General features: G+C 33.0%; 2 protein-coding genes and 3 long non-coding RNA genes across 5 annotated transcripts; 4 read left to right on the plus strand and 1 right to left on the minus strand.

Moving 5' to 3' along the window:
• The first annotated feature begins 52,075 nt into the window (after positions 1-52,075).
• Positions 52,076-52,855, plus strand: LOC132720340 (uncharacterized). Its single transcript, XR_009624327.1, has 3 exons — positions 52,076-52,212; positions 52,467-52,540; positions 52,735-52,855. It is a non-coding gene; the product is annotated as an uncharacterized LOC132720340 (long non-coding RNA).
• Positions 52,856-53,155: 300 nt separating this feature from the next.
• Positions 53,156-57,119, plus strand: LOC132720341 (uncharacterized). Its single transcript, XR_009624328.1, has 4 exons — positions 53,156-53,725; positions 54,057-54,294; positions 54,780-54,890; positions 55,879-57,119. It is a non-coding gene; the product is annotated as an uncharacterized LOC132720341 (long non-coding RNA).
• Positions 57,120-64,929: 7,810 nt separating this feature from the next.
• On the minus strand, positions 64,930-70,618 carry LOC132720342 (uncharacterized). Its single transcript, XR_009624329.1, has 4 exons — positions 70,118-70,618; positions 66,858-66,951; positions 66,322-66,494; positions 64,930-65,100 (listed from the first exon to the last, which is right to left on the minus strand). It is a non-coding gene; the product is annotated as an uncharacterized LOC132720342 (long non-coding RNA).
• Positions 70,619-72,883: 2,265 nt separating this feature from the next.
• On the plus strand, positions 72,884-120,859 carry LOC132720343 (two pore channel protein 2-like). Its single transcript, XM_060704467.1, has 12 exons — positions 72,884-73,588; positions 73,832-73,914; positions 76,796-76,916; positions 107,927-108,055; positions 109,720-109,839; positions 111,368-111,486; positions 116,154-116,258; positions 116,922-117,048; positions 117,290-117,491; positions 118,485-118,629; positions 120,199-120,363; positions 120,720-120,859. The coding sequence occupies exons 1-12, from the start codon at positions 73,037-73,039 to the stop codon at positions 120,787-120,789; spliced, it is 1,938 nt and encodes a 645-aa protein (XP_060560450.1). The 5' UTR covers positions 72,884-73,036; the 3' UTR covers positions 120,790-120,859.
• Positions 98,643-107,911, plus strand: LOC132720344 (uncharacterized). Its single transcript, XM_060704468.1, has 2 exons — positions 98,643-99,584; positions 99,820-107,911. The coding sequence occupies exon 2, from the start codon at positions 99,963-99,965 to the stop codon at positions 101,205-101,207; it is 1,245 nt and encodes a 414-aa protein (XP_060560451.1). The 5' UTR covers positions 98,643-99,584; positions 99,820-99,962; the 3' UTR covers positions 101,208-107,911.
• Positions 120,860-144,179: the final 23,320 nt, after the last annotated feature.

Raw genomic sequence — 144,179 nt, forward strand, 5'->3', positions numbered from 1 at the left:
CCCTTTGTTTTCTTCAGGGGACGTTACTCCATCTGGCTTTATAAAGAAAGGTTAAGAGTGATTTTCCTTTGTTTTCTTCAGGGGAGGTTACTCTATCTGACATAATAATGAAAGGTTAGAGTAATTTCCCTTGTTTCTTCAGGGGCGGCACCTCTATCGGGATAAATATAGGAAGGTTAGAGTGATTTCCCTTTTTTCTACAGGGGAGGTTACTCTTCCTGACTTAATAATGAAATGTTAGAATGATTTCCCTTTGTTTTCTTCAGGGGAGGTTACTCTATCTGACTTAATAATGAAAGGTTAGAGTAATTTCCTCTTTTTTCTTCAGGGGAGGTTACTCTTTCTGACTTAATAATGATAGGTTAGAGTGATTTCCCTTTGTTTTCAGGTGAGGTTACTCTATCGGGATTAAAACGGGTAAGATTGATTTCCTTTTTTCTACATGGCAGGTTACTCTGTTTGACCTAATGTTTGGGTAAGAGTGATTTCCCTTTGTTTTGTTCAGGGAAAGTTACTCTATCTGACTTAATAATGAAAAGTTAGAGTAATTTCCCTTTGTTTTCTTCAGGGGAGGTTATTCTGTCTGGATTAAACATGAAAGGTAAGAGTGATTTCCCCTTGGTTTCTTCAGGGGAAGTTACTCCATCTGGCTTAATAATAAAAGGTTTGAGTGATTTCCCTTTTTTTCTTCAGGAGAGGTTACTCTATCTGACTTGATAATGAAATTTTAGAGTGATTTCCCTTTGTTTTCAGGGGAAGTTACTCTATCGGGATAAATAAAGGTTAGAGTGATTTCCCTTTTTTACAGGGGAGGTTACTCTATCTGACTTGATGAAAGGTAACTGATTTTCCTTTGTTTTTCAGGAGAGGTAACTCTATCTGGCTTAACAATGAAAGGTAAGAGTGATTTCCCTTTTTTTCTACAGGGGAGGTTACTCTATCTGGCTCAATAAAGAAAGTTTAGAGTGATTTCCGTTTGTTTTCTTCAGGGGAGGTGAGTATATCTGGCTTTATAAAGGCAGGTTAGAGTGATTTCCCTTTGTTTTCTTCAGGGGAGGTTACTCTATCTGACCTAATATTTAAAAATAAAGAGTAATTACCCTTTTTTTCAAGGGAAGTTACTCTATCTGACTTAATAATTTAAGGGTAGAGTGATTTCCCTTTTGTTTTCTTCAGGGGAGGTTACTCTGACTTAATAATGAATGGTTAGAGTGATTTCCCTTTGTTTTGTTCAAGGGAGGTAACTCTCTGGATAAATAATTTCAGGTTAGAGTGATTTCCCTTTGTTTTCTTCAGGGGAGGTTACTCTATCTGAATTAATATTTAAAAATAAAGAGTGATTACCCTTTTATTCAAGGGAAGTTACTCTATCTGACTTAATAATTTAAGGGTAGAGTGATTTCCCTTTTTTGTACAGGGGAGGTTACTCTGTCTGACTTAATAAAAAGGTTAAAGTAATTTCCCTTTGTTTTCCTCAGGGGAGGTTACTCTATCTGTATTAATAACTTAAACTTAGAGTGATTTCCCTTTGTTTTCTTCAGGGGAGGTTACTCCATCTCACTAAAAATTAGACGAATTATGTAAACGCTCATTCAAAGCTCTCTGATATCTATATTTAGCTGAAAAGGATTTCAAAATGGCGGCGCCCAGTTAACTAAGGATTTTTTCACAGCTCATTAGGTATAGGATATTTTTTTTTTTTTTTTTTTTTTTAAATTTTTATTTTCTTTTAATTTGATTTCATTTGAATTGATACGCGTCATACATGTTATCTAAGAGCGCTACAGCCCTCGCGGGGCCTTCGGCCCCGCTCGGTCTTTCCGCGTATAAAGTTAGATGCTACCTATGGCGCGGAAAGCTCTTATGAATTATGATTTTAGCATAGCATGTTTAAAGTACATGTAAAACAGATCTTTATTGAGCTTCATTAGTAAATGCAGATATTCAAGACTCAAACTAAGTTAAGATGTTTCAAATATTGTTCCAGACTCAAACTAAGTTATGCTTTTTCAATATCATTATTGTTCCAGACTCAAACTAAGCTATGATATTTCATCTATTCTTCAAGACTCAAACTAAGTAAAGATAATTCAAGTATTGTTCCAGACTCAAACTAGGGTAAGATATTCCAAGTATTGTTCAAGACGCAAACTAAGTTAAGATACTTCAAGTGTTGTTCCAGACTCAAACTAGGGTAAAATATTCCAAGTATTGTTCCAGACGCAAACGAAGTTAAGATGTTTCAAGTATTCTTCAAGACTCAGGCTTAGTTAAGATATTTCAAGTGTTGTTCTAGACTCAAACTAAGTTTAGACATTTCAATTATTATTTCAGACTCAAGCTAAGTTAAGACTCAAATTAAGTAAAGATATATCAAGTGTTGTTTCATGCACAAGGTAAGTTAAGAAATTTCAAGTGTTGTTCCAGACTCAAACTCAATTAGCATATTTCAAGTATTGTTCAAGACTCAAGATAAGTTAAGATTTTTCAAGTGTTGTCCCAGACTCAAACTAAGTTAAGATGTGCCAAGTATTCCGTAAGACTCAAACTTAGTTAAGATATTTCAAGTGTTGTTCCAGGCTCAAACTAAGTTTAGATTTTTCAATTATTATTCCAGACTTAAACTAAATTAAGACTCAAATTAAGAAAAAATATTTCAAGTGTTGTTCCAGACAAAAGCTAAGTTAAGTAATTTCAGTTGTTGTTCCAGACTCAAGCTCAGTTAAAATATTTCAAGTATTGTTCCAGACTCAAGCTTAGTTAAGATATTTCAAGTGTTGTCCTAGACTCAAACTGAGTTAAGCTGTTTCAAGTATTCTTCAAGACTCAAGCTTAGATAAGATATTTCAAGTATTTTTCCATTCTTAAGCTAATTTTAGATATCTCAATTATTATTCCAGAATCAAATTAAGTTAAGACTGAAATTAAATAAATATATTTCAAGTGTTGTTCCAGACACAAGGTAAGATAAGAAATTTCAAATGCTTTTCCAGACTCAAACTCAGTTAAAATATTTCAAGTAATGTTCCAGACTCAAGCTTAGTAAAGATATTTCAAGTTTTGTCCCAGACTCAAACTCAGTTAAGATATTTCAAGTATTGTTCCAAGCTCAAGCTCAGTTTAGATGTTTCAAAAATTGTTCCAGACACAAGCTAAGTTAAGAAATTCCAAGTGTTTTTTCAGACTCAGACTCAGTTAAGATGTTTCAAGTATTGTTCAAGACTCAAACTAAGTCAAGATATTTCAAGTATTGTTCCAGACTCAAACTAAGTGAAGATGTTTCAAGTATTGTTCCAGACTTAAACTAAGTTAAGAAATTTCAAGTGTTGTCCCAGACTCAAACTCAGTTAAGATGTTTCAAGTATTCATTAAGATTCAAACAAGACTCAAGCTTAAATAAGATATTTCATGTATTTTTCCAGACCTAAGCTTATTTTAGATATTTCAATTATTGTTCCAGTCTCAAACTAAGTTAAGATATTTCAGGTATTGTCCAAAACTCAAACTTTGTTAGGATGTTTTAATTATTGTTCAAGACACAATTAAGATATTTCAATTATTCTTCATAACTCAACTTGTGTTAAGATATTTTAAGTTTTGTTCCAGGCTCAAACTAAATTAAGATATTTCAAGTGATTTTCCAGACACAAGTTAAATTATTTCAGGTAGTTGTCTTCATTAAAACTAAGCTTTTTTACATTTATGGATGTTTAGATAGAAAAGCAGTTCCCACGACACAAATTAATTTCAATTTTTCCCCCCAAATATTAACAAATATATTAATGTTTCAAACTATGAAAGGACATCGTTAGAATTATTTAGAATTTTAAGAATGTTGAGATATTTTAAATACATGTATTTCAGAACTGAAATCGATTTTTAAAATATGTTTAAAGAAATATTTACAAACGCAAAAAAGTTTCCAAGATACAAGATAGATTTAAAATGTCAAATGTTGTTCTTTAAAGCTACATTAAATAAATACTCGTATGTTAAAATATTTTTGCCGGCGGCCTAAAAACCAAGCATTCTACAGTTTCATTAACCTTTTAAACAGTATCGTTGTAAATCTCATCAAAAATTGTTCATAAATTAGGATTTTAAATGGAAAACCCCACGGTTACACTAAAGTTCGTATACGAATTTTAATATGCAAATGAAGACTATAATCAGCTCGTGTACGCGCTAAGTCACGGTGTTATAGTTGCTATCCGGAACACAGCAAATATACGATTTTCTTGTGCAAACACACTTTTACCGTTTAAGCTTCACGGTGCACTAGGCCTGTGGTTCAGAAAAAATAATCATCTCATAAAAAAGATTAAATTTGTATGACAATATCCGTTATAATGCGGAAATATACCGTTAAATCAGGATTGCTACTTATAGTCACGTTTGTTGATTTAACCCTTTCCCCCATGAGCATATTGTGAAAAATGGCCGTTTTCACTGAAAAGCCTCCTGTTACAAGTTCAAACTGCTATGAAACTCTGAAAAATGCTTCAATACTAATCAAACTTGGCACAAATGTTGACTGGACCATTGCCTTTGTAACGACATGCTCAGTCTTAAATTTCCTGTTACCATGGCAACGAGGGGACATCTCAAAATTGCCAAAAATCACTATTTTGCCTCGATTTTTTCCATCAAAATTTATTTCAAAGTGCTGCAACTTCTCAAGGGATTGAGATAGAGTCAAAGGTTTTTCAGCGTTGGTTAAACGTTACATTATGGTCGACCTGGGGTCATTTTTAGCCTCTCACAAGCCCAAAATTTTCTTGGCGATGAGGGGGACTCCGCCACCCTTCAAACCCCCCTAACAGAAGGTGGCACATCCCCTTTCTGGCAACCCCCTGATGTATCTTTTGGATGGGGGGCGGCGCCGAAAAAGTGCTCAATTTTTTTAGCAACATTTCTCAAACGAAAACTTATGTTTAGGGTCCAAATAGGACATTTTTTCACTATTTGAGGCCCCAAAAAGGGGGGGTCGAAAGTGCGTTGTTTCGCGTATATATGTGGTAAAGGGTTAATATTGATGTACGGATGATCTGAAGGCGGAGTTTCTCATGCAAACAGAAATTGTACTTCCGAATTCGCCACAATGAGGTTGCACATTTGTATGCTCATTAAACTCATTTTGGTTGTCTGGACACCAAAATAAATTCTGGAGTCGATATGAAACCCAATTTCTTAATGAAATGTCGCTAATTCTTTTTTTTATGAAATTTATTTAATGTAACTTTAAGATATTCCAAATATACATGAACTAGTATACAAAATTTTAATGGTTTACCCTCTGTTTACCCGTGACACAAATTATAACCAACTATTTTAAATAATACTTAAAAAAATCGTGATTCTATAAGTAAAGATACTAGGTCTATAGTATTTTCATATTTTTATATGTACTAAGTGAAAAGATTCTAATCAAAGCATTAATCATTAAATCTACCCTAAAATTGGTTGAAATATTTCAAGTTCTGTATACTTGTAAAAAAGGAAGTATCCAATTTTGGCTATAGTGTGTTCCTTTAAATTGTTTTTGATGTTAAATTTAATATTGCAAGCAAGTATGACCAAAGGGAGATCATTCTTGCCTTTAATAATTAAGTAACGGTAACCACCACTGAAAATTAAAATGACGTCAAAGACCAAAAGGCGACTTCTCTCCCTATTGATAATTAAACATAATGCCTTTTGCGGCTAAATTTTCACAACAAAATGTTTGTTTTACTTTTCATTGATATTTGTTGGAAGTTTTCAGTAGCATTATGAAAGTCATTTTCTCCAAAAGTTAATGTTAGTACCGAAGATGTGTGAGAGTTATCAGTAAGAAAAAATAACAAGTGGTAATGGAGTGTAAACTGACGGGAAAACGACTTTTTTATCATTTTATACTTGTTTTAATGAAGAGAAGTCTCCTTTGGTCCGTTCTTATCATTTGAATTTTCAGGGGAGATCAATCTGTATTTTAAAACAAGTAGCCTCCCTTTTCGCTTGATGTAATTTGCAAAACAATAAATAAATAAATAAAATAAATAAATAAATAAATAAATATTAATAAATAAATAAATAAATAAAAAGATAAGTAAATAAATAAATAAATAATTAATTAATTAAAAAAAAACTTTAAAAAATTAAAACAGGCAAGTAAAGTTAAAAAATTGATAGAATAACGTATCAAAAGCGAACAAAAAAAGCTAAATGATGCTAGCCCCCACCCCCTTTTTTAACTTTTTGTCAGATCATATAAAAACTGAAAACAACAATAAAAAATCAACAACAACAAAAAAACAAGCATAAACGCATGCATCGTCGGATACTCACGGTTGATTAACATGTATTCAAGATAAATGTTAATGGTTAGGCAGTGTTTATCAGTGGCTATCCGGCGATGAAACGCACGAGGATATGCTTGGAAATGAAAATGATAAAGTAACCCTTTGTGACTCTTTGAAAGATAAAAAATGAAACAAATGATACTTCAAAATATAAAGGAACACATTATATCATGTATATGGTTGATAATATTATCAGAAGCAGACTTGTCCAGCTTCCGTTTCTGAATACGTTCATTCTCAATTTAGGGAATATAACTTGAATAAAATCAAATTTGAAAGTGGTTAGCCAACGGTTTAAAGCCTGGTCAATCTGAACGGACGTGCAGGTTGGTCTGGCTTCATACTGGTGGCAAAGGCTGGTCACTTTAAGGTCAATCATGTTATAGGTAAACAACTAAATGGTCACTTGTGACAATAATATTCTTTCATTCCATTTCTTGTTACCCTATTTCAATTTTTAATTTTAATTTGTGTTTGCTTTTATTTTATCGTTTTGTTTTGTCTTATTTCATTATTTTCGTTTTCATTTTATTTCATTATTGTTTATTTCATTTCATTTTGTTGTTTTTATTTTATTTCATTCATATTGTTATTTCATTCTTTTATTTCATTATTGTTCTTCTGGTCGTTATTACAATTATTTTAATATTTTATTTCATTTTTTCATCATTGCATGTTTTTGAATGATGAAATATTTCATCTTTGGAGTTTTCATTATGTTTCATTAATGTTGTTTTGGTGGTAGTGGTGATATTCTTGGTGGTGTTATTATCATCTAAATCTTAAAAAAATTAAATGGATGTTTCTATCATGACGTTGTTAAATTATCATTATTTCTCATTGTACGGCCTAGTATGTCTTTATTAACTATTAAATGTTACTTATTACACTTCTTGAAATATACATTGTAAAAATGCGCATCATTCATTTCTGCAATTTTACTTTTGCCATTATGTTAACGGTATAGTATGTTTGCATGTCAAGACTGCCTTAGCGACCCCCTGATTTAAACGACTCCCTGTCTTATCCGACCTTGTTTCAGTACTCCCAACGTATTTTCCTATATAAATGGTCTGAATTAAACCACTCCCTGTCATATGTGACAAGCGACCCTAATTGTCTGGTCCCAATGCAATGTTTTTTGTCTGATTTGAACGACTTTCACACATTTTAATTGTCCGTTAATCAGATAAATAATACCTATTTTAACACCCAGAGGGCCAAAATAATTAAGTCCAATTATAATCCAGTAGCAGTCTGTTTATGGGGAGCATTATGCAATCGATGTGTGTGTAATGTACATAATGACCTGAGTAAACTGGATTAAGCTTGTGTCAGATTTTTTTTTAATTATAGAGTGCCAACGGAAGATATTTTAGGCAGCATTTTTTTAATTTACCTTTCTATAGCAGCATAATTAATACGGTACCAAACAAGAAAAAGATTTGGATAAGGATATGTTTAACTTTTACAAGTATGGATTTAAATGCATCAAATTCCAGTTAATTTATACCAAAAAGATTCAATTTAAATCTTAATACAAAAAATAAAATTAAATTTTATGTGATATACATGCTTATATATATTTGTTTTACATGGATTCTTATTTTATTTACATAAAAAAAAATACGAATACCTATGTTTATTTGCAATTGGTTAGATATTATTCCTTCACACAGTTATGTAATTGTTAAGTCACAATGGTATATAGACAGATAGATGGTATTTAAATTTAATTTTCTTTGAGACTGTATTTAGAGACTCCCTGTCATATGTGACCTTTTTCTGAAGATCCCTTGGAAAGTCGCATATGACAGTCTCGACTGTATATTAAGTCTTAATAAATGTACATTCCTGATCAAATTTTACTTATTACACCACTTGAAATATACATTGCAAAAAAGTGCATCATTCATTATTGCAATTATACTCATTATTGCCATTTCAATTTATTGACGGTACAGTATGTTAAATAGAAGATGTACAATGTAAAAAGCAAATAAAATATCCCTTCTATTCTGTTCACATCAAGGCATTTATGAAGGTGTTATTTTTTCAAGCTCATGTAGAAAATCCAATCGAGCTAACACCTTTTATGGTTTTTATTACTACGCCAAAAACTCACTATTACTTCATAATTGCCATAAATATTAGACAGTTACATGGTAATATATTTCTTAAACTTGGCAGAAAAAAAACACCATTCAGAAGTTGAACATGACATTTTCAGAAAGATACCAAATCGTATCAGGTGGATTAAAATCTCTTTGTCACATATGTTGTAACGGCATGCAGTAGTTCCAAACCGGAAGCATAGTTATTTTGCTGACTGTAAAGAGGGTGGTGTTTTCTTCATTCCTTCACCTGCTCAATTTACCATGTTCCGTATTTCTGAAATGTAAAGATCACCGATACACCTGCATTGTAAAAATTATATTCAACTTAGAATCAACTGTTTTTCCTTAAAGGCACATTATGCCTCAGAAATTAATATTTTTTTCCTACATTAGGCAGTGCAAACATGAGTATTATAACGTTCAAATAATGCTTTAAAGCATGTTAGATGCTTATTAGCAAAATAAAGTATGGCTGAATGTGAAAATATTTGTTTTAAAGGTCGCAAAATGTAAACACAGTAGTATTTTAACTTCCACACAAAATACTACATCACTAAAACTGTTTTCAAAAAGCAAAAGATTATTCAGATAAATGACCAATGAATATCTGTTTTGAAACTATAATAGGGCACCAAAAATAAAAAGCTTTTCAGATATAAAAATAAAAACATTTTTGAGGCATAATGGGCCTTCAAAGCTGCACACCTTAATACCAGCAAACAAACCGTTTTTGGAACAAAGATTTATTTTGCTTTGACCAGATGTTTCAATCTTTGTCGCAACAGACAAACATTTCAGACATGGCATTACCTTATGCATTGGGTTCTACTTTTTCACAAAAATATGCAACTTAATTATTAAACAACGCGCACAAGAACATGGAGAACTGTAATAGAGAACGATTTTCAATGCTGATTGACTGTTCACATCATTTGACGGCGTCTTTAATGTGCAGCGTCAACATTTAACTTGTATATAATGTATTAAATATTTGTATCACTTGTAACACTTTGCGTTTCACTTGCAAAAGACAGCAGACGCACGGGTTGAACCACCAAATTAAAAAACAAGAACTGTCGGAGGACAGTAACGCTCGACTATTCGAAAAGTTGTCACAAGTGTGTTTCATTGAGTATAATAATGCTTACCTATATGAATACATAAGATTGTCCGAAAAGGTACAAAGGCTTGTTATTAAGATGTTTTGTCGAGTTTATCACTGCTTTATTATTATGAATGCATAAAATTGTTCCAAAAAGGAAGTTATGGAGAGCATGCATGCAAAAACATTAATTAGAGTTTTTAAGTCGAAAAGGGGGCATAATTATGCCAAAAAGCAAATCAGAGTTATGGGACTTGTGCCAATAATGTAAGATAATCACAGAGAACATGTGTGTGAAGTTTCAATCCATTCCCTTCAGTAGTTATTGAGATACCAGCTTGCACGCAAAAACTTAACCAAGAATTTCTAAGTCGAAAAGGTGGCATAATTATGCAAGAAAGCAATCAGAGTTATGGGACTTGTGCCAATCATGTTAGATAATCACAGAGAACAAGTGTGTGAAGTTTCAATCCATTCCCTTCTGTACTTATGGAGATACCAGCTTGCACGCAAAAACTTAACCAAGGATTTCTAAGTCGAAAAAGGGGCATCATTATGCAAAAAAGCAAATCAGATTTATGGGACTTGTGCGAACCATGTTAGATAATCTCAGAGAACAAGTGTGTGAAGTTTCAATCCATTCCCTTCAGTACTTATGGAGATACCAGCTTGCACGCAAACACTTAACCAAGAATTTCTAAGTCGAAAAAGAGGCATAATTATGCAAGAAAGCAAATCAGAGTTATGGAACTTGTGCCAATCATGTTAGATAATCACAGAGAACAAGTGTGTGAAGTTTCAATCCAATTCCTTTAATAGTTATATTATCTCACCAGCTTGCACGCAAAACCCTAACCACAGGGACGCCGACGCCGACAAATGGGTGACTGCATTAGCCCGATTATTCTGCGAATAGTCGAGCTAAAAACAATGTTATCATTACTCTTATTCAAAAGTGCACATAATAGAATTCAGGAATACAACAAACAAATAATTACGTCTTATTCAAATGGTGGTCATAAAGCTTTTATTCACTTGATGTCATTAAACGATTCTCTTATTATTTCTAGTATATTCTTAACTGTAATGGTTCAATTATTACGATTGTGTTAAACTACCTATTGGTCCGTGCACTCCGTACTTTGAATAATGAAGAAAAATGTTCGATACCAGTGTAGGTGTATATGTATTTACTTAGCCAAAGCAATTCATGACTGAATAACAACAACAGCAGTAACTGCTTTCTGTGTTAAGCAAATATTTTTTTTATCAAACCCGAACATGAAACAATTTTCACAATGCCGTACTGTTTCAGAACCAAATGAATACACGTCTCATTCAAGAGCTATAAACAAGCCTTAAAGCTGCACGCCTCAAGATGACCCAAAAATAGTTCAAGAAAAACAAACTTAAGGTAGCATTACCTCCGCTTTGAAGAGTATTCAAATAGGCTAGAACTACTGTTAACTACATTGAACATGAGGGTCGTGGATTCAATCCCCAGAAGGGTCAACTTTTTTTTCTTTCTTTTTTTCTTTTAACATTATTTATGTATCTCCCATGTCCCATTTGGAAAGAAAAAAATGTTTAATTTTGATTTTTTAATTTATATAGGTATTTATTGGCTAAATTATGCTAAATCTAGTAATAAATATGGTACATGATATTTTCAAAGTGTAATAAAATCAAAACTAGATGGTAAAAGTATTTCATATTTTACAAGATCAACCAATATACTTCTTTAAAAATTTAGAGAAACTTTAAAAACAGGCACTCATTTGGGTAAATTTTAAGGATTTTTTTAATTAGGCTCCCTAAGTAGGAAAATGGTCAGACACGTGGTAAAAATGGGTGGGGTAGGGTAACATTTTTATACAGATTTCATAAATTTTAAGTAGAAACCATAATTTTGCTTTTGTGGATTGTTAGCTGAATGGTACTATTTGTTTCTTACCAAAAATTAATGGGAAAACATTTTTCATTAGAATGTTATTGCAGATTATTTAAAGGTTCCTCATTTTAAAAAAGGGCCCTCATAACATCCTAGCTTGAGTTCAGAAAAGTGGCCATAACTTGATTTCCGTACGGTAAACTTTCTTTTAATTTTGCATATAAGTGTACTTTAAGTTATATATCTGACCTATGATGTCAATTTTTTAGTTCCTTATAGTGCCCATTAGGGGGTAATACCTTAAGAAAAAATGTACTCAGATTTTAAGAGAAGTAAACACATTTAAGATTCAAGTATTTATTTATGTGCTAAATGTCTTTAACGACCGAAATCGCAATTCTTATTACCATATTTCTACAGTAATGACTTTTATTGTATATTTTGGCCTTTTTTGGTAATTTAAGTAGACTGTAAATGCTGTTTGTAATGTGTAAATTACTTTCCTTGTTCACTTCACTATATTTTTCTTTTTTCGATACATTTTCAAAATTTACATGAAGAATGGGCATGAATCTGGAGGTATGCTGCTTTAACCTGCGGAAATTATTAAATGGACTTTTCAACATTTTATTTAAGGAACAGTCCATTATAAATTATTATTACCAATTATCACATGAAAATTGGAAGTTAGCAAACAGTAAAGAGGCTGGTCAATCTGCACAAATGTGCAGACTGGCCGGGCTCTATTCTGGAGGCAAAGACTTATGACTTTCGCTTTCAGCAGGCTAGGAAACAAATCTATACATTTATTCATAAAATATACTATTACCTCAGTTCCAGTTCTGTGATAATGATGTAACATGCCAAGATCAGTTTGCCGGTGCTCATTTCATATCTTTCGTTCTTTCTTAATTTCAAATCCTGAAACTGAAATATAGGTTAAAAAATTATCTATTTATAGATTGAAAATTAAGCTGTTATCGGAGTGCCACAATCAAAGTCACCAGTTCTTTACAAAATACACATTATGCATTAGAAATAATTATGATATTTTATAGTATAATTATAATAAAGAGATATTTTTATCTCCCTTATTTGTAATACATTCATAATTATCTCCCTTCCTTCGGCACAAGCGAGTGATCTCGGAAAGAATAGTTCTTTATATTATGTTCAGTTCCTTTTTTTCTAGAAAAGCAACAATAATTACAAAAAGTCATGTTCCATCTGAAATTAACATGCTTTCAAAATACAAACATTGTACCAAATTAAAAGTTGTTATTATTAATGAACTGTAATCAGTACTTTCTGATTATTTTGTGTGGTACAATATGTTGATTAACTCTCAGCCTTCTAGTGCCAGCATAATATACATGTACCCGTGCGACCAGTGCAGACCAAAACCAGTCGGCATATCCTTGACATCTGCTCATGATCTGCACTATTCGATATTAAGTCAGTACATATTTTGAAATTTTCCCTTAAAATGAGTAATGGTTTTGTCCAGATTTGAAGATGGGCAAGTCCATTTAAAATATTTTGCAGAGTTAAAGGTGTAATCAGCGACTCACAAACCCTTATCTGTAAAATGTATTGTTCTATGTTTAGCTAAATTTTGTATTTCTTCAAAATATCTTTACTTACCTCGACCCTCATTTCATATACTGAACGTCAGGGGAAGTAACTGAGATCACAACATCGAGTAGCAGACACACCGGAAGTCGCAAATTTCCACTTTAAAATTTATTGTCGTCTGCTACCTGTGGATACACTATTGGTAACATGGTCGAACAAATGTTACATTTTTTTAGCATTTTAGAAATAATTGAAAGTTATTTGTACAAATTTCTGAAATGTTCTTAATGACCCATAACTCAGCATTATTATGCTCATTTGATAAGAATATGTTGTAAACTTAAATTATTATTTTAAACATTATATAAATCAAAATCTAGTTTCAAGTTAAAGGTGTTTAGATTATGTTCCCCGTTATACAATCATAATGAATTCTGAGGTAGGAAGTTACACACAAAACATATGCAAAACGAAGTGTTTTACGAGAACAGACGACCAAGTGACTAAAATAGCCCTTACTCGTTTTTCAAACAGTTGGGCTAAAAATGGATCATTATGAAACATTAGACAATAATGATATATCAACATAATTGTTACATTGACACGAAATTTTTTTTTCAAAAAATAAACAAGACATATTACAAAGTTATGATTTCCTTTTACAAACCCTGACCTGCTGAAAGCGAGTTTCGGGCAGTCTGATATTGTGCATGATTGCATGTGCGCGACAACTGTCGTCTGCTAAAATTCTTCCCGCCATTCCTTCTTTAAGTCTGCTAAATGATCAATAAACATTTTTGTTTACCATCAATCGAACAATAGTCTGAATTATATATATATATATATATAAAGGGAGATAATTAAATTCAACACAGTTATACTTTCCCCTGCGTGGGATCACTTAAGATACAAGTGTGCAGATAAATTGATAGAAATGAGAGAATATATACACACATACCACCACATCGATATGCCAGTCCAATTACGGCACAGCGCCTAGCAGAACAGTCATGAAAGTATAGCCACTGCTCATCCACCATCACAAAAATGATGGTTTCAGAACAGCTTTATATACAGTCACAAACTGCACTACACATTGAAACAAGCTCAACATTCTCATATATAGAGTTTGTTCTCTGTTAACATATCTCACAAATCAACGATGACATTTTATTGTCTTCTTCACTGATTGGGACCAGAGAACTATATATCTATTTCCGAAAGTCTCTATATATGAGAATGTTGAGCTTGTTTCAATGTGTAGTGCAGTTTGTGACTGTATATAAAGCTGTTCTGAAACCATCATTTTTGTGATGGTGGATGAGCAGTGGCTATACTTTCATGACTGTTCTGCTAGGCGCTGTGCCGTAATTGGACTGGCATATCGATGTGGTGGTATGTGTGTATATATTCTCTCATTTCTATCAATTTATCTGCACACTTGTATCTTAAGTGATCCCACGCAGGGGAAAGTATAACTGTATTGAATTTAATTATCTCTCTTTATATATACTTTATCTGTCTAAATTCATTGTATCCTACGGATCTACTTGATCTTACGTGATCCAGTTGACTTTCGGAAATAGATATATAGTTCTCTGGTCCCAATCAGTGAAGAAGACAATAAAATGTCATCGTTGATTTGTGAGATATGTTAACAGAGAACAAACTCTATATATGAGAATGTTGAGCTTGTTTCAATGTGTAGTGCAGTTTGTGACTGTATATAAAGCTGTTCTGAAACCATCATTTTTGTGATGGTGGATGAGCACTGGCTATACTTTCATGACTGTTCTGCTAGGCGCTGTGCCGTAATTGGACTGGCATATCGATGTGGTGGTATGTGTGTATATATTCTCTCATTTCTATATATATATATTTTATTTAGTTTTGTCTTTCAAAGGTAATCCAGTGATGTTTTCTTACGTCATCTGAAAACAAACGAAAAACAAAAGAACAATAATATTATAGTAGTCTTAAATGTCGCATTCTGCATGATCTAAAATAATCAGTATATACAATTGTTAAAAATGTCGCATTCAACACCCAAATATCATTATTAGAAATGTAACGTTCTAAATCTAACAGAATCAATGTTATCTTTTATATATTGTCGCATCTCCAGCTATGTATTAATATAATTATCAAAAATTACATTACTCATATTATTCATCAATATAATTATACAAAATTGGGTAATGTACAGCTAAAAATTCAATATAATTATAAATGTGTCTCCCATTTCTAATGAAATTGATATAACTATTTGAAATGATGAATAATAATAATTCGACTAGTACATGTACATGTTTAACAAAATCCAAAATTTTCAAATCGATCACAATGTATCAGCAAAGAATCAACTGTCTTATCGACCACCAAACTATTCAGAAATAAGGCCTAAATTTTCGACAAAGAAAAACAAACATAACACACAAATGACATTAACAACTCCAACAAAGACAAAGAAAAACTACCATAACACACATAAACAACTCCCACAAATAGGCAAACCAAAACACCGAACCCAAATCGAATAACCCCAATCACACGCAAAGTCCAAAAATTTAATAAAGAAACCAAAACAACCAAAGTCGATATAACCAATGCACACAAAATATCGTCAATATACATAAACATAAAACATAGTTTTCAATTTTGACAAAGAATCTTCATTTCTATAATAAAATTTTGTAATTCTACGCAATTTCAGCAATCGCAACTACTCGGCCCTTTCCGTCAGTCTTCGGATAAGGACCTCGAACACAATAGTATGAATACACAGAACGGATGCGGTATTTCGGTCTAACCTACGCTAAGAAACTAAACATGTAAACAAATAGTAATTTAATGCTGGGAGTTGTTGACAAGTTTATTTCCAATATTTGTAGTAAAAGTCCACATAAAATAAGTGAATTCATAGGTACAAAAGCAAACAATAATACATTATTTATATATTGTTATTATGGTTGTAGAAACCGAAAGTACAAAAACCTAACCAGTTGACATTTAGTCGGATTTGTTTAAAATTGAACATCAGTGGGCATGTTTAAATTACAAATTGTTGTCAGACATATTTTCAAGCAAAAGAGTACCGGAACAGTCAAATATATACATTCGTTTTACATTATCTCTGTTTATGTTTACATCTGAAACCACGTGGTAGAACTACTTTCAATCCGTATTGTTTCCGAGGTTATTATAGATAATAGCCGAGGCAGTTCCGAATGCAATTTCAGTTGCTAACATAATACCATTTACATGTATATATGTATATCAAATTTGTTATGCTGTCAAATTTTCCAAATGCAAAGTGAATTAAATAATTATGCTGTTTTAACGTTGCATAATGTGTGCTGTCTTTGTTCCACAAGCATGGCCCGATATAGTATGATTGCAAGTTCATTGGTTCCTTTTGAAATTTCATCTTCTGAAACTGATAAAACTTACGAAGAAAAGTTAAAACTCATTTGTCTAAAAATAACTAGTTTCTAAAAAAAAAAGCTCGTTTCTATAAATTATAGAAGCCTTGGAGGGTCACTTTTGAGTTTCGACTTACGGATATTTTACTTTTGACTTTCGACTTTTGACTTTTGATTTGTGACTTACGTCTTATGACTTTTGGCTAACCCATTTTACACGTGCTCTAGAAGCTGAAAGCAGCAACTTTGGTTTCAGGTATGTTTTTAAACGTTTTAAATAATTTCATTTAGATTTGTCATGGAGGAGAGGATGTGTTAAGGAGGGAATTTAATATTATTTGATATAATCCCATAGTGGTAACATATCACAGACTTTAATTCCATAAGTGTGACTGTGTGTTTTGTACAATCTTCTATGTTTTTAATATGTTCATTATATTAGTGCTTATACATTTTTTGTCCTTATCACAAAATTTGTCCATGAGTAACAAACAAATAACTGTTTTACAAGTAGACAGGGAATACAAGTTTTACGTCTTAAAATGGCATGGTGCACAGTATTAAACATGTATCGCAATTCAGCATTTTATTGAGCTAACACGGAATTAGTAAAGAACGGCAAGTGCTATGTTCATACACACAAGTACAAAGTTAACTTAAAATTGTAATCGAGCACCATTTGCATTTAGCATCAATGTCTAATTTTGTTGTATATTTTAACAATTGAGAAAAGAACACTTAAGAATAAACGTAGATATAGAACCAGTTAGAACAAAAGATCCTACTAGCATTTAACTATTTTTTTCGCACTTATCAATCTTAAAAAACGGAGCTAAGAGATTTACCCATTTTATATAGTATGAATGTATAAAGATTTAGATAAAAGATAAAAACTCTTATTTCAGACACAACTACTGGACAAAAAGGTAACGAGGATGAAAACCTTGATGTTGATCTGTGTCTTCATCATTATACTGTTCATCATTACAAAGCTACCGTGCCAAGATACCTACCCATAATATCTATAACAAACAAAAACTCTGCTGATAATAGAGTACTTTCCGGTACAGCATGGCATTACAACGTCATTTAGTACAGTGAATAGACTTTTTAAACGCTTAAATTTAAAACGGCGTAATGGAATATATACTCCTTTTGAGACTGTGTCTGATGTTATAAACAGAGAAATACAAACAAATGGACAACGCATAGAATACCGTACAATATGGCGTATGTTAATGCTGCATTACCACATGTACGTCAAGGGAGACGCCGTCATGGAAATAATGGGAGCGCTTGATCCGGATGGTATTGAGATGCGGAAAGCTCATCGCTTATGCCGACGCGTATACTACGCCATGACATATGGACGGTTAAGACAAACTTAAACCATAAGGATTTTATATCCATGGTGCTGTGAATGGGTATAAACATGGTTAGAGGTTTTTGACTCAAATAACGACCCAAAGACTTAATCGATACTTGTGTATTTAATGATCTGCATCCGATACAATGTGAGAACTTAAAATTTTGCTTCATGGACCTCTTACAAACCGAGTTTGATCGGATTGCACATGAAATAAGGCAACAAAAATGTTCTTCTGTTATTTGTGGTAAACCTGACAGACTGCATTTTGTACCTGGTCTGTATGAAACTCACGACTTCGGCAATGCAGTTAACTTGAGAGAAGTATATATTTGCAAGGAACATGTTTTCACGCCCAAAAAGACAATGTGAAGAATTCATAGAATTAGCACCCCTTCTTAAGGCAGATCTACAGATGCCATTGGACGCTGATTTCAGCACTACAACTGTGTACCGAGTTGAAAGATTTAATTTTGAGAATAGATTTAATATAAATACGCTTTGAAATACTGATTTTTTTCGTGTTATTGATATATACTAGGTTACTATAGGTTAAGTTTCAAAAAATGATGTTTTAAAATCAAAAAGACGATAGTCTACGATTTCACTTCATTATATGGTTATTTTAAGATATTGGTTTGTAAATATTGAGCAAATTACAATATATTTGTAAATTATTATTTAAGTTATAAACACTCTAATTTGCACTATAAGGCATTGTAAAATTGACAACATTGTTTAGTGGTATACCTAAAGGACACCTGTATGCAAAATTTAAGCAAAATTTACCGTACGGATTTGGAGTTGTAGGCATTATTATGACTCAGAACATATACATTAAAAAGGCTTTTTAAAAGATATACATGTATTGAAAGGCTAAAAAAATATCCGTGTAATCTCATTTAAACATGTTTTGCAAGTGTTGTTTGTTTAGATGCAAAAAATAACATTCTAGTAATAAACTATGCATGTTAAATGCATGACTATTCTCGACACGATAGAAATATGCATGGTATTGTTTCTCTACCCCACCAATTTGAACATTTTTTTATCATATCCTTCTAAACTTAAAAAATCACTTAAATTACATTAAGTCAAAAGGCTTGTATCAATTTGCTAAATTCTTTCTAGAAGTATATTGATTCATTCTGTGAAATATGGACGGCTTTTACCGGCTAGTTTGTAATATATAAAGCATTGGAAATGTTATAATTGTAATTTGCTCTTAGATTTTTTTAGCATTAATTAGGCAATGAATATCTGTAAAAAAATTATAATAATAGAAAACGTGCATATTTTTTCCATCTTAATATAGCTAGGAAAATCTAAACACATTTATTGTACAAGTTTAATTGTCCTTTTAAAAGATTACCAACTCAGCAGCCTGTAAATATTAATTTGTAAAGTTTTTATATCACAATATATGTATGTGCAATTTTGTGACTTTTTACGTAAAATACATGCTGTATTTCTTTTTGTTTTGGCATACGTATTACGAGATTAACTGCACTATATGAATCGACTTCTGGTTGTATCTCCTTTATCAAGCCCTGGTTACAAAAAGGCTGCCCCACTAGGAATAGAACCTCGGTCGCCCGCGTGACTGGCAGGGACACTTTCTACTGTCTAAATGTCACAGGGAGGGGGGGGGGAGATATGCAGCCATACCGGGATTCGAACCCGGAACCCCTTACAGGGCTAGCTCTGTCCCCACAGAGATTGCATATCATGTACTGAATAGATTCGTACCGTGACATATAAGTTATACGTGTAATTTCAAGTATGTGTAATTAGATTCAAACGTCTTATTCATTCGCAACAAATAGCAACCATACTTTATAGGATGTATTATGGTATTTAAAAGGAATATATATGATTGTTATTTCAAAAATAGTAATTGATCTTTGTAATAAATGCTGACTTATTTTCTCGTTTTTTTTAGGTTTTGCCTAATGACTTTTTACTTATGATTTATCACTTTTTACTTATGACTTTTATCTTTTGACTTATAACTTTTGCCATTTGCTGTTACTCTTTGCCTTTGTATAAACATTAGTTTTACTTGTTTTTAGATTAATGCAAAATAAGCAAATTTGTGATACAATCACCAAACGCAAGGGAGGACATCAGCCGAGTGTGGTGTTGAAGTCATATGATGTTTTAAATTAGAATTATTGCATTGAATGCATTCATATGTTTTTATCATAGGTGATCGTTTTTACGTGAAGAATCAACACCAATTGTTAATGTGAAATCATATGTATAGAAGTTTTAATTCGGGACATTCATTTATACATGCCGTCTGCAGCATTAATTATCAAAGTAAATAAACTATTCTTGATAAATAACGATTTTTTTTTATTCAGATAAAACAGTTCTTAGCTATTTTCTAGATGTGTAGCTTTATTACAAATTTTTATTAACATTTTACATCTTGAAATAGATTATTTAATTCCTTGTTGAAGTAAGTCACGGTTGACTGGTACGCTATTTTTCCGCGTTGACTATTAAAGAGGGTACAAGCGTTAGGCATTATAATACATTAAAATAAAGGAGATATATGTACGGAATAATATGTAGTAGTAGCTTTTTAAGGCTTTGTATTTTGCTACAAGCAGTGATGGAAAATTGATATCTCGCGAGACCGAAGGTCGAGTGAGATATCAATTTTCCAATGTTGCAAGTAGAAAAATACATAGCCTCAGAAAGCTACTACAACATAATTTTACTTTTATTATATACCTTTTCGTTTTTAGTAAAAATGATTTTCATTAAACTACACTTCTATAAGAAATTTCAGAAAATAAAAAAATAAATTTATGACTGACGGATGAATACGTAATTTATGCAAAACCGGCGACGCCTCTTATAATTTTGGTTCCCGTTTTCTAATGCTATGTAAGACACAGCTAAGATCGGAACCAATGTCAAAAATAATCCGGCATTTCCATATATGGTTCCGTATTTGTAACTAACATAATACGGAATTTTCTATCCGTCGGAAGAAAATTTATAGGTATAAAATAAAATTTAGAAAACGGTTTTGACACAAATATGACTTGAAACTCTCGTGATTTCTACTTCAAACTTGTACTTATTTACATTATCATATTAAATCTGGTCCTGAATGATAAAAATACATTTTTGCTCATTTGTTGACAATTTATTATTGTGTTATTGTAACTTTGTTATAACCAAAATAAACTTGCAATTTCCCACCGGAATAAACAGTATTTAAATGTTAAAGAGAATTTATTTATCTATGTAGAGATAGTGATCCATTAAAACTATAAGTAAGAGGTTGAAATGACCAAAGTAGAAATAGAATAGCAATCACTATAGAAGTAAAACTGTGTGGAACTAGCCAACTCCCTCAACAGACTACCTAAATATACCTCTACCGAGAGACCACACTACAAAGGTTTTTTACCTCACGGTCTTGACCGTGACAAGTTGGCAGAGCTATCAATAATTGTTTGGAATAAATGTGTTTAAACAGATAACAACAAACATTTTTCATTCTACAACCGTGCTTTATTTTGTTTAACAAAATTGTTGTCTTATAAGAAAACAAATGTATTAGATAGGCAAAACAAACTGAATTTGAGCTTCATTATATTTAATTTAAAAACAGAGATAAGAACTACAGAGGTATTTTTTTCTAAAATAGCACACATGCCTTACTTAAAAGCTAACACTATAGAACAGCTAAAAATAAACACTGCCATCAACAAAAACATCAAGTATTTACGTCACAGAAGACATAAATGCATGCAATATGTCTACAAAACAACACATCGTTGATACGTTACTGATGAAAAACTAAGAAAATCATGAGTGATCTAACAAAGCTTTTGAAAACATAAAATAAATTAGGTTAACTAGCAACGCTAGAGTGACTGTATTATTATTGAAGTCAAGATTTTTAAAATCATTGTCAAAGCGTTATTTCGTTCAAAAAAGAGAAAAAACAAACACAGTCTCTAGCTTAAAATTTCCTAGACTTTAAGAAACTGTATACATTGTATAATGTATATATTTAATAACGTCCACAAGTTCGATTTTTTTTTGTTGTTGTTGTTTTTTTTTTCGAAGAATAACCGACTTTATATGTAATGGAAATATCATAGTCTTTCTTAATGAACATACCCCCAACCCACAGCATGTCGAAAAAGGGAATGTTTAACTTAGAAGAACGATTAAATGTTATAATCAAAAGTTTTGTTAACAACACAATGCACTCTGTCTCGCCAGTAAATTCAAGTTGATGCCTCCAACAGTTTTTGAGATAATTATGAGTTTAACAAAATCTAAGTATGAAAAAAAAGAAGAAAAAATCAACAACAAAGGGGACTTTCTAAAATGTAGCTATGATAGCAAGAAGTATGTTTCTTTCTGCCTCGCCAAGCTATATGAACATGCAAAATTTGATTTCGATACCTTTCTTTTAAGTTTTAAAATTTACAATGGGCAAATACTGAAAATTATGAAAGTCAGAATTATGAATTCATGATTTTTCACACTTTTCTCTGTCTCACCATGACCTGTATATCGATACAATATTTGTACCATATTGGAGGTATGGACAGTATAAAATAAACGAGGCTGGACGTGACATTGCGTTTCCAATAAAGCGTCCACAATAAGTGGTGGGGTTAAAACTTGAAAATTATCGAGCGTCTGAAACAAGTGTGAAATGGTAACGCTCGTATTCCAAAAATGTCTGAATATTTCCATAGACAATAACGAAGAAAACCAAATCACTAGTGTTTTGGACATTTTGCATTTGCTAAACTGTACTACTTTCCACTCGGAACGAACGCTGTTTTGCCATGAAACCTCTTAGTCTTCTAAACTGGCTTCAAAAACTTGACAAATATGTATTGCTGATGCTCTTGCAACTGCTTTGTAGTTGAAACCATTCGACAGCACGGCCTTAATTCCTACAAGTAGCTTTACTAGAATTTAAACTTAAAACATTAAAAGTATGTGTTATCTCAATTGAAATGAAATACATATATATACAAAATGAAATACAAAAAATTCCTTAATACATAACTGTATACAAAAGTTTATATACAAATAACATGTACTTTGTACTTGGTATGTGACCTAAGTTATTGATACTGAACAAGTGAATAAAGTTTCAATATTATATCATAACTGGTTTATGGGTCCATATTTCATAAACCATCTGACAAAACATTTTAGCTTTAAAAATGGGCATAAGTATGTCCAGTTAACGTTGTGCGCCACTCATACGAAACTTGGTCATTGATCTTCGATGTCAACACTTAATATGTGTTCCAAGTTTCAAAGGAATCGGTTAAATAGTGTTTGAGAATTCATTTTTCATGAAAATTCTAAACATTGAATTCAAAATCGAAAAAGAGGCAGAATTTGATAACAATGCAATTCAGAGATTTCTAACTTAGAGCGTGTTCTAAACAAGTGTGTGAAGTTTCAAAGCTGTATGATTTATTGCTTTTGAAATACCATGTTTCATGAAACTTCTTTACCACAAATTTCTTTGTCAAAATAAGGCATATAATTTGGTCTATATTCAATATAAGATGGACGAAGAATGAAGAACTACGGGTGAAAACCGATTGTAACTGCAGCAAACAACAATGCGAGACTGGTTTGGATTTAGAACTGGAACCCATACAAAAATAAAGCGTTTGATTCATACGCTGTATGTTAATTTGAGATTATATATCCCTGTTCCGGAAATTTAAAATAAAAAAATAGATACCCAATGCAATGCAATGCAAGCAAAGTATTTTCTTTTCTTAATCAATTTAAAAGGCTTATATAGGAATAACATTCTGTTCTTGCATATGAGCCCACATATTTTGTTTTTTAAATAAGTCTCCAAGAAACTTAGGTAAATGAACTTACCTCGTCTGAATCAATGTCATAATCTACCATATTTTCCTTGGAAATTATAATTAAAATGGCAAGCACGTGGGAAATAACAAAATCCATAAGTCAAAAATCAAAAGTCATAAATCAAAAGTCATAAATCAAAAGTCATAAGAAAATAGTAAAATAAATCTATAAGTCGAAACTCAAAAGTGACCCTCCAAGGCTTCCATAATAAATAACTAAATTTACTTGATGATAACTTGAACAACGTCATTTCATCATTGGTGTAACACCCATGGACGTCCTCATCAAAACAACATTGTTATCAACATGGCCATCATTTTTACATATCACACATCAATCATCCGTGTCAATGCTTTGTTAGACCTCATATGCCATCTATCAATTATGCATATCTGTATTTTGTTTTATATCATAAGCCAATTATCATAATGGCCAAAAATACCGTTAACTATGATCGAAACGTCACATGAAAAATTAAAAGTTTAACATGTATAATCCTTATGATTAATGCTAATTTATAATTAAAGTCCTTATTCATGGAAAATTTAACTTTGTTTCAAACAAATTGTTCCTACGAAAAATATCTTATAATTTACAAATTTTATGTGATACAATAACATTTCCCGGATTTTCTGTGAAATATTTACATTTTTTCCTTAAAAAACAGTAACGCTTTCCCGATTTCCATGTGTAATAATATTACGTGCTATATAGTTTTAATAAAATATAAAATATCTTACATTTTTGATTGATACTAAGCTTTTCGACGTCCTAAAAAAGAAACAATTCCAAACCTCCCATACTTTTGTTTCCGTCACATCCTTCTCACAAACTTCACGCAAATGTAGCTTACAGTAAAGTGCATGGAAAATCACTCGACCATGAACCTTGAGCGCTCGGGGACAATCTTGTATGTTTAACCACTGATTGATTCTCACCAAAAAAACTTTACAAAACAAATCCGTTAAAGACGACAGCAAAACATTTTCCGATCTCTTTTCAGTCACACGATTTAATTTGCTATCTATTGTTCCCCGCCTAAGAACGTGGTTGGCATCCAATCACGTGACATGCGCGAAACAGTTTTTATTCGTCATTCGAGCATTAAGACGCAAGAACAATTGGAAGTGGTATCAAAATGAAATATTGAAAGAAGCTGGGACCTTAAAGTTAATCAAAGTGGTGAAAGCACTGATGGGGGCGCAATATGTTGCATACAAAAATTTGAGATTTGTATAGCAATCTACTTTAGGTGTTCCAAGCTGATATCATTCTTCTTTCAAAGTAGAACAAGTGCCCATTTTGTACACAATATAATAGTATCGCCTCCAAACTCTTGTCAAAATTGAAAATTATGTACCAAGAACATACTAACAAACCCAGGCAAAATGCATAATTGATATCATATATATCATGAGATAAAACAATTTTAAATTACGGACATTAGATTGTTGTCGGTTGATAACTATAGTTGTTTAACCAATTTCATGTAATTAGTACTTCGTGCTGGTTGTGATTGTGTTATAACACAAAATCAGTACTTACTATATTTAATTCCAAAAACTTGATTATTGGCAGATAGAAAATAAACAGAAAATTTAACTATCTATAAAATTATTTCTAAAATAACCAGGACTGGTAAGATATCATAACTCTATTTTTTTGAAACCTTTTAAGCACAATAGATAATACATGTTAGAATGTTAAAATGGAACGGATACAGTTATAATCAAGTTGAGAGTCCACTATCTAGCTTGGGTCATCTCGGTCTTTTTCTTATGTTGGAAGTCAAAACACATCAGATAGGAGAATTATTGTAATATCATTTAGAGTACTTCCTAGAAAACATAATATAAATTGTAAAGTAAAATTTTCAAATTTGAATTTTGAAACTGTCAAACACATTTAAGTAAAAGTCATAGTTTGAATGATAAATTGGTCTTTGTCCAAGAATGAATCAAATCGTAGACAAAAACAAAGTTATGACAATGTGTGCGAATTTCAATGTTTTAACTCTTTGGATGGTAATGGTCATTTAAAGGTCAAATTATATCAGAAAAATTCAGACATGTTGGTTTTGTGTTGTTTGTCCCATGCATGAATTCATATCTGTATAATAATAACAGATTTATATGACAATATCAGCTAACTCCAAATATATTTTGATATCAAATTAAAGTCGTCATATATGAACTTGAAGGCTTTTGTCACAAAACATGTCTCCCAAAAACTTATCACTCCTTGAATTTTGGCATAATTACATGCTGATAGATTTTTCCTCTTTTTAACTCTGGGGGACATTTATGGTATGAAGAAACAGAAACGCACAACTTCAGGATGGCACTTGGTACAATCCTGTTAAGTTTCATTGAATCTAACCAGCAGTTTAAACATTACTTTTGTACTTTTATATAAGTTAAAGATAAAAAAACATTATCAATTTTAATCCTATACTTATTATAGGTATTTATTGGATTCATTATTCAAAATTAAATGAAAGAGCATGGCACAAAAATATTTTCAAGATCTAGTAAAATCTTAATGTTTTTAAAATCTAGTAGAATCAAAACTATACAATAAATATATCAATAAATATACTATAAAGTACATTATAACAATACATGTATTTTAGATAATACACTCTAAGCTGAAATACTTTAAATGGGTGTGGTATTATAAATGTTTGTAAATATTGTAAGTTATCTAATCAATAAGTCTATTCTTAATAAAAGAAATTTGCACCTTGATATTTTCTGCGTACAAACTAGAACTGCAATTGTCATGGCGTGAATACCCCCACATACCAATTTGTCAGAATCAACAGTAGTCATTTACAGCTCAAAGACAACCTCCCAGCCAAATCTGAGGGAAGTAAGCCAGTGCATTGCTAAGTTATGTTATTCTACATGTTTTAGTGGAAAAGATCAAAGTGAACTTTACCTTTGACCTACTGACCTCAAAACTGAAGCTGCCATTGAATGACTTCTATAACACCCCCCCCCCATTTCATGCAGCCTTGCCTGGAGGTGTTTTATGATGAATATATGAGACCGTTTGAGCAGACAAGCTAATTGTAATAAAGCCCCTGTGACCTTGACCTTTGCCCCAGTGACCTTAAAATCAATAGGGGTCATCTACTAATCTTGACTAACCTCCATGCCAAATATGAAGACTGTGGGTCAAAGGATTCTTAGGTAATTGGGCGGACAAGCTTTAATTAGCCAAGGCCCCTGTGACCTTGACATAAGACGTGGTGACCTCAAAATTAATAGGGGTCATCTATTAATCATGACTAACCTCCATGCCAAATATGAAGACTGTGGGTCGAAGGATTATTAAGTTATTGGGCAGAAAAGCTTTCTTCGGTCAAGGCCCGTGACCTTGACCTTTGACCTGGTGTTCTCAAAATCAATAGAGGTAATCTACTAATCATGACTTACCTCCATGCCAAATATGAAGACTATGAGTCAAAGGAATCTTAAGTTATTGGACGGACAAGAAAAAAACTGACGGACCCCCGACGGCCGGACAAGCTGATTCCAGTATACCCCCCTTACAACTTTGTTGTGCGGGGGTATAACAGATTTCAAACATTGATAAGTTAGCTCATCTTCTTGGTGATGAACTGGCACCTCTATATACAAATGTGGTTCTGTTCATACATAGGTTATCTCATGTTCTTCGTGATAAACTCTCACCTTGAAGTTTAAAAAGTTTTGTTCATACATATTACATAAGTGATCTTATTTTCCTGGTGAAAAACTGGTCGCTCATTAAAGTTCTATCCATATTATGATATTTCAAATATTGGAAAGTTATCTCATGTTCTTGGTGAAAGACTGGTGGCTAGTTTTCTCCTGAATGTCATTTCTTTTTCTAATTAGATTAAGTCAATGTACTATATTTATGAGGCTTTCGACATCACATCAAAGAACTCATTATCCAACATTGGAAAGGGCAAGCAGTGTCCTGTTATTCCAAATTTTTTTAGGTTTTGAAAAACTCAAATATTTCAATTTCTCTACTGTTTCCGACATGAAGACACGTCTACATGTATCTGTCCTTTTGTTAACCTTTATTATTATTTAATATATATTATTTATTTATTTATTATTAATCTTTTGTTTAGAAAAAGTTAATTGCAAAATAAAAATTCCATTATTTTTGTAATTTTTTAGGGGGGGATTTAAAACACAATTTCCAGCTTTACTGGTTGAGGAAGACCTTGGTGTACTTATGTGTATGATTTCAGGCACCTGGGTACCATCAATGTTCCATAATTAGCTGGATAGCTTTCTCACATGAAATAATCCGTAAACCCTTGCAGAGCTCAAATCACAGCAGTGAAAGGCTTAAAGTCAAGAAACTAAACCAATCTGCCACAGGACACCCCAAGTATTTTATCTATTTGCTAAGCAGCAATTTTTTTCAAAATTAATTTAAATTTATAAATGTGAGTGATTCTGATAAGCTGTAGACAGCTTAGTGAAGATAAGATAATCATATATGTCAGAATGCCGGAGTGGCTTACTGTGAATATTCAATATTTTAATGTGAATTCACCTGAGGTGAAAAGGAAAGGAAAGCTGAATTCCTAAATACATGTTACATGTCACAATTGTTCTTGCTATTAATTTTGTTCCTAATTTCTAGTATAAGATGATATTTAAATACACTGTAATTCTTTTTTATAAATTTGGCTTTTGTGACAATAGTCTATCCAGTGACAGAAGCTCACTGACTTATAATAAACTGTCCTGTGTCGGCCTTTAAACAAGTCAAGAAAAAAAAGCTATTAGAAATTTAGAATATAATAATTAAGAAATATCATATACAAACACTTCTAAATAATCATGTACCTCTTCTTTAAATGCCATGCTATTGAAAGAAACATTTTTCCATTTATTCACTTCAAGGTTAGTCAGATTGTCAGTCTCACATTTTAGCCTTTATCTCTCTTGATTTCATCCTCATTGACCTTAAAGCATCCTTAAAATCGATATTCTGCCGTTCACATTCACAAATCTGACATGTAGGCCGACCTTCTGAAACAGAAAGTTGGAAATATATAATTATTATTAGATATACATATAGTATCCCGATAATTGTTAGTTGATATCAAATCAATAATTTAAGCAGTGTTCGAAATTAGCAGTAGTCCGAGGGCCCGACTACTAAATTTCTCCTCGGGCGACCAACTTTTCACAGTAACAAGCCCGACCAGGCTACTGCATTTTCAGAGGCAATATAAACAACTATTTTGAACAAATGAATTGTGCTAGTGAAATGTCTTTTCGGCTAGTGAATATTCCAATCTGGTAGTCCGACCAGCCTAGTTGATTCAAATCCTAATTTCTTACACTGTTTAAGAAACAATTTGTTCAAAATTGCCCAAGCACAAAGATTTTTATAGTATACTATAGTAGTTATAGGGTATATACAGTATGTACTAAATGTCTTAACCATCTACTATACTGTCCTGAAATTTTAAGAAAACAACTATCTTTAAAATCCATTGTCTCAGAAGTTGCAAAACCAAGTAAATGAAATTGTTCTGGGTTTGTATTATTCTGCACAACTTCTGATCACAAAAGCTTCAAGGACATTTATGAGTGAATCAGGTCCTATCCTGAAAGATTGTTGTGTTCAAGTTTGAAGACAATCCATTCAAAAATAACACACTAATAGCAAAAATGAAGAAAATTTAGATATGTTACCTTGAATGTTAATATGGAGGTCAAGTTTAGTCTGGCCTATTTGAAGGGGTTGTTGTGGCCAAGTATGAAGACAATACACCAAGATCTGAAAAGTTATGAACAAGGTTAAAGTTTGTTGACAGCAACGGGAAAGCCGCCATGACTGTAACAATATATTTTGACCCTAAATGCAAACTGAAAGTTCTAGCCTATACACACTGTTGAGGATAGCCGTTCAGCATTTTTTCAATAATAAATAAATGCAATGATAAAATCGGTAACTTGCAAGTCTTCTAACATTTTTACAACGAATGAACATATATATTTTTGCTAATAATTCTACGATGACTTTCAGCCTTTTATATTATAACAAGATATCAGAAAGATGTATCAGAAATGAATTGGCCTGTGGACTTTAACGTTAATCATTCTTTGGTAAGTAAACATCCAGCATGAAAATATCAAGTAGCTAAAAGTGAAATAAAATTATTAAAACTACTTTGTCATAATTCAACTACTGTTGGAAATTGACCCACATGTTTTAATTACAAATGTATTACATCTATATTGTCCATAGAAATAATAAATTAATTTGCAGTCTCTTTCTCTTTGCGCTTTCAAACAGATTTAAATTATTCAAGTCCATGATTTTCAGAAGGAAAAAAAAATCTTCTGATCATCAAACACTAAAAATTACTATACCAACTGTTAATTGCAGTCTGTGCGAAAGGCTGTCAGTCCTCGGACCTCGCCAACTAAAAATCAGTAGGGCCGAGATAAATTTCGATACAGTCAGTTGTCATGTCCGAATAAAATTTCAGCCAGTTTGTTCAGCCAGTTTGAAACAATTTTTGGCCTTCTAAAATATGCAAAGCTTCCAAGATCGATCTAATTCTTTTTTTTTTTTTGCTTGTATTCACAGACCAAGATAACCAAAATCACCGCATGATACAACCAGTTTTTGCTAAGTATTGTAAGCCTACCTCTTGTCTTGGATAATTTCCTTACCAAAACATATTTTTTTTCCAATCTTCAAAATTAAGCCTTTGAAAGATGTATTGTTTTCTTGTGAATTATGCTAATGTTTTATTAATTATGTTTCTGTATATTTTTTTCATAGTATCTTATAGTCGAGTCTGATAATTCATATATAATGCTAAATATTTTTCTTTATAATTATGGCAATATTCCTCCCCCACCCCTATCAAAAATACCTGGATTTTTTTTTACTTTCGCATTGACTGAAATTGTATATATATGATATTCAATAAAATCTTCTTTTAGAAAAATAAGTTTGCATATTATTGTTTAAGGCAACTCATTTTTAAAATGCTGTACGGCTAGCCTCAACAGTGAGTATATGCTAGTCGTATGTGACTCGCATACAGCCAGCACTTTTGTCAAACAATACTGGTTCATACTGCTAGCCACAGTGACTGCCATGATTAATTATTCCTTCCTCTACCAATTCATATACTTCCATCAACAAAATTTTTGAATACTATTAGTGTAATAATCATATAGATGTTAAACAATAAAAGTAATGATGACTTAATATGATGTATATAAAATTCCGCTGCTAAAGACAAGTTGTTTTTATTGATTGTTTATATCAACAAAGGTTATGAGGTAAGTTTCATCAGTGTATGATGACATTTAAATTTTTGTTCAAAGTGAAAATTGATAGTCATCAAATTGTTCTAAATATTACCATACTGTTATACAGAGTTCCAGATAATTTTTTGACACTGGGGGTAATTACTTACCTCCACTTTCCAGAATGTGGGGGTAAATTTAAATAGATCAAAAATCTACAGAGTAAAATTAAAATTAAAGAACGTACTCTGTTTTTAATGCACCATACTTTATTACATTAAAATTAACACACCATTCTCTAACTAAGTTTATTACATTTATAAATCTTTCTCTTTATATACATTTAAAACAAAAATAAATTCTAAGTCACTAAGTCTGGTCCAGTTAATCTCTACAAGACTAAAATAGCATGACAGATTTAGTGGTATTTCATTTTTTATTAAGTAGCGAACAGAATAAAAGATGACTGTACCACACTTTTGTTAAAAATAATTTGATTCTTGGAAAATATCTTAGATAATTAAGGGGAAAATATCAAGATAAACATCTTTTATTTATTTCCTTGAAAGATCATGTGAAATTTAGCAGATATTCAGCATGAATTTCATTTCAGCTGAAAGGCCTTTCATGTGCATATTTATATTGTTTACACTCAAAATCGTCGACAATGACATAACCAATGCAGATAACCGCCTGTCAATTGCCGATTTCTGTATGTTTACATTCATGTATATTATGATTCACATTTTCTTGTGCTCTTTTCATTTTAAATACGCTACGGTTTACAATAGTTTCGCCGGCAACAGAGTTGTGTGAAAAAATGTCAATTTGATTAGCCCTTGAAGCAACCATGCGCTACAAGTATATTATTAAATCCTTGCAATTATCAAGAAAAAAGAACAATTGTTTTATCAAGCGCCTAAGCAATAAAGACGTAATTTGACTGGTTTACAGAGAAAAATAGTTGAAAGTATCTTGACGGGTATTAATTGGAAATAGATACACAGTCAACTATTAAATGGAAGCGGTCAATCAACTGTTTCGAAAATGAAAGTACACACCAAAAACGCTTCAAATTTACATTCTTTGCGCAATTAATTTCAGTGTGGCAATACCACGTGACATTGACGTCATTTTCGGCATCATTTCCAAGACAAATGTTGCTCGATTCGGAAAAGAAAATAGCCGTAAATATTTTATTTCTGTACCAATTTCTTTGGGATATGCACAAGTCTACGGGGAAAAATATAAGCTTTCCACAGAATATTGGACCTTTGTCAGTTTATAAGCCGTTTTATCAAACACTTTGCATAACCTTGGAAGTTGCTTGTATTAGAGCGGGCTTCAGTTGCAAGCTATTTCGTTTTCTGGCGTTATCTGGTCTACGTCATGATTAAAAAGTCAGGTTTACATCAACCGGGAGTACGGAAGGCAAAACTCTACCTAAATATGTTCATGATTTTATTATGAATGACATAAATCTTAAATTTTTCTTCAATTGTCAATTCAGTTAAAAAAAAAGGACTACAGTTTAAAGCAGATTTTAGAATCCGTTGCAAATGTAAAGCAACATGCCTACCGTTCTCTTTCTACAATTTAGTTTTTCATTGTTGATCTTTCACAGAGAGATTGTGAAAAAACTGATTGTTTCTTAAAGCAATTACACTTACTTGTATCGCAATAGTGCACGTCAAATCACGTAGATTTAGTCCTGTCGGAAAATAATATTTTGGTTTCGTTTTGAAGATGTTTAAAGTATTGCTCATTTTATCCTATGTAGTAAAATGTGTTTTATTCTATTTCACAATGGCGAAATTGATAAGAAATATATGTGCTCTCAGTGAGAGAAAGAGTTAAAATAAAAAAAAAAAAAACACTTTTGTATGCTATGGAAAGGGTTACACTTTAACGCGAGTGTTGTAAAGCTAAAGGTATTTTTTCAGTTTATTTTTGTAAAGAGTAACTGACAAACACTGACACTCGTGAATGTGACGAATAGGTTCTTCTGTCCTCAAAAGAGAGACTTTTAAAAGGTATATATTTTTTCTGGAATTGTTGTATAATAAATTTCTATATAGAGTGATAAACGAAATCACAATTTGAACTTGGAACTTTGCAGTGTAAATCTGATAGTATTGTTACTTAGTTGCATTACTTGTGATTCTCTATTTATAAAAAAAGATCTAAAATAGCCATGAATATGAACGAGAATGGACGCCATGTGGAGTAAACAAAGTAGAAAATAGTAAACAGAAAAATGATTTTACAAACCAACAGCCATCGATCACAGTCAAATTTCTTGAAACAAAACATTCAAAAAGACAGAAATAACAATGATTATCAATAATTATATAAATATTTACATTAACATCTGTAACAGCAACATCGGCAAGATCTATGACTAGGGTCCATATGCCACTGATGCGTCCATTGAATAATTGATAGCTAACATAAGCTTAGTAAAATTACGATTACATTTGAAGAGTATATTCAATTTTTATCCTTCAACTGTCAAATGACTTACTTCTTTATTTACATATCAGATAATTCATTTATTTAGTATATGCATCATGTTTATCATGTTTTAGATTTTAATGTGTGGTCCTTTTTTTAAAATTTAAAATGCTACAAAAATCCTGTTGAGGACATCTGCAGGTCATGCCGCGTGCAATAATCCATGCATTTACAGCCAATGACCACATCGATAAGAAATAGTCCCAAATAGCCCTATCGTTTTTATTCAGTTGAAAGAGACATTATTGTTAAAAAGTTCTACTCGATTTAAATGTTTTGAAACCATAAATATTCCGTTCCCTTCCTCTCTTTACAATGTATATTGGTGAGCTCTCTGATAAAGCTGAGTTGACTGATATAATAAACTAAATTTGTCAGATATGCAGTTTATCAACAGAAATAAATGCAATTATAAAATAGATAGTGTTTAATAGTGTGTTTAATAGTGGTCTTAAGTGAACGAAGTTATATCCAGTTCACGAAAAACGGTTACCGTGGGTATGAAAACAGGATGTAAAAATATTTTTTATCAACGAGTGCCACTGTGTTAAAAAGCTGAATCTATCATACTAAAACATTGCTACAGGTTCTTTATATATATATGGTTATACGTATAAATAACTCTTTACAAAAGAATAACCTTTGACTTTAAAATTGCCGCGTTGAGGCGTAACCCTTTTCACAGCATACAAATCGAAGTGATCCTGAATGTGCACGTTCATTGGACAGGCTAGCTAAGTCAATCCGAGCCTGCAACATTTTCAATTTTGCCGTTTTGGGCGATATTTAGGGTTTCTGATTTCAATTCCACGTTTAGTATTGCTACATATGACACAAATAGATTTTTCATAATCATTACCGTAATAGAGCAAATCAATTTCTTTACAAATACAGACAACAATTTTACGACTTTTAAAATCACTTATAGCGCAGCGAGTAAAAATCATTTAAATATTCATTTGTGTTTATGTAAATCGTATAGTAAATAAAATGTTTTTCATGGTTAACATAATTAAGAAAGAGAACGGTAGGCATGTTGCTTTGCATTTGCAACGGATTCTAAAATCTGCTTTAAACTGTAGTCCTTTTTTCGACTTTGAACTGGTGCCAGAATTGACAATTGAAGAAAAAATTAAGATTTATGTCAGTCATAATAAAATCATGAACATATTTAGGTAGAGTTTTGTCTTCCGTACTCCCGGTTGATGTAAACCTGACTTTTTAATCATGACGTAGACCAGATAACGCCAGAAAACGAAATAGCTTGCAACTGAAGCCCGCTCTAATACAAGCAACTTCCAAGGTTATGCAAAGTGTTTGATAAAACGGCTTATAAACTGACGAAGATCCAATATTCTGTGGAAAGCTTATATTTTTCCCCGTAGACTTGTGCATATCCCAAAGAAATTGGTACAGAAATAAAATATTTACTGCTATTTCTTTTCCGAATCGAGCAACATTTGTCTTGGAAATGATGCCGAAAATGACGTCATAGTCACGTGTTATTGCCACACTGAATTTACAGAGTGCGTAAATGAATGCAACAAATTGGTAACCCTGTGCGTTTTTAGTTGATTTTGAAGCGTAAAATACGCTGATAAAATATCTTTCCATGTTTCTGAATAAGTCCAGATATTAATAATGTGGTTTCAACAATAAAGAGTGATAAAACAAACCAATATGTTAATAAATTGAAAAGTGGACCGAGTTGAAAAAGGCCGAGCTGACTCGGGGCCGAGTACGTTTTAGGGCCGAGCTGTAGTCCAACTAATTAGACTTGTCAAAGAGACACCGAGATAATTTTGGACGGGCGCTGTCTTTTTTCCAAGTCCAACCACGAACTGCATTTTTATGCACGGACGCTTCCCAATTATAAGTTATTGGGAGCGAAAACTAGAAAAGTTTTAAAGAAATGGCCTACATTACCTGAAAGAGGACCGTTTTTTATGTAAGGTTCCAAATTATCATACTTCAAAGTCAAACAGAAGTCTAAATATTCCACTTTATTTTTTTAAATCGTTGAAAATTATTGAAAGCGGCCATATTGGAAATATAGAAGGAATGACGCAAGCGGTGTCATGGTAAAATTGTAACATTTCATGGTGTAACACAGGTATCGGTGGCAATCGATTGTATACGCAAGCCTTATAATACAATTTGTTTATGTTATTGATGTGAATTATTGCAGGAATAACTCTTATATTCACACACGAGTATTTCAGCATTAAAAATAAAATGTTAAAATGAAATTCTGATAACCTTACTTAGAAATTAAATAGTTTATGATGTCCGGCATAAGATCATACTGCATTTAAGTCTGTTTAAATAAAATTTTCAAATTAGAAATTATACAGTTGGGTTCTTTAACATCTGTGATCATAAGGTGAAATTTCTGAACTGCCTTTGATTCCCCACATACGAAAATACAATGTAATTGTAGGTACATCTTAATGAATTATATTATAAATACTAGACATGATGAAGCAAAGAAGAATTTCAATTTGTATTACACTCCATACCAATTTCTAGTTTATTATCTTAAAAACAATATTGAGGACAGTTGCGAAGGAGAAGAAGTTCAAAGCCACTAAAAATAACTTAAAAATTGTGAAAAAAAACAACAAAAAAAAAACCTTAAAATTTCACACTATAAAATGGAATTTCAGACTGGCCCTTTCTCAAGTTAAGAAATTACAGCCCTCAGTAAAATGCAATTGTCGCACAGATATGACGGGTTTATGATAAAAACGCAGCAAGTGGGAATTTAGTGGCCGTAATTTAGACGTAGAATAAAATAACAATGTAAGACGGATAGTCTGTTTAAATTACTGTACTCGTCTGTTAGAACGAGTGTCGCCAAATTCCATGTTATCTAGTTCCCGCTTTTCATTGAACGGCACCTCGAATGTGTCACATTGAAAGTTCTATGATTACCTCTGTATTTTGTACACATCTGTGGGTGTTGATTCAAAATTTCAACATTATTATGTTTAAGTGATGTTTAAACCGGCGCAATGGAGCACTTGCACCTACCAGAGCCGTCTTTGGCACTCGTGTGCATTTATGTTTCGGTTTTGCAGTTTTAGGCGTTTTTTGTGGGGGGTTTTAAAACGGGGAGATGGGTGGATAAGTTTTTTCTGTTTTCTTTACATTTCTTTGCTTGCTTGCCGAACCTTGTATTAAGAATCATTATGTGTTTGTTACGGTTCGGTATACATGTATAAAATATGTTAAACAAGATGAACAAGGAAAGGTGGCAACCCCAACTTGACCCAGGAACAAGAACCATTGGCAAGGAGCCCAGGAGGATCCTAAACAAAAACAAAACAGGGCGCAAGGGAGAGCACGGTCAGGCTTTTCACTAAAATGATACATATGAAGAAATAATGGTAACTGACAAGGAAATCAAAATCAAAGAAAATAAATAAATGAATGATTAATAGGGCCACTTAGTAAACAAGCACAGGGGAAGGGGAAAGGAAATTCAAGGAAGGGGGAGGGGGCGAAATAAAGAAATAAAACTAGGGGCAAAGAGAAGACACTTACCATAGACGAGAAAACAAGGGACACAAACAAAAGTGTCACCAAAACAGTATAAAACAACAACACATACACCTTAAACATGTACAAGTCTCTTAATCTTTCATTTGAAAATTCTTATCTTCTCAATGACCTTTTTTTTAATATCCTCTATTTAAAATTTATTTCAATTAAAATATGTGACCCTTCCCTTATAGTTACACAGCATATGGCTGGATCACAATAAAGTTCCTTTTTAGTAAATTAATAAAGTATGTCAAGAAGACATTAATCTTCATCAGTAGGTTTAATATGGTATTATTTATCGGCAAACGGTGAAAAAGAAATCTTGAAATATTATTTGTACAAATACTGAATAATTTGAAGTGCATTCAAATAGTTCCCATAAATATTTCTTTTACGTTCTTAATTGTCATATAAATATGCATGTATAAATGAAGTCAGTATTTTATGCGAGAGTGACATTGGCAGTCATTAGCAGTAAACAAGAAGGCAAACCACCTATTGATAAATGTTGAGCACATGTATTAAAACATTTAAAAAATATTAAACAACAGTACTTGTACGGAGCCTATTTGCTACCATTGCATTTTAGGTTAAACACATTGGTATTTTTCATTAGTATTTAATAATGAACAAATTTATTACAAAATAATGAATAGATTTATTTCCTCTATATTGTTTGCAAGTTAATCTTCCTGCGTTACTCACACTTACCTGCTGGACACACTGGTAGGTACTTATAATGTCCGCCAAAGATAATGTAGACAGTACAAATTTGAAATAAATCGCATGTATGCGTTAAGACAGGTACAATCTTATATTTTTTCTAGGAGAAGTTAGTTCTAGAATATATATTCTATTGATTTTTAGAGGACATTAAAGTTACTTTCATGTTTAAGCAGTAAAAATCAGCCTAAACTATCGATAGTGTTGCCGGTAGATTTTTCGTGCGTAAAAATGACAGTTAAAATTAGGCGTACTGCAGTAACGGTTTGACAGTAAGAAAAAAAAAGTCTGAAAAATGGGTCAAACCGTTCACGCCGAATTAATTAGGCTAGGCCGAGCTGACACTGAATCGATGTAATGCACTAAAATTTGCAGTCTATCAAGCGAAAAATATCAATAGCTTTACCAGATTGTGAAGAAAACTTGATTACAAATACGGAATAGATTGCAACCAAAATATCAACGTAATACACTGGGACTTGAAGTCTTCCTAATTGATAGCAAATCTTCTCAAACTTTTCTCGGAATAACTGGCCAAGATGGCGATTTCGGGAAAATGACGTCAGAGGAAAAATAGTTCGTATTCATACGCATACAAATTTTTACTCTGACATTCACACTTTTTTTTAACCATTTTAAGCTCGAAAGTTATCTAATATGAAAATCGTATTCCATTTTTCCTGAATTATTGTGTTCTATGATAGTTAGTTAATTTATGACTAAGTCTTAATAAAATTGATACTAAATTTATGCATGTACTTTGGCTCTCATGCATCGGGAACTAGAAGGTAGAACAAATAAACTGGTTCTCATTAATTTTTTATCGACTGCTAGCGTAGTAATATTCAAATCGCGTAAAGCAAGGGTATATGTAATTTTGTGATAAAAGGATTTAAAATTTAGTAATAAGATGACCAGTCAATTTTAATATAGATAAGGTATTATGACTATCTGAATATTATGGCAAAATATTGGAACTATTTTGCTCAGCGCAGCTAGATAGCCTAGATGCGTTCAAAAGGTAGTAAGCTGAATTTATCGTAATTACATTGTATATTGGGGGCTTGCGCCCCCAAAAACGGTTTATAATATATAAGTTTGTTAAGGTATTTAATTAAAGGAGCTCCACTGTGGTCCTTACACCTAAACACATAAAAAATACATTCTTACATAGATAAACTGAATGGACATTTAAAACGGACAAATATGCAAAAGATGTTAAAAATATAGAGTGGATATTCAAGTTTTTTTCTGTAAATACACGATTTATTTTCATCAAGTGGTATGAAAATAAATATTTCATGAGTGAAATGTGATAATTTTCATACCACAAGATGAAAATAAATGTATTTATAGAAAAAACTTGGAATTTCTGTTTATTACATACATTTGTCTCTATTTTTAAGACTATTCCTTAAATTTTGTGTACTGGCAGTGGCAGAATTTAAAAAAAGAAAGAAGTCCGACAAGACACCAGTGAAAACACGGAAAATATGTTTTTTTACAGTGAAAGTACGAAAATGAAAATAAGCGTTTTATTTCATCAATTTATTTCTCAATATTTCATTTATAGGTACATTGTATATAATAATATTCAGTTTAAGCGCTTGAGTTTAAATTCTTTATTTTTACGCTATACGTCACAGTATATTTGGCTTTCTCTCCTAACAAGTCATTCAATCTCGTTCGCGCCATCGTCGGATACCCACGGCCGAACCATTATCATTGATTGCATGTTATGTGACATGTTTATCAATCGTGGGTATCCGACGATGGTTCGCGCATGCTTAGTACTGGGTATATAAACCGAGCACGCTTCTGCAAATTCCTTTTCGATCTAGTCTCCGAGCTCCTGAAGCTGCCCTGAATAGCTGAACCAACACGGAAAAATATTGGTGAAAAAATTATGGAGCGGTTCTGAACAAACATGGCAAAAAGACTTCATTTTTGTGTTTTTTTTAAAGTAGCCGAAAGTAGAATCTAGAGTTGTCTTCTTTTTTTATTATCTTCCTAGTATTTTATGACAATATTGTGTTAAAGTTATCTAACAAACCAATTTTTCAAATTGTTATCATGGCCACGAGTTTTATACAATCTAGATCTATTAGCAATAGGCTGAAGGGCAGAGAAAAGTCTGAGAAAAAGTGACGTGACCCTACTAAAGACATTGTTGATACTATTTTGCAGTAGGTTTATTTAATAAAAACAAAAATTATTTGGTCACGTCATCACTAGACTTTATGACGTAACAAATACCGTGTGTCTACTGGAGTATACAGTGTAATAAATGCACTGACAGTATGTTACTGTGTTGATGTATCTACCCATAAATTATGTTGACTGATTGTCCAGGTAGATCTATCCTTTTCACGTAGGGATGGTTCATAATGGTTAGCAATGTCATTCGTAAACATTATAAGTTGTGATAACGTAATAAGTTAACCTTGTAAATTCAGCATTTTAATTCTGTTTTTTTTTTTTACTTTATTTTATAAATTGCTATGGCCATTCTGGCACAGTCATTCCAGAAATTGTTGCTGTTTTCAGATATGAAAAATGACTTAAAATCGATCAACATGAAATCATGATTTAACAACTTTTTCAATAAGTAGAATATGTTAGGCGACTTGTCACAAAAAATTGCTCACCAAACGTAACAGACTTTCAAATTGCTTTGACTCAAAAATATACACCTTAATTTCAATGTAACGGAAGTTAAACTTCTGAACAGGATCAAATATGAAGTATTTTACTGTTCTAGATCTCAATTCATCAATGATAAAACATATTGGCAAGCAGAAGAGATCTTATATATAAATGTATACGGACTATTTGACACAAAAGACCATTTTGATGAAAACAATAAAACAGAGAATAATTTAAGTGAGCAGGTTTGAAACGTGACTATTTTTTATTAGAAAACAATCGCAAAACTAATAAAAAAAAGAAAGAGTGTTACACTATTGTCATATTCAGCTTTATACATATTCAATAGAAACCATTGGCATTGACTGCTTTCAAATGTTATCAAATTATGTTTTCTTTTACTTGTTAGTATTACATATAGACTCAGTAACGGAAGTTAAACTGTCAGATATTTCCTGTCAAACATTTTATATTTTACCTCAAATAACTTGCCCTGTAATTTATATCAGGCAAGTTAAGTAAATTGTATGCAGCATGATTGTGCACATACAAAATAACATCAAAGGCCTACAGTATACGCATACAAGCTTGAAAGATGCCTTCCAAGAAACAGGATAATGTTTGTAACAATTGTGTGTTATTTTTCAATGTAAAGGTTTATGAAATTAAAAAAATCAAATAAAGAATGGTTTGTAAACAAAAGACTTGCTTCAAGTGTTAAATATTTTGAACTCACTGTTTTGCAAATACTGGCATTTGCTCGAGAAATGGTATCAATAATATGTATTTTACTTAGGTAACGGATGTTAACTATTTTGCATTGTGTTTGTATGTTTTAATAAATTTGATTTCAAATGCATAAACTGACGTCCGACCGACATAGCATACTTGTTAACAATCTAAATATATCTGTACAGTTGACTGTTCCCCTAATTTGTATCAAGTAAAATATATGCTTCTTTTAGCTCTTTAATGACCATCGCTTTACACGTTTAACCAAGGAAGAGATCAAAAATCAATATATTATACTTTGTATACCATTGGCTTAATTTAAGTAAAATATATAACATTTGTCATACAACACGACAAAAAATTCTAGTTTTGCCAATCCAGTGATTATTATTCTGTATCAATAATGGGATCATACTGGTTTATTGAAACAGACCAGAATCATATTAACTTCCGTTACCATACTTTACATATGCAGAGCTCTCAAGATGAAAAGTGTTAGGTAAATTTTACATGAAGTTGTTTTTTTTTTATATTGTGGGATGGAGTGTTACTTTCTGTCAAATAAGTTTGTCTTTATGCAGGTTATTTGCAAAGGAAGACAAAACCGCCAAATTATTTTTAACTTCCGTTACCCTTGCATGAATTTCTAAGAACAACATTGTTTTAGCCACAGTATTGTCAATAAAAATTACAATTGGTATTTACTGCATATGCTTATGTATAAAAAACATATTGTTAAATGCACTTTTCTAACTTTTTGCAATCAAAGAATTTAATCAATTTGGAATTTAACTTCCGTTACTGTGCAGATACATTTTCCTACGACGTCAGCATCATCAAGCATGTACATGGAAGTACAAAAGATTTCATATTGCTACATTTCTCCATTCACAGAAATACAGTCCTCACATATATAACTTTCTTTTTCGAATAAAACTTTTGGTAGAGTGAAATTGTACAGGATAATAATGAACACTCACCAGTTAACGATAGAAGCTAATTTTGATTTAATATTATTGCAACTTTTTTGCATTTTTGAAAGTATGCTGGCTTTGAACTAAACAATCCTTTTAGAGTGTTTCAAATATCTTTTAACATCATCACAGCATAGGTAGGATAACAATTACAAAAAATGTCACGGAAGTTAACAGTAACGGAAGTTAAAAAAATGTTCTTTGAAAACCGATTTTTAATATTTATATCAATTATAAAGAAACAACAACCATTACACCATCTTCTTGTAAGCCTAAAAATCATTATGAACCATTATAGGGAAGTTATACCTTACAATGTTCCTAAACTTTTGGTCACGGAAGTTAAACACGTTTTTGTTTTTTTTTCTCAGTGGAAACTGTATGATGGGCTATGATGCTCGACTATGTAACTTTGATAACATATAAGGGTAATTTAACAATTTTTGACAAAATCCACTAATATTATATCCCCCAAAAATGACATTGTTGAATGTACATACCATTATAAAACAAAGTTTAATAACTGTAACGGAAGTTAATAATATTTAATAATATCAAACCGGGCTGTGATGTTTTGAACAGGGCTGGACATTTTCCTTCTTTATAAGTACAAGATAGGTCTATTTTAGTTACTGAAAAAGGTTTTTTTCTTAGAAATTTCATTAACTGCTGTTAAGACCCATTTGAAATATACTACCGTTACTAGCGACAGGGCAAAAAGACCGATTTTGAATATTTTTGAGAATGGTGTAAGGTAATAAAATCACATTTTGTGTTGTTTTTTTTTTTTTGCATATTTTCAAGTGTTTTAAGCATCGGCACATTATTTCTGCCAAAAGTACCGATTAACTTAAGTTATGAATACATAATAACGTATCCGGGACATCGAAAAATTGCAAAACAGCATAAATTTTTGGAACAACTGTCCAAATGACAGTCTAACCTGTCACAAGTTCTCTGGCTGTCAAGGTTTCTTTGAAGAGACTGATCAACAATGGCACCAGAACAGAACACAGAAGTCGGAAGAATCAGCAGAAGTTGTGATGCCTTGATACAGATTAACCGATAGACATGTGACGTCACTGTTTTTAAATACAAATTATAGATAAAATGTATTCTATGCACACGCGCTAATGTTTGTGACAAAATTGACATAATATATTAAATACACATATATTCCTTATTACAGAAGAATTCTTCGGAAATGCAGAATATTAACAAAATGTCGGTATTTAACATAAACTATTCTTAAAAGCAACTGTCACAACAGTAAAAAAATGTTTTAAACATGGACAGATAGCTTTTACATTATTTTACATGTCGGTTTAAGTCCACACACGCACACACACACACACATACACACACACGCACGCACACACACACGCGCGCACACACACACACACACGCACACACACACCAACACACACACACACACACACACACACACACACACACACACACACACACACACAAATAATGTTACGTAGATCTGCTGGGAACAGAAAGATCAATTAAAAAAAACGTGAGCGAATTATCTGTAATTTTGCACATTAGTAATTATCTACAACTGTATCAAATGATAAAATTATTTTAAAAATTATTTTCAGTACTGTCATGTACAAAAATAAATCTCTTCAGTCGAGTACCTTTAAGTTATAAGACATCAAAGGACCTTTATTTCATAAAATGACAATAATGATATTGGGGGAGACAGAAAAAAAGAAAAGTCAATTAATGATTTAAAATGGGAAAACATGTGATTATTGATAGACTTGCATGTAGTCATCACAATTCTTTAACTTTTTGATCATTTTTCCTGTCTTCCAGAGATGTAACATTATGTCTATATTACACTGCAGTTTACATGAACTATGTTTTGCTGTTAATATAGCCTCAAAATCTAGGAAAAATGCCTGTTTTGGATATTAAATCTGCATTCATCCTTTTACAGGAACATTAATTGCTTGAATTAATGACATAAATAAACATTTGCCATTTTAAAGGGTCGGGTTGCACAATTTTCATTTTCAACGTCAAACAATAATTTCTAAAATTTTATGGATATCGTTCAAATCGCAGTAGTTTAAACCTTTGACTTTCTGTCATTAGGTTAGGATTTGGGTTTTCTTACATTATAACATGTGACGTTTAGTTAAGTATTTGCATATTCGACGCCGAAAACTAAACCATCCGAATTCCTCAGCATAATTTGCACAAATTTATGGTCTTGAGTGTGAGTTTTCTTACTAAATGCAAAAAAAAATTAATTATAATATTAATAAATAATTATAATATTGATAATAATGAGAATGACAATGATGATGCAATGGTATGGATGCGATTGCTCAACTGTTTCGTCGTCTCAATGTTAATGAGTTAAGGTTAAGGTTTTGGGGAATTTTAACATTAAAGGTGATCAAATTGGTTAATTAAACAGCCATGGGCCTAATGGGAATTAGCATTTTCTTGAGAAATTTTTTTTTTTCAGAATTTTCCGTACCCCAAATGGAATTTGGTTGCCCATGGATATTACCCCATCCTGTTTAGGAAACCCCAATGTGGAAAAATAAAAATTTAATATCCTTATAATTAATATTTTGGGGAAAAATATTTTGATATTTTTCAAATAGACCCAAAATATTTTGGAACCATGAAGAATAAATGGGAACCGCCGTTGATGAAATTTGCTTTCATTTAATTTTTATCTTTTAGAAATAAACACTAAAATAAATAAAAAATAATAAAAAAACATATGTACAATACAGAATACTATTGCTGATTCAATAAGACGTTTTCAATGGTCAAGGTTATGCCATTATGGCTATTCCCGGATTAACCACAATAGGCATCTAGGCTTCCCTCCGTAATACCATTAAGCATTTCTTCAAGTTCAGATATTCAACCGGAAGTAGAAAGAGTAGTTAATTATTATAGAGGCTATTCGTTGCCAAAAATCCAGCCTTTGAAACTTGACAATGCATACTTCGGTTCTACTAAACAGGATTAGTAAAAAATCTTAATTGTCGATCCGAGAGAGTTACATACTGAACTGTATTAAGCATTTTGATTATCTCGATTTGATAAAATGGAAAGCTGTTAACATGCAACTTAGATAAATTGCAAACTGTATTTAAAATGTATAATTTCAAATTTGTCCGGACATGTAGAAATGTAAACGATAGAAACGTACACAATACGTTTAATGCTGTGCATCATGACGTTGAGAATGTAACTGCATTCAACTTGACACACTCAGGTTTACAAAACACCACACTTTCCTTTTACATTCTAACGCGAATTAACCTTTTGTAAACGATTTTTGCAACTTCCATATATGGAATTATCACGGAAATAGACGAAAAATTAATAGGAGGAGCCCAATTTCACGAAAGCAGAATATAAAGAGAGGTAACTCTTGCTGGTACAAAAAATAGTTTCAAATTATATAGAAACTGTTACATCAATCTTGACTTTGAACATCCTCTGATTTTTTGTTAAAAAAAAACGTATTCTAGTACCAGGATATTCAAGTTAATGCAAAAATGGTTAAGATATATATTGTAAAAATGTAACAACGTTTATACTGATAATGAGCATAATAATATGCAAAAACTAAAGTTGGTGAAATAACATAAGGAAATGTTATCCATATATAATGACACACACCACTATTCATTGATATCAATGATAGGGTTTTGTGACCCACAGCAATACTCTTAAGCATATTTTTTTTTACCTTCAACAAATAGTACTAGAATGCGATACATCGAAGGCACTTTTGGCAACACGAATAAAGAGAACTGAACAATAAGCCTGTGCCTTCTTTCTTTAAAGGACTATGTTGGGTTGTAGAAAAACCTCATATTTTTGACCTAAGTGTATAACCACGAAGACAATGCAAAGTTTTAACTATCGATAATTCCGTGTATCACCAAAACTTGTGAATTTGTCCATTTTAATGTTGAAATAAATATTTCAGTGTATCATGGCAACTCTGTTTACCTCTTCATTGGGAGGTATTTTGAGTCATAGGATGTGAATTTAGCCTTTTATTGTTTTAAATATATGTAAGCTGGCGTAGGTTAAGGTCTTTTTATGCATTGTTGCTGAATCAATAGCACCTCTGAAATATGTGTGTTACATGCTGTCATTAGCTGTTACCTAGATTTGCTGTCTAGATTTGCTGTCTATATATGATCAAAAACAGACAACTACTTTTATGTACATGAAATACTACACAGAATATTTATTAAGTTTTGTAAGTGATGGCTTTCTTAAGAGATAAATAAAACAAGGTATACATAAATTGATAATCAATTAACATACATACATTTGGACATCATTTAAATTTTACAGAAAAAAAAAATGGGGAAAAATGGGAAAATATATGGTAAAAATAAAAAGTTATGTTACGAAAAGGACATACAACTTTGGGTTATAATTTTACTATTGTTTAAAAGTTTTTTTCACTTGTCAAGTCATACGCTAGAATTAAGGTTACTGATATATATTAGTACTTACTAGGAAAGACAAACAGCCAGAATTTGGTCTGTATTAGTATAATTAGTCGTATCAAAATCTCTATCAGATGTTGACTTGAAAATTTGAAAGTGGTAAGGTAGCAGCTTAACTGTAAATGTTAACTCATTCCTATGCAACTTGGAAAATACCATCAGTAAAATTTATTTGTCGTTGAAATATAGTCTTTTCAATAGTTTTCACTTCCTTGAAAAGTATTTAACGTCAGACAGTATGTAACCTGGTTGTTTTTTGTTTTTGTTTTTTTTTTAAGTTTCTTATTTCCAGGAAATGTGGGTGTCTACAACGTTTTAAAACTTATATGCCTATAATCCTTTAAAGTCCGGCTGATGTTGATTGTTAGGCAATCATGCAAGTGAATTATGTTTAGTAACTAAACAACTAAAAGCTATGATAAACGGAAACTACGCCGCTTCTTGTCGCCGACGGTAAATACAAAAAAATGAGCGGAAAATACGTTTAATTTACGATGATTTAGTGGGCGGGAAAATGGCGGAGCTTATTTTTTATCTCCTATTGAAAAACGTGTAAAGCTTGGATTATGCCTGATCTGAATCATGATGGTTCGACAATGTAAAAGCTAAGAATGTAACTTCTGGTTTTGAGTATTCGAACACTTTGGTATTGCTACTATCAGTTAATGTTTGTCGTTTAACAAAATGTATTTTGTTGAAATGCATGTTTACAATGTTAAATCCGGCAAACTCAATCCAAGTATGGCAAACATTGGAGTTTACATACAAAGAAATTACAATTGTATTTTTCCATTAATAAACTGTTCAACTCAGACCAACAAGGCTGGATTTTTGGCAACGAATATACGTCGGCCACGGCATACAGAAAATTGGAATTGAGTGATATGTTAATTTTCGGTTCTGTTTTAATATAGCCACCCGCACTCTTACATATAACTGATTATAAATGGCATACCTGCTTTTGCAACAATACGCACGTCACTAACGTTGTTGCATTTACCTAATGTAAACTATATAGCCTCGATATGCTACTGTCACAGAATGAATTGCTTTGTATTATACAAAGCAATTCATTCTGTGACAGTAGCATATCGAGGTTGAAGAATACTTGTTGGGACAAGAGATTAAACGTCAACTTTCTTAAAAAAAAACTAATAAATTATTATTACTTACGAATTGAAGAAATTCTCTATTTTTCGTCGCGTGTTACTGATAATATCCAAATTTCCATCTTGAAACAACTTACTAAAAAGTACATGTTTGGCTATAATGATATATTTATTAATTAACTATAGGCAAAATGTCCGTTTTTTAACCGCACACAAATGATCTAGAGCGTATTGGTACGTTTATTAGCATCGCTTAAACGACAAAATAGAAAAGGAAACGTATTGATAATATCCAATTATATCTTTAATAGATATCCCAATACAAACGATAAAGCTTCTCTGTCTGTACTTTCATGCCATTTAATTTAAAGCAGCATGCCTCCAGATTCATGCAAATTTTCATGAAAATAAAAAAAAAAGTAAAATATTGTCGAGTGAACAAAGAAAATAATTGTCTTTTACCAGTTACAACCCATGCAAATCAGCAAAATAAAAGAGGTCAATATACACATATATAACTCATTGTGTTAGTAACGCAGTAGAAATATGGTGAAAATACTGCAAAATATATTGCATATAAAGATATTACTTCAGTTTTGAATCTTTTATTGTTCTTATAAATCAAAGTACTTTTCTCTTCTTTGATTTTCTTGAAATAGTTTGATTTCATCTGGAGGCGTGCAGCTTTAATGTAAAATGCATTGATTTTATAAGCATATGTTTGTAAGAATACTAAACCCAACTCATTCAGAATAGGTTATGTATCCAGTTTGGGTAACTTGTTGTACATGTAGTTAAGTGAAAGGTAGATAGCCGTCGAATATTCGTTCAACTCATATGATTCTTGTACAATATATGTTTATAGTTAAGTTTAAACTTATTTATTTTAGCTCGACTGTGAAACAAGTTCTTACAACTTATATAAATCCCTCTCGAGTCCGCTTCCTGGAACCAACCAGTACTGGTGCCAACATATAACGTTATTTGCAAAGTTGATCTCAGAAATATTTTGTTCTTTCAATGGATGGGAAAAACTAAAGGGGAAACACACAAAAAATTCAATCACTACACATGATATGGTGACAGAACGTTTCCACCCCCAGTTACGAGTTGACACTAGACGATTCTACCTCAACCAGTGAATTGTTGTAATACTTTGGAAAGATATAGAATAATATGGTAAAATATGTTTTGTCAATAATTTGTTTCGAAACATCCTGAAAATTCTGGAATGGAATCGTCCTTGGGTCGAAACATTCATAGGGAAACAACCTTTGTTACCTTTCTTGAAGTGTAGCCAAAATCATAAAAGAGAGTGAAAAAAATTTTCGAGACTGAAACCGCTATTTAATGTCCTTGAAATAGAAATCGTTTTACGAATAAATGACGTACTATTACGACCGACAAAAGTTGCCACAAACGCTTACTCTGCACCTAAGTACAAGAGAGCTAAAATATAAAATACATTATAAACATAAATTATGTATAGATGGAAACTTATATTGTTACATTCGATCAATAAATGATGTGATAGATATATAAAGATTAAAAGCAGCTTCAGCATTCATCAGTACCACTCGGCCGTTAAAACTTATCAAACAAGGTAATAAATTCAGGCAAACAGCCCGACGTGTTTGGTTGCCGCGTATATAATATTATACATATGTCTATATCACCATGGTGAACATTGTGTGATAACTTTGCTTCTTTTTCAACTCGGGTATGGTAAACAATATCTCAGGTTTTCCTTGAGGACCACCTTCTTTTGAACAAGATGAAATGTCATGCTCATGTCATCATGTTTCACTCTGTCATAAAATTTTGAAGATCCCGTGAAATAACTGACATGAAACAATATAATAAACATTGTCGATTGTCAATGAAAAATATCTGCATCATTATAAAGACATGTGCAACGCATATCTTTAAATAAGTTGATCCAGAAATACATGCATTGTCGGCTTAACATTGCCAATAAAGACTCTATTCTTTGGTTTGAAGTACTTTTGCCCACTAAAAAGCTTCTTCCTCCTGAATGGGCATCAGCATGGCCTTGTCTGAATAATATCTGTAGCAGACGAACTCTTACGTTTTCTGTGCCCCGATCACTACAAATTAAAGTTGGAACAATGGCGCCTAAATTCTCAACGGTTTGTAGAAAATGTCTTGCAACTATTTTTGGATCGTTATTACTTGTTCCAACAGACAGCCACAAGATTCGCCTACTATATCCATCAATTGCACCATGTATAGCGAATCCGAATGACTTTATTTTGTCATATCCGTCAATATGCCAAACAAAATAGGACCGGGACAAGAATATTGTTGTCGGAGTAATCGCCTTCTCTTCCGCCTTTCCGTTCCAGCTGGATCAGCAATCCACGTTAATCGACGAAGGGTAGAACGATACATCCTTAGTCCGTACTTCAGCCTTAGTCGTTTCCACATTGTTTTGTATCCAATGTTTTTCCCACTCCCTGAAAGTTCCTGAAGTTTTGCTCGAATCGCTTTTTCAATTGTGCTTTCAGGGATAAGTCGACGTAAATTTAGAGATTTAAGTAATCTTTTCAAATGCTAAAACTCAATTTTATTCCATGCACAACGAAAAGAGCACGTTATATTTCTTTGTACTTATATCCCTTGGTGAAATAGTGGGTTATAACCTGCACTGTAGTTTCACGATTCGCTGCGGGTCTTGTGAATGCGCCATAATATCCTCTTACATGGGACAATAGCAGAATAGGCAAAATAGAAAAAAGGATCCTGCAGTATCTTGTTATCAGTGTTTAATTTACTACATTTTTGTATTTTCTGATCGCAAGATCAGTAAATATAAAGCTAACATCCACGGTCTAACACAAAATTTCCTTACAGACATAACAACGCAAAGTAGTTCTCACTCAAAACTGTTAAAAACCAGCAATTTAAAAGAAAGAATAATTTTTAATGTAGGCATTTAACGAATTACAGTGCATTTAAAGTTTGATTAGTCAATAGAAATATGAGGTTACAATCACAAATTTCGCGGATGAATATCTTTTTTACCCAATGAAAAATGTTCGGCTATTTCCGTAAAGCTTCGGATTATCATGAATGCACTTTGATGAATATCATTTTAATCAATGACAAGAAAAGCATTGATGCAAAGCATCAAAGGGCGTCCAAGCAAGAAATGCAGAAAGTGAAGATTAACTAGTAGACATATGATGACAAGATATTCTTATAAACTTTTCAATGGTTAATTGGTTTTTACCAGAATGAACGGACGAAAGACATTGTTCATTATGAACTTTGATTGACATGCTAAAGAGTAGAATATTACTTGTTATTTCTTTATGATCGTGATTATTAATAGCAACGGATATACATGTATACAATCATTTATAATCCATATGAGTAACGCATGATCAACACCACACTTGTAGGATTGTCCCTTATTATGTTATCGCTATAAGCGAAGACCCCCTCTTAAGGTATCTGTTAACACTTAGTAAAAATATGACACTCGTTATATTACCATGTTGATCATGTTGAGCATAATTGTTTATTATTCAATAATTGTCATATCTATTTTAAATTTTATGAATATTTTTTTCCTCTCTTTTTTGTGTTTTATGTGCTATTTAATACTGAGTTTTTACGCTTACTACTCTTTTTTTTAATTAAAATTGTAAAATAAATTTTAAGAATTCAATTGTCACATTGACCGACGATTATAAGTCAAAACTTAACTGGAAAAATTCGGTAAATTATGGTTAATCTTTCAATATATAATATTGTTTATTCTTAAACCATGTACATATGTACATTTGTATTTTTCTTTATCATTGTTTAAATTATCAATCAACTGAATAATTCATAAAATCTAATTTGTAACTTTGAATAATTCCTCGGCATCTTTACTCAACACGAATAACAAATTAAATAAAATGTTTCAAAGCTGATAGTTTCATATTAATGTAACCATACCGACTTTGGACGGATTTTAGCTAAACCGGAAGTTCTATACAGGAAGTTGAGAATAATCATTATTTGGATTGTTTCTTGTTTGTTCATTACGTTTCACTGTGTTCAGTTGTTTATCCCAGAAGCTTTGCTTTCATTGGTCGAAAATAGTTTGTGTATTGTTGTACATGATTGTTTTTTACTGTTGAGCGGGAGTTCTGAGATACCTCAGTTTGGTCACGGTTGTTCTGAGGGTGAACCAAATTAAATTGACTACCTGTCGTAATATTGATATGAATATGATCATCAGCATTCTGATATGGACCCAAATGAGATTGACTACCTGTCAAAGTATTTACATGAGTATGGTCATCTGTGCTTTGGGGAGGTAGCGCATGACCATCATGAATATTTACATGAGTTTGGTCATGTTTGTTCTGAGGGTGAACATCATTGATAATGGTATAGCTGGTTGTTTCTTCGTATTGTGGATCTCCATGGAACTCTGATAGTTTGTAACTTTTGGTTTTATTCTATTTTTTATATTTGCTTAGTTGAACTGTGCATTAATTACTCTTTATTTGCCATTTTGATAAATTATTTGTTTCAATAATTTATTGTAAATTATGATATTTACTTATGTGGAATTTTGTAAAATTAGAATGGCGACATTGGGTAATATTCATTAACTCATTATTTAATTAACTTGAAATAATATGCACATTATTTCTGTCTGTACACTTTATTGATATTTTAACTTTGCAGCAATCTAGACTAATATCACATGTGTGAAAGGAGGTTTGTTGTAATGTGAGGGAAACAGTCAATACCATATATTGGTAAGTTTATATTCTATTGTATTGATTTATGTTTGTCATAAGATGGTCATTATTCTAAGATGTCGTTGAATTGCTGTCATGTGAATTTATTGCATATATCTGAATGCAGGAATTAGACTGAAATGCTGTATAAAATGCATTGTAATGTAATTCACTTGTTTGAATCTTTTTCTTATTAATATTATATGTTTTAGGTTGTCATTACATTACTACCGATGTATCTAAAGTTTGATTAAATGGAGATGAACCTACACGAACTTGGTTTTCTTTGTCACATGTAAAACAAGGTCCAAGTTTACATTAATACCATAAAAATGTACATTTTTTTCTCAATTATTGTACATATTTATTGTTTTTATCTCATATAGATAAAATGAAACATGCTATTGTTGTTGTTGTTTGGTTTTTTTCGAATTGCATGTTTATGTATAATAATAATCAATAAATTTGAGAGTTAATTGATCTATGTTTATTAATTATTGTAACCAAACTAAGTGACAAACATTCATTTTGGAAAAAAGCTTATTTATCTGTAAAATATTTGTTCTGTTCTGTAACGATATCAAACATTTACTCCAAAACCGGGAGAGACCGGACAATAAACGTGGTCTCAACCCGGTACGGAATTAGACCCAGCCCGTTGTAGGCTAGAAAATAGTTCTTTGAAATTTTGAAGTGCCCTATTTCAAGTCATTTTTAATGTGACTGGTTACATTTTAAGTGTATTTATTGTAACAGTGTACATTTAGTGTCATTTCTGATGACTTTAAAAGTTGCTTTTTTGTGTATTCTGCAGGATCTCATTTCTTGGTGGAAGGATTCGAGAAGTACTACACGCCAGCATACATGACATTTGAAACTTTGATAATTTGACAGTGACTTAACAAATTAAGAAATATTGTGAAATCTAGATGGCTAACATAGGACATTTCGGGCTTCGACTAACTTGTCTAGTGTTGATGTTTAAAGTTATGAAATACAGAATTCTGCTGAGTTTAATAGAAGTCCATAATGAAGCTTTAAATGTGACAGATTTACTATAGATTAAAGAAGGGCGAAAATGGACAAGGCCGTGTCCTAAATAAGAAATATGAAAAATGGGAACTGGTTGATGGATATGGATGAAACTTTGCATCAGTGTTATGTTTATGAATAGAAATCAGGAAAATAAAGGATAACTGACAGGTTTGAAAAATTTAAATTTTATTTCAAATTTTAAATTTTGACATTTTAAATTGTGACAGATGTTGTTATTGTTGTCTCCCCTTCAAATGTAGATGTCTGCTACTGTGTCTGAATAAGTGCAGAAGAAGGGTGCAGAGCTTTTGCATGAAGGATTAACCACATTTTATTGAATTAAAACTGTAAAAATGAATTTAAAATTAAAAAATCAAATTTAAATTTTTTTTAAGCAGTTAATAAATTGGTAAATTTTATTTTTGCACCCTGTGTTTAGCAATTTACTAGCTCTATAGCTTATTTTTATAAGATTTATATAGAAAATGATATTTTTTAGAGAAATGCATCTTAAATTATGGATAAACCATGCATAGCAAGGAATTGGGGAGTGCATGTTTTCAGGCTGGTTACATTGGCAAAAAGGTGATTGGCAAGCTCATTCCAGAGGTCTTAGGGGCCCAAGAAGCACCGGCCATGGGATTCGAACAAGCACCATAGTAGCCTATTGCACATATGGACCACACATTATATGCACTGATGTTTCAGCAAAGAGTTGATGCTGCAGTAATCAGATTGTAAATATTCACTAGTGTCTTGTATTTCAATGAAGCAGAACTGACAATTGAACATGACACATGTGATTTACATGTTGGAAATATAGGCATTTTCAGTGTAGTGAATCTTGATGTTTTACTGTGTTGCAGAATGTATATAATTGCTAATTTATACACACAAAAAATGGTCTAGTCATAAAACAGTGTAGTTTATGGATAATTGGCTCATTTAGAATTATAAAACAGTTGATGTGATTGTTCTTGTTGTTGTTGTAGCAGCTGCTACAGCAGTTAAAATAGGTTAGCTTTATAATGTCGTAACTGCTATTTCCATGCAGGCATGCATTTTAAGCACACAATATTTAAGCCCTCCTGTGTGAATTAGCAAATCAAGCCATTGATTAATTAAGAAATGTTTTTCTTCCTTTTTTTTGATATCAAAATTACAGCACAAATGCCTCTTATAATTTCCTTCGACATGTTTTAGTGTTGCATATTTTTTTCAGACCATGCAGTTACCAAAGCCGGGGTGACCTTACCTTATATACTGGTTAAGATCTATGGAAGAACTCCTACAGCTCAGTTTGGCAGCAGATTTGTCAGGACAAGATGAGTAGGTAATAACTTATGTCCAGTTTGAAACTTCAGCTATTGACGGCAACAATTCCCAATGCTCGGGCAATATTTGGTAGATATTTTGATGTATATTCAGAGAAAATTTCTCTAATTTTGACTATTTTAAGACTTTTCAATGATTTAAAGTGGGAGACAGTATGAGCAATCAATTTTTAGCCTTATTTGGGTGAGAGTTGGTTAATCTTACTTTGTCAGAAGACATAGCCCATGGGGATATGGTAACCTCTTTGCTAAACTTAAGATTACCTCTGTTTGTCTTTATTGATATCTTAAGCAAACAATTTGTAGGGTATATATCTTGGTACTTTACTTTATTTACCATGCTATATAGGTAAAAATCATAATCAGTAAGTTTTATTGCAAAATTGAAAGAAAAAGTTATGAAAAAAGCACATTTAATTGTGATTACTTGTATTTTAACCCAAAATTTCATGCCCTCATTAAAATAAATGGAGTTATTATTACAATTTGTAAGCAATAAGGGCTTATTCTTTCATAAAAATAACTAAATGACATTAGCCGGTAACAGTTAACTTTATTTGAAGAAAATCCATTTACAAAATCAAAAGATATCACAGAATTTGTGATATAAATTTTTGCGTAAAATTCTATTGGCCGAGGCTGATTTTTCGCATGAAGTTTCATATGTAAGAAATTGTACTGCATTAATGTTATTTTTTGTTACAGACATGTCAAACCTATATGATTGTACTTGTATAACAATGAATTACTAGGAAATGAGTATAAATTTTGACTTAACTTAAATTTTGGATTCATTTAGGACTCAACCCGGTACGGAATTAGACCCAGCCCGTTGTAGGCTAGAAAATAGTTCTTTGAAATTTTGAAGTGCCCTATTTCAAGTCATTTTTAATGTGACTGGTTACATTTTAAGTGTATTTATTGTAACAGTGTACATTTAGTGTCATTTCTGATGACTTTAAAAGTTGTTTTTTGTGTATTCTGCAGGATCTCATTTCTTGGTGGAAGGATTCGAGAAGTACTACACGCCAGCATACATGACATTTGAAACTTTGATAATTTGACAGTGACTTAACAAATTAAGAAATATTGTGAAATCTAGATGGCTAACATAGGACATTTCGGGCTTCGACTAACTTGTCTAGTGTTGATGTTTAAAGTTATGAAATACAGAATTCTGCTGAGTTTAATAGAAGTCCATAATGTAGCTATAAATGTGACAGATTTACTATAGATTAAAGAAGGGCGAAAATGGACAAGGCCGTGTCCACGTGTGATACTATTCGCCGGTCACTAGTAAATCCCGGTCAAAATAGACCGGGAGAGACCGGGAATTACCGATAGGAGTACATCCCTCTATAAATAGATTTTCGGAATGTTTAGGTCATCAACTCATTCCCTGCGGTCTGGAGACCGCAGGGTATTGGTACGCGTTTAACTTTTGAGGCATGGAGGAGCACGTGACCTGTTTTCAGCACATTGAGGAGCATGTGATCTGTAAACCGTACATGATTGGTTAATTGACCTTTTTGAAAACCTGGCTAAATACCGTTTGCCGGTACGTTACGGATTTACCTCTAGGGAATTAGTCAGAGTAACACCTAATAAAGAACAAACAGCTATTACGTGATATTTCTAATTTTCTATAATCATTTTACCGTTTAAGGTGGAAAAACTTGAATGATGTGTTTGAAAATTATCAATGTTTCTTTAATATGTATCTCAAATTTTACAAACAATTAATTGTTTACACTGAAAATCTACAAAATTAAAATATTCGTAGTGGCATCTGCCAGAATAAATAGAGATATTTTCTGCGTAAACTTGTGTGTTTACTTCTTTTGCTCGGAATAATTCAAACAATGGTGGGCCTATTTAATTATTTTCTTAAAAAGAAATAATTGTTTTATGTTCGACCTTCTCCGGTCATCAACCGTCACCAGTTTCCAAAGACCTTCTTCTATATTGATCGATTATTGTCAACTAGAGCCTCGTTACAGCCGCAAACAGTTACCCTCGAGCTAGATATTCCGGTCTGTACCGACAGCCAGTGTAAGATTCTTATAGGTTCAAATCCTAGTCGAGGCAATTTTATTTTTTTTGAAGTGTCTTTTTATTTGTTTGGGTCGTCAGACCAAACAAATAATGGTAGCGAAATTTCAGACTCTAATGCTGTTAATTGCAAGTGCCGAAAGTAGTCCGCTTTTTTGAAGCGGTTACTTCCCTTTATATGTAACACTTATGCTTATTTTTTATAGATATACATGCTTATAGTAAGCGCCATGATTATTTACACAAGTGTTAAACAACAGTTAGCGTCGTTACAAACCCTAACTAGAATAATATGGTTTTCTTCAGGCCGTAAACATGTAAATTCACCGTGGCCAAGGGGAATGCGCGCTCGCTTAAGAAGCGAGAGGTCTGGAGTTCAAATCCCAGTTAAGGCAACTCATTATTTTTTCAAATTGTTTAAGTCAAATAAACATTGAATCGAATATCAGTGTTGCAACTAGTCTTATAGCCAATCTACTACAATTAAAACGCTGGAAAGTATTGGTGCAACTATACAATCAAAGCGCTGAAAGCACTGCTGGGGGCGCATTATGTTGATTGTATAGTGGTCTATTGTTACAAGCAGATGCCATTCCTACTTTCAAAGCAGATGTCACATTTTTACTCGATTATTCGATAAGAATAAGTAGAATTATCCTAGTCATCTGAACATTGGCGTCTATCACCTCAATTTTTCCCGAAGTCCATTGACATATGGCATTGAAACTTTGCACACTTGATCCCGATCAGGCACCCATTTGTTAAAGATTGCCTATGGCTTCAAGATATTTTCGTATTCCATAGACATCTGGCTTTGAAATAAATTGAAATGTTATACATTTCTTTGCGAGCATACTAGCTAGGACTCTCTCCAATGCTTATATCTGTAGAATATTGGGTTTAAAGAAATTTTTGGTCCTTTTGTGAACTTAAAATATTTTAAATAACCAAGGTTCTTCTATTGTCAAGCACTAAGCATATAGTTGAGTGTGCTGTCCTACCAACAGCTATTGTTTGCATACCTTGTGAAATATAACTCCTTCAAACTTTTGTTCAGTTATTATTATACAAACACAAGAACTGTCTGAGGACAGTAAGGCTCGACTATTCGAAAAGGTTGTCACAAGGGTGTTTATTGAGTATAAAAATGCTTACCAATGAATACATAAAACTGACCGAAAAGGTACAAAGGCTTGGATTAAGATGTTTTATCAAGTAAATCACTGCTTTATTATCATGAATGCATAAAATTGTCCCAAAAAAGGCACAAACCCTTCAGTAGTTATGGAGATAACATGCTTACAAGCAAAACTTTACCATTAAATTCTAAGTTGAAAAAGGGGAGAAAAATAAGCCTAAATTCTCGATAAAATTATGGATCTTGGTCAGTAACCTACATGTACAATTATGACCCTAAATGCACGTGAAGTTTTAATATTGTAAGCAGAGTTATCCAATTTGTCAATCTGATGTACATTGTTACTATAAATAACTATTGTAAGTTTCAATTGAATATCTCAAGCAATAATTGAGATATTTGACTTTAAAATAAACTTAAACCAACGCAGACGCGGACGCTGGGTTACTACAATAGCTCTCATATTTTTCAAATAGTCGAGCTAAAAACTACCAAGTCATGGTTGAGACCATATAGTTAATTATTCCATATATAAATATATATGTATATATCATGGAAAACATTTCAAGATGTTACAATGGATTGTAGTGTATAACAAGAAAATCAGTGTACTTTAACTTTAATCCAATAATCATACAAACATCTGTAAATAACTGGAACAAAATATTTCTTAAATAAAACCATACAAAACAAGAGGGCCATGATAGCCCTAGATCGCTCACCTGACTTATCAAACTCATCCAAACAATTACCTAGACAAACATTCTGACCAAGTCTCACGACAGGTGAGTCAAAAATGTGACCACTACAGTGTTAACAAGGATTATCCATATTTGAGCAGTGCGACCTTGTTTTTTACTCAGGTGACACATATTCAAACTTGACCTAGAAATCATCAAAACAAACTGTCAGACCAATTTCCAGGATACTTGGATCAAAACAGTAGCAACAAGAGTGTTAACAAGATTTTTCTATTTTTAGCTCCGGTGACCTAGTTTCACATGCGATTTCGAACTCATCCAAGCAATTACCTAGACAAGCATCCTGACCAAGTTTGATGATAATTGAGTCGAAAATGTGACCAGTAGAATGTTAACAAGGCTTTTCCATATTTGGGCGGTGTGACCTAGTTTTTCATCCAAGATGACCCATGTTGGATCTTGACTTAGAAATCATCACAACAAACTTTTAGACCAATTAACAGAATATTTGGATCACAACAGTAGCCACTAGAGTGTTAACAAGATTTTTCTATTTTTATCTCCTGTGACCTAGTTTTTCATCCGAGATGTCCCATGTTCGATTTATTCCCAGCAATGACCTAGGCAAGTTTCCTGACCAAGTTTGCTAACAATTGAGTCAAAATTGTGACCACTAGAGTGTTAACAAGGTTTTTCTATTTTTAGCTCCTGTGACCTAGTTTTTCATCCGAGATGACCCATTTCCGAACTCATCCGAGCTATCACCTAGACAAGCATCTTAATCAAGTTTGATGATGATTGATGCAAAAATGTGACCACAAGAGTGTTAACAAGGTTTTTCTATTTCTACCCCAGGTGACCTACTTTTTCATCCAAGATGACCCATGTTCAAACTCATCCGAGCTATCAACTAGACAAACATCTTGACAAAAGTTTGATGATGACTGATGCAAAAATGTGACTGCTAGAGTGTTAACAAGGTTTTTCTATTTTTAGCTCCGGTGACCTACTTTTTCATCCGAGATGACCCATGTTTGTACTCATCCGAGCTATCACATAGACAAGCATCTTGACCAAGTTTGATGATGATTGATGCAAAAATGTGACCGCTAGATTGTTAACAATGTTTTTCTATTTTTAGCTCCGGTGACCTACATTTTCATCTGAGATGACCCATGTTCAAACTCATCCAAGATATCAACTAGATAAGCATCCTGACCAAGTTTGATGATGATTGATGCAAAAATGTGACTGCTAGAGTGTTAACAAGGTTTTTCTATTTATAGCTCCGGTGACCTAGTTTTACATCCTAAATGACCCATGTTCGAACTCATCCGAGCTATCAACCAGATAAGCATCCTGACAAAGAGTGATGATGATTGGGTCAAAAATGTGACCACTAGAGTGTTCACAAGGTTTTTCTATTTTTAGCTCCTGTGACCTAGTTTTTCATCAGAGATGACCCATGTTCAAACTCATCCAAGCAATTGACTAGACAAGCATTCTGACCAAGTTTGATGATGATTGGTTTAAAAATGTGACCACTAGAGTGTTCACAAGGTGTTTCTATTTATAGCTCCTGTGACCTACTTTTTCATCAGAGATGACCCATGTTTGAACTCATTCGAGCTATCACCTAGGCAAACATCCTGACCAAGTTTAATGATGATTGGGTCAAAAATGTGACCTCTACAGTGTTCACAAGGTTTTTCTTTTTTTAGCTCTTGTGACCTAGCCTTTCATCCGAGATGACTCATGTTCGAACTCATCCATGCTTTCAACTAGATAAGCATCCTGACCAAGTTTGATGATGATTGAGGCAAAAATGCGACCGCTAGAGTGTTCACAAGCAATTGTGGACGGACGACGGACATTCACCGATCCTTAAAGCTCACCCTGAGCAAGCTCAGGTGAGCTAAAAACAAAAACTGATGACGACAGAACGGGTATCACTTTATGCCTATAAAATTTTTTTTGCTGAAGTGATTTTTTTTCGAAGAGCTACATGTGAAATTGCTGCCAAATATACATAAGTAAAATCTATTTCAAAGCTGCATGCATTCATATAAATATATTTAAAAAAAATCAAACTTGATTAAATAAAAAAAAAGTTCAAGGATAGCCCAAACTTGTTAATTATAAAAAAATATATATACAGAATATTATGTTGTAGTAGCTCTCTGAGGCTTTTTATTTTGCTATGAGCAGCGGTGGGAAATTGATATCTTGCGAGACTAAAGGGCGAGCTAGATAACAATTTTCCAACATTGCAAGTAGAAAAATGCATAGCCTCAGAAAGCTACTACAACATAATTTTCCTTTAATAATATACCTTTTCGTTTGAAGTATAAATGATTTTCATTATACTACACTTTTATAAGAAATTTCAGAAAAAGAAATGTAGCTGTCAAGAAATAAATTATGACTGACAGATGAATACGTAATTTGTGCAAAACCAGCCACACCTTTTATTATTTTGGTTGCCGTTTCCACAGCTAAGATCAGAACCAACATTAACAATAACCGGTTGAACCGGTGATGCTCCCCGAGAAGGTTCTGGACACTGGAAAGTATAAAAAAAATGAACAAAGGGCAAAAACCCCAAAATTAGGCAAAGCGGAGTTATGTTTTTTTTTTGCACTGCACTTCTATTCAATTAGATCTATCCATCTATAAAGTTGCCTGATGATATCAGAGTTATGTCCAAGGTAAAATTCAAAGTGTAAAAATGAAATTAGGGTAATAACTCCAAAATTAGACCAGGCTTTCTTTAGGTTCTTTAAGCATTGCAGTTCTATCCAATTATATCTAGCTACCTACAAAGTTTCATGTTGATATCTCTAATAGTTTTAAAGTTATGTCTCGTACAAAAGTCAAAAAGTAAAAATAAACAAAGGGCAATTACTTCAAAATAAGGCAAGGCAGAGTAATAATTCTTAAGCACTGCTTAGAGTAATGTCCCGGACAAAGTTCAAAGTGTCAAAATGATCAAAGGGCAATAACTCCAAAAGTAGGCAAGACAGTGTTACAGTTCTTGTGCACTGCAAACTTACTCAACGATATCTATCTACCTACAAAGTTTCATGTTGATATCTCTTTTACATTGAGAGTTATGTCTCGGACAAAGTTCAAAGTGTAAAAATAAACAAAGGGGGATAATTCAAAAATTAGGCAAGGGAGAGTTAAGGTTCTTGTGCACTGCTTACCAACTCAATGAAATCTATCTACCTACAAAGTTTCATGTTGATACCTGTTATAGTTTTAGAGACAAAGTTCAAAGTGTAAAATAAAGAAAGGGGGATAATTCAAAAATTAGGCAAGGCAGAGTTACGGTTCTTGTGCACTGCATACCAAGTCAATGAGATCTATCTACCTACAAAGTTTCATGTTGATACCTCTTATAGTTTAAAGGTTATGTCCCGGACAAATTTCAAAGTGTAAAATAAACAAAGGGGGATTATTCAAAAATTAGGCAAGGGAGAGTTAAGGTTCTTGTGCACTGCATACCAAGTCAATGAGATCTATCTACCTACAAAGTTTCATGTTGATACCTCTTATAGTTTAAAGGTTATGTCCCGGACAAATTTCAAAGTGTAAAATAAACAAAGGGGGATTATTCAAAAATTAGGCAAGGCAGAGTTACGGTTCTTGTACACTGCATACCAAGTCAACGAGATCTATCTACCTACAAAGTTTCATGTTGATACCTCTTATACTTTTAGAGTTATGTCCCGGACAAAGTTCAAAGTGTAAAATAAACAAAGGGGAATAATTCAAAAATTAAGCAAGGCAGAGTTACGGTTCTTGTGCACTGCACACCTACTCAATTAGATCTATCTACCTACAAAGTTTCATGTTGATACCTCTTATAGTTTTAGAGTTATGTCCCGGACAAAGTTCAAAGTGTAAAAATAAACAAAGGGGAATAATTCAAAAATTAGACAAGGCAGAGTTACGGTTCTTGTGCACTGCACACCTACTCAATTAGATCTTTCTACCTACAAAGTTTCATGTTGATACCTCTTATAGTTTTAGAGTTATGTCCCGGACAAAGTTCAAAGTGTAAAATAAACAAAGGGGAATAATTCAAAAATTAAGCAAGGCAGAGTTAAGGTTCTTGTGCACTGCACACCTACTCAATGAGATCTATCTACCTACAAAGTTTCATGTTAATACCTGTTGTTGTTTCAAAGTTAAGTCCCGGACAAGAAAAGGGGATGGACGGACGGACGGACAAGGCGGGGACTATATGCTCACCCGAAATTTTTTGGGGAGCATAAAAATAGTCCAGGCCTTTCATATATGGTACTGTATTTGTCTCTAACATAATACAGAATTTTCTAACCGTTGAAAACTATTTGCGCTTCAAGATAATCCTGTGTTTTAGGAAGAAAATTTATAGGTATATAATAAATGCTGTCATTGACATTTCTTATGCTTATATTTATTATATGTATTTCTTGCAATCCTATTTATAGCTACAAATTCTATGAATTAAAATAGAAATGAAGGTAGCATGCAGACGGTGTTGATATTGTGTGATAAAAATTTAAAGATCATTGGAAATCATCCCAGTAACCGAATACTCTAAATGACCGAGTACTCGAGTATTGATTTTAGTAATTGTTGCCATCCCTAAAAAAATTAAGTACTTGACAAGATCAACTAACATCTAAACTAGAAATGTGTCATCATGCCACGGATGCCCCCGCATGCAGCCAAAATTTCTGATGTTATTATATTTAGTTCCAAATTTGTTTGCACAAATTATTGTTTTCATTTTAAGTTCAAAGCCCTTAAAACTTTTCAATGTTAACACAAACCATTTTCATACAATGTTCAAAGCACTGAAATTATTCAGTCTTAACCTTTTGAAAATAGCATATTTCATATTTGTAGCCAAAATAATGGCTACATACATTTCCACAAAAGTATGAGTGCTGAAACTGAAAGTTCAAAATTTTTTCCAATATTCAAGAAAGATAAGTTTGTCCAAAATCATTGAACCACGACCAAATTCAAACTTAAACTGCCTATTCCTAAGATGTATCTATATTATTTTCAAAGTGAAAGGGACATAACTCTGCCAAAAAAATCATCGAACCATGACCAAATTCCAACTTGACCTGCCCATTCCTTTGACATATCCATATGTCAAATTTGAGTAGAATATGTAACACTGTTGGGTAGATAATGAACAGAAACTTTAAATTTCATATTTTTTTGAAAGTGAAAAGGGCATTACTCTGCCAAAAATTATTGAACCATGACCAAATTCGAACTTGACCTTGGCATTCCAAAAAAATATCCATATGTCAAATTTGAGTTGAATGTGTTGTACTGTTGGGGAGATAATAAACAGAAACTGAAAATTTCATATTATTTTCAAAGTAAAAGGAGCATAACTCTGCCAAAAATCATCGAACCATGACCAAATTCAAACTTGACCAGTATTTTCTCATGACATATCCATATGTCAAATTTGAGTTGAATGTGTTGTACCGTTGGGGAGATAATGAACGGAAACTGAAAATTTCATATTATTTTCAAAGTAAAAGGGGCATAACTCTGCCAAAAATCATCGAATCATGACCAAATTCGAACATGACCTGTATTTTCTCATGACATATCCATATGTCAAAATTGAGTTGAATGTGTTGTACGGTTGGGGAGATAATGAACGGAAACTGAAAATTTCATATTATTTTCAAAGTAAAAGGGGCATAACTCTGCCAAAAATCGTTGAACCATGACCAAATTCGAACTTGACCTGTATTTTCTCATGACATATCCATATGTCAAATTTGAGTTGAATGTGTTGTACCGTTGGGGAGATAATGAACGGAAACTGAAAATTTCATATTATTTTCAAAGTAAAAGGGGCATAACTCTGCCAAAAATCATCGAACCGTGACCAAATTCGAACTTGACCTGTATTTTCTCATGACATATTCATATGTCAAATTTGAGTTGAATATGTGCAACCGTTACTAAGATAATGAACGGAAACTGATGATGACGGAATGACAGAATGACGGAATGACGGAATGACGGAAGGACGGAACAGGGTAACACTATATGCCCCGGCCATTACATGGCGGGGGCATAATAAAAAACTTTGAAAACAGAATTAATTATTTTGAAAAATTCACTCTGAGCTGTATTATTTAAAATGGGTGTTCAAACACATTGAAAACATTGATAATTCATTTCATGTTCTTGGTGATGAAGTGGTGCCTCAATATAGTTATCACTGCATTCTATCTTCCCTCATAACTCCTACTATTACTGTATCTGTCAAACAAGCATCTCTGTTTTCTGAAATAGAGTTTTGAAAAAGTTTATTGCTGACCGAGATATTCCATACTTGTATGTTAACTTTTTTTCAGCATCTTTCTGTTAGAATTACTCTGATTTATAAAGGTATAAAACCAAAAAATGCGCGACCAATGCCAGAGCTCAACCCCTCTGATCAGATTTCACAAACGAGCATCTGAGTAGAACCACCGCCTTTTTTTTAAAGCTAGCTGGATTGCTTTCTCACATTAAAGAATCCATATTAAATATAATAGAACATTGATAATTGCTACACAGTCTCTTTGTAAATATAAAATAAGCATGTTTTGTGTTTACATAAAGTAGCTATGTAATGTTAAAACACCACATGCTATAGTTGGTCACAATATAAATATATAGTGTTGTTAGGAAACTGACAGTTTTTTTAAGAAGGACCAAATTTTTTTTTGTCTCGTAAGAAGGAACATGGCTTCCAATGCATAGTTAATTCATTCAAATTAGACATATTCAAAAAGAATTGCATAGAATTCAATACATTTTCATGATTAAAATATTTTACTGATGAGCATAGTATATCTTTAAAGGTAAGTGGTTTAGGTGCATTACTTTGACTATGGTCACCCCAATTAAATCTATTTATTTGCTTAGTAACACAACTTTTTAAAGTCATATAAATTTGTAAATGTGAGTGATTCTGATAATCTATATACAGCTAAGTCAAGATGAGATGATTAGGTTTTACTGACTGCTTACTACATGAAGTCACTATTTCAATGTCAAATGCCTTGAGGTGAAAGGAATGAAAACTTGAATTTCAAAATACAATTTAAGTGAATTACATGTCACAAATGAGCCATGTCATGACAAAACCAACATAATGGGTTTGCGACCAGCATGGATCCAGACCAGGTTGGTCTGATCAGGATCCATGCTGTTCGCTTACAAACCTTATTACAAGTAGAGAAACTGATAGCGAACAGTATGGATCCTGATCAGACTGGGCGGATGCCCATTATGTTGGTTTCGTCATGACACGGCTAAAATGTTTTTGCTATCGACTTTTGTTCCTAAATTAACAACAGATTGCATAATGAAAAGATATTGAAATAATTAATATACAATTGGCTCTAAGTGCCAAGCTTACAGATTTTAAATAAACTTTGAGCCCTGTGTTGGCCTTTAAACATGTCAAACATTTAGAAAGTATTTATTAAGGAAAAGTGTATACAAATAATCATGTACCTCTTCATTATATGCCCATGACATTGAAAAAACATTGTGTCATCTGTTTACTTCAAGGTTAGTCACATTGACAGTATCACATTTTAGACTTCATCTCTCGTGATTCCATTCATAAAAAGCATCCTCAAAATGGGTCCTCTTAATTTCACATTCATCAATCTGACAAAAACCTCCTGGAAAAGAAGTTAGAAACATATGCCACTAATTATGTCAGTTAATGTCAAATAAATACTTTGAGAAACTATTTGGTCAAAATTGTAAATATACAAAGATTTTCAAACCAAATATATATATAACAATGAACATTTCCTTTTTAACTTTCTAACATATATAATGTATGGTCTTACTTGAAGAAAATGTTTGCCCGTGTGACCGAAAAGGGATTAAGGACCATTACTATTGTTTTTCCTTTTGTTTATTAAAGGGCCATGGCCCCATATTCTATTGTTATGGAATGAATTCTATTGTTCTCTTTTGTTATGCTACAGTAAGATGGATATATATATCAAAGTCAAAAAAAGCTAACATGTTTTTACCTTAATGGCCTGTATAATTATGTTTCACAGCTTCTCAGCAAACAACCAACTGAGCCACAATTGAAATCTAACAAACAAGCCTTTATTCACAAACCTGAAATAAAAACTTTTCCTAATCAATACAATAGTTCTTTTAATTTATTACATACTTCATTGAAACATTAAGAAATATTGATAAAGTAAAATGCTCATTTTCATTTCCTGTATTTTCAATGTAATTATTCATTTTTCATTGCGTATTTTCACAAGTGTCTCCTAAATTTAGCCTATACACAATAGACTGTAAAGAATAATAGGGCAATTTCTTTATAATTTCAAGTATTTATAGTCGAAACAGTCCTTTTTAAAGGCATATATAAGGGTAAGTTGAATGTTGCATGTCCAGATATGATTGACTAACAATAATTATTGTAAAAGTGAGTAATAATTGTCGGAATCATAGCTCAATCGGTAGAGAACATAGCTCGAGGTTACCAGATTTCAAAAAAAAAAATTATTAATTTTGTTCTGACATGTCAGGAACAACTTAGACATGTCAGGTACAACTTGAAATTTAAATGAGTTTTTCGTTTGATTGATTTTTTCATCAAAAAAAAAAACTTGAATAGAAAATAGAACAGTTTCCACCTGTAGTTTGGAACCCACTAACTGAATTCACTTTTATATCAATATTATGCAGTCTTAAACTTATTTCACTAGTAAGTCAAATGATTTATTATCTCAAACAATGTAATTACATGTAGTATAAGTTTTATGGAAATAATGTGGTTAATCACTTGCAGTTAATCAAGGCTTGACAAATCCACTTGTCCGCTCATAAATGATAAATACGAGTAAAAATGACTCTGGACAAGTTAATCTCCCAAAAATGCCCGTCCTGCAGGACGTGTGAAATTTCTAGCATAAATTAATCAAATTTCAATTCAATTCTTTTGAAACCATTTTTCAAGTTTTACTAGTAGGACAGAGCACAAAATAATTCCCCTGTGTTTGATGGGCAAAACTGATGTTGATTTGTTGAATGCAACGCTTAATTCTGTCTGATTCTATTTTGTAAAAACTTACTAAAAGCCCGTGCGGCGATTCCAGTATGTTCCACAAATTTTTTTTAAAATGTCACAATGCAATATTTGGCAAATGTTTAGCCAGAAAGAAGTAAGTTAAACAGTGTCTTCAAAAAAGAAAAAATGTCTTCAAAAAAGAAAAATGAGCCAGAACATGTAGGAAATTTATATTTTTTAAGCATTGTTGTTGTTGTTGTTTTTCGTTTTTCAATCCCTGATATATTATTTGTAGTATTTGTAACTATTATCTATTCTATTTGTAATAAATAAAAACCCACGGCACCAATCTATTATTCTATTTATCCTGTCACCGTTTTTTAAAGACTTTTATTAGGCAAAATACCTTTAATCACACTATCGGAAATGTTTCTATATAAACAAAGGTCTGAAGCGTTCATTATTCTACAACATTGCACTCGCCGTTCTTATTATCTCCCTGTGTATTTTCACATTGAGGGCGCCATTTTGTTTGAAAAAATGTGATAAATAAAAACAATTTTTTGTCGAACTTTGTTGTGAAAACTATCTAGAATGAAAGAAAATAGTCTAACTAAGAAAATGAATTCGAACACCAATATCTTTTATTCAGTCGTTAACGCTGTACAGACGTTTAAAGTATTGTTTACGTGACGTCACAATGTAGCGCCAAACAGCGCGTGCAAAACAATCAAATCGAGTACGCTATTTTAATGTCTCAAACGAGTTAAGTTTTAAATTTATTTCACTTTTAATAATTTTTATTTCGCTTGAAAAATTATAGAGTGAAATAAAATAAACAAATAAAGTTTTATCAACGTTTCCAAGATTCGTTATTCTACACACAGAAGATTTAACAACAGTTTTTATATTTTTTCTTGAAAAGTAGTCCGGCAAACATGCATACCACGTGACCAAGTGCCGTAGATCAGTAAAAATATACGGCACCTTGTTATCGGGCCGAAATTAATACAAGTGACAGGATAAAACTACATCTGACAGAGCAATATTTGTACCTAGTTCATTTTATACTTCCGAACATTATTTATGTACATGTACTCATTTTTTTCACTCCAATAAGAAATCAATATATTATGCATGGTTTAACTTTAAATGTGTATAAATATTATGCATAATTCTCATGTCTCCCTGGATAAAATTCTAAATTAACCATGTGGCATGAATACCTGTCAGTTATGTAGTATCAATTTGAGTCAAAACGCATTTTTCCCAAAAAAAAATTGTACTGGTAGCGTATAGATGTTACACAGAACTAAGCAAATGTCAGGGTTTTTCAATGCTAATCCCCAGTGTAAATATAATTATAACCTTACTCAAATTTCTTAAAATGAGGGGTGAAGTGTCTGCAAAAAAGGGCCTAGGGTGAAGTGTCTGGGGGGTGAAGTGTCTGTAAGCCGAGGTGATGGACAAGGCAAGACATGTCGATTTTTTTTAGCTTATTATGAAGTTGCAGTACATGAGAGACTGGCACATGATGAATCAGCACATAAATAAAACAATCTAGTGTTCTGTGGTTTCTAAGTGTCATACCTCAGCTCTTTTCCTTATTACAATGAAATTTTACATGATTGTTATCCACCGCTGGTTTGTTTTAAGCAGTGAATGATAGGTACCGTTTCAGCAGATTTCGCAAAGAGGGTACAAATATGGATTATGCACCGTGGATCCAGTTCATTCTTTGAGAAAATGTAATAAGACATCATTACTGAACTTGTATATTTTTTATTTAAAAAAGCTGTAAGGTAAGCATCAACAATATGTATACGCTAGATGTAAATAACTCACCTCCAAAAAATATATAAAAAAAAAATGGGTCAAAAATGTCTGGGTAGGAAATGGTTTGAGGGAGGACTTTCAAGGGAAGGAACTGCTAAACTTAAAATTTGATAAGGTCAATTCAGTACAAAAAAGCTTTACCCGATAATGGCCGATTGTGAAGAAAATTTGTAAAAAATACAGCTTTTGATTGCAACTTAAATATCAACGTTATGAAATATAAACAATGAACATCAGTCATCTTGAATAACGTTGTATTTAAAGTCATATCCGGTATTAAGTCCTTGTATTTTTTGTAAGCAACCAGAATCGCCAACGATTTGACGACGATTTCGCCACTGATAAATGGATAAATGCAAAACAAGCAAAGTTATACAACATTTAGGTAAATGGGAGATAAGGTTTTTGTAATATAAAACTTACAACTCGTTTTAACACGTGGAACTTCTATATAAACTTCTCAATCTTTCACGGATGAACTTGTAAACAATGGCGATTGCGGTAAAATGACGTTAGGGCGAAAATAGTTCGTATTCATACGCATGCATTGTTTTTCTTAAATTTACACTTATGAAGCATTAGGCCCTATAAGCTTTAAAGTTAGCTGATCTGAAATCCGTATTCCATTACTTGCTAAATTTTTGAGTTCTATGACACTTAATTAACTTGTGACTACATGTAATTTGTACTATATTTATGCAAGTACTTTGGCTATGATCGACCGCTGGCGTAGTAATATTAAAATCGCGTAAAGCAAAAATATACATACAATTTTAAAAGACGATTGCTAAATTTAGTACAAAATTGGCCAGTCAATTTTAAAATAGATAGGGAACTATGATTTTGGAGTTACTGCGAAGTTTTGGAACTATTTTGCTTAGCGTAGGTAGCTGACTAATTGTGTTCACATCATAGTAAATCTGAATTTGTCGTTATTACATTGGGGGCGCATTGCGCATGCGCCCCCAAAAACAAATTGTTTTATAATCTCACAACCTTCACCTTTCTGACATTCCGAGACCCAAACAAATTCAGCGCCTTTTGTGCTTTGATTTAAGGAAGTAGCCACGATATGCAAGGATAAAGTGTGGCTGTCATAAAAAATGAAAAATGATTTTCTGATGCAACTCTAGTCATGCAAAATTCCATATGTATCAATCTCAAGCTGTTATAGAAAAAAATCTAAACGCTGTCGCTGCGTAAGATGAATTATAGTATATAAAAATAAACTTATACAGGAAAATACATACAGATAGTCAGTATGATTTAGATTGCAAAGATCAGAAAATACCATAGAGCTGCAGCCCTTTGATTTAATAAAATGCTGTTCATGGCCGTAGGACAAGGGAGGTCGGTTGAGGGGCTTAACCCATAATGATTTCTGCCTCATGTTTAACGGTATCCTGCAACGTCCAAAATGAGCCAATTATTTGCAAAATCTTTGAAAATATAACGTCACATAATGATTAATTATTAAAATTGGAACTCTTATAAATATCAAATATATTTTTTTCTTTTTAATCTATACAATCTGATTTTGGCTCGTTTGCTTACACTTTTCTTCCATTCATTAATTAAATTTATGCTTCCAGAAACAATGGCAAAGTTTATAATCAGTTTTAAGAAAACAAAACAATTTTAAAATGAATATCAGAGAAAAACAATAACATTAACTTTACTGTTTTATGATTAAACTGCCCAAATCCATCCCTGTCAAGATGTTTAAAGATTTTTAAAATGTAAAATCCGATTACTAAATCTGTGAACTAGAAACATTGGATAGTTCATAATAATTCAACAATCACATAAAAATAACTTTCCATTGCCAAATTGCTAAAAAAAACCTGCCATGATGATATCCTTAAATATGCGCACATTCAAATGAGCTTTTCCTTTCAAATATTTTCTGACCGCGCATGTCATTTCTGACGTAACATAATTATGAAATTGTGAACTAATGAAATCGCGAATTCATGAAATCACGATTTCACTTTGAAAAAAATGAAATCGTGAATTCATGAATTCACGATTTCATTATTTCACTATTTCATTATTTTATTTTTCAGGTTGTTTTAAGAGAAATCGTGAAATTATGAAATCGCGAATTCATAAATTCAGTATTCGAGTCATTTTACAAACTGTAGATTTAGATACCGAAAAACAACAAAAGAAAAACACTAACGTATCATTTAATTCCAGAATTCCAAAGATGGATGCTTCCTGGTTAAGGGTCATGCATTTTTACTATACATGTATAATTCATCCCTTTTTAGCTCGGCGTATTTTGTGTGTGTGCGTGCGTTTGCGCGCGCGCGCGCGCGTGTGTGTGTGTGATATTTTTCGAAGATGTCGGCGTTACCGTTTCCATTGTTTCGCATGTGTATTGTTGCTGTTGCCTTTACCTTATACAATCTTTAACATTGATCGTAACCTTTTGATTTCTTAGTTTATTGTTATACTTAGCCTAGTCACAACAACTTTTAGGACAAGATCTACAAGTACACCAGACTAACTTTGACCTTCATTCATAAATGACATTGACCTTCAAGGTTGAATGTTTGAAGTTTGTTTGATTTTTGTTGATTTTTGCTATAAGGTGCAATCACTTCATTACTTTTTTTAAATGAATTGTCTCCAAACTTAAACACAGGATAGACCTTTATGTTAACGAGACAGACATTGAACTTTACTCATAAATCACCTTGACCGTGAAGGTCAAATTATTTAAGATACGGCCTTCATATATTCTAAACTAAAATTTACCTTGGCTCATTATGACCTTGACCTTGAAGGTCAGATTGTTTAACACAATGGAATTTGATACAATACTATATTGATCATAATATTGTTTTTGCAATCAAAGTAAATGTATAGATTTGAACTTTTGAACACTTCAGTGGTATTTCTTTTCTTGATTTCAATCTCATAAAAAGTTTATAATCGCAATAGATATAATGTTGTCTAATGGTATTAATTGTTTATTATCATTTAAATGAGCAATGTATAAAGTAAATTCGTCATCAAGGATTCTTTTTTTCGTGAATCTACTCTTAGATTGCCTAGGGAACGGCCACAATAAGCGCATTTGCTAACCAAATAAGGAGCGTCGTATTATTGTAATTTTCCCTATGAATGTTTCATGCTTGACATTTGGGCTATAATTGTTTGTCAGAACGGTCCAATTAGTGAAGTACATTATTATTATTATTGTTTTATTTTTTTGCAAATCGTATATCTCATCTACCAGACTGCCAGCTGTGCTTCAATGGAACTAACATTTAATAGCTAGACTTAAGAATACTAACTATATTACTGTATCGCCATATTTCATGTCAGCATGACATGAGAAAATGGGGATTAGTTCAAAAAAGGACATTGAAAGAACGCATGATTAGATTAGCAACTGGCTTTCATGAATCTAAACAAAATTTGACGGATATAAAATACCATTATAAAGGAAAATTAAATAAATATGTGAACATGGATACTAGCGTTCAAGGAGATGTTAACATGTCAGATAACGGTACCACAAACAAGACAAATCTGGAAAAAACAGTATCTAAAACTATCAAGTATGTTTCAAAACATACCAACACTGAGAGTGATAGCAAAGAGAAATACTGTAAAGGAGGCAAATCAAGTCTAACGTCCCAAAAAGCAGTACGTGATTTTGGAAAATCAGAAAGTCGTTACCAATCTGAAAGTGATGTTCAGCTAAATAAGAAAAATCAGAGTGCCACCAACAAAAACCCAACCAGTACAAGAAGTACAGTTGTTGAAATGAATTCTAGGAAGAGTATAACATCTGACGAACTCCCAACATACTTAAATCAGGGAGCGATCAAATCAGGAAAAGGGCCTAAAATCGGATCGGAGAGCTTAATAACTGATAATGTAAGATGACCAAATTGTATAACTATGTTTTAATATGCGAGTTGTTTAAACCATTATATTATACATACACCTTTAATACTGACAGTCATACATTTATTGGTTCACATCTTTTCTTATGATCTTTTTTCTTTAAACGTATATGAAAATTATTTTTGTACATATATATACATAAATATACATTATATCATATATACAATAATATATATTAATGTATATATTTACACAGTGCACGTGTATTTTCAGGACCTTCTTTTGGCTGCTACACTTGTCGCTAATGCGATGGTAGGAAATACCTTTGACGTTAAACGAGAACCCCGATTTGTCAGGTATAGTTTTCAGTATTTATGTTATGTTTTAGCATCATATTTGTAAAGGGAAGCTTTGTTGCTAATGTGTAAACCTCTTAACTAAGGGATCGTGAGTTCAAACCGTGCTAGGGTCATAGACATCTGATCCTGGGGGTATGATATAATGTTGATATTATAAGTGTATATGATTTGCAAACACCTAAAAGGCCCTTGAAATATCTGGTTAACGGAAACTACGCCGGTGTGTGTTCTTGTTTCCTTGCTTCCTTATGATCTCAGAGCGCTTTTGGAACGTTTTTGTGCGTCGTATTGTCGCTAGCTTCAGCAGGGCAAAGCGCCAAACGGCGCGTTGTCGGACTTTCGTCTTGTCGTCCTGTCGCTAACTATGCACGCTGAATGGCGCGTTGTCGTGCGGCGTGTTGTCGCGATGTCACATTTTCACTTGGCTCATATCGAAGGATTGGCTTATAAGCCTATCGACGGGGTGACATCCGCACGACAACGCGCCGCTTGGCGCGTTTCGCTAGCGACATGACGAAAACCGATGACGTAGCTATCGACAACGCAACCCGCAAAGTGTACCGAATCAGCCAGCGTTGTATTATGCTGATCCGAATCATGATGGTTTTACAAGGCTAAAAAAGTAACTTCTGTTTTGCCGGCGTATACACGAACAATGAGTATTCCGCATGTTATGATAAACACTTTGCATTGCTACATTCAGAAAACCAGTTAATGGTTTGTCGTTTATAAAATGTATTATTAAATCGGCAAACTCAATCCAAGAATGCAAGGCTGGACTTTTTGGCAACGAATAGCATCCATAAGTCTGATGTGCTGATATGCAAGAAATATATTTCTCCACCTGTGTACATTAGACATTTCATATTTATAAAGTGTTTATGTTTTCTTTTCTAATTTTTATATTTTGCAAATTAAAACTTATAATAGAAGTAAAGCACTTATTAGTCCCTTACCGGTTTACCGGATGGAACTTAAAGTTTACCCTCCGTCTGTCTGCCCATCTGTACGTCCGTCTGTCAGTCCATCAATCCACAAAACTGGATCCTGCGATAACGCAAAAAGTACTGAAAATATTTTTATGTAACTTGAAATATGGATATATGGCAGTATGGAGATTGTGCACGTCTTTTTCTCTTATTTCTATGTTGAAAATGCTGATTGCTATGGCAACAAATAGACTAACAATATGGCAAATTTTACACATAAATTGGATCCAGTGATAAAGCAAAAAGTACTGGAAATGTTTTTGTAAACCTTAAAATATGGGTAGATGGCAGTCTGAAAACTATGCACATCTTTTTTCTTTTCTTCCTATGTTGAATATTCTGGTTGCTATGACAACAAATAGACTGAAAATATGTCAAATTTAACACATAAACTCGATCTAGTGATAATGCAAAAAGTACTGAAATTTTTTATATGAAACTTAAAATATGGGTTGATGGCAGTCTGGAGATTATGCACATCGTTTTCTTTTCTTCCTATTTTGAAAAAAATGGTTGCCATGGCAACAAATAGGCTTAAAACATGGCAAATAAAACAATTTTTGTGATAAGTCAAAAAAAGCTGAAATTTTTTATGAAACTTAAAATATGGATAGATGAAATATTGAAATTATGCACATCGTACTAATCATAACTTTAAGGAGTATATTGAGAGCTGTCATACTTAACAAACGTCGGCAACCTCGTCAAGATTTCTGTTTCTAGTCTTTAGGCTTTTTCACTATAAGTTCTTTATTTCTCAAACTTCAAACATAAGTTTCTGGACAAAAATTATCAGAATTGCCTCCTTGAACTTACATGAAAAAAATGTTTTTGTTTTTTTAATAACTTCTTTATTTCTTAATGTGTTTTCTTCAAATTTCATATATATGTTTCTTATTATCACTCAAATCATGTTTCTCATAAGGAGAAGAATTCTATAAGACTTGTCTTTCATTCTCATCCTTTTCCATTGTGTAAAATGTTTTGTTTGTTATATATTTGTATGTACATTATATATACTTTCGGGAATAAATATGTTTAAACTAAATCATTTTTGAGAAGGTTCAATACTCTAGCAAGACTATTTTCAGAATTATGTCCCCCTTGAACTTAGATATTTTTTCGAGAAATTGCTATATTTTACTGCAACTTCTTCATTACTTATAGGATCCAACATCATAATAATATGACAAGGTTTATAAATCTAGCATCGTTATTTCCAGAATTATCTTCTCCTTAAACTTGATTTTTTTCTTATATATTCTTTTTAACTTTCTTTTACTTCAAATTCAAAATAAACATTCATTATGAACTGATTCATTACTAATTGTTCTTTGTTACTCTCACATCATGTATGACATCTTGGATCTTTATTTCAAGAGTTATCTCCTCTTTAAGAATTTTGCTTTTAAAAATGTTATATTTTGGTAACAGGGATGTTTGAAAAATTAACTTTAAAGTGTCCTTCAGTCTGTCTGTTCATAAAAACTGTTTCCTGTGCTCACTTTTAAAGAACTTCTCCAACAAATTTTCTTAAAAAACAGAAAAATTGAAACATTAGTGAATGGCCAATGGCCCTTCAGAATGTTGCTGGGGTTCTCACAGGTAGGGGACTTATGGATTGCTTGCAATACTATGATAATTGCTTGTTTTGTTTTTGCTTGTAAACAAGTAAGCATTATTTCCTATTAAACTAAGATGACATGCAATTTAACAACAACTTATGTTAAGTTATTAATAGAAGTTATAGAAGTAATTATAGAATTCTATTATTTAATAGAAGTTATTTACAAATGGTGAAAGTTGGGCTTTAAAATTGCTATTCTCTATTAATATTTAAGAATTTATATTCAAGCATTATATCTATGTTGTTTTTGTGTATCTTTTAGGTCTTACAACTTGTACAAGTCCAAATTAATGTGTTTGCTGTTGTACATGGCTATCTTATGTACACTGTCACTGGCAATATTTGAAAAACCAGCCATGCAAGATTTTGAGATGCCATATTGGGTAACATTTTACTGATATAACTAGACTAGTTCTGACTTTCAACAAATGTATCAGAGCATTATGTCATCTTTAGCGTATGTTTTTCTATTCAATGAGGTCTTTATTACATGGCGTGCTTTGAAATCATTTCTCGGCAGTATTGCTACATTTGATGCAGGTCTAAATCAATGACTTATGTGCAAAATTTCAGATCGTTTGCAATCTCTGTTTTACCAGAATTATTTTTTTTAAAAATTACAAAAAACTGAAAAACGTTGTTTATAACACTTTTCGCTCAATTCGGGCCAAGAATAGCACAAAAATACAAATGTTCCATTTATTATTAGCTTAACTGACCACGAAGTGGTCAAGGTGAGGTATAGTGATAGGTCCAGCGTCCGGTGTCGTGATTCGTGGGTCGTCAACATTTGGGTTGTACTCTAGCAGTCAAAGTTTTGATTGGATCATAATCAAACTTTGTCAGAATGTTCGTCTCAATGAATTGTCTCCTGTTTTGTCTCAGGTCAAGTTCGAATATGGGCCATATCGGGTCAAAAACTAGGTAACAAGAGCTAAAAATAGAAAAGGCTTGTTAACACTTTAGTTGCAGCAGTTTTGATTCAAATATCCTGAAAGTTGGTAAGGAAGGTTGTTTTGATGATTTGTTGGTCAAATTTGAATATGGGTTGTCTCCGGTCAAAAACTAGGTGACAGGAGCTAAAAACAGAAAAATCGTTATAACACTCTAGTGGCTACTGTCCAAATATCCTGGAAATTGGTCAGGAAGGTTGTTTTGATGATTTCTAATTTAAGTTCGAATATGGGTCGTTTTCGGTCAAAAACAAGGTCACAGGAGTTAAAATAGAAAAATCTTGTTAACACTCTAGTGGCTGTAGTTTTGATCCAAATATCCTGGAAATTGGTCAAAACGCTTGCTTAGATGATTTAAAGGTCAATTTTGAATATGGGAAATCTCGGGTCAAAAACTACGTCACAAGAGCTCAAAATAGAAAATTTTTGTTAACACTCTAGTGGCTGCAGTTTTGATCCAAATATCCTGAAAATTGATCAGGAAAGTTATTTTGATGTTTTCTAGGCCAAGTTCAAATATGGGTAACTTTGGGTTGTCTACGGTTAAAAACTAGGTCACAGATGCTAAAAATAGATAAATCTTTTTAACATTCTAGTGACGACTGTTTTTGATCCAAATATCCTTGAAATTGTTCAGAAAAGTTGTTTTGATAATTATTAGGTCAAATTCGAATATTGGTCACCAAGGGTCAAAAACTAGGTCAAACTGACCAAATATGGAAAAGCTTGTAAATACTCTAATGGTAATATTTTTTACATCAAACTTTGTCAGGATGCTTGTCTAATTAATTGCTTGGAGGAGTTTGAACATCTGATAAAAACCCAGGTCACAGGAGCTAAAAGTAGAAAATTCTTGTGAACTCTCTAGTTGCTATTGTTGTTATCCAACTATTCTGGAAATTAGTCTGCAAGTTTGTTTTGATTTGATGATTTCTAAGTCAAGGTCTAATATGGGTCATCTCGGGTCAAAAAACTTGTTTTAGAATGCTTGTCTAAGACTTGCTTGGATTAGGTCGATTTGTCAGGGGAGCGATATAGGGCCGTCTTCGCCCTCTTGTTTTACTATAGTTCTTCAATATTTTTTACATAACTTTTTGATTTAATTGCCCAAGTTGAAGCATGTAAGAAATTCAAATTCTATTCTTTCAGTGTTTTGGACCCGTATGGAGTTCCATTTTTGATAATTGTTAAAAGAGGTCAACGTACATTTGTTAAGTTGGCTAAATTTGTTTTATTTGTACAGATCTTGTCTTGGATTTGTTAAAATTTAACACATGATTTTAATCATATTTTGCATTCCAATTTTTGCCAATACACGAGTACATATAACATGATCATGTTACATTGCACATGTTTATCATTACTTGTGTAACCGCACACAATTTGAAACCCTCATTACACGGAATATGTAACGAAAGAGAAAAAAAAAACAAACGTTTTTTACTCTAAAAATGAATAGTATGGTATTTGACGTTTCCATTACATAAAATGCCATAACGGGTTATTACATAATTGTAGACAAATTACAAGTTGAATATTAATTATTCATCAAAATGGCACAAATATAAATGAATTGGTATAATGGGAAGCAATTATTTTTGGCATGTGATATTGGTTTTAAATGTCAGTAAATATCATGTTAAAAGCCATTCGCAATGAGGAGTACTAGTCCTAATGCATGCATTATCTGAAAAGAGTATTCGATAATTTTTTGAAACACAAAACAATACACTTATGCTTATACTCGTACAAGTATGCAACGATTTATCTTTATATACTCCTAGAAATCATCGGTTGAATTTGCTTTTTTACAAAAATTAAGGTCACTATATTTTGATTTCAGTTTATTTGATTAAAAAATATTTCATTTCACAAATATTGATATTTCATAACCGAATATAAATATTGATTTACTGCATATACAAATATGTTTTTTTTAGCTGGTGAATTTGATGTGATATGTACTGAAAAAATTAATATTGACCGAGGCAATAGCCGAAGTCTATATAAATTTTTCACTTCATATCACATCATATTCACCAGCTAAAAAGTAAATATTTGTTTTATTATATAATCCATATGGGATATCAAATCTATCATTGAATACGACGGAAATCGACATTCCTTTTTCCATTATTTGGCTCCGACATTTTAATGAGCGGATTGGCACGCTAAATCCGAAATATTCTTAAAAATGTAAAGACGGTAACTAAAAAAGACCAATTTGACGTTTTATTTAATTTTACCCGTGAAATATGGTGCTTTTTCAGTCAAACATATTTCTATTTTTTAAAATGAATATGAAATATAAATATGAAAGTGGGCGGAGTCAAAACTCATATTTATTTTAAGGGACTTCTTTCGCCATTTTGTTTAAATTATCTTATTAACAATAAAGCAACCTTTTGTTGAATTTTGTTTTGAAAACTATCTAGTATGATAGAAAATGGTCTAACTTAGAAATTAAATCCGAATTCCAATATCTTTAACTGTACAAATGTTTAAAGAGTGTTTTATGTGAAGTCACAATGTAGCGCCAAACAGCGCGTGCAAAAACTGTCAAAACAATAAATTACTGCGCACTGTACAATTGCAGTTGGGTAGCAAGCAAGGAGATTCGTCACCATTTTTCTTTGATAATTAAATTAAATAAAAAGGTTATTTTTTCGTTTTTGGTGAAATATGGTATATATTTTCACTCAACATGATAAAATGCCACATATTTTCACTCGCCGTTCCAGCGTTTCGTGAAAATATATTTCATATTTCACTCAAACGAAAAAATATCCTCTTAATATTTCACCTCGTCAACACCAAAAGTTCATATTGCACTCCTGGCTGCGCCACTCGTGAAATATACCTTTTGGTGTTTACTCGGTGAAATATATATATATAGGCTTTTAAATGAGTGTAGGTTTTAAACTTAATTTATTGAACGAGTTGAATAAAATCATATTATGCGAGCCTCTGGCGAGAATATTAAGAGGATATTTTTCCGTTTGAGTGAAATATTGAATATATTTTCACGAAACATGATAAAATGCGACATATTTTCACGAGCCGGGACGGCGAGTGAAAATATGTGGCATTTTATCATGTTGAGTGAAAATATATACCATATTTCACGAAAAACGAAAAAATCAAAGAAAAATGGTTACAAATCCGCGCAGTAATATATTATTGCGTCTTCAAAGCAAAATTCAACAAAAGTTGTTTTGTATTTATCAGATTTTTCAAACAAAATGGCGAAAGAAGTCCCTTAAAATAAATATGAGTTTTGACTCCGCCTACTTTCATATTTATATTTCATATTTATTTTTAAAAAATATGAAATATATTTGACTGATATAGCACCATATTTCATGGGTAAAATTAAATAAAATATTCTATTTATGGCATATCCAAATTAAGAACGGTATACAGTTAAAAAGAGTCATTTTTCATTGACGCGCCTATAGTGTAACGCAAACATTAGCGCGCTTTAACACTATATTTCTATATATAGCGCAAATGACCTCACGTCAAAGTGTTGTTACACTAGTGTAATATCGTTTTTTTTTTTTTTTATTAAATGGCTTTATTACACTTATGAGATAAACTCTGATCTAACACTGAACTAAACAAATATCCTTTATATAATCATCTGATATACCGTATTACAGCGAAACACTGGAAAGCATAACGCAATCGATATCTATTAAATGGGCGAACAGCTCTGATATCTAAGCGACCTCTGAAATTTCAGGGGCGTAGCTTGAAAGAAACCAATGTGTAGACATTTGTGTTTAGGGGGGTCCGGGGGCATGCTCCCCGAAATTTTTTGAAAATCTACATTGCCATAGCTGCAGCATGAAGGAAGAGAATTCACAATTTTGCTGCATTTTGGTTACTTTTTTTCCATCAATATGAAGATGACAATACTTCTATCACTAACTCATTGCAAAGCCACTGTGACATTTTGGCAAAAAAGAGTTTTTTATCCGTATATAACTTTGGGGTAATTAACACTACATTTAAAGAGAGCAAATTTATGCAAATTTTGAAGCAAACAATAAAATTTAAAAATTCAAAATTAGGTTGTCTAAATATATACATAATTAGAAATGATAAAAACAAAGATCTACAAGATTGAACAGCACCCTTAATTAATAATACCTTGCTGCACCGAACAATTGGTATTTAAATACCAAATCATGATGCAATATCTAATGTCACACAAACAGCATCGAATACATTTTCTTATTTAAGATGTTATGCTCCCATAATTCATAAACGAAAGCCTCTGGTGTAACATATATATAACATAGGATAGACTGTTTACGTAAAGTCAAACTTATAAAGACAAAGCAAACTTACACCTCCAGTAACTAAGTACGTTACCGACAGTAATGTAAGAAAAAGAATTCCGAAGAACTTTTATTATCAAACATTTTTGTAATTTGAATGAACTATTTCGCGCGAAGTAGTTTCAGAATGTTCAAATATCTATTTCACAATTGTAAGAGTGAATAAACTTGGCATGTCAGAACGCTTATATTCATTTTACATGTTTATTTTAAGAACTAAAAAATCGAATATTTTCAATCATGTTTTTCCTTACATTCTTCCTTTCTTCTAATATTTCTCCATAAGTTACCTAAGTCTCTCTATAGTGATAATTAAACAATCATTTATTCCCTTATTTTTCGAGCTTGCATCTATCCGCAACATGTTTGTACATGTATCTTTATTTTGAAAATTACTTTAGCTGGAGAGGTATTGTTTTACTTGTCTGGATTACATTATTGTGAAATGTTTGTAAATGTTACTTTATGTGCAATTTAATTAATAAATAAAGTTTCAACTAAGTATAAATAAAAAAAAAAAAGAATTGCATCGCTAGCTTTAAAAGCAAACTCTCCATCGTAGTGATTAATGCAGAATTTGATGTGTATTCGAACACATTACTTGTATATACATGCGTATTATATATAATTAAAATACATTTAAAAAAAAAAATATGTAATAACACAGATTATGTTTAGCGCTTACTTCAAATCGACTTTATGAACTTGCCAGGTTTCAATTCTACTTTGTGTTTGTGCTCAAGTTTGACGCAGATGCAGTTTGATCACAATAACGTACATGTTCAAATTATGATTAAATCATGAATACCTTAAGAAGGGAAGGGAATATGGAATACAAGATGTCAAGGCTTCATTTGAAAGATATCGCTTAGCTTCCTCATCAGTTGTATAAAGCTAGCACTACCGATAATAAGATATGGTCGATTACTGTCGTACATACTTGTAATACTTATGTTTTGAATCAAAAACTTTTATATTGTCAAAAACTTCATCCGTCTCTGAAAGGTTATACCACAGAACAACTTTATAACACGGCTACACTTTCGTTATGAAATAAAAAAATACATGTACAAACTGTTTTCTAAAATTAGGACCTACACATCTTACCCTTAAATTTTTATTGCATTCTTGTAATCATTTAATGATCCACGGGAGATGCTTTGGTAGTTTAGCGCGGAGGAAGGTAGTCTAGTACTGGTGTATGGAACGCCATAGCTGCCTAATATAAACACTTCTAAAGCGGTCATGTCCTTTTGACAGATAATGCTGTGGTTCTGATAAATGGTTATGTGGTTTTATTAAATGGTGATGTCGTTGTGATAGATGGTCTTGTAGCTTAAATAAATGGTTATGTGGTTTTGAAAAATGGTTATGTCGTTTTGATAGATGGTGCTGTAGTTTAAATAAATGTTGCTGTGGATTTAATAAATGGTGCTGTAGTTTTGATAATGGTGATGTCGTTGTGATAGATGGTCTTGTAGCTTAAATAAATGGTTATGTGGTTTTGAAAAATGGTTATGTCGTTTTGATAGATGGTGCTGTAGTTTAAATAAATGTTGCTGTGGATTTAATAAATGGTGCTGTAGTTTTGATAATGGTGATGTCGTTGTGACAGATGGTGCTGTAGTTTAAATAAATGGTGCTGTGGATTTAATAAGTGGTGCTGTGGTTTTGATAAATAGTGATGTCGGTTTGACAGATGGTGCTGTAGTTTCAGTAAATGGTGTTGTGGTTTTGATAAATGGTGATGTCGTTGTGACATATGGTGCTGTAGTTTAAATAATTGATAATGTGAATTTAATAAATGGTGCTGTGGTTTTGATAAATGGCGATGTTGTTTTGACAGATGGTGATGTAGTTTAAATAAATGGTGCTGCGGTTTTGATTAATTGTGATGTCGTTTTGACAGATGGTGCTGTGGTTTTGTTAGCTGGTGATGTCATTTTGATTATTGGTGATGCAATTATGTATATGGTGCTGTTGTTTTGATACATGGTGCTGCAGTAATGATAAATGGTGATGTCGTTTTGATATATGGTGGTGTCACTTTGGTACCTGGTGTGGTCAATTTATATACGGTGCTTTGATAATTGGTGCTGTAATTTTGATAGATGGTGCCGTCGTTTTGATAAATGATAAATGGTGAAGTCGTTTCGATATATAGTGGTGTCACTTTTGTACCTGGTTATACTATTTTGCTATGTGGTGATGTTATTTTTATAAATGGTTATACTATTTTGATGTATGGTGATGTTCTTTTTATAAATGGCTATACTACTTTGCTATGTGGAGATGTTCTTTTTATAAATTGTTATACTATTTTGATGTATGGTGATGTTCTTTTTATAAATGTTTATACTATTTTGTTATGTGGTGATGTTCTTTTTAAACATGGTGATACTATTTTGATGTATGGTTCTGTGATTTTTTATTACGATGATGATGATCTATTTATAGATGACCTGTTTGTTTACCGGAATATTTTGATCGGTTAAGACGTTTTTTTCGCCAACTTTTATACACTCTAATTTGAGCTTCATTATATTTTGACTATTTTTTATCCCAAAGTATTTCATTTCCTGCATAGATAACTTGCAGACAAAATCAGGCGTGATCTTTTCATTTTCAAACAATGTCCACAAGTTACCAATTCAAAGGTTTTTCAAAATTGCTTCAATTGTTTTTCACCAGTTAAACATTTCAATTTTGATTGTAATTTATTAATCTCAGAGGAAAATATTTAACCCTTTCCTTCATGAGCATATTGGGAAAAATGGCCGTTTTCATTGAAAAGCCTCCTGTTACAAGTTCAACTGAGCACTATGGAACTATGAAAAATGCTTTGATACTGATGAAAATTAACACAAGTACTGACTGAAAAATAGCCTCTGTCTTAACTTTCCTGTTACCATGGCAACGGGGGAACGTCTCAAAATTGCCAAAAATCACTATTTTGCATTGCTTTTTTGCCCATCAAAACAAACTGATTTCAAAGTACTGCAACTTCTCAATGGATTGAGATGGAGCAAAAGGCTTTTCAGCATTGGTTACACGTTACCTTACGATTTATCGAGGCCATTTTAGCCTGTCACATGTTCAAAATTTCTTGGCGATGAGGGGGACTGCCGCCCCCTTCAACCCCCCCCCCCCCATCAGAAGGGGGCACACCGCCTCCGTGGTCGAGGGGTTAGAGTCGATGACTTCTAATCCAGTTACCTCTCTGGCGTGGGTTCGATCCCCGGGAAATGCTTTGGTATTTTAGCATGGAGGAAGGTAGTCTAGTACTGGTGTAACTCTCCAGAAACGATGGTTAGGAAACTACCAGCCAGCCTATATGACTGAAATACTGTTGGGAAAAGGCGTAAAATGAAACAAACAAGCAAACAAGAAGGGGGCACATCCCCTTGATGTACCATATGGATGGGGGCGGCGCCGAAGAAATGGTCACTTTTTTAACAACATTTTTCAAACAAAAAACAGTGTCTAGGGCCTAAAAATGGCATTTTTTGTCACTGTTTGAGGCCTTTAAAAAACGGGGGGGGGGGGTCGACAAGCCGTCAAAACACGTCTCTATGAGGAGGTTTCGCTATATTTTTTCTCAGAAATAAGTAAATAACCATCTCCACAGTTCAGAAAGACATTACCATATACAAAAATCACAGCACCATGTATAAAATGACAGCGCCATATACCAAAACAGTATAGCCATATACCAAACGGCATAACAACATTTCAAAACGACATTACCATTTATCAAAAACACAGAACTATCAATTAAAACGACCTAACCATTTATCAAATCCACAGCACGGTCTATTGAAACGACATAATCATTTATCAAAATTACAGCACCATCAATAACAACCACAGCAGGAACTAACATAACGAGATAACCATTTATACAATTCACAGCACGGTCTATTAAAACGACATAACCATTTATCAAAATTACAGCACCATCTATAAAAACCACAGCACCATCTATAAAAACGAGATAACCATTTATCAAAATCACAGCACCGTCTTTTAAAACGACATCACCATGTATCAAAATTACAGCACCATCTTTAAAACCCACAACACCGTTTAACAAAACTACAGCATCATCTATCAATTCGACTTCGCCACTTCTCAAATGACATCACCATATGTAAAAACGACAACACCATCGATCAATATGCAATATTTCAAATAGACATAACCAAGTATTGAAATCACAGCACCATTTATTAAAATGACATCACCATATATCAAAACCACTGCACTGTTTATAACATGACTGCACCATATATCTAAATTACATCACCATCTTTCTGAACGACATCACCATATATGAAAATAACATCACCATCTATCAAAACCATAGCACCATCTATAAAAACGACATCACCATTTAACCAAAGGACATCACGACTTGATAAGAGTGAATATAAGGCAGCTATGGCGTTCCATACTGGTGTAACTCTCCAGGAACGATGGTTAGGAAACTACCCTATATGACTGAAATACTGCTGGAAAAAGGCTTAAAATGAAACAAACAAACAAACAATTTTTCATTTCTGAGGAAAAAGTGTAGGCACGTGCCTACAGTGCCTATAGGCAGCTACGCCACTGCTGAATAATCGTCATTACTTTATTCACACTAGGAATTCTGTCTGTACAGTATATATTTTCACTCAACATGATAAAATGCAAAATATTTTCACTCGCCGTTCCGGCGTTTCGTAAAAATATATTTCATATTTCACCCAAACGAAAAAATCCTTTTATATTTATTTGCGAGTTTTCCAACGATTTCTCAGAAAAAGTAACGTCATAGCACGCGTCTTTTTGGGGGCTTTCCAGAAAAATCTATTTTTAGAGAAAAAAATTAACGGCGAGTATACTCAGAAAATCTATTTTTAGAAGAAAATAACAGTCATATTCACTAGTTGCCAGGTTAGACAAACCAGTAAAGTGTCTGCCATTGTCCTTCGCTTTTCTAGATGATTTAGGTGGAGAAGTTCAAAAGCATATTAAACTGGTCATGAAAAGCATATTAAACTGGTCATAATAATACTTTTTTACTAGCAATGAAAGAAAAGAAAAAAGAAAAGAGCGAAAAACAAATCGGATTTGTTTGCATCATTGAATTTTATAAAACTAACCTAATTGTGATACTTAGATATAATAATACCTATAATACAGGTCTTTAAAACATGCTTGTAGATGAAAGGCCGACACGCAGTATAAAATACTGATCAAAAGTTAAATTTTAATTCAATATCTGTCTGGGACAATCTTCTACCTTGAACCCACATCTGGGTTGCTAAATGAAAAAAGTATACGAATACGTTTTAACACCAAGGGCCCTTTGGCATAGATAATGGTCGTTAATTTATAAAACCAACAAAGATTACCTTAATTCAACCATAATTTCAACCAATATCTTAGACATCACAGCAAATCCTTTCCTATCTAGAGTTGGTCCCCAGTTCACTTACATAACCTCAATATTGTCATAAAACCAGTTTTTGTACATGAATTTAGATAAGCGACATTTACCGGTAACGGAAAATCGTGCGACATTTAATGTTACAGTTGCGACATTTAACGGTAGACGATTTTGTGACATTAAGCGACGGTTGCGACATTCAGTGGGAATTGTGCAATTTATAGCGGCAAATGCGACTTTTAGCGGCGTTGCGACATATAACGGCGCCACAGTGTATACTAAACGGGATCCACTCATAAACTAAATCTCTTTAGGCTAAACAGATGTGTGCAAAACGGGTGAATCTCTTTAAGGTATATATGTATGTGCAAAAAATGGGTTACACTTTTATATTGAATCTAATTTTAGGTATTGATATATATGTACAACAACAGCTTGCATTCCTGAATTTAATCTATATAATCTCTGTGTGTGCAAAAACCGGTTGCACTCATACATTTAATCATTTAATGTATGTGAACAAAAACGGGTTACACTTTTATATATAATCTAATTAAGGTACTGATGTATGTACAAAAACAGGTTACATTCTTAAATTTAATCTATATAAGATATTTATGTGTGTACAAAAACGGGTTGCACAATTGAATCTCTTTATGTTATATAGGTGTGCGCAAAAACGGGTTGCATCTTATATAGAATCTATTTTGGGTATACAGGTGTGCATTAAACAGATTGCACTCTTTAATTGAATCTATGTTGGTTATATATTGTTGTGCAAAAACGGGTTGCACTCTTAAATTGAATGTATTTCAGGTATTTTTTGTAAGTTCAAGAACGGTTTGCTCTTAATTGAATTAATTTAAGGTATATATGAGCAGCGCCATGACAAAACCAACATAGTGCGTTTGCGACCAGCATGGATCCAGACCAGCCTGCGCATCTGCGCAGTCTGATAAGAATCCGTGCTGTTCGCTATCAGTTTCTCTACTTGTAATAGGGTTTGTAAGCGAACAGCATGAATCCTGATCAGACTGTGCAGATGCGCAGGCTGGTCTGGATCCATACTGGTCGCAAATGCACTATGTTGGTTTTGTCATGGCGCGGCTCATATGTACATTTGTATATGCAAAAGCGGGTTGCACTTTTAAATTGAATCTAATAAAGGTATTTGTGCATGTACAAAGATACACATACGTGAAAGTGTTTTTTTTTATTTAGTAAGGATAAAGCATTTGTAAGACATGGAAATTAAATAAAGTATTACCTCCTTTAAATAGCAATCCTCCTATGAAGTTTGAATATTGTGGGCCAAATGGAACTTAAGTTATGCTCTGGAAACTGTTTTCAGTTTTGAGGTAATAGCACCTTGTGACCCCAAAATCAATAAGGGTGTTCTACCCAATATGGACAATCATCCTATGAAGTTTGAACATTGTGGGCAAATGGAACTTAAGTTATGTTCTGGAAACTGTTTTCAGATTTAAAGTAATAGTGACCTTGACCTTTGACATTGTGACCCCAAAATCAATAGAGTTCTTCTACCCAATATGCACAATCATTCTATGAAGTTTGAATATTGTGGGCCAAAAAGACCTTAAGTTATGCTCCGGAAACTGTTTTCAAGTTTAAAGTAATAGGAGTCTTCTACCCAATATGGACAATCATACTATGAAGTTTGAACACTGTGGGCCAAATGTGACTTAAGTTATCTTTCGGAAACTGTTTCAGTTTTAAGGTAATAGTGACCTTGACCTTTGACCTTGTGACTTAAAATCAATAGGGGTGGGTCTTCTTCCTAATATCGACAATCATACAATGAAGTTTGAACACTGTGGGCCAAATGGAATTTAAGTTATGTTTCGGAAACATGTACTCAGTTTTAAGGTAAAAATGACCTTGACCTTTGACCTTGTGACCCCAAAATCAATAGGGGTCTTCTACTATGAAGTTTAACTATTGTGGGCCAAATAGACCTTAAATTATGCTCCGGAAGTTTTTCAAGTTTAAAGTTATAGTGACCTTGACCTTTGACCTTGTGACCGTAAAATCAATAGGGGTGGGTCTTCTACCCAATATGGACAATCATCCAATGAAGTTTGAATATTGTCGGCCAACTGGAACTAAAGTTATGCTCCGGAAACTGTTTTCAGTTTTGAAGTAAAAATGACCTTTTAAATGACCAAAATCACTAGGGGTCTTCTACCCAAAGGACAATCATCCTATGAAGTTTGAATATATTGTGAGCCAAATGGAACTTTAGTTATGCTCCGGAAACCAAATTGCTTACGGACAGACGGACGGACGGACGCAAGGGGGGTATTACATAATATGCCCGAAATTTTTTCGGGCATATAAAAAGGGAAAGCTTAGAATCTGATTGATAATATCTCATGGTCAACTATAATAAGTCAGATAAACTTAAATGATTAAACTTCTCCTTACGTAAACAATTTATTCAGAATATCATAAAAGAACTATTAGTTTCCAAATTTGCTTATAATTATAAATTGGTTACCCATATGCGATAATGTTCGTGAAGTTGGCAGCCTAGCAGCCTTGCAGCCTGAAGTTGGCAGCCTAGCAGCTTGAAGTTGGCAGCCTAGCAGCCTAACAGCCTGGCAGCCTAGCAGCCTGGCAGCCTAAAGAAAACTAAGAATAGTACAAACATGAAAACAGCCGGAAATACATAAGTAGCACTTCTTTAGATCATGCCACGCCTTTTTCAATATCGTGATCTTTATTTTTCAAGATGTTGAACTTTATCTTAACATATTTTTTTTCATTCTGACTATACAATTCTTCTTTGAATTTATTAAGATTTAACATTATATTTTTTGTTACATAGTTACATTTTTTCTCTTTCTTACATCTATTTAATTCACATAATATCGTTTTCTTATTTACTGATATTTTTGTAGTCAAAGGGCTAGGTACGTTTTGGGTCGATTTTGGCCGATCGGCAAAAAATATTCAAAATTTGATATATCAAAATTAAATTTTATTTCTAACAAATGATGCAAGATTGAGCCAGATATCTGTTTAGACAAAATAATAATCAATAAATCAAAACAACCTATCAAAATACAAAATACTACAGTTTGACGTCATCAACGTCACGTATTATTTTGAGCGCATCGCTTCGAGTAATTAAAAATATAGTGACGCATATGTATTTTCTTAATTGTTTATCGTGTAATACAAAGGAGTTAATGATACATTTGATGTACATTTCAACGTTCAATTACGATTGCAGACATAAATAATTAGTCACTGTGAAGTATATTAAAACAGACGAAAAGGAATACATATACGATAGCTTTTATTCCCTGCGGTCTGATCCTCGAAGACCGCAGGGTATTGGTACGCGTTTAACTTTTGAGGTATGGAGGAGCACGTGACCTGTTTTCGGTACACGGAGGAGCATGTGATCTGTAAACCGTACATGATTGGTTAATTGCCTTTTCGAAAACCTGGCTAAATACCGTTTGCCGGTACGTTACGGATTTACCTCTTGGGAATTAGTCCGAATTACACATAATTAAGAACAAAAATTATTACTGGACATTTCTAATTTTCTATAATTATTTTACCGTTTAAGATGGAAAACTTGAATGATGTGTTTGAAAATTATCAATGTTTCTTTAATATCTATCTCAAATTTTACAAACAATAAATTGTTTATACTGAAAATCTACACAATTAAAATATTCGTAGTGGAATCTGCCATAATAAATAGAGATATTTTGTAAACTTGTGTGTTTACTTATTTTTTTTTTGCTCGGAATTATTCATAGAATGGTAGGCCTATTTAATCATTTTCTTAAAAAGAAATAATTGTTTTATGTTCGACCTTCTCCGGTCGTTCAACTACGGTCACAAGTTTCCAAAGACCTTCTTCTATATTGATTGATTATTGTCAACTATATTCCTGATACAAACGTTATTTATCCCCCCAAACAATGTTGAAAAAAGTTAAATGAGATATATTTATATCATTAAAAATGTTCCCCGCAGGAAACCGTTTTACTTGTTTATATAATTTACTTACCCTATTTAAGAAGTGTGTTCAGTAACTGCTGTTTTGTAAAAATACACTATTACTTTAACAAGTTCATAGTTTAATTTTCGGCACTGAACCTTCTTCAGTTTAAATGGGCTAAACCAACGAAATCTATTAGAAATTTGACATACGAAGAGGCACACATATTCGTAATATTACCGCTATGAAAATATTTTTTATTCAGTGGTCTTATGTAATTACCTATTTAGTAAAGTTCAGAAACTTATATCTATGCACGTGTTTGATTATCATCATCATCAGAATCATTATTATTATTATACGATATTGATCTTTCACATAATGCCTCGGTTACTCTCAACCTACCGGAATCGGCCGAATTACCGGAATCGGTGGTCTTTACTGGAATCGACCTGTAATTTTGTAATTAATTAACTTATAAAGAATGGCCTTGCATTTTTATAAGATATAAACATCATCAATGATATGTCAAAAAGATTTTTGTAAATAAAATCACTTTTGATTAAACAATAAATCTAAGATCGAAGAGTTACTGCCATACTACCGGATTCGTCGAGGGCCTACAGTGATTTGGTTATTTATTATTTATGCATTTTAATAATATTTGTTTTGCCTGTTTTTTATAAATTAAACTTAAACGTTTTTGATTGACCTCCAAAAAGAAATGTGAAAAGAAAATCGGTTTAATTAACAGTGAAGAAATATTTCAAACGGCGAAAACGGGAAAACTGCCGAAATCGGCGAATGATTACCGAAATCGGCCTGTATTTTGCCTATTTATGAACTTTTAACCAATTTTCTTGCATCTTTAAATAAATATAAAACGATATCAATAATATGTAAAAAGATTTTTGTAAATAAAATCACTATTGATAAATAATACAAAATATTTAATATTGGCAAGTTACTGCCATACTGACGGAACCGGCGAAGGAATACCGGATCGGTCTATAATTTGGTATTTTTTGGACTTTTTAACGTTTCCTTTGCATCTTTTTATTAAATATAAACATTATCTATCATACTCAAAATAAGAATTTTGCAATTCGCTTTTGATAAATAAAACAATCGAGTTACTGTCATACTGCCGAAATAGTAGAATGATTAGCCTCCCTTGAATTCCTGCCAAAATGTCCGGAGACCACGTACGTGTTAGATTTTATATTGATTTATTAATGTTTATGTACTCAGTATATAGATTTTGCAAAAACTTAGGTCTTGAATACAGGATATTTTCGTGTTTCATAAAATATTTGTCGGCGATCGCCGCGGAGAACTTACTTTTTTATTTTAAGATGACGTTTAAAAAACATAATTAAATAAATAAAATGAAATAAATTAAAAATAATACAATGGAAAAGAAGAAAAACATTATATAAATAACACATGGGTTTGTGGGTAACAGTAAAAATATCATCCCGAGGAAAATACTGTTACCTACGGAAGAGTATACTGACCCCCCTTATATATTTTTTATGCCTTCAAGAAAAGAAAACCTTTGTATAATACATATCTTTAAAAAAGTGACAAGTTATATGATATCTAAAACAGATCTTGCAGAGTTTTATCTGTTATTATACACCATAAATCACAAATATGCATTGTTTCTTCGATGATATTTGGAAATTTAAGAGAACAGAATGTTCTTCTTAACATACAGTAGTTGTACACTTTAGACTTTATCATATGAATCTCATGAAAAAATATGTATGAATTTATAAATTAAATAAGATTCTCTTGGTATAATAAGTCTCATCTATTATTATAATATTAAATGGCCATTTTCTCGTTTGATATAAAAAAAATATGTATAATCATTGAAAAAGATGTACGAAATATTTATAGTATAAGTTACTCAAAGTTTCAATACCATTTATATAATTATAATATATATCTGATAAATTATAATATTTTATATAATACTCGTGTACCGCAAGCGTGTTATCATAACGATCAACTTATTTTAGGAAACATATAAAACATCATCTAATCTAAAAACTCAGTTTAAGAATATATATATTACATATGATTATATCATCTCTATATCTGTCACACAAATAATACCTCGGAAAACATACTGTTTTCAAATAAATAAAAGCGTTTACTCGAAGAAAACGTATGCTTCTTGGGGTAGAATTTTAATGAAAAGAAGAAAAAACATATTTCTAATAAATAAAAGTAAGGTCTTAAGAAAGACTTAAGTTTATAATACGTATCGTTAACAGTATAGTAGCCAAAAACAGAAAAGATCAATATGAACTATATATATAACTTAAAAAAAAAACATTACGAACTATGTTGTTATCATGTATCGTCGTATTTTAAACAGGCATATTAAATATATAAGGGGGGTCAGTATACTCTTCCGTAGTTACCCGAGGCGTAGCCGAGGGTAACAGTATTTATACGAGGGATGATATTTTTACTGCTACCCACAAACCCATGTGTTATTTATTTTATTACCCCGAACAAATACTGTAATGATCTGAATTTCTCAACTAAATCTAACTGTAACAAAAATAAGCCAAGAGAAGCAATAACTAAACTGTCCTTACCTTGCAAGTTTTAAGTGCACTGTAGGCCTACTTGAGAAGATTTTTTTCTTTTGTTCCTTAGGCAAGTGATGATATCTACCAGTCATAAACATAAAATAAGCTGTGTTTTGTTCAGAAAACAAAACACTAACCCATTTATAAGGTCATGATCTGTGAAATCTGATCCTTCTGCATCCAGAATATTCTTCGCAAAGTTTTTGACAAAGTGCATTTAGAAAATAACGATGATATCCTACAGATGTCTGTCCACCAACTCTCGTGTATCTGTTACGTTTCACTGGTTAAAATTGTTAAATTATCCTTTGCTGCATGCTTTATTTGTCTGCATGTTCCAGTTTCACACAAAATTATTTACATTACAATTACTTCCGTTGAAAACGGACGTTTCCTGTTGACCATTCAACAAAAAGATATTTAATACGCGAAAGGGACTCTAGGTTGCAAAGAACTAAATTTTATCAGAGTAATAGTTACTTCGGCGATGCCCTATCGTCGAAAATAAGAATGAATCGAGAAAAAAATGGCGGCCATTTTAATTAATTTTATTTAGAAAATAGACCACGTGACCAGATTTTATACTGTTAAAAATACTGTTACCTATGTAACAGTACAAAATTCGTAGTCACGTGGTACACTTGCATTAACAGTAAGAATAACTCCCGGAGGCCTATGGGAAATTAGCATTACGAAAAAAGTGAGGGGTAATAAAAACAAATGTACACACACATTAAAGTCGGCAGTGTTAAGTCGAAGTTTTTTGGTATCGTTCAAAAACAGATCATCATTATAATACGATGATGCAGAGGCTGTTTATATTCTGTTAAAAAATAAAATACAAAATGAACTAGTACAAGATTTTTTTCTGTTACGGAAGTTTTTTCTTTGCAAGGTAAATGCACGGATAATTTAAACTACATGTACCTTAGTCACTAAAAATATTTTCAACTTGCTTAGAATACTGTTTTAATTAAAGAATATAGGAAAAGGCGGTGATCAATCAACATAAACTTTGTTCCGAATTATTTACACTCGTATTTATGTTTCCTGTTAAAGGATAATACCACATATTTCATTGTCATACTTTGAATATTCAGATTTCATATCTAACAACACAAAGCACAAAATAGGTTTGAATTCCTTTTATGATGTAAAGAATATACATGAACACGTAAAAACAGTGCATAAAAATCCTACCCTTTTCAATGACATATACCATTGGTGGGTGCTACAGTACTGTAATATACTGCAATAAATTTGCATATCAGTATACAAAATACTACCGACGAATTTCTTATCATCACAAGTTATGACTAGTAAAATATAGGTACAATTGCCAACAAAATGCTTTTCCAGCTATTTTTCGATAACATACATTTTCGTTTTATCACACACACATACATGCCATAATTTCAAGACTGATTTCCGGGACACTAAAAAACTTTTCAACTTGCAAATGTTATATGATACAGTAAAGCATGCGCTATGCTTCATCACTGTGGTAGCGTAAGGTATTCAGCGTACCTGTTTTTATACCTGACCAATGCCTCTGACAAAAGAAAGAAAAAATGTTAAGAAGTGACTTATAAAGTTTTTGAAGCCAGAGAGACTCATATATTAAAAATAATGTACACTATTGCGACACTTCCAAGATAATTGAAAGCATGCAAACATTTGAAGAATTTGTAAAATTATTTCAATACAAATGTATAAAACAAAATCGCAACTAATGACCTATATTCAGAATTTTTTGACAAGATTTAATTTAACACCACCCTTCTACAGTGTGGCCATACCACGTGACTATGACGTCATTTTCGGCATCATTTCCAAGACAAATGTTGCTCGATTCGGAATTGAAAATAGCCGTAAATATTTTATTTCTGTACCAATTTCTTTGGGATATGCACCAGTCTACGGGGAAAAATATAAGCTTTCCACAGAATATTGGATCTTCGTCAGTTTATAAGTTGTTTTATCAAACACTTTGCATAACCTTGGAAGTTGCTTGTATTAGAGCGGGCTTCAGTTGCAAGCTATTTCGTTTTCTGGCGTTATCTGGTCTACGCCATGATTAAAAGCCAGATTTAAATCAACCGGGAGTACGGAAGGCAAAACTCTACCTAAATATGTTCATATTTTTATTATGAATGACATAAATCTTACATTTTCCTTCAATTGTCAATTCTGGCACCTGTTCCAAGTCGAAAAAAAGGACTACAGTTTAAAGCAGATTTTAGAACCCGTTGCAAATGCAAAGCAACATGCCTACCGTTCTCTTTCTATTATTATGTTAACCATGAAAAACATTTTATTTACTATTATACGATTTACATAAACACAAATGAATATTTAAATGATTTTTACTCGCTGCGCTATAAGTGATTTTAAAAGTCGTAAAAAGCATTTGTAAAGAATATAATCATTCTCTCTTTCACGGTAATGATTATGAAAAATCTATTAGTGTCATGAAGCAATACTAAACGTGGAATATTCAAAATAGAGAGAAAACAGAAACTCTAAATATCGCCAAAAACGGCCAAATTGAAAATGTTGCAGGCTCGGTTTGACTAGCTTGTCCAATGAACGTGAACATTCAGGATCACTTCCATTTGTATACTGTGAAAAGGGAACTTTACGCCTCAACGCGGCAATTTTAAAGTCAAATGTTATTCTTTTGAAAAGAGTTATTTATACGTATAACCATATATACTCGTATATACTTGGTAAAGAACCTGTAGCAATGTTTTAGTATGATATATTCAGCTTTTTTAACACAGTGGCACTCGTTGATAAAAAATATTTTTACATCGTGTTTTCATACCCACGGTAACCGTTTTTTCGTGAACTGGATATAACTTCGTTCACTTAGGAACACTAAACACTATTTATTTTATTATTGCATCTATTTCTGTTAATAAACTGCATATCTGACAAATTTAGTTAATTATATCAGTCAACCCAGCTTTATCAGAGAGCTCACTAATACACATTGTAATAAAGAGAGGAAGGGAACGGAATATTTATGGTTTGAAAACATTTAAATCGAGTAGAATGTTTTAACAATAATGTCTCTTACAACTAAATAAAAACGATAGGGCTATTTGGGACTATTTCTTATCGATGTGGTCATTGGCTGTAAATGCATGGATTATTGCACGCGGCATGACATGCCCTCAACAGGATTTTTGTAGCATTTTAAGATTTAAAAAGGACCACATATTAAAATCTAAAACATGATAAACATAATGCATTTGCCAAATAAGTGAATTATCTGATATGTAAATAAAGAAGTAAGTCATTTGACAGTTGAAGTATAAAAATTGAATATACTCTTCAAAGGTAATCGTAATTTTACTTAGTTTATGTTAGCTATCAATTATTCAATGGACGCATCAGTGTCATATGGACCCCAGTTATAGATCTTGCCGGTGTTGCTATTACAGATCTTAATGTAAATATTCATATAATTATTGATAATCATTGTTATTTCTGTCTTTTTTTGAATGTTTTGTTTTGTAAAATCATTTATCTGTTTACTATTTTTTACTTTGTTTACTCCACATGGTCTCCATTCTCGCTCTTTATTGATGATGAAAGTGCTTATAGCTTAATTAGCATAAAGTGTCAACGTCATGTTAATGCGCGTGGCAGTTAGATTCTTGATTTTGATTCTGATTAATGTGCATAGTACTTCAAATTGTGATTTCGTTTATCAAACTCTATAGAAATTTATAATACGGTAATTTCAAATATATACCTTTTAAAAGTCTCTCTTTTGACGACAGAAGAACATATTCGTCACATTCACGTGTGTCAGTGTTTGTCAGTTACTCTTTACAAAAAATAGAATGAAAAAATTACCTTATAACTTTACAACACTCACGTTAAAGTGTAACAATTTCCGTAGCATATAAAAGTTTTTTTTATCTTTTTTTATTTTAACTCTTTCTCTCACTAAGAGCACATATATTTCTTATCAATTTCGCCATTGTGAAATAGAATAAAACACATTTAAAATAACTACATAGGATAAGATGAGCAATACTTCAAACATCTTCAAAACGAAACCAAAAATATTATTTTTCGACAGGACTAAATCTACGTGTTGTGCACTATTGCGATACATGTAAGTGTAATTGCTTTAAGAAACATTAGTTTTTTTTCCACAATCTCTCTGTGAAAGATCAACAATAAAAAACTAAATTGTAGAAAGAGTACAAGGCATGATGCTTTGCATTTGCAACAGATTCTAAAATCTGCTTTAAACTGTAGTCCTTTTTTTCGACTTGGAACAGGTGCCAGAATTGACAATTGAAGAAAAATGTAAGATTTATGTCATTCATAATAAAAATATGAACATATTTAGGTAGAGTTTTGCCTTCCGTACTCCCGGTTGATGTAAACCTGACTTTTTGATCATGGCGTAGACCAGATAACGCCAGAAAACGAAATAGCTTGCAACTGAAGCCCGCTCAAATACAAGCAACTTCCAAGGTTATGCAAAGTGTTTGATAAAACGGCTTATAAACTGGCGAAGATCCAATATTCTGTGGAAAGCTTATATTTTTCCCCGCAGACTGGTGCATATCCCAAAGAAATTGGCACAGAAATAAAATATTTACGGCTATTTTCAATTCCGAATCGATCAACATTTGTCTTGGAAATGATGCCGAAAATGACGTCATAGTCACGTGGTATGGCCACACTGTTCTAAATAAACTGATTCTGGAGACAAGTGATTGACCGGTGCTAGAGATCATTTGGTGCGCTAAAAGTGTCAATCATTATTAAAGGGCGGTTTTATCAAGACTTCAAAAGACTTTGCCGACGTGCGTACGTGACAAACTGCTAGGTAAATGTAGGCGGAGTCATTTATTCAGTTGTTGACACACTTGCCCAGCAAAGCAGCAGTGTTACAATATTTTAATTGACGAGAAAGGTCACATATATTTATCAATCAGTGGATTAGTGTCAACAACTAAATGTCTGGGGAAAATCTATCTAAAATAAACGTCTTATAATAATTAAATGATATAATAATATAAATGTTATTGCATATTATTGGAATTGTTCACTAAAGAGAAATACTTTATGTTATTTAAATGTACAGTGATATTTATCTCTTCACTAATTGAAGAACTGGAGCCTCTCCTACTACCAATATATACCCGATTACGCCCCTTACCTATCCGTCGCCATTTGCCAGTATGTAAACAGCAGACTGACGGAGTGTAAACTTTGGGTAATTAACAGAAGTGCGCAAGCAGTAACCGATAATTTAAAGCTAATATTTTATGGGAATATAAAATGTAAAAACCTAAGCGGTTAAAAAGTGCGTAAACCTAATATTTGTAGAATCACACCAAAATTTACCCATTTTTGCGAATCTTGCGCGAAATAGAGGATGATTGACATCATCCGTGACGTCGCAAAGGAACGAATACAAAGGAACGTCAGTTTTTAATTGCATATAATTATGTTGCTTTGTCAACTGACATTAAATGACTCATTTATATTCAATATTTTATTTCTTCAAAATTTTGGGCCAAAATCGACCCAAAACGTACCAAGCCCTTTAACGTTAACGTTTTGCGCGGCTTAAGACGCCGCGTTACGTCATATTTTTATGTAAGCGGAAACGCAATGATCAAAACAAATTTAAAAAACGTTCATACAGTTTATAAGCATCACGACGATACATTTAAAACGCCGCAATAGTTGGTATGTTTATTTATTTGTTTAAAAATGATAATTTATATTAGGATTTTATTGAATGTATCTTAAATAAGATTATTTAAGTGTACTGTAATTAGAGCTCTATTTAAGTAAAATATGTTTAATTTATTTGAGAGGTAAATACAAATGTTTTGATTGATGATCGTACGTTTATTTTATGTTTTGATATAATTATCTTTGTATTTTATGTAATGATTTATTTTTATTCTCTTTTGTACAGAGAATCGTTTCACGTTGCACGTTTCACGTTTCCCGTTAATAAACGCATTCTCACTAACACTGGCGTCGTGTGTTTATAATTCTCAACTAGAGTTTAACAATTGTCAAGTCGAAGGTTAAAGACCTACTGAGCAGAAGGTGGAAATGGATTATAAAAGGTTTCCTGATGCGATGAAGTCGCGAACTGCACACCTTAGTCAGCTGACGAAAACATTTAATGAACTGGAACGTTTAATGTTATCATCAGAAAATTATGACAAAGTACATGAAATATACAATAAACTTTGTGAGAAATATGAACATTTCAAGGCAGCACATATCCTATGTATTGATATGTGTGAGGATACAGAAAAGTTGAACTCAATGGAAAGTAATTTTACCAGTCAAGTTAAGAACATTGCTGAGTTTAGTGAACGCTACTCAGAGTGGAAAAAATCTGTGAACAATACAGAAGATTGTATTTCAGTGAACAGTCGTGTAACGGTAACGAATAATTCGTCAGTGCGTTCGTCACGATCTGAAATGCTTAGCGCTAAAGCAAGGAAATTAGTTGCTGAACAGAAATTAAAGACATTGATAGAAAAGCAGCGCATTGACAAACAGCAACGAAAGTTGCAACGTGAACGGGAGGAGCTTGAAGAACGTAAACAATTACTTGATGTGCAAAGTGAAATTGATCAAGCTCAGGTTGAAGAGGCAGTATGGCAGCAAGACGCAATGTTTCCGGCTCCGGTGGTAACAACTGACATACCACAAACCAACACCGCTACACACATTAACAGCGGTAGTCGTACAGACGACATTCATATGACGACAGTCGTTCATTCACAAATACCGGATGTGATGTTAAATAAAGAAGTTAGCAGAAGTGCGCGCAGTATAGAATACAACGAAGAAAGACTTAATGCAGCCAATGATCATCTATATAACAGGAGGGAGGTTTCCGGAAACCAAGTACCGGTCAGTGACGTTTCCATGGATACTTCTGATACAACAGTAAGCTATAGAACCAACACCAAAGGTAAGGTAACTAGCGATATCAGTAGCATCGACACGGCATTCAACAGACTAGCGTCTACATTACAGGAAGGGTTTAATTTGCCTAAACCTGAGTTATTGACATTTACCGGAAGTGCCATAGATTATTGTAAATTCATTAAGAATTTTGAAACAAACATTGAATCGAAGATTCTTGATAACAGACTTAGGTTGAGTTATCTTATACAATATTGTACAGGCGAGGCAAAGTCTTGTATAGAAGATTGTGTGTTGTTAGAGTCCGATGTAGGTTACGCACGTGCACGAGAAATATTGAAAACTCGTTATGGTAAACCTCATGTTATTGCTAGATTTTATATTGAAAAAATTAGTTTATGGACAACAAATTAAGTCTGGTGATAGTAATAGCCTTTCAAAACTTGCTTTAGATATGCAAAAATGTGAGATAACTTTTTCACAGTTAGGGTTTGTTTCAGATGTTGATAATACTGAAAATCTTAGGCTTAAGTTAAAAGGCTACCTTTACACTTCAGAACAAAATGGGTTGATGTAGCACATAACATTAATATTGCTGGCAGGGAACCAAATTTCTCTGACGTAGTAAAATTTGTAAATGAGAAATCTCAAGTTGCTTGTTCTATATATGCCTTAGATCTTGTTAAAGAAAATACACAACCCACAGCTATTAAAGCATCCAATTCAATGTCTGAAAACAATAACAAGGCTAGATTAACGACATTTGCTACTCATATTGATACGCACAAAGTCCGAATTGAACGAAAATGCTATTGTTGCTTAGGAACATGTTCTGATTTGTCAAAATGTCAAAAGTTTAGCTTATTAACCTTGGCTGATAGGCGCAAACTGATTTATAAATTCAAACTTTGTTACAATTGTCTTAAAGGCAAACATATGACTGATACATGTTATAGGCAAAATATGTGTAATGTTCCCGACTGTAATGGAAAGCATAACACGTTGTTGCATAGTTGGGCGAAGTTTAGGTCTGACCACACAGTTACACATCCGTCAGTAAATTGTGCTGCTACAAGCGGCTCATGTGTCAAGGCATGCTTAGGTATCATACCCGTAGTGGTCACTAGCGAGAACGGAAGCACGTGCAAGACATATGCTCTTCTCGACGACGGTGCAGATAAGACTTTATGCGATGAGCGTTTGTTACAAACATTAAATCAACCTGGAAAACCAGTGTCATTCAATATTGCTACCGTAAGTTCTACCGGAAGTACAATATCTGGACAGGAAGTAAATTTGCACGTGCGAGCTGTAGCCGGTGTCAATGATGTTCATCTAAAGAGTGTTTGGACAGTAAAGAGACTTCCTATTACAACTAAATCTGCCGCTAGAAGAGATCAGGTTCGTAAAATACCCCACCTGTCGGACATTGAAATTCCTAACGTTGACGTAAGTGACGTCATGCTTCTTATTGGGACGGATACTCCGGACGCGCATGTTCCGTTAGAGGTGCGAGCGGGGGTAAGTGGTCAACCATATGCTGTTCGCACTTGTCTTGGATGGGCAGTTCGTGGACCAATTAGTGACGTTATTGACAAAGGCAGCGCAGTTAATATCCACTATGTCCAATCTGATGACGTCACACTTCAAAATCAATGATCATTTATTTAAAGAAATACTCGTAAAATAAATAATTACAATACTCCGTTAATGGTGTGATTCAGGTTAACTTGTATTTCTTACATATTACACATTCAAACAATTGTTATAATATGAATTAATAAATATAAGTTAAACAAGAAGCAGTCACAAACTTCCTTCCACCCCCCGCGTCTATCCAAAAAATGACATAATAAAACAAATCCCAAAAATTGTAAATCGTTTCTTCGTAGGAAAGTATCCAGTAAACCAAAATGAAACTGAGTTAAGCCACTTGACCCCTTTACAAAATCGCACTGCGCTGTTGTGAGCATAAACGGTATGCCTTTTTAGGCCATTTCGGTATATAACTGTAATGTTTAAATTATAAAAAGAGTGACACAGTTTTCTTAACTTTTAAGCAGATTTATAATTTAGCCGTAACATTTTCCAAAACCAATTGTCGATCACCATTTCAATTCAAATAAACCAATTAGCACAATGACACTTTAAATTGAATGTAACATTGTATAAACATTACTCCATACACATTAAACATATAAAAATGCAAAATGAAATACTTAGATATAACAAAATAATATATCGTCTACTATTGGTATCCGACACAATACATTTCACCCTTCATTCCTTATTTTCAATTAACCATTAGTTAATTAATTAATAACTAATTAGTAAACTAATTGATATTTCTTTAAAATATCACTAAAATTCATTTTTATGAATCAATTTTGTGACCCAAAAGTGCAGTCGTTTCTCTGATGTTGAAAATTGCATATGTACATGCGATCAAAAAATGACATCAAAGTGCGTAATGCACTTTTGGGTCGGACCCCAAAGTTCGGTGTTACAGAACACCGCACTTTGGGGCCAAACGCACTTTGGGTTCAAATTTTGACCCAAGAGTGCGTTACACAGGTACATACGCAATTTTTAACATCAGACAAACGACCGCACTTTGGGGTCATAAAATCTAACCAATAAAAATGAATTTCATTAATTGCTATTTGTGTTTACTATTTTTTTGTCCATGGGCTCCTTCGGTGATTCGCAGCATTTCATATTAATGAATGAGAACCGGAAAGCAGTTCTGCTGTGCATGAATTCGAAAGCTATAAATAGCTATAAATGTTCTGATTTTTGACAGTTAGGTTATAAATTTGTTATTTCCCTTTTTTTTTAGTAGTACATGAGATTATAATTTGTTACATTTTGAATTACTTTTACACACAGCATATCAAGTATACTATTAGTGATTGAATTTGTCAATATAAAGAAGATTTCAGGCATAAGACTTAAATAATTTTGCTTTTGATAATTATTCTTAATTTATATTTCTGAAGCTAAATGTTTAATAATAACATGTTGATAGATTGGTTGTTTTGAAATAATTATAACTTTAGTGTATAAGGTTACATTTCATTAGCATTGGTACACGGAGGTAAATTATCAACACTTTGTGCTTGGTGACAAGTCCGAGGGTCCGTACTTAACAGCGAAAGCTGCATTTAGTGCCCGTTCGGGCGGATGGATCCTCATTAAGCATAGACTATATATCATTGATAACAACAGAAACTTTGATCTGCAGTTTGGACATGAGGTGTATTGTTTTTTTATGAAAGGTTTTTAAGCAATTCAGCAAAAAAGTATATTGATCTCCCAATAAATCAATTAACAATAGCTTTTTATATATCACCAATGTCAAGAAGCTTTTATATCTTTGACTTGCACGAACATGATGTTAGTGAATTTCCTCATACCTGACTAAAATTCAGGTAACAATTTGAAAAAAACAATTTTTTTAATTTGACATGAACAAAATGCATGTAATATTACTATATTATAATATTAGTCCCTTTTGTTACTATTTGTAACAATTATAATAATAAAAAAAACAGACTTTGATATTTTTATCATCTTATGTTACTGACTACAGTAGTGACACAAACAGAACACAGTACAGTCATGTCACATTACATTTACAAGTCTTGTATTCAATGGGATTACTTTCCTTTACTTAGTGAAAGCATTTTTTTTCAAATTAAATATCTGACCCCTCTTTTTAATTATGGACAGTGCATAAGATAAGTATAATTATGCAAAAAATGGTTTACAAAACATTCGGAAAAATCTACAATTATAGTACTTAATCTGAATATAACATGACCTGTGCGCAGGAATAATTTGGTAAGGTATCTGTAATGAGCGCATTTATTGTGCGGAGCTTCTCAATTGCTGCATTGCAGCAACATTTGTACTTGTATTTTAAATTAATATGTTGTTGTTAATGCCAAGGGTTAACTTAAAATAAGGAATGAAGTACTTGGCGAAATATATACAGAGGATAACAATAACAGATGATCGCTCTGCTTATTTCCCAATTTACAATTAATTATATTTTTGTATTTCATTATGTGTGTCATAGAATGATGGCCTTAATGTAAGATACATGTATATATAAATATGTTTGATGTGAATACAATAAATAACATTTACAGCTGTATACAGCTTACACCGAAAGCAGCTTACCGTTAGCTGTATACGCCAAGATGCTGCATATTATCGTATATACTAGTAGCTCATTTTGTTACAGGACTAAACTTGTGATCGTCCACGACAATGACAAAGACCACGTCTATATTTTTGCGACTTTTAATTCGGCTCCGATCACTACGACTTTGATCACGACCACGACTACGTCTTCTACACCATTAATGACTACGAGTACAGCTATGACTACGATAACGAATACAACTTTTACGACTACCTACGACTTTTAAGAATTCGCCACAAACTGCGACCATTTTTTCGACTACGAATGATATAACTACAAGTACGACTCTGACCCTGAGGATAAAGACGACTTCAATGAAGAAACAACTTTGACGTATACGACTTCAGCAACGACCACGAATTCAAAGGATAGGTCGGCAACTTAACTGCAACCACGACATGACTGCGACTAACTACTACGACTATTACGATTACGACTTTAAAGACTTTGCCAAGATCTACGACAACGACTTGTCGATTGCTACAGCCAAGACTTCGATCATTACTTTCACGACGACTGGTCGTTTAATACTACGACGGTGACGGCGGCCACAAGTATTCTAGACATATACGATTACCAATACAGCTTCAACTTAAAGGGCGACTATAGGTACAAAGACTTAAATATTTCGAGTACAGTTACGACTACGACTATGACGATGTGCTGTTATGACGCCAACACTTTCAGCTTCGGCGACTATAACCATTACTACGACATCTACGACTACAAATAGGTGAATACGATTATGACTGCATCGACGACTGCGAGTACGATCAACGCTTCAGCGACATCGAATATGACTGCTACACATTTGTATCTAATTTTGAAATTACAACTACGACTAGTACTTCTACGAATACTGATTCGACATCATCTGCGACCAAGATTACTACCATAATTGCTTTCACAATGACACCTTCGGCGACGTCCACTTCAACTTCAGTGACTTCAACTAAAACTGCGACAAGGATGGAAACATTAACAAGTGTAATGATGACGACGACTTTGCTAACTGACGATTATAACTACAACCACGACTACACCTTCAGCTTCGACGATAACGACGATGACCAAAATGCATTTTCGAAATTGGATCCACATTTCCAACGTTTACAGCTTCCGTAAGCTAACGTCGTCAGTTAACGAAAAACTAACAAGAGGAGTGCCTGCCTAGTGGTTTATTATAAGGTGTGCTGCCCCTGAATCCAGGGATCATGATTGTGTTCGAGCCCTACTCAAGTCACGATCATTTTTTCTCATATGACAGTAGTACCAGGAAGTGGACTAGAAAGTGATTTATATAAGTTGCAAAAACTCCTTTCATAATCGAGCTAAATAAATATGTTTAAACTAACTAACAATTATAGATCTTCGTAAGCTGTATACGTTTTCAACTAGGATTCTTTCAATTAACGTTTACAGCTCACGCGTAAGCTATATACGTCATAAGATGTTAACGGTGAATATTAAGATGAAATTCACGTGTATATATGGCAGGAACTATTTTCAAACATATATAAAAGCTAATTTTCTGAAAATACGAAATTATCTTTTTTACATGGCGGTCATTTATAAAAATGCAGCGTTTTTGGTCGTAAACAGATACATTTTGTAAAACCTTACAATTCTCTTAAATATTTCTGTAAGATTTCAATGAATCAAAATATAAAATGTCTGGTGGCGTAAGTAATCGTTTGCATTAAATTTCTCTCGTGTCATTTCATTTTAAGTCTCAAGATAGCGTTCAAAATGGCCACAAAACGAAAATAAGTCATTCCTGACACATCAATGTACAATGCATATAGATCTAAGAATAATTTATATTTACTAATAGAAGCAGTTACTCTCATGGCATAACATGTAATACCTGGCTAATACCATGACATACGTAAAAGTCATTTAGATTTCAAAGCAAAAGTTTACGAGACAGCAACAAAAACATTTACTTTAAGGCATTTACTAATCGAGTGATTATGGTCATTCCGGTCGTTCATATAGTCCAAATATTTCGGAAACTCGAAAATTGTGAGATAGGTTTGAAATGAATTTACAACTGTAGCCCTCGCGCTACAATTATGAAAGTTACTCCTAACATACTTGTTATAAGTCATTTAAACAGAATTTTATTTATATGTTTTTGAAAGTAAATTGATGATTACATTTTATTTATCATTTATCGGTTTTCCTTATTAAATTTAATTTGGAGTTTTTAATATGACACCAAAACTGTTCACGTAAATGACAGAACAGAATGCTCTTCGAAACATCTGTTATTTTAGTTAGTTTGTTTTTATAGTCAAAAGTTTGCGATATTTAAAGTGGTAAAATTTATAAACATTTATCACTTACATTTAATAAGCAGCAAATACATTTTTACTTGTACATCAAAATTCGACGATTGCATGTGTATCTACGTTCATCTTGAACTTCACCTTAAATATTTCAAAATTGCAGATAAAAAATAAGTCAGTACTCAGTATTTAAGCAGACCTCGGTTAACATTTTTAGAACGATGGAACCCAAAGTGCATTAATATGTAGCATATCAACGCACTTTGGGGTTCATTTCTGGATTTTGACCCCCCAAAGTGCGTTTGACCCAAAAGTGCGGTGTTACAGGGCTCAATACAGAGTTGATATGCTCTTTTTATCTCGGAAATGAAAAAAGGCTAATGAGTACAATATGACTTCGATCTGATCTAGAGATTGAAAACAAAAGCTAGATGGAGCACTTTGTTTCTTCGAGTTTTTATAGATGGATATTGATTTTTTGGGTTCGGCGGAGGAAAGCAATGTTAAGATTAGATCCAATCATGATTTATACTTAAACATCACGCAATGCAAACGGTGGAACTTTTTACATTTTATAAGTTTTGAAATAAATTCATTTTTTATAATTATGTTTTATCTTTCTCCTATTAAAGGTGACAATGAGTATTGAAGTATGTTGTCAAATGGTGTTCGGGTTTCGTATCTGTCATCAAAAGTACTGGAGAGTTCCAAAAGGTTTCAAAAAGGACTTGAAAATGATACTTGCAATAGCCTGTACTGCTGTATGTATATACTTTTCATAAACTTGTGCATTTGTAGCTTCATTACCATTTTTATATTATTTATACTTGCAATACATGGTAACTGAAAATTATTTTGCGGAATTTCTCGTAACAATTTATCTCGGCGGGTCTTATTATGGTCATTTTAATGATAACACTGATTTAGGAGTGGTGGTTCATTTATGGAGAATTTGGTAATAACTGAAAATCAGTCTATTATATAAGTATTTTTTGCAATTTAATAATTATATATCATTGTTTGGTAGGATGGAATAAAATGTTTAAACATATATGTTTTTTGTAAAATAATAATATCTCGATTATAATCGAAACACAAAACTCATTTTATTAAGTAAAATGGATCACAATTTTGTAATCGCAACGAGTTTAAAAATGATGTATAATGTTATTGCAAAACTTGTTTTATTGCAAAACTGGTTGTAACAATGGGCGGGTAATATTTTATAATAAAGTCGTATCTTATCATGTACACACTAATTGCTTGTGCAAATATTAATTACATGTATAGTCAAAACTAGTTTAATAGAATCTTTAAATACATATAATATTTCATTAAAAGATGCTTATTTATTACATGCTTTTCGGTGGTTTATAGAAATTTATTTCATGCTTTCCAGTGTTTTATTGTAATATATCAGATAATTATATTCTGATAAACCACTAGTGAAATTTATAAAATATAATTTTCACTGTAGTCGGACTATATCTGAATGCGGATGAAAAGATAATCATAACTAAATGGAATAACAGGCAGAAATAAATGCTGTCATGCGTAAATTTTGCTTCTTTAGGAAAAGAAAGGCGATGTCACCATACATCATCTTAAAAATGTAACAAAATTAGAGAAATTTAACAGAACTATATTTCAAAATTGATGAGGTGACGCCATGATGTGATGACGTCACAAAGGAGAATGCGCGACGTTACGCGGCAAAATCAGTAAAAAATACTTAAAATCACTTAAAAAGCATGAAATAAAAAGAATATTTATTTGTTTTACATGTAAGATTGAAATATATTTCATTCGTGAACACCAGCTATTATATTTTCACTCATGGCTACGCCACTCGTGAAAATATTGCATCTGGTGTTCACTCAGTGAAATTATATTTCAATCTTACATGCAAAACAAACAAATACCCTCTATATATCAGTGATTTAAAACTGGTAATTTCACTGTTTGAAACAGTGAAATTACCACTTTGATAATTTCACTGTTTTGAATTTAAGCCCCTTACGTTGTTTCAGTGAAATACCAGCGTGCACAGAACTGGGTACCAACTTAATGAAGTGACGTCATAAATGACGTCACGTTGTATTATTATTTGGCGCGCTTTTCAATCAGGATTAGGTTTAATGTCTTTTTAAAACGTTTCTTTGCATATAATAAAAAGAAAATTTGTTTAGTTTAGTGTAAGATCGAAATATATTTCACCTTGTGAACACCAAAAGTTCATATTTCACTCCTGGCTGCGCCACTCGTGAAATATACATTTTGGTGCTCACTCGGTGAAATATATTCCGATCTTACACTGAACTAAACAAATATCCTCTATATATTAAAGAACCTTGTCTGCAGGATAAAATTATTTAAAATATTTATTACAGTTTTATCTATGAGGATTTGTCTTTTCTGATTTCAGTTGACCATTCTTGACATGATTGCGTATGTTTTGGTTTACAACCTTAGATATCCAAATGCTGTCAGATACTCCAGGGTTCTTCGTCCCCTCTTCATTTTCTTCTTCTCAGATAGCGTTCATGTAAGTAATGGTGATCATGATGATCGAACTTCTGAAATTTATTTCAACTAAATAGGACTAAATGACATGTCTTGTCATGAAAAATTTATTACACTTACTTAAATGTATGGTGGCTGATTTGTGCCATACGTGTTTTCGCCCCGCAACCCCTGCCAAGCGAAAAGTCGAGAATTAACAAATTAAAATGGCGCGGTCGCGGTCGCCCCGCTAATTAGCGTGTTTTCGCTGCGCGCCCCGTCATTTTAACTTGTTAATTATCGACTTTTCGCTCGGCGGGGTCGCGAGACGAAAACACGCTAATTAGCGGGGGCGCGGCGAAGTTTTAGTTAATTAAACTTCGCCCCGTGCTCCCGCTAATTAGGGTGTTTTCGTCAAAACTTCGACCCGCGCCCCCGCTAATTATCGTGTATTCGTCCCGCGGCCCCGCTGTTGTATTTATTAAATCTCTTTCCGCGCCACCGCTGGGCGAAGTTTAATTAATTATACTTCGCCCTGCGCCCTCGCAAGTTAGCGTGTTTTCGTCAAAACTTTGCCCCGCGCCTCCCGCTTATTAGCGTGTTTTCGTCCCGCGACCCCGACGTTTTATTTCTTTGATCTCGCTCCGCGCCCCCGCTAGGCGAAGTTTTATTTATTAAACTTCGCCCCGCGCCATCGCTTATTAGCGTGTTTTCGCTCCGCGCCTCCGCCATTTTAACTTGTTGATTATCAACTTGATTGTCGATTTTTCGCTTGGCGGGATCGCGGGACAAAAACACGCTAATTATCGGGTGCGCGCGGCGAAGTTTTATTTATTAAACTTCGCCCTGCACTATGAGCATGTTTTCGTCCCGCGACACCGCCATTTTATTTCTTAAACCTCGCGAATAAGCGTGTTTTCGCTCCGCGTCCCCGCCATTTTAAATTGTTAATTTTCGACTTTTCGCTTGGTGGGGTCTCAGGACGAAAACACAAATCAGCCACCATAAAAATGGCTTTTTATTGCAATGCTTTATTCTCTTAAAATATCCTCGGATAACCTTGTCATGTAAATTTGTTTCAAATACACCACGGCCATATTTAATTAATCGTTTATAAATAAATTAATTGTTAAGGTAAGTACCTCTTATTTTTTGTTTACATTACTTCAATCAGCAAATGCAAATATTCAAAGAAAAGTTAATAAAAGAGTAAATACTTGAACAACAAATATAGCTTTGACAAGGCAAATTGGAAAAATGCAGAACCTGTTTACGGACGGCACTGGCAAATGGAAGCTACTTTCCACGGTCCCAAGCTGCATTTGCTTCAGCAAAATTAATTTAAAGGAACATTTGTATTTAAAATTTAGGAACTTCCACAAATGTGTTCATACGGCGGTACACACATAAAAAAGGATATCTAACTCCAAAATTATATTGTTATCATCACTTTATTTTGAACACAATAATCTTTTACGTATGTATAAATATGGAAATGCATGTTGAAGAACGATACATTCCTTAAGCTTCTTAAAATTTTCCAGCTTACTCTATACAAGCCTTTGTTTCAGTTAAAAAGAGCATGGAGTAATATAAGGATATCTTTGGTTCAGATAAGTCACGTGATTGTTCTTTTCTACTTCCTCATCGCAGTGTTTGCTTTAGTGGCGATCAAGATATTCCAAGAAAGGTGAAGTATTGGTTACTCTTAATTTTATGAATGCCATTGAACTAGTTACATATCGGAGGTTTTCCCTAAAAATAGATTAAAGGGAAACAGGTTTGTTTATAAACAAGATTTATTTCCATCTATTATTGATTATCTTGTCTGTTTGAGATGTTTTATGATTTTTGTAAAATAGTATAAAGAAAAATTTGAAATTGAATGACTATTTTTATAATGCTAAGAAATTCAACAAAGCCTGAATGTTTTTCATTCTTAAAATATTTGTGAGTGAGATCGATGCATTGAAAATTATGTTCTTACAATAAGAGAGCTAAATTTCTATTTTAAGAAATACAAGGTCTCTCTTGAATTTCTCGAAACAAAGAAATGCAAATATCGGTCCAGTCACAATATAGTGCAATATTTCACCATTTTTTCGTTTACATATAATATGGTATTACCACTAGTCATACATATCAAAATATTTAAAAACTGAAGATCTCCTGACATCAAAAACGTAAGGAGTAGATGAATGCGCAAAATATTATACATACTTGCTAGGTGAGGTAAAGGCGCAAAAAGTCTCTAATATGATTAATAGTTTGTTTTTAGCTCGGCTTTTTAGCTCACTTGAGCTCAGGTTGAGCTTTTAGGATCGTTGAATGTCTGTTGTCCGTCGTCTGTCATCCGTCGTCCGTTCACATTTGTTCGTTAAAACTCTAGTGGTCTTATTTTCGATATTCAATGCAACAAACTTTGTCAGGATGCTTGTCAAATAACATACTAGGATGAGTTCGAACAGATGAAAAACTAGGTCACAGGAGCTAAAATAGAAAAATCTTGTTAACACTCTAGTGGCCACTGTCCAATTATCCTGGAAATTGGTCTCAAAGTTTGTTCTGATGATTTCTAGGTCAAGTTCGAATATGGGTCACCTGGGGTCAAAAACTAAGTCACACTGCCCAAATATGGGGTAAAAGGAGCTAAAAATAGAAAAATCTTGTTAACACTCTAGTGGCCACTGTCCAAATATCCTGGAAATTGGTCTCAAAGTTTGTTTTGATGATTTTTAGGTCAAGTTTGAATATGGATCACCTGGGGTCAAAAACTAAGTCACACTGCCCAAATATGGGAAAACCTTGTTAAGACCTCACATTTTTGACTCAATATTCAACAAACATGGTTAGGAGGCTTGTCTAGTTAATTACTAGGATGAGTGCGAACATGAAAAACAAGGTCACAGGAGCTCAAACTAGAAAAAAAATTGTTAACACTCTAGTGGCTTCTGTTTTGATCCAAATATCCTGGAAATTGGTCTGAAATTTGTTTTGATAATTTCTAGGTCAGATCTGAATATGGGTCACCTGGGGTCAAAAACTTTGTCACACTGCTCAAATATGGGAAAACCTTGTTAAGCCCTAGTGGTCACATTTTTGACTCAATATTCAACAAACTTCGTCAGGAGGCTTGTCTAAATAATTACTAGGATGAGTTCAAACATTGGTCATCTCGAATGAAAAGCCAGGTCACGGAAGCTAAAATAGAAAAATCCTGTTCATACTCTAGTGGCTACTGTTTTGATCCAAATATCCTGAAAATTGACCAGAAAGTTTGTTTTGATGATTTGAATATGAATCACCTTGAGTCAAAACTAGGACACATCTCTCAAATATGGAAAACCCTTGTTAACACTCTTGTGGTCACTTTTTTTCAATTGGCATTACGCCAGAGAAGGGATCGCTCCGCCCACTGATTCACGTGACCCGGTCAGTAAGAATCAAAGACAAAATACGGTACCGATGTATTCGCAAAACTGTTATGCCACTAATTCTACCAATGAATTTACCCTATATTTTTGTATATTTTTATTGAATAGTAGATATATTATTCAATGTATAAATGTATTATTGTATTTAAAAAAAGTGAGAAAAAAATATCTGCATTCCATGAAACGTTTTACAAAGACCGATTTATATCTTGTTGACTTCAATGAAAATCTAAAACTGAAAAACTATCACTATATCTTACAAATTCAAAGAGAAACTGTATGTAGAAAAGTATATGGTTATGTCTTTTATTTGAAGTTTTATTAAATTGAAACAGCGAAAAAAAAACAGTAAAGTTCTATTAGTGACAAAAATAAATTTAAAATCATTTTTCGGGTTTTATGTGCGAAATTCAGTTTAGATAAAAAATTAATTTGGTCACGAATTGTAAAAAATTGATCAAGAAAATTGCGTGCCCTTGCCTAGCTTTGTATGATATGTGAATCTTATGTATTGTTAATATACATTTGATATGATTCACGACAATACACAACGTCATTCTTTTTAAAAATAAGCTTCACATACGTCAGACATGATGCTTTTGGTGTTATTTCGTATTAAACAGAACATTTAATCTTAATTTATTGAACTTTAATAGAAATATTTAGGTTTACCCAATTCTTTATTGTACTTACTCAATATATTGGCATTTTTACGGCTGCGTTTTTATTGACGCTATATGATATAAACGAAAAAAATGTCATATCTTCTGGATATTCTGGAAATAAAAAAGTGGATTTGTTTAAACCTTATCCATTTTAATGCATTGTGTTATAGCCAGGATAAAGGTTTCGCACTTATTATTTCCATATGTAGAAATTTATTGACCTTTTGTATAATAAAGTAACTTCCTCGATCTGTCAATATGTCAGTATATTTGGTAACTTAATTAGTATATCGATAAAAAAAATTAAATTGACAGAAAATTGAAATAATTTCAATCTAAATTACTTCTGCACCATTGTCAAAGACAAGTAGCTTATCTAAGGAAAATGGTCGACTTCGTAGGCATCTTAGCGTGAACTGATAAAGATCGCTGATTGGCTTATCTCTGTGACCCCTGCCAGTCTGATTGATGGCGGCGTAATGCCAATTGCCATCAAACTTGGTCATGATGCTAAATTAAGTTCGAACATAGGTAATCTCAGATGAAAAATTAGGTCACAGGAGCTAAAAATAGAAAAATCTTGTTAAAACTCTAGTGGCAACTGTTTTGATTCAAATATCCTGTAAATTGGTCTGAGTTTGTTTTGATGATTTCTAGGTCATGTTTGAATATGGGTCACCTTGGGTCAAAAACCAGGTCACACTGCCCAAATATTGAAAAAAATGTTAACATTCTACTGGTCAAATTTGTGATATTCAACAAACTTGGTCAGGAGGCTTGTCTAGTTAATCACTAGGATGAGATCGAACATGGGTCATCTCAGATGAAAAACTAGGTCACAGGAGCTAAAAATGGAAAAACTTGTTAACACTTTAGTGGTCAGAGTTTTGACTCAATATTCAACAATTTTAGTCAGGAGGTTTGTCTTGTTAATTACTAGAATGAGTTCGATCATGGGTCATTTCAGTCACAGGAGCTAAAAATAGAAAAAAAATTGTTAAAACTACTTTGTGACTACTGTTTTGATCCACATATGCTGGAAATTAGTCTGAAAGTTTGTTTTGATGATTTCTAGGTCAAATTCATATATGAGTCACCTGGGGTCAAAAACTAGGTCAAACCGCCCAAATATGGAAAAACATTGTTAACACTCTAGTGGTCACATTCTTTGACTCAATTGCCAAGTTCGCCAGGATGCTAGTCGAAGTAATTGCTCAAATGAGTTCGAATATGGGTAATCTCAAATTAAAAACTTGGTCACAGGAGCTAAAAATTGAAAAAATCTTGTTAACACTTTAGTGACTGCTGTTTTGATCCAAATATGCTGGAAATTCTAATTTCTAGGTTAAGGCCGACTATGGATTTTTACTATTTACTCATAGTTAACCTGTCGAACGGGACTTATTGATGACCAGAATTGTTTTCAATTGGAACTTCTACAATACTCTTTGAATACTTCTGCATCCCTTGAGTACTAACACTTCTTATGCGACACAGATTACTTCCTTTATTTCGCATTTTCCTCTTGAACTCACAACTCTTGCGATTCTTTCTACCACCTGAACGTTACATTGCAAGAAAAAGGACTGAGAACTCGGACTTAGCATGTAATGCCATTATTGATACTTACAAGAGAGGTAGCCATTAATAACCTATACCTCTCTTTGAAACTATCAGTTGCCTCTATAATAAATTTAGTGCACTCATTATCATCATCAGCATCTAATCTCCTTACAAAAGACGTCAACCAGTGCCTCTGAATGACCAAGGAAAAGTAAAGCGCGGCCCCATTTACACCACATCCTAACACATCATATTCTAGCAAGACTTTATCCTATTTCAGCTACATTACCTACTTTGACCACTTCTATGGTATCTATTGTCATTATGGATAGGGCTTCTCCTCGGTCAACTATTGGTTTTCCTTTTGCAACTCTTAGGCTTGTAGTTTTTTCCCAACTTTGGTTTAACATCTTATTTTATTTTATTGTAATACGCAATGAAATCAGAGTTCTTGATGGACCAGTATTCTATTGGTAAGTCTTTTGTTTTTAGGCGATTACTATCTCGTTTATATTAAATATTAAAATAAGACACGTATTTTTCTTTTTATAGGAAGAAAACATATTTTCTGAGACTAAATGTGTCATTGATAAATAAGCTTGAAGACAAGTAACCATGCATTAAATTAATTAAGACAAATAGATTTTTTTATCTATATTTTGAAAAAGTCAAAATATTATCTCTTTCTTTTACAGAAAAGACATAACTTTCCCAAATGGAAGGGAATATTTTAAGAATTATTTTGAAAGCTTTTGGGAGTTATACGTCCTTGTGACAACAGCGAACAATCCGGATGTCATGTAAGTCAAATAAATAAAATCCAACACGTCTCAATAAATGGCAGAAATATTCAAAATAATGAAAATTAATTGCTGAGTCATACAGCGGTTTAACAAACATTATAATTGAATTTTCGGTTGCGTTCATTTTGCCAAAAGTCAAAACATAATTATACTTTTTTTTATAAATGACATAAATAAGAGACATTAAATTTTATCTGATATACTCCATATTATCTTTATTAAGTAGTAAAATGACGAATATGTATATTACTTACAATTTTTTGTTCTAAAAAGTGCTCATTTACTCGTTATATAGTTATTCAATAGAAATTATATCTTTAGCATATTTTTTATTTTATTCATCCACATAACATGTAATTGATTTTTTTTTATGAAATATGGGTTTTGATCTCGGTCATTTGTCTAATATATTATAATTAAAACACCAAAACGAAACAATTTCAAACAATTTGTATTAATGTTAGATTTGATTTTATTGACGATTTACTTGCTCTGCTCTGCTATTAGACTTTGTTATAAGTCTATCTACAAAGTTATCAAGGATTCAAATTTAGCACAGGAATAAGGGGTTGCAATAACTGAAATTGCAGTCTTCAAAACTTTAGCTTATAATATCTTTCAATCTTCGACATTCAGTAATATTAATATTTTGAATTGTAGGATGCCTGCATATGAAGATAATCGTTGGTACTGCCTATTTTTCACAAGTTATATTATTCTGTGCCTGTATCTTATTCTCAATATACTTCTTGCTGTAACCTACAACAGTTACAGGGAAAATATGAAGGTATAAGTCTGTTTTGATATTATGACATTCTTCAGACTGCTACATAGCCATTCAATCTAATTTCATTTAAAATAAACGTTCATTATAGCGGTAGTTCTCGTTCTTAAAATTTTCACTATTGTATACTTGATATGGAAGTGCATGTGTGTGTCTGTTTGTTTGTACCATTCGATATAAGATTAAGCAGTGGAAGATAATAATTTAATTTGATTAGCTCAACTATTGTTTAATTCATTTTCAGGTTCAAATAAAACATTCTGCACATATGAAAAAGGAAGTTTTGAATCAAGCGTTTGAGGTCATTAAGATCAATGTAGATGGAAACGAAATGGTTACATACAAAACATGGACAAGGCTGATAAATCTTGCACATCCTGGAGTAACGAAACACCAGACCGATCTATTGATGATGGTCCTAGATACTGATAAAACGGGATTTATAAGTATTGTGTTTGCGTCGCCTATACCGAGTAGCGGCGACATATAGGGATCACTTCTCCGTCGTTTGTCTGTCTTTTCCGTCTGTACGTCTCTCTGTCTGTCTGTCCGTCCGTCACAAAACTTGTCCGGACTACTCCTCAAAGACTACTGGTACAGATTCATCCATTTTTACAGGTATGATCAGTACCATGTCTAGTTGTGCATATTGTCATTCCGGTTCAATGATTTTTGGCAGAGTTATGGCTCTTAAATGTTTTATTTCTATTTCTTTAAGTTTGTCCGGACTACTCCTCTTATATCACTAATATGAGTAATATCACTAATGCAATTTCAATGTAACATTACAGGATTAATCGGTAGCTCATTCCGCTTGAATGATTTTGGATGAGTTATGGCCGTTCAATAAAAATGCGTTTTGCCTTTGCTTCCTTGTAGCTGCAATTGCTATCACGAGGCGACTCATGTGACCACTGATCGCTCTTGTATTGATATATATATCAACATTTAAAACAAATTGTGCCACAAACTGATATATCTTACCGTTAATTCTATGATCAAACGTTCCAATTTAATTGATTCAGATTTACATCAGTTATTATATTTGTACTACAAATGGTCTGTTTTCCTTATCTCTATCATAATTCATGTTCTGGTTTGCGTTTCATGGAAAGTCCTTGTCTAAAATATGTCTTAAGACCAAACTGAGAGTTTTGTTTTAATAAATATGTCCTAACTTAAGACTTTAATGTTGATACTCTTCAATTTTTAAACAGCAATGCAGATAAATATTTACAAATTGCTCAATGAATGGTATTTCATTATATTTTGTAACTTTCTTCAGGAAAATGAATTTACTAAAATTCTAAAATTTTGCTGAGGATAAAAATATTTATTGGAACGGTCTTAAGTTAGTCTTAAATTTGCCATAAGTCCTTGGACTTAGGATACACTCAGGACTTTCTATGAAAAGCAGCCCTGAACTTCATCTTTTTTAGCTCGTCAGCAATTTTCCAACATCGCAGACTTGTTGAACGTACCAATATCGGTGGTGTCTGAAAGGAAAAATTTTATGGAGTTACACTTCAAAACATTATATAACTCAAGATCAAGCAGAGCATTACGAAAAGTAGTTGAATCAATGTATGTATGCTATCAAATGTTTCTTTCTTGCAAATCTTTTTAATTTAGCCGCACTTTCAATAACACGTTTTCCACGTTCTTTGATAAATTGTTCAGAATGCCTACGAAATTCTCCTGTTCGTTCCATGCTGTTGATGTTGCAAATTGTAAAAGTAATTCAAGATTAATCAGTGTATGTGCGGCGACGATATACGTAATCATGTTCTTACTTAGATTCTAACACGATCGGAAAATTTTCTATATAAACAAAGAAGGTCGGAAACGTGCATTGTTCTATAACAATATACTCGCCGTTCTTATTTTCCCCCTCTGTATTTTCAATCCGACATATTGACGGCGCCATTTTGTTGGAAAAATCTTATAATTAAAAACAATTTATTGTTGAACTTTGTTCTGAAAAACTATCTAAATTGATAGAAAATGGTCTCACTAAGAAAATAAATTCGAACAACAATATCTTTATTTCAGTCATTAACGCTGCACAGACGTTTAAAGTGTTGTTTACGTGACGTCACAATGTAGCGCCAAGCGCGTGCAAAAACAATCAAAACAAGAACGCTATCGTAAACCAGTTAAATATCACATTTTTTCGTTTTTAATTCCCTGTATTTCGCTTGAAAAATATAAAGTGAAAGAAAATAAAAATTTTATCAACGTTTTCAAAATTCATTATTTTCGAAATTAATGTTTCTGCGAACAGTAGACTTAATCGACTGGAACAGCCTTTAAAGAACGTTTCTATTGAAAACTCTGAGGCGAAAGCCAAACATATAGTCCAACTATATATTTTTTTCTTGACGTGTTAGAATTGAAATAGATATTAATTCTTCGTGCATTATTGTAAAATAATGCACGGCTTTTCGTTCAAATGCTTTGTCGGCCTTCTTGGTAATATTAATGCGCAATTGAACTCAAACCGTGCATTATTCTACAACAATGCACTCAGAATTGATATCTATTTACTAAGTAATAAAAATGAAATGAAAACTTTAGGCCTATATGTCGACGAACAGGGAAACGTATGATAACTGTAGGTTCGTTGTTCATGAATCATTGAATGTAAATCAAAATCCGGAAGGCTTTGCTCGTTACGTTATTTGATTAATATCAGTTGCAAGAACTTGTTTTCTTGCATATCAGACAGGTGTTTCCGTTAGTTTTACCCATGCCTGAAATCTCGCCCTCGTGCTATACAATGGCGTCATTTGAGCACATTTTATTAATGAACCGCGTTAACAAGACGTCATTCTAGCGTATTTAAGAATGAAAATGCAAGCTTAGGTTGACGTCATTTCGCCGTTATGAATTCGTACGCTATTGTAAGAAATAGTAACGGATGAAATGACACTAATTTCCATGAAAAAATGTTGTTTTATTGAGGTAAAGATGATTTAGAAATAAGATATGATATGGTATAATATGCAAGAAAAATGTTTGCGGTTCGGATCGGAATATCCCTTCCTAATGGACAGGTCCCCTCGGTTATGCCCAATCGATCTAAAAGCAAAATTGTTAAATAGTTTGTGTTTCTTTTAATTGACGTTTTAAGATGTTTATTTGTCGTTTAAGGTATTTCAGCTTAGTTTATGACGGGATAGTTTTCGTGAACGTCATCCTGATTGCCGTGAACGTCAAAGATGCTGACTGGGCGTTTTGTTGTCTGTACATTCTTGAGATAGCGTTGAAATGGTATAGCTTTGGCACGAAAAGATATCTTAACAGTCTTAGTAATTGGTAAGACCTAACTGCTTAGTTTTAAAATACTGTACATTCTCTGACTTTACATCAATTTCGTGTAATAGTTCAAAATTGATCGTGACATTTAATAATACCAAGATTATAACCTAACCTTCAAACATAAAATTATTGTATTTTATATAACTGACACTATTTTTGCATTTAGGCAATTAAGCGAGCAATAATTCTAAAGTACGTGTATAACTAATGTAGCAGTTCTTAATTATACCGTCGTTCAAAGCAAATTCAAAAAAAGTATACAGCATAAAGTTTTTTTCTTTTGAAATAAATCATCGAAACTTTTTGTATTAATGATCTCGTGCTATACGTATCTGTATATGGTTTATCTGCAGGTCCGACCTGATAATAACCGTTATATCATTCATCATCCTGGTTGTAGCAGAAATTCAAGGTAATTCGTAGAGAAATTTCCTACCTAATAACATATAGCTTAAATGCAATCAGTATGTTTAATTTACTTTATTTTACAATCATATTATGTTTTATTTATACAAACAAATATACCGGTATTATATACTTAAGGACAATGAAAACGCACGCCCGCACTATATGCATTTTATTACATGAAAACAAAACACTAACGACTCCATTAGATATATATCATAACTTTAATACAAAATGCAAACTTAACAACTGAAAACAATTCAAAATGTTTCAAATCAAATTTACACCGGTAAATCGAAGAACCTAAGGTGAAAATCCCAAAATGACACTTTTTATCACGCTATTGCAAACTTAACAAAGGCAAAAAACAAAATGAAAATCCAAAACAAAGTCACTCATAAATGTCTATTCGTAATGTCACAGTCGGGATATTTAGAAACGACAATTTCCTCCATCAGCGACTCTTACAGATGTACATTGTCGCCTCATAGACCTTACGGTGCGGATAGTCGCTAGTGGAATCTGACGCCATTCGGCCTGTACTGTAGAGCGAAATCGCTGGCGAAGCCGAGAAATTGTAGACCGATGGGCACCAAAACGGTTGGCGATAGAACGGACTGAATCAGTTCTTAATCTACCCAGCGGTTATTTCTTTGTAGAACCATTGCATTGCAATTTGCTAGCTAGCAAGCCTTCAGTAGTGTTTGAAATTAAGCACCTTTTATAGAGGTAAAGTAGATGTGTGAAGTTGGCGGCCCAGCGGCCTGGCGGCGTGAAGTTGGCGGCCCAGCGGTGTAAAGTTGGCGACCCAGCGGCCTGACGGCGTGAAGTTGTCGGCCCAGCGGCCTGGCGGCGTGAAGTTGGCGGCCCAGCGGCCTGGCGGCGTGAAGTTGGCGGCCCAGCGGCCTGGCGGCCAACAATTTTAATGTAGTAGAAATGTTATTTTAACAATAAAACGGCATTTAATGAAGTTTTAAAGATAATTATTAAGAGGTTAATACACGGCAGGAGAGGGCCGGAAGGTGATAATCGGCCCACAAAATGAATAATGGACCTGAGGGCTTTAGCCCGAGGGCCATTATTCTTTCAGGACCGATTATCACCTTCCGGCCCTACGCTGACGTGTATTAATGTCTTTAATACACTTGGTAGATCTAATAGTAGCATTTAAAAAAACAACAAAAACATAACAAAAACATAATCAAAACAAATAGACTTTGAAGTTCTTTCGTTGAAATTCTTGTGTACTCTTCTACTGTACAGTACAGAGATGTTTTCTGTTTGTGTGTTCAAAGCAGTAGAACCAAGAAGCAAGTTTTATTTTCTTTTTTTTCGGAATGAATTTGTCGTATTATTTCTTCAAATTTCAATAGTAACAAAAATGTGTTTGTACTAAATACGCTTAAGGTCTCATAATAAAAATAAAGCGATTCGTGCTGACAACCTACTTTCACTTTTACAGTTAACTGTTTGATGACGTTAAAAGTGACGTCATTGTTTCAGTTTGTGCACGTGCACATGTTCTGCGGGCTGATAACTAGTTCTCGGCCCCGGGCCGCAAACTCATAATAGGTCACGTGACACTCATAATCAGTTGAAATCATAGGCAATTTTGTTACTATATATAGTAACAAGTGTATTAATGTTATTTAAAGGATATATCAAAAGAAAAAAATCACTTTCAGAGAACTTTTTTATTTTGTCATTTTTGTGAAGTTGGCGGCCCAGCGGCCTGGCGGCCAAATATTTTAATGTTGTAGAAATGTTATTTTAACAATAAAACGGCATTTAATGAAGTTTTAAAGATAATTATTGTTATTTAAAGGATATATAAAAAGAAAAAATCACTTTCAGAGAACTTTTTTATTTTGTCATTTTTGTGAAGTTGGCGGCCAAGCGGCCTGGCGGCGTGAAGTTGGCGGCCCAGCGGCCTGGCGGCATGAAGCTGGCGGCCAAGCGGCCTGCCGGCCAACAATTTTAATGTTGTAGAAATGTTATTTAAACAATAAAACGGCATTTAATGAAGTTTTAAAGATAATTATTGTTATTTAAAGGATATATCAAAAGAAAAAATCACTTTCAGAGAACTTTTTTATTTTGTCATTTTTGTGAAGTTGGCGGCCAAGCGGCCTGGCGGCGTGAAGTTTGCGGCCCAGCGGCCTGGCGGCATGAAGCTGGCGGCCAAGCGGCCTGCCGGCCAACAATTTTAATGTTGTAGAAATGTTATTTAAACAATAAAACGGCATTTAATGAAGTTTTAAAGATAATTATTGTTATTTAAAGGATATATCAAAAGAAAAAATCACTTTCAGAGAACTTTTTTATTTTGTCATTTTTGTGAAGTTGGCGGCCTGGCGGCCCAGCGGCCTGGCGGCCTGAACTTTAAAATTAAAGAAATTAAAACGACTCTTAATTGATTTTTAAAGACATATCTTACCCTTTAAAAGTTACATAAAAGAAAAAAAACACATTTAGACAGTTTTTTTTATCTGTAGCGACCTGTCAATTTAGTTTCCCATATTTCTTCCATAGCTTATAATTTATACCTCGCGCTTGATTATAATCAGACGTTAATTCATATAGTTAATCGAGTTATTATAGTTTCCGATGTTGTAAGACTAAAGTATTTTAAATAAACGACCGCGTATTATTTTCTTAATTTTATATGTCAAAAACTTACCAAGTAACGACTACCATTATGTTCCATTGTGTTATTTAAGGTATATTAACAAATCGTGTGGTTTAATTTCACCGCGCGCTTGATTTATGTTCCATGTTTTCTTCTATGTCATTCATTTGGTTAATCGAATCAATTTAATTTCCCATATTTCTTCCATAGCTTATATATTAAATGGCCTTTAAGTGACTTCGTGGATATCTTATTTAAATTTTCTATCATCTATATTCTCGTCACACATGCGGGTTAAAGTAAGAAACTAACATAATAAAAGGGCACCGTAGATGTCATGCTAAAGCCTCGGTCTCACTTACTCCCGACAGAGCCCAGGACCATCCCGGTAAGTTACCGGGATGATCCGGGACGATCCGGGATGAAATTATTGTTGCGGTCACACTTACCCCGGCAGCACTACGGTAGTTCCCTACTAACCACCCAGGATGCGCTCCGGATCATCCAGGCAGAGCCCAGGTGAAGCTACGGTTCATGCCGGTGCTTCCCCGGTCGTTCCCGGATGACGCCGGAAGAGCCCCGGTTGACCCAGGCAGAGCCCCGGTCGATCCAGGCAGAGCCCCGGCAGAGCCCAGGACGATCCAGGCAGAGCCCCGGTAGAACCCCGGTGGATTGAAAACGCCCGAAAATGATAACTTTGATACATAATTTTTATTTAATATAATATCTATTGTTCCAGAATAGTAATTCATGATGATTTTCTGAAAAATCCTTATGCCATACTGGATAGAAGGGAAATGGGAAGGCTTTTAATACAAACAAGTTCAATCATCGCAAATTGTCCTTATTCTTTTGAAATGATCCGGGCTTTGCCGGGGCTCTACCGGGGCTCTACCGGGATCAACCGTAGCTCTACCTTTATCCTCCGGGGCTCTGCCTGTAGTTACCGGGGCTCTGCCGGCATATACCGGGGCTCTACCGTAGCTCTACCGTAGCTCTACCGGCTATATCATACCCCGGATTATCCCCGGTTTGTGCCGGCAGAGCTACGGTGCTTTCCCGGTATAACCCCGGTCGTTCCCGGCAGAGCTAAGGATGAAGCCGGCAAAGCTATACCTTCCCGGATCATCCCGGACCACCCCGGTGATATTAAATATTTCATTCCATCCGGGGTCGAATGCCGGATGTTCCCGGATCATCCCGGATCATCCAGGACGTTGCCGGCAGAGTTACGGATGTACCCCGGTTGTTCCCGGTCGTACCCCGGTCGTTCCCGGATCACCCCGGACGTCTACCGGGGCTCTGCCGGGGCTCTGCCGGGATGTAAGTGAGACTGTAGCTTAAGCAGTGATTGAATAATATATAACATGTTACATCCCAGTTACACAGAACCATCGGTGATTGATCGGTAGTTTTTTTTAGCCAAATTGTGGAGTGAACCGATGACAACGTACTTAACACCGATATCACCTATTGGTCACCTGTTTTCCACGTATCAACTGCTGAAAAATTACCGATTGGGATTTTTAAACATGTTTAAAATTCTCGAGCGGTGAAAATATTTTACAAATAACCGACAGCAACCTATATAACGAGATATGCAAGCTCTTAATCACCGATATCGCCGATCGGACAAAGATAACCAAACATGAATCACCGGCCATATCTGACGGAAAGTGTTTAACCACTGATGACTAGCTATCAAACACCGATTAATCAGCTTTACGCCCGATTTAGCTCCGATTTACAAACGACAAAACCGATAGTATTTCAGCATTTTTATCACCGATCCAACCGATCCAATCCCGTTTGAGTTTGCTTTTCTGTCACCGATGGCCGTTTACACGGAAAACCAGAAACAAGTAGAGATTTTGATGCTAAAGCATCAAGTCGCCGGATAGAAAAATGATTGTATTATCATAAATATAAGAAAATATAAGTTTAATGGTTCAAGTATAAAAATAAGGGAACAATGAGTTGAGTAATGTTTGCCACTGAGGCTTGTAAGGCAAATGCTATCCTGGTAATTCTTCTTGTAATTATACTTTATACATATACTGTTGTACCATACATTGAAATCCGTATAGGTTAATTGCTACTTCAGATTCAGATAATTACAGACAAATAATTACCGATCATCGAATATTTGCAAAGTGACTATGAAAATATATATGTTTAATTATTACATGAAACAATACAATTTTACTGTAAAAGTGTTGTACATCATTATTATGTGCTATAGAAAAAATATATAATTTAGTTGAAATCAATACACGTATTCCAATCGTTACATACGATATATAAAATTAACGTTTAATTGCCTTTCAGTGCAATAAACTATCAACACAAAGATAGTTTATTATTTTTTTCTATGTATCTAATACGATTCCGGACCCCTGACGTCATACCGTTTTGGAAACATGCATGACGGAAACCGACGGAATATACCGAAATCAACGATTACCATTATATATTTCAATAATGTGCCTCTTTAAAGCATAACATTATTTTGGGATGTTCAACCTAAACTAAACAATTGAACTTTCTTGTCGAATGTTTGACAGAAAGGGCCAAGTTAAACCCTTTACCAAGAAGAAAGGAAAAGGTTTTGAAAATGTATTTTTAAAGTAAACAGGTTTCTCTTATGATATAAAGTATGAACCTGATTAATGAAAAATAACTTATGTAATTATCTGTACAAAATTACAATGATTTACATCATATCAGTTACCACCATTAACAAATTACCTGTCTTATCAGCAATCTGTTACTATTAATAGATTTTATAACGATATACAACATATATAAACATGTAGTCACGTGATTCTTACGAAATACCAGGGAGCATTTGTTTATAATTAGATAAAATAATGTAATATAAAAGGTCTCATAAAAATAAACAACCAAATAATTCTAAAGAGTCATTTCAAATATCATTCATGATTTATTTATTATAAAATAGCAATGCTTGACACATAGAAAAAGTAATAGTATCTCTAATATTCAATGACTGATCCTGGGGATACGTTATTGATTCATTTTATGAAAATTGTAATGTTGCTTTTTAAGACGTCAATATGTGCATATTTCATTCACTGAGCAAAGTTATCATATGTTTGATTTTTTGTGATTACTGAAAAATAAATGTTGTCTTTAATTGTTCAATGATTGATATGCTTTTATTTTCAGATTTTAAGGGCTTCTCCTACCATAGGTAAATATTAAACTATTACAAATATAGTCGCCGGTTTCTACCGGCGACTAATAAAATCACGCATGACAACCGATCATAACAGCGAGTAAATTTAAAATTAAATGACCGATAGGGGACCGACCGTCTGTGTAACTGGCCTTATAGGGAAAAACACCTAATCTAAAATTGATCTGAACCTTTTTGTATTCAAAATAAATTTGGAAATTTTGCTTTAAAAGGATTTAAGGGAAGAAAATTTGATTAATTTTCAAAAGGGGTTTGGCCATTTCCGGCCAAAAAGGGGTTTGTTTAAAATTTTTTTCTTTAAATTTATTTAATTTCAGGGGAAAATTTAAAAAATCTCCCGGCGGTTAAAAACCCCCGGGTGGGAAATGACCCGCTCATATTTTGGGCCCAAAAAATTTTCCCGAAATACAGGGGGCTTTGGGTTTTTTGAGACTTTTTTATATTTGAGTTAGGCCCAGCCTTTTCAAACCCCGTCCCCGGGGGAAATATATTCGCCCCGATCTATTGGGTTTTAATTTTTGGGAAAAAAAAGCAAAAAGATTGAGAAATTTGGGGTTTTTTAAAAAAGTACTTTAAAGTATTCCTTCCACGGGAAAAGTATAGCGACCATCCCTAATTTTTGGGGGGACGCCCCTGAGCGGGGTCGTCCCTTTTAAAAGGAAATGCCCTTTTTATTTTTGGGCCTTTTGGAAGGAGCTTTTTTATTATTAAACAGTTAATTTTATGTTTGTTAATTATATTTTTTTTTGATTCGTAAAAAACAAATAAAAAAAATAAAGTTTTTTAATTTGGTTTTTTTAATACTTTATTTTTAAAAAGCAAAGTGCATTGGGTTTATTTTCCCCGAAATTGCAGGCTCTGGGTTAAAAGCTTGTTTCCCTTTTTTTTATGGGAAAAAACTTTAAAAACCCGGTTTTCGAATTTTTCGTTTTGGGTCACCAAATTTTTTAAAAAAAAAGTCATTTCCCTTTATTTTATTTTTCCAAAAAAATTTCCCAAAAAGGGAAAAAAGTTCCCGGCAAAGAATTTTGGATAGGTAATGGACTGTTGTAAACGATTATCCTATTGATTTTATCCATATTACGTTTATCTGTTGAACAGAATGGTTGTTTTTTACAAAGTGTACCAGTATCCGGATGTTGACAGCTATCCGATTTTCTGCAATTACTGCTGTCACATGGCCATCTACTTTTTTATGAATACTTTACCATTAATTTGCATGGCATAATGAAAATGAGCCTGCAACATTTCTTACTTTTGATGTTTAGGGTGTTCTTTTGGGGTTCATGTTTTCTTTATTTCAAGGGGAAGTAACTCATGTTTACTAAATTATGTGTTCTTTTCTGTCTATCTTAGGTATTACTTACAATTTTTGTTTTATAAAATTTACCAGTTGTAAGGTCATCAAAAAGCATAGAGGCCCTGATGAGTGAATATTGATATATATATACTTTTACTGGCTTTATAACCCCCAATATTTCCAAAATTTTTTAATTTTGAAAATTGGAAAATTTTATGGGTTTTGGCATCATTTTTATCTTATATATGGGGGTATGAATTAAATATTCGAATTTAAAAAGTTTCATTTTTTGTTTATTATTAAATTAAAAGGGAAAAAACCCCTTTTATTTAAAAATTAAAAAATGATAATAAAAAGTTTTTGATTGGGAAAAAAGTCCGGAAAACCTTTGGATCAAGAAAAATAATTGGAAAAAAGCCCCCCAAAAAAAAACATGTTTTTGGGAAAAGTTATTTTTAAAATTTTTTTTAAAATTTTTATAGTTTTTTTAAAAAGGGGCAGCTTTTGGCCCTTAAACTTTGGGAATGGAAGGGACCCCGGGCCCCCAAACCCCAGGTTTTCCCCGAGTCAACCCGACAACAGACTTTTCATAGAGTAGATTAAATTGTTACTTGCCTTTGAATAAATTTGTGCACTAAATTTTATAGTGGGTGATTTGTGCCACATAAAAACCAACAAAGTACAAAAAGTAACCGGGCGCCAGATGAAAACATGAAAATACAATCTACCACAAAGTGGTTCGTTTGTTGCATTTTCATGTTTTCGCCCGGTGCCCTTAAAATGTAAAATACAAATCAGCCTTCATAAAATTTCTTATCATAGATATTGTACATGTATTAGCACAGTTATATTCACTTTCAAATTGACCTGTTATAAATAATGGCACAACCAATAACTGTCTTAGCCCTTTTTAGTAAAAATAATTATACAATAATAATTATGTAATATAAATTGTTATTTTAATTAAGACTATGAGTATGTAAGGTTTTTTTTTTCTTATTTATTAATTAAGAATTAATTATCTGTTAATTTAAAAATCTAAATATCTGTCACGGTTTAGAACTGTTCACTATTTAGGGGAGAAAATGTGTAAGCGGCCAGATAGCTCAATCGCTACAGCCGCGGTACATTATTCTGTGGGTCACAGGTTTGAGTTCTGGTCAAGCTGAAAGTTTTTCTCATCCTGTTACTGCAAATAACCATTAGTTTAATTTACTATGCTCTGTAAACATCAGAAATTCAAGTACATGAATCAATATAGTGGGGAAAAAGGTTTAGGTTTAGAACTGTTTCATTATTAAAGAGAAAATGTGTAGCCGGCCGGATAGCTCAGTTGGTCTTCTGAAAGTCATGGGTTCGAGTCATGGTCAGGCAGTTTCAGTCAGGGTTAAGAAGTGGTTTTTCAACTGACACATGTTTGATTCATTTAATAGATTGCATTTAATTTGAAATGGACAAAGGCAGTATTGCGTGATACTTTTAAATCTACAAAAAGCATTTGGTACAGTTGATCACACTATACTGCACATGAAGAAGTTCTTTTTTCTTCTTCTTCATGGAACTTCAAGCATCTGCCATATGTAATGACATTCTTGCATGGTTCAAGTCTTATCTCTGATAGCAGCTGGTGAATGTGGCTGGTACTCCTTCTCTCTGAATACCTATGGTGTCCCCCTGATGTTCATTTTAGGTCCTCTTTTATGTCTAATATATGTCAATGACATGTCTGCAACCCTAAGCAATAAGCTTTTATTATATGCACAGGCACAAGTATCAGACCTGGGAAGAAAAAATATTACCAGATTGATAAAAAAACCTGTGTTCATCTTAAAAGTGTCACAAACCAAAAAAAAAAATGTAAATGATGACTCCCTTTAAAAATATACTTAAAGTTAATAGTATATTTTTAAAGGGGGTCATTATTTACATTTTTTTTTTTGGGTTTTTGACACTTTTAAGATGAACACAGATTTTTTATTAATCTGGTCATATTTTTCTTCCCAGGTGTGATACTTGTGCTGTCATTATATGATGATGACTCAGGTATCCTTGTATCTGGTAAAGTAAATCTTAAGATTGGTTTATTGACTATAAATTGTCTTTGCATCTTGGCAAGACAGAGTCCTATTCTTTTTGGTTTAAGTTTCAACATAAACTGGCCCAAGCCTTCCAGGTCACATGAAAGATGGTACTGCTATAAAGTACACATCTTTTGTTTAAGTATTTAGGTGCAAACCTGGATCAAATTCTTTTGGCGTCGCCCTTTGATGCTTTGCATCAATGCTTTTCTTGTGATATACATTGTTATATCAAATGATTTTTTTTTACAGTTATATAGTATGTTTGTTATTATGCAAATATGATTTGAGGAACGAATTAACATATCTTAAAAAAATGTAAAATTTTTTTAAAATTCTTTTCGGTGGGGTTTAAAAAAAAAATATAAACAGTGGTTAAAAATGGTAAATTTTAAATGTTTGAAAAAAGTGAAAAATTTCCACTTTTATAAATTTTACTGTTTTGAAATTTTAAAACCCCTCGGGGTTGGTTTAGTGAAAAACCAGCGTGCACAGTAAATGGGTTTCCAAAATCAATGACGTGACGTTTTAAAAGGGCGTCACGGGTTTTAATTTTTATTTGGCCCCCTTTTTTAAATTAATAAATTAGGTTTTAAAGTCCTTTTTTAAAAAAGTTTCTTTTCATGTTTAATTTAAAAAAAAAAAATTTTTTTTAGTTTGTAAAAAGGGTCGAATAAAATTTCACCGAGTGAAACACCAAAAACTAAAATTTCAACCCAGTTGGCCGGGATAGCCTTTTTTGTTTTATTTTCACTGATAATTTTCTATAAACCACCGAAAAGAATGTAATAAACTTACATCTTTTTAGATATGTAATTCGTTCCTCAAATCATATTTGCATATAACACTGAACTAAACAAATATCCTCTATGTTTTATTTTTTTCATTTTGTTAAATAGTTATAAGTAGTTTATCTTGCATTATAGGATAAAAACGTACGATAAATTACAAAAAATACGTATTTTATTTGATTTACAACATAAATTGATTTAATTGTTTCCTTAATCAAATACAAATGTCTTAATATTTCACGTGTCACACATCATATAAGATGAAATATCGCTTAAGTTTTTGGATCTATGTTCCTATAATAACATCAACTGGTCGAATATGCCTTTTTATATAATATTTATCATGTACCATCCTCTGTACATACATTTAAAATGGTAAATTTGTCGGAAGTTATCATTTTAAGCTCTATATATTATATATCTTACAAAAATATAATAATTTCTATGATAACTAATTTACATCAGGTATTACTTCACTTGCTTATTTTATGCTTATTAACAACTAACGAAGTTTGTCTTTTTTATATAATCTTTATCTTGTAACACTATCTGAAGCACAATTATTTAAACATTCCTTTATCTTTGGAACACAGAAAGCCTCATATATAATGTTTTTAAAAAGCTTTCCATTGTGCCTTCATTATCAAATATAAATTGTAGAATATGTTATATTATATTTTATAATGATAGAGGTATGCGAATATAAAATCTCAATATATAAAACTAATTAATATAAATAAACAGAAAAATGTCACATAATTTTTAATCCAGCAATATTAACAGCAGATTGGGTAAATGATATATGTTCAAGATCAAATATCAATGTAAATATTGGTCAAATATATAACGTGTGTAAAATAAATTGTCTTAAATTCTGTTTTTACCAACATGCAGGGGTTGTAGATATTACTAAATAAATATTTCAGATCATGTTAGTTTGTAAAAATTTGTAAGGTATATAATATGTATTAAATAAATTGTCAAAAATTCTGTTTTAACTAACATTTAGGGGTGGTCGCTATACGTTCCCGTACTTAACAAAGCCGAAAGCGAAAGTAATTAAGAAATAAATTGCCATTATCATATATCCTTAACTGTGTAGGTTTTAATCAAACAACCATTAATAGTACATGTTATATTCATTATTAGTTACCATAAAAAATAACTAAATACATGTTCACACCGTACAATCAAATGGGCAGACAGCTGTTCCAGCGTCCACAGCTGTACCAGTATATACATGTCGGCGCGGAGAATACAATTGAGCCATGTCATGACAAAATCAACATAGTGCGTTTGCGACCAACATGGATCCAGACCAGCCTGTGCATCGGCACAGTCTGATCAGGATCCATGCTCTTCGCTTACAAACCCTATCACAAGTAGAGAAACTGATAGCGAACAGCATGGATCCTGATCAGACTGCGCGGATGCGCAGGCTGGTCTAGATCCATGTTGGTCGCAAACCCATTATGTTGGTTTTGTCGTGACGCAGCTCAATTGACGTTCGGTAAGTATTCATCTATTTTTAACATTCGATCGCGAGTAAATCAATGTTATTGATTCAAAGTCAACATCCAAAGGAGCATGCTAACAAATTTCTGGCCCTGTGCAAGCTTTACGTCACATGAATTTTGACTGAAAATAACCACTCTATCCGATGAGATGCGGTATTTTTAGTTTGAAGTCACAAAAACTTATATTTTCTCATGATAATTAATCCTTTTTTCATACGATTCGTAAACGACAACATTTTGTCATTAAACATTCCAAACCATACCTCCAAAAAAGCTTTTCTGTTAAAGTTAAAAGGTATTTAAGTTTGTGTGTCATCAAAATTTTAGTAACGTCATCAGCTGTTCGCCTCTTTTTAATGATAACATCGACAGCAATTCATCGGCAAGAACGAATAACGCTGAAAGCTGTTCAAAGAAACAATTACATGAATTAAAAACAGCGCTTTTGTCCTACAGTAACTAGGAAAGAGTAAAAACTTTTTTGTTAATTTAAAATATTACTTTTTTCATGATACTTTCTAATTATATTATTTTTATTATTACTTCCTATTATTTGTTATATCTTAGGTTAGAGACCTTTATCTCCATTTACCGCACTGTATTTCAATATAAAAAGGTAGCCAAACCTATTACAGGGACTCCACTAAGGTTTTTTGACATGACGGGACTGGAAATAATTTTTTGAGATTATTTCTCCATTTGTTGTAGATCTATACTAATAACTTATATGCAAAATTTCCGATCATTAGCTTGCTCCGTTTTTCCAGAATATTATAATAGTGAAAAAATGACCCAAAATTGAAGAGTTTAAACGCTTTTCAGTCAAATCGGACTAAGAATAGCACAAACATATGATTTTCAATGTATTTGTCCTATATTTCTTGGTTATATTTAATAAATATTTATGTTTTAGTGCTCATGTTGTTTGTTTTTTTATGTGAAAAAATAAAATTTCATGTTTTTAGGCTTATAAACCTCAGTGGAGTTCCTGTAATAGGTTTATGAAATGTTTAAGTCGAAAGGCAAAGGCAAATTTAACGCTTAATATGAATATTCAGTCTTCTAAATGAAGGCATCCATCAAGTGTTATAAATAAAGGCATATAATGGACAAGTCCTATGCAGTGAATGCCTGTGTAACCCGAGATATGAAAGTGCATGGAAAAACATGTTGTTATTTATCCTTGAAATCTGTTTTAATGTATAGTGCAATAGAAATAATAACCATTCTTAAATATTATTTAAAGTTTTATTTTTTTAAATAAATCATTTTATATGGCAGACATCTCGGGTTACACATCCATTTACTGCATGGGACATGTCTACTATATGCCATTATTTATAATAACACTTGATGGACTTAGTTATAATACAGAGTATTCGTATAAAGCGTTAAATTTGCCTTTACTTTCTTTGAATTTAACATTTCAGAAACATATTAATAGATCTTGCTACCTTTTTATATAATAATAATAATAATAATAATAATAATAATAATAATAATAATAATAATAATAATAATGAAAATAATATCTTTATTTAAAGAAGGTTATACATTAATAACATACAATAACAATCATATATATCTTATTTCAAAAGTGGCCTTCTGAAATAGAAAACAACAACAGGACATGCATAGGAAGAAAAATGAATGTATAATATGTAATTTTTAGAATATTACAACTCATATACTTTCTACAGACAATTTATTTAAACATATACGTATATTGCATCATTCGTTCGTTTGTTCATTCGTTCGTTCATTTATTAATTAATTAATTCATTCATTCATTCATTCATTCATTCATTCATTCATTCATTCACTCACTCATTCAATTATATGAACAATATCAATATTGAAATACGGTGCGGTAAATGGAGATATAGGCCTCTCAGCTAAGATACAACAAATGATAGAAAGTAATAATAATAAAAATAATATTATTAGAAAGTATCATGAATAAAGTAATATTTTAAATGAACAAAAAAAATTTACTTTTTCCTAGTTACTGTAGCACAAACGCGCTGAAAATTGTTTCTTTTAACAGCTTTCAGCGTTATTCATCCTTGCCGATGAATTGCTGTCGATGTTATCATTAAAAAGAGGCGAACAGCTGATGACGTTACTAAAATTTTGATGACACACAAACTTTAATACCTTATAACTTTAATAGAAAAGCTTTTTTGAAGGTATAGTTTGGAATATTTAATGACAAAATGTTGACGTTTACGAATCGTATGAAAAAAGGATTAATTATCATGAGAAAATATAAGTTGTTGTGATTTCAAACTAAAAATACCGCATCTCATCGGATAGTGTGGTGATTTTCAGTCAAAATTCATGTGAAGTAAAGCTTGCACAGGGCCAGAAATTTGTTAGCATGCTTCTTTGGATGTTGACTATGAATCCATAACATTGATTTACTCGAACACAGTTTGGATATGTTAAAAATAGATGAATACTTATCGTACGTCAATTGTATTCCCCGCGCCGACATGTATATACTGGTACAGCACAGCTGTCTGCCCATTTGATTGTACGGTGTGATGTTGTACCTGTAAAAACGTAAAATGATAAAGGGCTACTTATTTAATTTATTCAGTACCGTGTAAGTTTTTAGGTAAATAACCCTGATAAGTATATATTATGTTCATAAATAATTACTAGTAGCATCGTAAACAAAAAATAACTAAATAACTGTTCTATCTGCAAAAAATAAAATGGTTAAAGGCAACTAACATATATACATGCATATACATTCACTATGGCATCATTTTATATTTTATTATATAACTATATACAACAATACATAAATCTGGTTTTAATAAACAAGTCCTACAAAGTTCATGTAGCATCTTTATGAATGAAACAACACAATCAGCCTTATTGTATGTAAAATTATTTTATTAGGTTTATTAATAAATGGTTAATTTATATGTATATATGCTATTATTTTTATGCTCCCCGAAAAATTTCGGGGGAGCATATAGTCGCTGCATTGTCCGTCCGTCCGTCCGCACTCACAGGACAGTAATTATGTGGCTAGAGGGACAATAGGTAACTGTTCTTTCTCTTTGTTGTCATTCATTCCGTAATGCTTTTATGTGGCTATTTTCTTTTGTGTGGCTAAAAAGAACAAAAGAGAGAACAATAGAGTAGCCACATTATTAATCTCCTGTTAGAACGTCCGTCTGTCTGTCCGTCCGTCCGTCCCCTTTTCTTGTCCGGGACATAACTTTGAAACAACAAGAGGTATCAACATGAAACTTTGTAGGTAGAAAGATCTCATTGAGTAGGTGTGCAGTGCACAAGAAACGTAACTCTGCCTTGCCTAATTTTTGAATTATTCCCTTTGTTTATTTTACACTTTGAAATTTGTCCGGGACATAACTCTAAAACTATAAGAGATATCAACATGAAACCTTGTAGGTAGATAGATCTCATTGAGTAGGTGTGCAGTGCACAAGAACCGTAACTCTGCCTTCCCTATTTTTGAATTACCCCCATTTGTTTATTTTACACTTTGAACTTTGTCCAGGACATAACTCTAAAACTATAATAGGTATCAACATGAAACTTTGTAGGTAGATAGATCTCATTAAGTAGGTGTGAAGTGAACAAGAACCTTAACTCTGCCTTGCCTAATTTTTGAATTATTCCCCTTTGTTTATTTTTACACTTTGAACTTTGTCCGGGACATAACTCTAAATGTATAAGAGATATCAACATGAAACTTTGTAGGTAGATAGATCTCATTGAGTAAGTTTGCAGTGCACAAGAACTGTAACACTGTCTTGCCTACTTTTGGAGTTATTGCCCTTTGTTCATTTTGACACTTTGAACTTTGTCCGGGATATTACTCTAAAATTATAAGAGCTATCAACATGAAACTTTGTAGATAGATAGGTCTCATTGGGTGGAAGTGCAGTGCTTAAGAATCATTACTCTGCCTTGCCTTATTTTGAAGTAATTGCCCTTTGTTTATTTTTACTTTTTGACTTTTGTCTGGGACATAACTTTAAAACTATTAGAGATATCAACATGAAACTTTGTAGGTAGCTAGATATAATTGGATAGAACTGCAATGCTTAAAGAACCTAAACAAAGCCTGGTCTAATTTTGGAGTTATTGCCCTTTGTTCATTTTTACACTTTGAATTTTACCCGGGACATAACTATGATATCATCAGGAAACTTAATAGATAGATAGATCTCATTGAATAGAAGTGCAGTGCAAAAACATAACTCCGCTTTGCCTAATTTTGGAGTTTTTGCCCTTTGTTCATTTTTGTACTCATGTGTCCAGAACCTTCTCGGGGAGCATCACCCGGTCCAACCGGTTCTTGTTTATTCTGTTGTGTTTAGTATTTAGTGAAGTTGTCAGTGCGCGACAAGCGCTGTAGCCCATTGCTGGGAAATACCGACTAGCTATCATAATTGTATAATAATTTACAGATTGTGCTTCTTCATTCATCAATATTCTGAGGGTATCCTTGTTTTTTCCGTCGCGAGCAGACTGGTATTGAACGTATTACGGCGCGATTAGACTATGATCCAAAGTTCATGAAGCAACTTCTTATTTCCATAATTTAAGCAGACGATTTTTGTTTAAGTATACCGTTATCAGACGACATTTAACGACATCTTGTTTACGGTAACAGCACCTCCTTTTATCCATCAAGGCACCATTATCACTTTATATTCTTTTGTCAGACCCGAATATGTATTTGAAACAATTACTTTATGAACAATAGGCAGTGTCGGACTATCGTTTTGTGTTCATTATATGTTATTATATGTTAAAATCTTTATATTGCATTAAAGAAAACACATCAAACACTATCTTTTATTTGCCACTTTTGCCTAAGTGAAAAACACCGTATTTAGTTGATTTAACATTTTTCCCGAAAAGTACATGTTTCTATATGTTAAATTACCAGCCCCCTTTATATATTTTATGATATTTATGTTTATATTTTAATGCATCAGTGTCCCCTACGGAAACGTATAGCGACCACCCCTATATGTTAGTTACATGTAAAACAGAATTTTTGACAATTTATTTAATACGTATGTGAGAAGTTAGCAGTTAACAGTGAGCTAAGCAAAAAGGCATTACGATTTATATAGGGAAATCAATGATCTGCTGTTATGCTCAGCTGGGTAAGCAATCTAGCAGAGCATTCCAAAATAAAGTGTAGAAATGCTTTGCTGGTATGCTCAGCTGGGTAAGCAATCTAGCAGGCCATTACTAAATATAGTGTAAAAATGCTCTGCTGGTATGCTCAGCTGGCTAGGCAATCTAGCGGGGCGTTACAAAATATAGTGTAAAAATGCTCTGCTGGTATACTCAGCTGGCTAGGCAATCTAGCAGGGCATTCCTAAATATAGTGTAAAAAATACTCTGCTGTTATACTCAGCTGGCTAAGCAATCTAGCGGGACATTCCTAAATATAGCGTAAAAAGCTCTGCTGTTATGCTCAGCTGGCTAAGCAATCTAGCGGGGCATTCCCAAATATAGTGTAAAAATGATCTGCTGGTATGCTCAGCTGGCTAGGCAATCTAGCAGGGCATTCCTAAATATAGTGTAAAAAATACTCTGCTGTTATACTCAGCTGGCTAAGCAATCTAGCGGGGCATTCCTAAATATAGCGTAAAAAGCTCTGCTGTTATGCTCAGCTGGCTAAGCAATCTAGTGGGGCATTCCAAAATATAGTGTTAAAATGCTCTGCTGTTAAGCTCAGCTGGCTAAGCAATCTAGCGGGGCATTCCAAAATATAGTGTAAAAATGCTCTGATGTTACGCTCAGCTGGCTAAGCAATCAAGCGGGGCATTCCAAAATATAGTGTAAAAATGCTCTGCTGTTATGCTCAGCAGGCTAAGCAATCTATCGGGACATTCCAAAATATAGTGTAAAAATGCTCTGCTGTTATGCTCAGCTTGGTAAGCAATCTAGCGGGGCATTCCAAAATATAGTGTAAACATGATCTGCTCGTATGCTCAGCTGGCTAGGCAATCTAGCAGGGCATTCCTAAATATAGTGTAAAAATGCTTAGCTGTTATACTCAGCTGGCTAAGCAACTAGCGGGACATTCCAAAATGTAGTGTTAAAATGCTCTGCTGATTTGCTCAGCTGGCTAGGCAATCTAGAAGGGCATTCCTAAATATAGTGTTAAAAATGCTCAGCTGGCTAGGCAATCCAGCAGAGAATTCCTAAATATAGTGTAAAAATGCTCTGCTGGCAAGCTCAGCTGGCTAAGCAATCTAGCAGAGCGTTCCAAAATATAGTGCGAAAAATGCTCTGCTGGTATGCTCAGCTAGCTAAGCAATCTAGCAGGGCATTCCTAAATATAGTGTTAAAAATGCTTAGCTGGCTAGGCAATCCAGCAAAGCATTCTGAAAATTAGTGTAAAAATGTTCTGCCGGAATGCTGAGCTGTCTAGGCAAACTAGCAGGGCATTCTTAAATAAAGTATAAATTTCGTTGGTCTGCAACTGATTATTTGGCACTCGTAGACTTTCTAAAATATTTAGTGCCAATGCAGATAATGACATTTTTTACTTCTACGGGACCCTTAAGTGTCTATTTCTTTGGTCTCCGACTGATTCTGGGAAGATCGCAGACTTTCAGGAATTTTTGGTGTTAATGCAGATAATGACATTTGTGAATTTTTAGGACCATCCAGAGTCCATTTCGTTGGTCTGCGAATGTTTCTGGAACACTCGCAGACTTTCAGAAATTTTCGGTGCCAATGGAGATAATGACATTTTTACTTCAAAAGGACCCTCCTGAGTCTATTTCGTTGGTCTGCGACTGATTCTGAGTCATTGGCAGACTTTCAGGAATTTTGGTGTCAATGCAGAAAATGATATTTCTGACTTATTGGGACCTTTCTGAATCCATTTTTTTTGGTCTGCGACTGATTCTGAGGCACTCACAGACTTTCAGGAATTTTTGATGTCAAGGCAGATAATGATTTTTTTACTTTTAGGGACCATCCAGGGTCCATTTTTTTGGTCTGCGACTTAATCTTTGACAGTCACAGACTTTCAGGAATTGTTGGTGCCAATAGAGATAATTACAATTTATGACATTTTTGACCAGCCAGAGTCTATTTCGTTGGTCTGCGACTGATTATTGGGCACTTGCAGACTTTCAGGAATTTTTGGTGCTAATGCAGATAATGACATTTTAGGGTAAAAATGCTCTGCTTATGACTAAGGGGTCCTTAAAAGTAAAAAAGTCATGATCTGCAATGGCACTAAACATCCTGAAAGTCTGCGAGTCTCAAGGAATCAGTCGCAGACCCAAGAAATGTACTCTGGCGGTTCCCAAAAAGTCAGAAATGTCATTATCTCCATTGGCATCAAAATTCCTGAAAGTCTGCAAGTGTCCCAAAATCAGTCGCAGACCAGCGAAATGAACTCTGGTGGGTCACTAGAAGTCAAAAATGTCATTATCTCCATTGGCACCAGAGATTCCTGAAAGTCTGCGAATGTCCCAGAATCAGTCGCAGACCATAAAAATGGACTCTGGCGGGTCCCTAGAAGTAAAAAAAAGTGCCATCATCTCTATTGGCACCAAACTTTCCTGAAAGTCTGCGAGTGTCCAACAATACGCTGCAGGCCAATGAAATGGACTCTTAAATGTCCCTAGAAGTCAAAAATATGATTATTTCCATTGGCACCAACAATTCCTGAAAGTCTGCGAGAGTCCAAGAATCAGTCGCAGACGTCCAAAATGGACTCTTGAAGGTCCCTAGAAGTCTTAATTGTCAATATCAGCATTGGCACCAAAATTCCTGAAAGTCTGCGAGTGTCCTTCAAAAAGTCGCAGGACAATGAAATAGTCTCTTAGCGGGAAGTCAAAAATATCATTATTTCTATTGGCACCGAAAATACCTGAAAGTCTGCGAGTGCCTCAGAATTGCCTAGAAGTCGAACATGTCAATAAAAGTTTGGCAACAATAAATCCTGGAACTCAGAATTAGTCTGCCAACTGAGCATTCCACCACAGAATTTTTTAACTATATTTCGGAATGCCCTGCTAGATTGCCTAGCCAGCTTAGCATTTCACCAGAGCATTTTTACACCATATTTAGTAATGCCCTGCTAGATTGCCTAGCCAGCTGAGCATTCCACCAGAGCATTTTTTCACTATATTAAGGAATGCTCTGCTATAGTTCCTAGCCAGCTGAGCATTCCAGCAGAGCATTTTTACTCTTTATCTAGTAATGCTCTGCTAGATTGCCTAGCCAGCTGAGCATTCCACCAGAGCATTTTTTCACTATATTAAGGAATGCTCTGCTATAGTGCCTAGCCAGCTGAGCATTCCTGCAGAGCATTTTTACACTATATTTCGTAATGCTCTGCTAGATTGCCTAGCCAGCTTAGCATTCCAGCAGAGCATTTATACACTATATTTCGTAATGCTCTGCTAGATTGCCTAGCAGCTTAGCATTCCAGCAGAGCATTTTTACACTATATTTAGCAATGCCCTGCTAGATTGCTTAGCCAGCTTAGCATTCAAGCAGAGCATTTTTACACTATATTTAGTAATGCCCTGCTAGATTGCCTAGCCAGCTTAGCATTCCAGAAAAGCATTTGTTCACTATATTAAGTAATGCTCTGCTAGTTTGCCTAGCCAGCTTAGCATTCCAGCAGAGCATTTTTACACTGTATTTAGTAATGCTCTGCTAGATTGCCTAGCCAGCTTAGCATTCCAGCAGAGCATTTTTTTCACTATATTTAGGAATGCCCTGCTAGATTGCCTAGCCAGCTTAGCATTCCAGCAGAGCATTTTTTTTTCACTATATTTAGGAATGCTCTGCTAGATTGCGCCAGCTTAGCATTCCAGCAGAGCATTTTTACACTATATTTCGTAATGCTCTGCTAGATTGCCTAGCAGCTTAGCATTCCAGCAGAGCATTTTTACACTATATTTAGCAATGCCCTGCTAGATTGCCTAGCCAGCTAAGCATTTCAGCAGAGCATTTTTACACTATATTAAGCAATGCCCTGCTAGATTGCCTAGCAGCTTAGCATTCAAGCAGAGCATTTTTACACTATATTAAGCAATGCCCTGCTAGATTGCTTAGCCAGCTTAGCATTCAAGCAGAGCATTTTTACACTATATTTAGTAATGCCCTGCTAGATTGCCTAGCCAGCTTAGCATTCCAGCAGAGCATTTTTACACTATATTTAGTAATGTCCTGCTAGATTGCCTAGCCAGCTTAGCATTCCAGAATAGCATTTGTACACTATATTTAGTAATGTCCTGCTAGATTGCCTAGCCAGTTTAGCATTCCAGCAGAGCATTTTAACACTATATTTAGTAATGCTCTGCTAGATTGCCTAGCCAGCTGAGCGTTCCAGCAGAGCATTTTTTCACTAAAGCTAGGAATGCTCTGCTAGATTGCCAAGACAGCTGAGTATTGCAGCAGAGCATTTTTATACTATATTTAGGAATGCCCTGCTAGATGCCCAAAACAGCTGAGCATTACAGCAGATCATTACCTTCCCTATATAAATTGAAATGCCTTTTTGCTTAGCTCACTGTTCACTGCTAACTTCTCACATACATTTAATACATATTATATACCTAACAAATTTTTACAAACTAACTTGATCTGAAGTATTTATCTAGTAATATCTACAGCCCCTGCATGTTGATAAAAACAGAATTTAAGACAATTTATTTTACACACGATATATATTTGACAATATTTACATTGGTATTTGATCTTGAATATATATCATTTACTAAATCTGCTGTTTATATTGCTGGATTCAAATTTATGTGACATTTTTCTGTTTACTTATATGTATTAGTTTTATATATTGGGGTTTTTTATTCGCATACCCCTATCATTATAAAACATAATATAACATATATTACAATTTATATTTGATAATATGTTAATAAGCATAAAATAAGCTAGTGAATTAAGTAGTACCTGATGTAAATTAGTTATCATAGAAACCATTATATTTTTGTAAGATATATAATATATAGAGCTTAAAACAATAACTACTGAAAAATTTACCATTTTAAATGTATGTACAGAGGATGATACATGAAAAATATTATATAAAAAGGAATATTCGACCAGTTGGTGTTATTATAGGAACATAGACCCCAAGGCGCAAGCGATAATTCTTCTTATATGATGTGAGACACGAGAAAAGTCATTACATTTGTATTTGATAAAGGAAGCAATTAAATCAAGTAATATTGTTAATTCTAACACGACCCGCATTTTTCCCTATTGAACATAGAAGAACCGAAAGTGTGTGTTATTATGCTATAAAATCACTGTTTGACGTTCTATATTTAGACATGTGACGTAATCATTATACACGTGACGTAACCACTAAAAATGTGACGCGCTGACAATAAGTACGGAAACAAATCAGACGCAATTTAGCTAATTATCATGTACGGCAGCATTTATTTGTTGACGTCGTGTTAGAATCGAAATAATATATCCAAATCGATGATTTTATTGCTTGATAACATCACTGTTTGTCGTTCGGATGCGCATCATTATATCACTCGGGCTACGCCCTCGTGATATAATTCCCCGCATCCGAACTCCAAACAGTGATGTTATTGAGCAATAAAATCACAGTTTGGGATACATTATTTCTTAAACATATATAATACGTATTTTTTTGTAATCTTTCGTACGATTTTATCTTAAAATGCTAGATAAACTACTTTTAACTTTTTGACAAAATGAAAAAATAAAACACTTGTACATCTTTTTAAATATGTAATTCTTTCCTCAAATCATATTTGCATATAACAAACATACTATAAAACTGTAAAAAAAAAGTCATTTGATATATATCATATAGGGATGGTCGCTATACGTTTCCGTAGTCCCCCACCATACAGTGAAATTTGTATCCGGTTGTCTTGATTACTAAAATGTTTGAGCGACGAATGGTGTTCATTAAAAACTCTGCAAAAACGCTGATTTATTGTATTTTCCCGTACATGTATTTATACATTATATAACTAGTCCCCCATTGTATATATTATAAAATTTGATGGTTTTCCTTCAATGCGACAATGTCCCCTATCAAACAGTGAAATTTGCATTTAGTTATCTTGATTGGTAATATTTTTATCGACAAATGATGTTCATTAAGAACTCTGAAAAGGTACTGTTTTATTGCATTTTCCCGAAAGGTACATGTATTTATACGTTATATTACCAGTCCCCCATTATATATACAATAAAATTTAATGATTTTCCTTCAATGCAACATTGTCCCCTATCAGATAGTGAAATTTGCATTTAGTTATATTGATTGATAATATTTTTCAGGACGAATGATGTTCATTAAAAACTCTGACAAAACTCAGATTGATTGCATTTTCCCGAAAAGTACATGTATATACATTATATTACCATTCCGCCATTATATATATTGTAAAATTTAATGTTTTTTCTTCAATTTCTAACCATATATAATTACATTGCATTTTCAGTATGATAACTCAAATGAAATTTAAATATGAAATATGTATAAAACAATTATATAAATGTGTTTTTCATTGTTACGCTTAAATACTTATTGCTTTAAGATAACCTTTGATATAATGCTAATATAATCATATAGAAATATAATCATATAGAAGCTTAGACATATATATGAAACCATTTAACTTGAACTTAATTAATAATATATAAATGTACATTTGTCATAATCATGTATCATATGTTTGTATATATATTTCATGTTGTATATGTTGTAATCGCTGAAAAGTGGAAATAAAGAGTATATATAAATGATGTTCATTAAAAACTCTGAAAAAACACTGATATATTGTATTTTCCCGAAACGTATATGTATTTACACATGT

The sequence above is a fragment of the Ruditapes philippinarum genome, unplaced genomic scaffold (assembly GCF_026571515.1).
Source record: "Ruditapes philippinarum isolate M1 unplaced genomic scaffold, ASM2657151v2 ctg3601_1_1_1_1, whole genome shotgun sequence".
NCBI lineage: Eukaryota > Metazoa > Mollusca > Bivalvia > Venerida > Veneridae > Ruditapes > Ruditapes philippinarum.

Excerpts from the sequence above, each read along its gene's own strand:
- LOC132720343 (XM_060704467.1), top strand. The coding sequence starts at position 73,037 with ATGAGAAAATGGGGATTAGTTCAAAAAAGGACATTGAAAGAACGCATG. Across the intron at positions 76,917-107,926 it reads ATTTTGAGATGCCATATTGG|GTGACAATGAGTATTGAAGT; the intron begins GTAACATTTTAC and ends CTCCTATTAAAG. Across the intron at positions 117,049-117,289 it reads GTTACAGGGAAAATATGAAG|GTTCAAATAAAACATTCTGC; the intron begins GTATAAGTCTGT and ends ATTCATTTTCAG.
- LOC132720344 (XM_060704468.1), top strand. The coding sequence starts at position 99,963 with ATGGATTATAAAAGGTTTCCTGATGCGATGAAGTCGCGAACTGCACAC.